This window comes from Pelmatolapia mariae, linkage group LG7, assembly GCF_036321145.2.
Source record: "Pelmatolapia mariae isolate MD_Pm_ZW linkage group LG7, Pm_UMD_F_2, whole genome shotgun sequence".
In the NCBI taxonomy this organism is placed as follows: Eukaryota; Metazoa; Chordata; class Actinopteri; order Cichliformes; family Cichlidae; genus Pelmatolapia; species Pelmatolapia mariae.
Genome location: NC_086233.1, coordinates 24,471,287 through 24,593,182, shown reverse-complemented (window position 1 = coordinate 24,593,182; position 121,896 = coordinate 24,471,287). Strand labels below are relative to the sequence as shown.

General features: G+C 41.1%; 12 protein-coding genes across 17 annotated transcripts; 3 read left to right on the top strand and 9 right to left on the bottom strand.

Moving 5' to 3' along the window:
- Positions 1 to 1,978: 1,978 nt before the first annotated feature.
- ess2 (ess-2 splicing factor homolog) lies at positions 1,979 to 8,870 on the bottom strand. 2 transcript variants are annotated; one of them, XM_063478571.1, is made up of 10 exons: positions 8,501 to 8,870; positions 5,960 to 6,128; positions 5,748 to 5,831; positions 5,368 to 5,537; positions 3,757 to 3,874; positions 3,487 to 3,620; positions 3,209 to 3,311; positions 2,782 to 2,891; positions 2,583 to 2,698; positions 1,979 to 2,484 (listed from the first exon to the last, which is right to left on the bottom strand). In XM_063478571.1, exons 1-10 carry the CDS (start codon positions 8,645 to 8,647, stop codon positions 2,205 to 2,207), a joined length of 1,431 nt encoding a protein of 476 aa, XP_063334641.1. In that variant the 5' UTR covers positions 8,648 to 8,870; the 3' UTR covers positions 1,979 to 2,204. The 2 variants fall into 2 exon arrangements, with proteins under 2 accessions (XP_063334641.1, XP_063334642.1); XM_063478572.1 differs by lacking the exon at positions 8,501 to 8,870 and adding an exon at positions 7,829 to 7,903.
- A 931-nt stretch (positions 8,871 to 9,801) lies between these two features.
- Positions 9,802 to 10,663, bottom strand: LOC134631706 (homeobox protein goosecoid-2). The gene is made up of 3 exons (XM_063480264.1): positions 10,335 to 10,663; positions 10,021 to 10,253; positions 9,802 to 9,882 (listed from the first exon to the last, which is right to left on the bottom strand). Exons 1-3 carry the CDS (start codon positions 10,549 to 10,551, stop codon positions 9,802 to 9,804), a joined length of 531 nt encoding a protein of 176 aa, XP_063336334.1. The 5' UTR covers positions 10,552 to 10,663.
- A 6,216-nt stretch (positions 10,664 to 16,879) lies between these two features.
- Positions 16,880 to 20,197, top strand: LOC134630847 (uncharacterized). Its single transcript, XM_063478567.1, has 2 exons — positions 16,880 to 17,064; positions 19,480 to 20,197. Exons 1-2 carry the CDS (start codon positions 16,935 to 16,937, stop codon positions 20,190 to 20,192), a joined length of 843 nt encoding a protein of 280 aa, XP_063334637.1. The 5' UTR covers positions 16,880 to 16,934; the 3' UTR covers positions 20,193 to 20,197.
- Positions 20,198 to 20,284: 87 nt separating this feature from the next.
- On the bottom strand, positions 20,285 to 25,602 carry rnf185 (ring finger protein 185). 3 transcript variants are annotated; one of them, XM_063478569.1, is made up of 7 exons: positions 25,545 to 25,602; positions 25,040 to 25,308; positions 23,401 to 23,419; positions 23,170 to 23,282; positions 23,026 to 23,080; positions 21,643 to 21,760; positions 20,285 to 21,562 (listed from the first exon to the last, which is right to left on the bottom strand). In XM_063478569.1, exons 2-7 carry the CDS (start codon positions 25,201 to 25,203, stop codon positions 21,462 to 21,464), a joined length of 570 nt encoding a protein of 189 aa, XP_063334639.1. In that variant the 5' UTR covers positions 25,204 to 25,308; positions 25,545 to 25,602; the 3' UTR covers positions 20,285 to 21,461. The 3 variants fall into 3 exon arrangements, with proteins under 3 accessions (XP_063334639.1, XP_063334640.1, XP_063334638.1); XM_063478570.2 differs by having other exon boundaries at positions 20,285 to 21,559; XM_063478568.1 differs by lacking the exon at positions 25,545 to 25,602 and having other exon boundaries at positions 25,040 to 25,529.
- A 964-nt stretch (positions 25,603 to 26,566) lies between these two features.
- LOC134632075 (chemerin-like receptor 1) lies at positions 26,567 to 28,490 on the bottom strand. Of its 2 annotated transcripts, XM_063480663.1 has the most exons (3): positions 28,428 to 28,490; positions 27,353 to 28,315; positions 26,567 to 26,943 (listed from the first exon to the last, which is right to left on the bottom strand). In XM_063480663.1, the coding sequence occupies exons 2-3, from the start codon at positions 28,305 to 28,307 to the stop codon at positions 26,933 to 26,935; spliced, it is 966 nt and encodes a 321-aa protein (XP_063336733.1). In that variant the 5' UTR covers positions 28,308 to 28,315; positions 28,428 to 28,490; the 3' UTR covers positions 26,567 to 26,932. The 2 variants fall into 2 exon arrangements, with proteins under 2 accessions (XP_063336733.1, XP_063336732.1); XM_063480662.1 differs by lacking the exon at positions 26,567 to 26,943 and having other exon boundaries at positions 27,219 to 28,315.
- Positions 28,491 to 33,196: 4,706 nt separating this feature from the next.
- LOC134630846 (iron-sulfur cluster assembly scaffold protein IscU-like) lies at positions 33,197 to 35,594 on the top strand. The gene is made up of 5 exons (XM_063478566.1): positions 33,197 to 33,334; positions 34,337 to 34,450; positions 34,621 to 34,731; positions 34,842 to 34,920; positions 35,019 to 35,594. Exons 1-5 carry the CDS (start codon positions 33,233 to 33,235, stop codon positions 35,108 to 35,110), a joined length of 498 nt encoding a protein of 165 aa, XP_063334636.1. The 5' UTR covers positions 33,197 to 33,232; the 3' UTR covers positions 35,111 to 35,594.
- A 99-nt stretch (positions 35,595 to 35,693) lies between these two features.
- Positions 35,694 to 41,899, bottom strand: tmem119b (transmembrane protein 119b). The gene is made up of 2 exons (XM_063478563.1): positions 41,790 to 41,899; positions 35,694 to 37,711 (listed from the first exon to the last, which is right to left on the bottom strand). Exon 2 carries the CDS (start codon positions 37,696 to 37,698, stop codon positions 36,853 to 36,855), a length of 846 nt encoding a protein of 281 aa, XP_063334633.1. The 5' UTR covers positions 37,699 to 37,711; positions 41,790 to 41,899; the 3' UTR covers positions 35,694 to 36,852.
- Positions 41,900 to 42,923: 1,024 nt separating this feature from the next.
- selplg (selectin P ligand) lies at positions 42,924 to 46,839 on the bottom strand. Its single transcript, XM_063480661.1, has 3 exons — positions 46,797 to 46,839; positions 46,427 to 46,538; positions 42,924 to 45,993 (listed from the first exon to the last, which is right to left on the bottom strand). The coding sequence occupies exon 3, from the start codon at positions 45,973 to 45,975 to the stop codon at positions 44,692 to 44,694; it is 1,284 nt and encodes a 427-aa protein (XP_063336731.1). The 5' UTR covers positions 45,976 to 45,993; positions 46,427 to 46,538; positions 46,797 to 46,839; the 3' UTR covers positions 42,924 to 44,691.
- A 3,742-nt stretch (positions 46,840 to 50,581) lies between these two features.
- On the bottom strand, positions 50,582 to 60,874 carry coro1cb (coronin, actin binding protein, 1Cb). The gene is made up of 11 exons (XM_063478562.1): positions 60,541 to 60,874; positions 57,488 to 57,687; positions 55,282 to 55,404; positions 54,888 to 55,017; positions 54,491 to 54,672; positions 54,281 to 54,400; positions 53,849 to 53,953; positions 53,600 to 53,745; positions 52,285 to 52,342; positions 51,910 to 52,152; positions 50,582 to 51,574 (listed from the first exon to the last, which is right to left on the bottom strand). The coding sequence occupies exons 2-11, from the start codon at positions 57,683 to 57,685 to the stop codon at positions 51,455 to 51,457; spliced, it is 1,425 nt and encodes a 474-aa protein (XP_063334632.1). The 5' UTR covers positions 57,686 to 57,687; positions 60,541 to 60,874; the 3' UTR covers positions 50,582 to 51,454.
- An 8,700-nt stretch (positions 60,875 to 69,574) lies between these two features.
- Positions 69,575 to 89,260, bottom strand: ssh1b (slingshot protein phosphatase 1b). 2 transcript variants are annotated; one of them, XM_063478559.1, is made up of 15 exons: positions 88,849 to 89,260; positions 87,383 to 87,420; positions 82,494 to 82,594; positions 80,333 to 80,397; positions 79,378 to 79,499; positions 79,232 to 79,300; positions 78,845 to 78,910; positions 77,536 to 77,730; positions 77,148 to 77,241; positions 76,493 to 76,621; positions 76,303 to 76,349; positions 75,182 to 75,328; positions 74,869 to 75,069; positions 74,079 to 74,721; positions 69,575 to 73,917 (listed from the first exon to the last, which is right to left on the bottom strand). In XM_063478559.1, the coding sequence occupies exons 1-15, from the start codon at positions 88,927 to 88,929 to the stop codon at positions 73,321 to 73,323; spliced, it is 2,595 nt and encodes an 864-aa protein (XP_063334629.1). In that variant the 5' UTR covers positions 88,930 to 89,260; the 3' UTR covers positions 69,575 to 73,320. The 2 variants fall into 2 exon arrangements, with proteins under 2 accessions (XP_063334629.1, XP_063334630.1); XM_063478560.1 differs by lacking the exons at positions 87,383 to 87,420; positions 88,849 to 89,260 and adding an exon at positions 85,160 to 85,237.
- Positions 89,261 to 90,623: 1,363 nt separating this feature from the next.
- svopb (SV2 related protein b) lies at positions 90,624 to 100,093 on the bottom strand. Its single transcript, XM_063480660.1, has 16 exons — positions 100,035 to 100,093; positions 99,693 to 99,823; positions 98,856 to 98,941; positions 98,677 to 98,775; positions 98,497 to 98,568; positions 98,281 to 98,405; positions 98,112 to 98,175; positions 97,901 to 98,026; positions 97,688 to 97,816; positions 97,509 to 97,582; positions 97,099 to 97,175; positions 96,909 to 97,013; positions 95,266 to 95,377; positions 95,078 to 95,159; positions 94,887 to 94,976; positions 90,624 to 90,818 (listed from the first exon to the last, which is right to left on the bottom strand). Exons 1-16 carry the CDS (start codon positions 100,091 to 100,093, stop codon positions 90,624 to 90,626), a joined length of 1,626 nt encoding a protein of 541 aa, XP_063336730.1.
- An 8,025-nt stretch (positions 100,094 to 108,118) lies between these two features.
- myo1hb (myosin IHb) lies at positions 108,119 to 117,722 on the top strand. Its single transcript, XM_063480658.1, has 31 exons — positions 108,119 to 108,274; positions 108,665 to 108,780; positions 109,929 to 110,127; positions 110,228 to 110,308; positions 110,406 to 110,585; positions 110,674 to 110,772; positions 110,853 to 110,966; positions 111,084 to 111,155; positions 111,240 to 111,359; positions 111,638 to 111,705; positions 111,792 to 111,897; positions 112,003 to 112,083; positions 112,158 to 112,249; positions 112,347 to 112,441; positions 112,632 to 112,678; positions 112,839 to 112,919; positions 113,008 to 113,113; positions 113,228 to 113,345; positions 113,463 to 113,576; positions 113,675 to 113,751; positions 113,833 to 113,901; positions 114,020 to 114,104; positions 114,226 to 114,388; positions 114,471 to 114,554; positions 115,123 to 115,216; positions 115,470 to 115,525; positions 115,634 to 115,769; positions 115,871 to 115,941; positions 117,296 to 117,393; positions 117,521 to 117,620; positions 117,696 to 117,722. Exons 1-31 carry the CDS (start codon positions 108,149 to 108,151, stop codon positions 117,720 to 117,722), a joined length of 3,075 nt encoding a protein of 1,024 aa, XP_063336728.1. The 5' UTR covers positions 108,119 to 108,148.
- The last annotated feature ends 4,174 nt before the right edge of the window (positions 117,723 to 121,896 follow it).

Sequence of the window (121,896 nt, the reverse complement as noted above, 5' to 3'; positions counted from 1 at the left end):
TCATTAATATACTGCAACAACATGGGAACAGAGCAGCTGTGATAGAATACAGCATTAATGAATCAATGGTACAGAAGTGGAGGAAGCAAGAAGAATGAGTTGAATAAAGTTTGATTTATCTGACTGCTTTGTTTCGCTTAATGTGCCTTATAAACCCGTGCACCTTATGGTCCGAAAAATACGTATTTGACTTTTTTATTTGGCACACTGCAGTTTAATGTTGCAAAGCACCTCTTTTTAACTTCAGTGGATATTGTACATGGGTTATGCTCAGGATATGTCAGCCCATTTCTACTGGAAATGCCTTTTGGTTAAACTTTCAGCAAAGAATTTGCATTTGCACTGTTAAATTTTTATATAGCTTTAATGCACATAAAAAGCAGCTTCTTGTTTAAGTGAAAATAAATGGATGGTGTTTTTTGCGCTAGTAAAGTTGTGGAGTTGTATTTTGTCTCGCATCAATTATATCGTCAGTTATATCGTTATCGCAAATTTTCAAATATATATCGTAGGGCTGCACGATTAATCGTTAGAAAATCGCGATCTCGATTCATACTTATGTGCGATCTCATTTCCAAATGACAACGATTTAAAAAAAAAAAAAGACGACGACGATTGTACCGCATTTTGATCCGGGACGTAATCTGCATGAAAACAAGCGCTCACTCTTCCTGCTCAACAAATGACAAGGGCGGAGCCTTATACCACGTGATACAGAAGCTGTGCCGTGATGCTCAAATTGGCAGGGAAAAACAACGGAGAACACGTCAGGGATGACGAGAAAGTGACAGGAGAAAATCCGTCCCGGTCAACCACCCAAACACCAATAACGGGAACAGCGCTTCCCTATACACGTCGAACTCCCGCAGGCACAAAGAAATTACGGAGGCTATTACTTATCACCTGACCAAAGATATATCAACACTGTGCAAAACGAGGGATTTAGGAAAATGATCAACACCCTAGACAAACGCTACACAGTGCCGTCCCGCAACTATTTTTCTATTGTTGCACTACCTGCTCTATACACGCACTGTCGAGCAACAGTGGAAACGGAATTTCAAGCAGTACAACATTTTGCGGCAACCACAAAATGTGAGGCATTTATTGTTTTTATGTTTATTTATTGTTTTTATGTTCAGTTTCAACTGTTACGAAGTTGATGTGCAGTTAATAAGTGCAATAAATGTCTGTGAAGGTTCTCAGTCATCGTAGTCAAAGGAGTTAGCAAAGAAAAGCGTCTGGACTTCTTAAAGTTGCTTGAAGACGTTTCACCTCTCATCCGAGAAGCTTCTTCAGTTCTAAGGTCAAATGGCCGAGAGTCCCAGATTTAAACCCAATAAATATTTATATTGGAAAAGAAAATCGTGAGAGAATCGTGATCTCAATTCTAAGCAAAAAAATCGTGATTCTCATTTTATGCAAAATCGTGCAGCCCTAATATATCGTGATAAATATTTTTGGCCATATCGCCCTGCTTTATTTCTGACTGAATTATTTGAAAACATAAAAGCATGACAGGTCTTTTTATTTGGACCCTGACCTGACTCCTTTAGCACCAACAGATGGGAGAACAAAACTATACGGCTGACAATTCATTATCTGATTGCAAACACAGATTTTAGCCCCAAAAAAGTATATTTTAAATTTAGAAAGTTTAGGAAAGGGTTCTACATCTTTATGATGGTGAGTGCAGGCTCAAGCTTTAATAAAACACATTTTCTTCTCCCATTTGGAAACACGGCAGCCGGGGATTCCTGCTGTAATAACAACACATTATTTTGATTAATTCCTGTGAAGCAGAGAAACTCTGAAATGTCATCTCATTTATCGGTGAATTTTTTGGGAAAACGTTCAATGACAATACAAATGATTTAAAATATGCAAATATTGTCTGTTGAGAATGTCAGTCTGTTAGAGTAGCAGGAGCTGTTTAAAAAAACAACCCCCCCCCCCCCCCCCCCCCAAAAAAAAAAAAAACCCTTGCATGCGAGATAAAGACAATAAAAAAAAAATAGAATTCAGACATTCAAATTATTTCTCTTGGACCTACAATGACCTTTGTTGCATTTTAGTGCACAAAGTTTTTATAGTCTCTACTCCACCATTTATTTCTTTTTCCAGTCCTCCAGCAAAATGATGTGCTCTTTAATGTATATATTAAGTCGTTTTTTTTGTACAATCCAAGCAGAGAGGCGCTGCTCTTAGAAAAAGTCCGATGCTTTCCGTCTTTTGGGAAGCTGCAGCAGATTGTCTGTGAGCGACGTGACGTCCTGAGAAATTGGAGTCTTTGCTTTGTTCGGCGTTGGCGTTCCCGAAGGAGTCGCCGGGCCCCCGAAGGGAGACTTGCATGCAGCGAGTCTGTGTGAGGGTGATGGGGTGTAACTTGCTCGCAGTGCTTTGTCTGTGTATTTGCTGGAAGTCCGATTTACGAGCCTCTGCAGGGCAGGCGAGAGGGCCGGGCTCAGACCTTTAGGCGTCAGGCTGCAAGACAAAGAATATAATGTTAGTTTCATTTCTTCAAGACTTCACAACTTTAATTCTGGTGGAAATGAAATGACAGACGCAGTGAGCATCAATACCTTGCAAGGTTCTCTGTGACTTTTCGTAACGCTTCCTGTTTCTTTGCACGGTTCTTAGCGGCAGCCTCGTTGGCCATCTTTAAACCAAGCCTTTCTCGTCTCCCTGGTTCTGGGATCTTTAACAAAAGGTAATTATAGTCAACTATTTTACTTAAACAATTACAAATTAACCATCAATCCACCTGTAAATTCTCAGCACCTTAAAAGAAGGTCCATGATTCCTCTCAACATACGGGGTGTCTGATCCATCCAGACGAAATGGTGTGCTCTCGATCTCACCCCAGGTCATCAGAGGTGACTCGGCTACACCTGAAAGGACAAATGCATGAAGAGATCTACTGCCAAAGCAGCTCCAAGCTGATTGTGGAAACAGATACTTTGGTATTCATGCTTTATCTGCTGTCTATCAAATACCACAATCACTAACAATGAGGGGGGAAAAAAAAAGAAAAAAAAAGCTTGATTTTTGGCAGCAGGCGAAGCGAACAGACAAAACGTAGTCACATCACGTCTTTGATAAGGAAACAGTTCAATGTGGTAAACTTTTAATTCTTTAGCTGCCCCAGTCAGCCCGAAATTATGGAACAGGTCTGTTCTATGCAAAGCACAATAATAAGATTACTCACCAGGTGCAGGTGAAGGAGTTTTTACATAACCATATCCATTCATTGATGGGGATTCATGTGGGATAAGCTCTTTCCCATCAGGACCTACTTTACCCTGTTTAAACTACAGAAACAACACAACACATGTTCTGCATCATCAAGAAATCCACTTTTTTGCCTCCCCTACCTCCATTTGAACAGTCTGGCATGCAGTGCAAGCACTTCATTCAGAAATAAGTGGCACATAAAGGCAACGAGAGTCATTGTTTTAAATACAGTATCACATTAACAACACCTACCTGTGCATTGAGAGCTGCTGCCTGTTGAATCTGGCTCTTGTTGAGAGCTTTGCTGAATGGGTCTCCAACAAAGCGGGTGTTCTTGTGAACCACCTCCCTTGGTTTCTTGAAGATGGCATCATCATCTTTAACACCTGATTTTAAAAAAGGAAGAAAATAATAATAATAATTGTAGAACAAAATAAAAATCTCACTCACTGACACACACAAGTGAATTTAGCCAATTTTGCAAGTTCACACAACATGACTATCAAAGCTCGAGCCTCCTACCCTCTGGATAATACATCAAGGCATTCTTGGCTTTGTACTCCCAGGTCTCCAGTCCAGCTTTGGTGCATTCGAGTGCTGCCTTCTCTACTGATGGTAAGGCAAGGTTCTGCTCATGACGCTGGAAAACAATCACAAGCTTTTATAAATGATTTGAATGCAGCCAAGAGGTAGGATCTATTAACACTCACCTAAGTCTATTTGGTGACTCAATTTAGCATGTTTTAGGTGAGTGGTTTACTACTCGACAAGCCTGTTGCTCTTATTTTGAAAGACTGTGAAACAAAGACCCCTGTTAGGAGTCTATCTTTAGAATAAGGGACTCATACTCATCCTCTTCAACTCCAAACTCTTCTCAAAAGTTACACTACGTCACACTAGCTTTACCTGGTGGAGTTTGAACTAAAGTTTATTTACATTTATTTTGTCTTTTGGGTTTGTTTTTTTTTAAGGAGTTCTGCACAAGACTGTCTTGGTAAAAATCTTTATAAAAGCAATCTTCTGTTTGTACAGTAGCATCTGGGAAATAGTTAGCTTCGTGTTCTTGTTTATTGGCAGCTGACAAAGCTTCTGGGTGCACTAACGTCACCTTCTGGTGGCACAAGTCTATTACGTCATACCAGACATGAGTTTGTTTTGTTTTTTTTAAAAGAAGGGAAAATGCTGTTTATCCTTTAAGACAAGAAACAGCTGCACAAAGTATTTTTTAAGCAATGTAACCACTATTAAAGGGGGGAATAAATCCTGAGTATAATTTAATTAGTTAGTATATAATTAGTTAGTATATATATTTTAACTGATCACACACACACATCCACAAATGTGCAATAACACAAATGTGCAATAATCTTTCTGGCACCGTTGTATTTTTCACTCTGTTGTATATAGCATTTGTATTCTATTTTTATCCTATTGTATATTTTATTCTATTTTATTCTACTGTATATAGTATTCTATTTTTATTCTATTCTGTACAGTTGTGTACTGTATTTATTCTTATTTTATTTTATTCTAATTGTCCTTCATAACTTTTGCACTGTCCACTTCCTGCTGTGACAAAACAAATTTCCCACGTGTGGGACTAATAAAGGTCATCTTATCTTATCTTATATACTAAGTGAATATATAATGCACCTCTACCAGAAGGAAGTGGTATTAATGGTCCTACAAACTGTTAGCTGACCACCATGCGATGAGCAAATAGAAGAAGCAACACATTAGCTTCCATTTGCTGGCAGATAAAAGGCATGTGGCACAGTCAGATTCGATGCTACTATATAAAACAGGGGAAACACGCAGAGCCAAAGAGGACTAACAACTGAAAAACAAAACAAAAAAAATCTGGTTCACCGCAAACTCCACCAGGTAAAGCTAGAGTGAGCAATCTCAAAAAAACTGTTTCTAGTTTTTGGTGAATAAGAATTCTAGTTTAAATGGTCATCCCTAATATACGTGCTCCACACCGCCACAAATTATGAGTTTAAGTCTGTGGGAAACTAATGCAATGATTTAAATACTTTTACAAGTTTTTGTGATAAATTGACACTCGTGAACATATGAAAGCCCCAGAAAACAGATCAGCACACCTGCATTTACACAGCTAACCATCCATACCTGTTTGAATTCAGCCTCAGCCTCATACAACCAGGCATGCTTCAGTTTCTCCTTGTCTTTTGCCAGATCCATTATCTGTTCAAAGGATGCATTATCCTCACTGGTATTCTTAGCGAGGAAGCGGTCCAGGCTGGGCAGATTTTGTTCTTCTGTGTCGTCAGCCCTCTTCTCTAGAAGGAAAGAAAAAATACCAATAATTTCTCATAGTCGATCAATTTAGTGCCAAACATGTTAACCACTAATGAGAAACAGAATAGTATACAATATGGGAAAGCATGTGAATGTCAAAAGAGGGATTAACAGCGAGACGTGGATGTGAAGCTTTAACAAATTACACATTTACTGCATGACGTTATGTGTTCATCACCCTGCTTACTTACCTCCATCTACAGCTTTAGCAGAATAAGTGGAAGCAGGGGATCCCGACCGGCCCACTGGTGTTTCAAAGCTAGCAGGCGTCACATCTTACACAAACAGAAGAGAAAGAAAAAATTTGAATGAGAAAAATACCTGTTGAATTCAAGTATTTTATCATTAACAAGTATTTTACTTGGAGAACACATAATGTCTTATTTAATTCCACTTCACTCACATGGTGCAGAAGATTGCGGTGTAGATTTTGTCAACGAAGATCCGTATCGGATGGAAATTTCTCTCATCCTCTCCAGGTCTCCATTTTCCTCTGCTTCAAGATATTCCCTCTGTGCCTGCAGCTTTGTCACATCTGGGAAAAAGTCCCTCTGGATAATTTTCTCTAAGCTCTGTCAACAAAAACAAAACACAAGCAGAAGGTTAATACAGAGGACATACTACCAGGAAATACGGGCTTATGGCACATAGAGATGTATTCAGACGTTGGATGTCATGGTAATTTTAGTCTTAATTATTTCTTTGAATAGTTTGTTTCCATGGTGCAATTACATACAGTATACGTCTTTAATGAATTAAAACAACAACAACAAAACAAGAGTGTACACATTTGAATTCACTTTGGATTTTCTCTAATCCAAACAGGGTTAAATTTATGTATACAGGTTCAATATATACACACACTGACTTAAATCTTTTGAGTGTTGCTAAAGGTTTAACAAAGCCAAAACAAGGGCAAGGACACAACAAGGACAAAACTTTGTGTAACTGATCACGACTGACTACAACTGGTATTTTCTCTTCACCAGCATAGAAAGGATTTGTTTGACTGTAGTCACTGGATTGACCAATACTCAGAACAATGGGAAGGTCCAGTGAACACAATGAAGATCTAAGAATGAGAAGTTTAGATTTACACAAGTTGGGAAGATCTCTTGAAGCCATTTCTAAACAACTGCAGGTTACAAGATCATCAGTTCAAATAACTGTACGTAAAAGATTAACAGATGTGTCACCACTTTGCAGTGGTCTTAAAGAAAATCCAAACTGTCAACCTCAGATGACAGGAAATTGGTTAGGCTGTTCAGGAACAACCCTGTAACCACCAAAGGAATAAAACCTGCCATGAACTGAATACTGCTGAAAAAAAAATAAAAATATTTTTTTTTCCATTCACTGTGGACCAAGTGGGAGCTGACCAAGAAAGAAGACCCTGCTCTAAAATTGATACCTTTAAAAACTCAACTTAAATTTGTTGCTGCCCACATGGAGAAGCCAAATGCCTTCTGGAGAAAGGTTTTATGGTCAGAAGTGACAAAGTTTGAGCTCACTGGCCACAATGTCAAGAGTTACGTTTGGAGGACTAAAGGTGAGGTTTCCAAACAGAAGTTACAAAGGTAATTATGGTTCTGTGAATTCCCAGAAGACTACCAGTGACAATAAACAATGCAGCTATGTCTTCTTGTGCTCAGTGCAGGTCGAGATTTCATATAAACAAAGTCAACTGTGTGACCTGTAGGCTACCTACGCGTGTACACTATAAATACCCCCCAGTACCCTACATCCAATCTCTATAAATGTTATTGGACTGAGATGCTCCAAGTGAACTGCATGACTGGCAGTTATCTGGGAGTTCACAGAACCGTGGTAACTTTTGTAACTTTAATTAGGTTTCTTTCCCTCCTGCCTACAGACGTTGCAGTAAACAATGAAGATGACTTATACTAGCAGTGTCGTGAGGAAAAACTTACTGGTCAGCCAATGGCAGAATAGTTGAAGCTCGAGTGGGTCCTGAGACCGGATTAAGTCAGGTGACCCTAGCAAACGTGTAAGGCACTGCCCAGGATTCTGCTGCACAGATTTCCCCTCATGGAACACCTCGAATTACTGCCCAGGCAATGTTCCTGGTAGTGTGACAACTAATATCTGAAGAGACTTTTTGTACGTCTGTTTTACTGTGTCAACAATCCGGTGGGAAAGCTCTGTTTGGGCAGAGCTTTTCCCTTTTTCTTCCCAATATAACATATATAGCCCTGCTCTGAGCTTAAACTCTGAGTTGCCACAGTATACAGACACACAAGACCCCACTCACCAGACTGAGGAGTGTGGAGAACCAGATCCTTGATGGCCATCTAGGTCCCATCAAGAGACCCTGCGGTCTGACTGCCCCACTGTGTGAAACAGCAGCATTATTAAAAGACCCTCTGGATGGCATTGTGGCAATGGGCTGTGTGCTCCAACACAAGAAAATTTGTAAAACTTGTGGACTACGCTTAAAGCCACGTCTGTGCCAGGAACCAAATCAGTTTAAATGAGCTCTAATAATTCTTCTAAGAAGAGTGATCCAATATCCAGCTAGATTTATTTAGGGCTTTTTGATAGCTACTTAAGTGTCTCGTCGTGGTGCAACTGGTTAAACAATATTTAACCAAATATTTTCGGGGTATATGCATGCCATTACCATGCCATTCATGTAACTTTAGTAACTTAATCCTTACTTGAGCAATTTGCTATTGCACTTTCATATCGTGAAGTACTGTCATAACAAGCATCTTACTTTAAACCTATACGTAGATTTGATAAGTAAACACTTTTTCCACACTGACTGCATAATATTTGGAGCTGTTATACACTTCTGTGTCTGTCCAGACTAGTACAATAAAGTCTTTAGTCTAAAGAAATTTAGCTGTGTTGTACATTGCCTGCCTGCTAACTTACAGTTGTTAGCTAACAGTCGCGCCTGTCTATGTCTGCTATTATTTACCTCAATGTACTCCTCCTCATCCAGGACTTTTCTCTTCAGCGTTCCCTTCTCCACATCCTCTGGTTGCTGTTGAAGAGCCACTGCTGAGACCGCCAAAGGGACGAGAGTCCCGGACAGTGCTTTCCTCACGCTGGCGCTGCCCTCCATTGTGGTCCCTGTTAGCCTCCTAGCCAGATGGCTAAATAATCTTCTACTACAAATAGCGACGAAAATTAAGCTATTAGAGGGTGTTTCTTTCAGTGGGTTAACACCGCTTAAAAAGTAAACCAACAACGTAAAAACCCGACACTTAAAAATGCCCAACGCCACCAACTCTAACACATTAGCTGACTTTTAGCCACCAGCGTACAAACAACGCACAGCCCGAACGATTACGTCACCGGAAATTTACGGCTTCGCTAGAATTTTCCAAAATAAACCTTGAAAGCCAACAGCGGTTTGATAGTTCTAAGACTTCAACTTAAATCAATAAATAAATAATAAAAAATTATATATATATAATTTTTAAAAAGGCTTTATATAGTTTTTGTTTCATGAAATACACTTACACTCCATTTACAGTACAGAAGACAAACTCTAGTGTCCTGTCTCACAGTGGCTTTACAAAAGCACAAGACCTTCACATGTGGAGTTTTTAGTGCCTAACAATTTAATAATTTTTTTATATATTTATTTACAGTGTAAACAATTAGTCAGAAGTGATTTAAACTTTTGAAACATTTTCATGCCTGTCATCACCAGAAACGAACAACATTTTGTGGGAAAATTGATATTAGACATACTAAACATATTAATGACTTCATTGTAATTTTCAGATATAGCAAACCATCCACTGAGCCATGTTGGACTCTTTGGCGGGCTAGTTCTGACCCCCTGGCCGCTTGTTTGACAAAGAAATGCTAAAGAAATCGATAAAGTAAGGCGTTAAAATTCTATTCAAATTTAAAATAAATAAATAAATAAATAAGTTAGCTGCGTTTTCTATGGGTGGCACAAAAAAGGCATTTCTTCTTTTCTTAAAAAATCCCCCGACAACTGTATTTTTTCTCAAGGACACGTTTTTTTTTAACAGTCTGTGCAAACTACAACAACCCATTTACAAATTCAAGGTTTTACTTACAGTAATAGTATCAATACATGCCAGGATTTTACATATATGGTTACATATAAGAATTATATGTTACATATAGGTATATGCAAATTATTTTGATTGGATCACACAGAGCCATGCAAACTTCTTCTTTTTTTTCTTTTTTCTTTCTTTCTTTCTTTTCTTTCTTTTTTTTTTTTTTTTTTTTTTTTTACTTTTTTTCTGTGTTTCCCACAACAAATGAAAGTCTTTTCTGACGTCTCCACTTGGCTCTTCTGTTTTTAAACCAAACCTGATTGACAGAAAAGAGGCAACATTGTTGAGCTGTCATTTTATTAAATTCAGTATCTACAGTAGTTTTTATTCACATTTACATTATTAGCAGACCATCATATTTAATAAAAACAATTATGTGATGCTGCAGTGTTACCTCCACTCTCTCTTCTCTTAAGTGAGTGCGCTGTGCGAGTTTCTCTCTTGTGTTCACATCTGGGTACTGGTTCTGCAGGAACAGCTCCTCCAGTGCGTCCAGCTGTTCCTCTGTGAAAATGGTCCGGTGACGCCGGGTTCGCCTCTGTTGACTGGGTGACTGCTCCTCCCTGTGAGTGTCTCCCAGCCTGCACGAATCTGAGAGGATTGCTGGGTTCCAGCCGTACTGACAAGCTGCAGGGAGGAGGTCTGATTTAAGGTTGGGGGAGCAGAATCAAGCTCAACCACAGACAAAAGCAGAAGGTGTGGTCCTACCTTCGTGGATGAAGTCAGGCTGGAGTATGTCAGCACAGTGGGAGCAATAGCAGCAGCACAGGCAGGCATGATGAACCGCCTCTGTTTGGCCTCCAGCAGGACTCACTGTCTTCTCTTTAAAGCCAAGACCACTTGCTCCGTAGGACCGTTTATCTCCACTGCTGCTTGGATACTTCAGGATGTTCTCAATAGTAAAGGGGAACTTCTGCCTCTCCATCCTGATCAGTCCTTCCACCTCCAAAGAAGTTCCAGTGAAAGCTCAAAAGCAGTGGTGATCACAGGATATTGTGACACACACACAGAGGACTTTTCGAGCCTCAGTTGCTCTTCTCCTTCTCCTTCTTCTCTCTACAGCAGCGTGTCAAGCCCTTATAGTGAAATTGGGAGGCCAAAAAAAAAAGAAGAAAAAAAGAAGTAAAACCATAATCCCCCCTATGGACCAGACACATAAAAACGGTTGAAACTTAATTCCTTGCTAATCTGGGCAGTTTTGTGAAGAGGTTAGGGAGGACGGCAGATTCAGTTAATCTCGCCTCATTCCTTTCTTCAAAAGAAATCAGATTTCGCTGCATAAAATGAGAAGTGGAGAGCTCCTAAGATCCTTATTGTTAAGGTTTTAGAGGAAAGGGGATTTCTTGGTATTAGAAACCTGGATTTAAAGATGAGCGTTCTTGGTGTGGCCACAGACTTGTGTATGCTGAATCTGAGGATTAGTTCTTCAAATTCACTTCATAATGTCGCTTCCACATATTGTTCTGTCAACAAACGATCCTGCATAAATTGGTATATTTATTTACACAAGCTGGGGCTACACTGTCAACAACAATGCACACTTAAAGTGATTACAAAGTGATTAGGGAGCTGCAGGTGACGGGGTGACTCATTTGGCCCGTGTCAGTGATGTATGGTGACACTGATGGATCTGTATGTTTTCACACAGCGGGAGAAAATTCAGAGAAATGGATCCATCCCAGTGGTTTGTATTCACGATCGTGCATCATGTGTCTTATCTTTGTGCTGCAGTCTTTTCAGTCTGACTTTTCTGACAATGTGCACGGCTGAGGTAAAGCTATTACAGGTTAAATTCAGCCCCCCCCACCCCCCCACCCCCTCCAACCCCGACAATCCTGTGATTTCATACAAGGCAATACACCTTTTTTTCCCCCCCTCCCAGAGAATTAAGGGATTTCCACAATCTGTCCTAAGCTCCCTTTATAAGCGCTTTTTGAAAACAGATAACAATAAACACCATCTCATCCTTTTCACTCGGGTTTAATAGCATCCAGATTGTTGATGTATAGTTTGCGCAGAAAGTGAGATCCCTATCTGCAGTTATTGTGGTTCTCAATAGAAGGAATTGTACTATATCCATGTTGGTTCAAACAGTTCAAAATTCATTACTGGGGATTACAACAATAAAGATCCATTTTATCGCTGTAAGCAATATTTGGTACAAGGAGTAAAAGAGAAAAGAACCACAGCCGATGGGTGGCAGATGAATTCTTTTCTGCATTTTTAGGAGATTCAAAAATAGTATAAAACTCTTTGTCTTAAGGAAAAATCTTTCTTGATATGCTGGAATTTATTACATTGAATATCACATAAATTGTACAATGCATTTTTAAAAGTGCTTTATAAATAAAGTATGTTGGTATGGTATTATAAGGTAGTTGTGAATGAATAACTGTTCAAAATAATCATTTCATAATCATAATCATTAAAATGGACCTTGGCTCAGCACCTCTGTCAACATTCTTTTGATTGGCTGCCCCTCGTGAACAGGGGTTTCTTTTTGCCCCAGATGATCATATTGATCATATCTGCTATCACTCATATCATACTGGGCTATGTTTAAAATGAGCATCTTCATCTTATGGCTCATTTATACTTCGATTTCTTACTGTGTTGTATTATGGGGGTTTAATTTAAAATGACAGGGCATGCCAGTGTACTCCTTGTGCAGCTCCCAAGCCCGGATAAATGATGAGGTTGTTGTCAGAAAGCATCTGGTGTAAAACCCTTTTTCAATTCATTTGGATCAATAAGGTTTCAGTATTGAATAGTTAGAAAAGACCACCATGGGGAGTGACGAGGGAAGCTATGCAACTGTTTCCTCAAAACAAAGTAGGCAAATAAGGAAACGCAGGTGTGTGGAGCTGACAGTATAATCTTTAAATGTGGAGAGTATGACTGGGAAAGGGCGATATGGCTCATGTGATTGAAAGAAGAAAGGTAGATGCAAAAAGGCTGTGAGGAGTGACACAGAGTGGAACAGGATACACAGGTGGACAGGTTGACTATCTCCAGTGCAGAAGGTGCAAGTCTGGGGAGGATGTATCTACACAGCATCAGATAGTAGTCTGTAGGATGGCTTGCTTTGGAAATCAACAAGAGGAAGCGAGTGAAGGCAGAGGCAAGGATTAAATAGTGGAGGTTGAAAAAAGTAGAATGTTGTGCAGATAACAGATAACTGTTAAAGTGCTGAAGGAAACTGGCAAGAAGGATTTTGTTGTATCCTCTGGGCAGAAAAGCAAGAGACTTGGTTGTGAAAATACAGGAAAGTATTTAAAGGAAGGAGTTGGCAAAGAAAAAGTGGGATAATCGAAGAGATGAAGAGAGGAGGCAGGGGTACCAGGAGGCTAGGCGTATAGTAGCAAAGAGACAAGAAAAAGGCTTTTAATGAGTTATATTTGAGGCTGGACGCTAAGGAAGAAGAAAAGGACTCGTGAGAGATTGAACTGATGGTCAGGGTGATTAAGGACAGAGATGGAAATACACAAAAAAGTGAAGAGAGTGAAGGTGAAGAAGCAAAACAGAATATGTGTGTCAGTGAGAGGAAGATGGGTGTAACAGTGAAGATGCAAGGAAGAGAGGTAGTGAAGGTGAAATATCAGGCTGTACCTGGGCTCAGTCATCCAAACCAGTGGACAGAGCACAACAGAGGTGAAGAAGAGAGCGCAGGAGGGTGGACTGAGAGGAGACGAGTGTCAGGGGTGATTTGTGATGGAAGGATAACAGCAATAATGAGAGGATGACTAGACGACAGTGAGACCTGCTGTGATGTATGGTTCGGAGACGATGGCACTAACAATAAGACAGGAGGTGGATCTGAAGGTGGAAGAGCTGGATGCTAAGATTGTCAGTGGGAGTTATAGAGGCAAGGTTGAGATGGTTTGGACATTTGGAGAGGAGAGATAGTGGATGTAAAGGACAAAGGGTTTTGAAGATGGAGCTGCCAGGCAGGAGGAAAAGGCAGATGAACCCTAAAGGGAGCAGCTGAAAGAAGAGAAGAAGAAGACACTGTCTGTGTTTTATGAGAAGACTGAATAAATAAACTAAATGAGGCGGAGGCTGAATGAGACACTGTAATCATTATAATAACTTCTCTGCCTTTTTTGTAGTGTGACACTGCATTTGGAAGACAGAGCCTGGAAAATATTAGTTGCCACACAGAATGTTGATTTGCTTGGATGCTTTTGAGTGTGTGCGCTCTTTAGGGTTACGTGTCACGATCTTATATTTTAAATGGCTATTCAGACAGAAAGCGCGTGGGCGGAAAAAATGAGAAGATTAAAGGACACAAATCAAATCAGTGCACATCAGACAGGAGACACTGGATTATAAATACACCCACACACGGACTGTTGATAAACGAGCAGGGAGCTGTGCAAGGCAGCAGAACGCTGACGTGTGAAAATGCTCAGCTTCTCTGCTTGGTGCTTGGTGTTTGGACCCAGGCCCGATACCTCCTGCAGAAACAGAGATTGAATCAGGGTGACCGGGGGATCACACCCTCCTATTCTGTTCCCTCCTGAACTTGTGCAGAAAAAAAACTGTAGACATAATGCACCAACAGGGAGGAGGAATCTGGAGTACCACCCCATTGTTGTATAAAGTATTTTTTAAATTGCATTGCACAATGTTTTTCTTTATTGTGTGTGTGTGTGTGTGTGTGTGTGTGTGTGTGTGTGTGTGTGTGTGTGTGTGTGTGTGTGTGTGTTTTTAATATATTATATCCCCCCAAGGACCTGAAGTGGGATCTGGTGTTTAGCTTGTTTTACTTCAAAATCATGCTGCAAGACTGAGCTTGCAAGAAAAAGATGGAATCAAAATGGGAGTAACAGGGAAAAATTGTGCAATTTCTTTTTTTGGTATGCTTTTTTCATTCTGCAGCTCAGGTTATAGAGCCTCTCTTCCTCTTCACACTCATATTTTCAATTTTATTCATTTTCCAAAAAATAAATAACAGCTAAACAGACAAAAAACACATTAACCCTAGAACACTATCGCTATAAATAGTAACACAATCACTAATGCCGGGTGATTTTTACCCGATATAATATGACCAACAAAAAGTACTTGTCATCAAAATATATCAAACACATGACAAATCAGAGAGGTCAGCTTTTACTTTCAACTGTGCCATGTCTAACAAAATGAAAAAAGTGTCATGGGGGGATGCTAAAATAATGCTCCAAAATTACAGAAAAATCTGGAATTCAAGAACAAAAAATTCCTAAAAAAAAAAAAAAAATGACGCTGGAAAGCTGGTCTTTGATACACCCATTCCTGGGACATTTGAGACTTCCCTGGTGAAGGTACAATCTCCTCGACACACTAACAGCTGCACGAGAGAGAAATCATGTAAATGTATTTGCTCGGGTGAAAATCACCCAGCGATAGTGTTCTAGGGTTAAACAAATTAAAGATGAGATTTGTATCATTTTCATTTCATTTCACTGACAGCTCAAATGCACACATAAACAAAGACTTCAAGAGGTTTGTGTAGATGTTCTGCTCTTTATCACCTTTTTAAATTTTTTTTTTTTTTTAAAGGAGTGCACACTTCACTGCTGATTGATCGACACAGGCCCTTAAAAGGCCTTTTCAAGCTTTTTCCAGTCACTTCTGAGGACCTGTGAAAGCTGTTGTGTTAGATGTGCACTTTGAATTTAATCATACTCTGTGTGCGTTCATGTAGGGGGAGGGACGCCCCTCCAGCCCACGCTTCCAGTTTCACCTCTTACATTTGGGACACTTGACTTCAGCAGTTGGAGAAATCTGTAGCACAGGGGTTTTGGTTCACTTAATTTTTTTTTTTTAGCCCTGCACCTTAATTGATTACTCGTGTACTCAATAAAGACATGAAAATAAAAGCACTGAGTGCATTATTGACTGTGTTTGTCTATAACTGTGACTTAGATGAAGATCTGACAACGTTCAGTAATAAATGCAGAAATCCTGTAGGTTATATGCCATGGTTTCCTTACCTTTTTGACTTTTGACTCCTTAAAATGAAACAAAGTCTACTTGAGACCCCCAATCACAGGTTAACCTGTAGAGATGCCTCAGTATGGTGATGACATTACGGAAAGCCTAGGGTGCCAAAATAACTTAAGTAAGTACATCATTAAATAATGAATGAAATGTGTCTTTAATGAATAAAATATTAGGTGATTAGCTCCCAACAAACTAAACAAAGGGCACTTCTAAGCTCCCACGCTAATCTGAAATCCGGGTATGTATGACTTAAAACATAAATACACATAAATCCTACATGTACAATTTTACAGTATATTTGAATGCAACTTTTCCAGCTACGTTCTAGGTAAACATTGTAAGCCAGAAATGAAGCTAACAAAAGCTCCAAGGACTGCCTTCCCACAGCTTCAGCCGGCATCTTTCCTGCCTTTATTGTAACTGCATTTTCTTTTCTTTGTGGAAGTAGCTTGTTGCTTTGTACTGTCTCAACATTTCCTCTCTTGGGCGCCGTTTAGGTGCAGGAAAAGTGGTGAATGTTAACATGCACTTGACCCACAATGGCAGTCTTTTGTGCTTTCTTCATAGCCACTTTAGAAAAGTGTGTGCCCTGCAGTGTTGACTTCTGAATACTAGAGCTAGTCTGCATGTGGTAAACTGTCTTAACTAGATTGTTGATTTGCGTATCTGTGGTTTTGCATATTTTTCTCTTCCAGGTGTTGTGCTTTTCTAATTATGTTCTATCATTTTATTATATTTTCTCCCCTTTTCTTTTTTCTTTGAGACTTTTCTCCCAATGTGCCAGCTTTGATATTGTTATAATACACATTAACCAAGTAATAATAATAATAATGATAATAATAATAATAGATTTTTTTTTTAATGAAAATAAAGAAATGTGACAAAGATGACACTGGTAAACTGCAACAGCTACTATTCTGTAACATCTCTAACAGGAAGAAAACTCAATGGCTCCCTTCAAAGCATCCTATGTCACAAGACATTAAAGCTGTACAATAATCATAAAAAATTCAAATAACAGACTTTCTGACAAAAGTTTATATTTAAAAAGAGGTTTCAAAAAGAAAGACACATTTTTTGAAATTTATTATTGTTATTATTAAGCATACATATTTAAGCTTCCCCGCTCAATAGTTCAGGGCTGACAGGTGACGTGCGCCCCCGTGTGGCGGAAGCCTGCAGTGTTGACAGCAGAGCGGCACGGCGCGGCAGGCGGCCCGCCACTCGCGATAACACGCGCTGGCAGCAGCTGCTGGGCGGAAAAGGCGGGAGAAGACTGCCGCTTCCGCGTCCGCGCAGCACAGACGACGCTGGGGCAAAATGGACGATAAGTTAATATTGGCTGTATTTAATTACCCGGAGCTTTACAACGTTACACTGCCGAATTACCGCTGCACGGAAAGTCGGACAAATGCCTGGAGAAGCATCAGCATGGAGCTGGGACTTCCGAGTGAGTGTGCCGCTTGTTTTTTTCTGTTCGCTACAACTTTAATGGCAGTTATTATTTGTTCAGCTGTTTTCGGCGCGGAGGGCTGAAAGGACGCGAAATGTTAACTGCGCTTTTCTGAGAGCTGCGGCTGTTTCTCACACTGGTCTGGGGGCATCTGCAGTGTTTTTCGCGTTTCTCTGCACCGCTGACCTGCGGTGTGGATGCAGTCGCGCGCACCGTGCTAGCGGTAGCGGTCGCGGCTCGCTCGCACGCCGCCGTCGTGGGCCCGAGGTGCGCAGGCCGCGCTGCACCGAACCGCACGGTCCCGCTCCTCCGCGCTCCCCGCCGCGTGCTCAGCACCGCGCGGCGGAGGAAAGAAGATACCTGCGCTCCGGTACGGAGTCGTAGAGCCGCGTGCCTTTGCATTAAAGGCACGCGGCTCTTTCGAAAGCTCGTGGGCAGGGAGAGCCCCCAGCCTCAAATACAAGCAGGTGCACTGCTACGGGGCCAAGGGTGAACTCATGACCTCCAGACTTGGCAAGGAAAAAGGAGCACAAATAAAAATTATACAAAGAGATGAAAGTATCGTCAAAGCGCGTCACTTTTCTTTATAAAGAAAAATTCTAAAAAAAAAGAAGAAAAAAAGAATAGGTTAGAAACGTCCTTTATTGTCCCTCATTGGGCAAATTCAGGTGTTCCAGCAGCAAAGTGACAGACATGGAAAATCACTCAAAAGTAAAGAATACAAAATTTAAAAAGGAAGAAGAAAGAAATAAGAGGCAAAGAGTTAACCTGGCGTGCCTGGTGAGACATTTGGCCCTTCCCTAGACTAAACCGCATGAGATAAATATAATTCCTTTTGTTTATTAAATGGCTGTAAATTTGTTACTTCAGGTTCACTGTCTTAAATAAAAGCAGAACTAAGCATGGATATAAAAACAAAACAACAACAACAAACCACCTAAAAAGGCCATTTCTGGGCCAGGTAAAACTCTGGTCTAGTATAAAAACACACACTCACCAGTGTTGTTAGGTACAGACATGAAAGTATGGATCCATGCCACCTTGTACCAACACTTCAGGCTGATGGTGCTGTAATGAGGTGGGAGATGTTTTCTTGGTGCACTTTGAGCTCCTTAGTATCACCTGAGCAACGGTTACATGGCACAGCCTACCTGAGTATCGTTGGTGAACATGACCATCCCTTGACCACAGTGTTCTGATGGATGTGGGATAACACACCACACCATAAAGCTCAAATCATCTCAAAGTGGTTTCCTGATCATGGCAATGAGTTCACTATATGTTGTTGAATCTGTGCCATCAGGAGTTATTTAATTTGAAGCTCAAAGGGGACCAATTGTTAATGAAACATCATTAATGATCAGTAGTGTCAAATACAAGGCTTGGGGTAAGCACTCCAATCTGACCTGCTGAATGGCTTTGAAAAATATGAGGGAGGGCATACTTTAAGCACCTTTGCTGATAAAGAGCTCCCTCACAGCCATTCATGCTACATTAAAGCAGATAATGAATTAAATGACAGAAAAGGTCCTGTTTTTTACTGTCTACTATAAAAATGTTGGTTAAAACAAAATTTTCATGAATTGAGAAAAACTGCCAAAACTTTTTTTTTTATACACATTTATCATGTTGAAAAACTGAAATGTGGTGTTGAAATGACACTTCTTTATTTCATAGTAAGATATCTTAAGGATTAAATGTGCAATTAAATGTCTTTACACTGACAAAAATAGTTTCACTGGGCCACTTAAGATCAAAGTGGGCTGTATGTGCCCCTCGATGCAAAATGACTTGACTGATCAAGTCAGTTCCCTACCAGTGGTAGACTTTACTCTAGAGATGGGGAGGGGAAAAATCAGTTCAATACAGTAGGTCTGCATCATTTCAGTGAATAATTTGATTATAAAAACTTCTCGACAGTTATTAAGGCACGGCTTTGTAGCACGCAGATGGGCTAAATGATGTAAACGCGAGCATTTCACCCACATTTGCAGCTAAGAATAGACCTGCAATGCAAACAGATTTAGGAGCATGTGAATAAAAAGTTTGACAACATTAACCCCACACTGCCCCCAGTTTTAAACAGAAACACTGTATTACATGTAAATACAATTAAAGGTTTGTTGTTTTATTTGACAGATGTTGTATTCAGTTTTTAAATATTTCTAAAATGGACAGCAATGAGCAGTTCATTTCGAAAGACCATTGTTTTTTCTCTTCTGAATATTTATTATTGCTCATTAATAAGGCAAAGTTTTTCTTATCTGATTAATCGATATAATTAATAGACTACTCGATTACTTAAATAATCAATAGCTGGTGCCCTACAATAGAGTATTGGGACATTTCGTGATTGTTTGAAATGATCCTGTGGCTTCTTGCTTCTTACGTTCTGATGTTCTACTTTTCAAGCTGAGGAGTGCAAAAGAAGATGGAAGAACATGAGAGACAGGTACCTGAAGGAGGTCCGAATGGAGCTTAAAAGCAAGAAGCAGGGAGAAAACATTCAAAGCAAATGGAAATACAGACAACTTATGAACTTCATCGCGCCGTTCACTGGGTCACGAAGTGGACTGCAGGACATCTCTGCCAACAATGATGAGGACCACGACAACCCTGAAGACTCTAGCAACGTGGATGGAGAAACCGCTTTGTCAGAGGCAATCAAAACACCACAGAGTGCTGTAAAGGTCCCCGCGAGTCTGCCCGACCTCAAACCACAGGTGACATTTGTAACGCAGCTTCCTCCAGCGACTCAGGACACACAGGTGGCTCAGCTGGCCGTTCTGGCCAAGATACCATCACCCCCACAGGTCTCACCTGTCACTGGCGTTACGGGACAGAAACGGAAACCGGCCCAAGAGCCGCCGTCTGCACCTTCCTCCCAAAGTATGCCCATGCCAACAAAATGGTTGGTCAAAGACAATGTCCCCTCTTTTCCCACTAAGCCGCGGGACGAGGATGAACTGTTCCTGCTGAGCTTTGTTCCCGCTCTGAAGAGACTCGCTCCACAGAAGAGGTGCGAGACGAAAATAAAGATCCAGCAGATTATGTACGAGGCAGAGTTCAACGTTACACATTCAGAGTCTCAAGAAAAGAAGGTGGAGACAGAAACACAGCACTGATTACATTTAAACTTTTAAAAAATACTTTATTGTATTTCTTTTACATAAACCTCTGCCACAGAATTAGTAAAAGTGGTAGATATTGAAGAAATTTTTATGTGAAGTAGTTTGTTTCCCCCTGATTAGTGTATTTATTAGGCAATAAAGACTTAGAGGCAATGAAGTCATTAGATTTACACCATAAACAGACAGTTAATCTTTATTTACATAACTTTATTATCAATAGATTTCAAACATATTTAGAAAAAACTGTTTCTTAGTCAACCAGTCTTCATTTTTACTCTGTAATAATTACAGTATTTTACATTTAATTACAATTGCATACAGTAAACTGATGAGAATAAATGCGCAGGTGAACACTGTTTAATGAATGACTCTTTCTGCTTACATGCTTCTTTTTAAATCTAAAATAAAGATTCTTGTATTCTGAAAAAGTGTCCATTTGAAGTCACCCACAGCTATTTAGTGGGATTTATGCTCTGATCAGGTAATTTCATTTCGAGCAGTTCCTGGACAGATTTGTTTTTTTTTTTTTTTTTTTTAAAGGTCACTACCATCTGTAAAGGTCGACACACAGTTCAACAGCTTCAGATTACATTTAAGTAATTTTTTTATGTTGCAAAACTCAGTTAAAATAGTCACTGGATCCCCAAAGTATGTCCCAATGTCCCAAAGGACACGCTCATTGTTACTGTAGCCAAATAACTTTAACTGCAAAGTGCATCAATCCAAAAGTCCTGTTTGGCAAACTGTTTTTTCTTGTCTTTTCCCAGCATGCTTTCCATGCAGAATAAAGATCCGTTTTCTCTTTCTGGCTGTAGACCCATACACTATGTCGCCATCACTTGCAAGACTAAACCACTAATTGTGTGATGAAACTTCGGGGTTTCTGAAAACTTTCCTTTTTTTTGCAACAAATGATCAGCATTGAGGTTGACCTTGTTTTGGTGACCAGATCCAGGAAAAAAAATAAAATACAATTCCAAATAATCTGGAGATCTTTAGATTTAGATGGCAACAATAACAACATACACTTCAATAAATTTAAACACGGTACGTTTCACTCATCAGTCCCTAAAGAATGTCTGTATCAAACTTTGAACTGCGTTTGTAAGTAGGATCATTTTACTTTTTTCTTTTTATTATTTATAGCATGAAAGTGACAACATTTCAGTTATGTGTCATTTGTTTATGTATAATCACATTTATTGCTAGAAGGGGGAAAAAAGTATGAAAGCAGAATCACAGATGTGTCAGATCTCTTGAGTTTTATGCAATTAGCAGCCAAAACATGATCACGAGAGCCACAAAGAGGAAGAGTCGAGACAGAAACTGCTCGTCCATGTGTTGCGGTGTCCCCGGAGCCGCTGCTTGGGAAATTGTTTAACAGGAGGTTATTTGACATGCTAAATGCTTGGAGCGGTCATAGTGATGTGTGACAAACAAATACCTGGAGGAGGTCTTCCATCATTGATGTTAAAAGCTGTTGCAAAAATACCAAACGGAAAGGCACCAATCCCAAACGACATTTGGAAGCCTCCATCTCCAAAGCCAAATCCCTGAAAACCCTGTAATACGTATCATCAAAATTTACGAAAGTCTGAGTTGCCTTAATGAGCAGACGTGTCTTTGTAATATCTGAGGTACAGTTTAATATACAGCAAGTGAGACTTGACGCAACAGCAAGTGCCAAATGATATCATTCTCTGGAGACGTGCTGGCTCTCCACACTTATTATCTAACAGATCCCGGTGGGGAATGTCAGTCTGTTAATGGATACAGCAAACCTACATCACTGTATGCAATGGTTTCATCATGAATTCATAATGTTACTGGGCAGCTTACGGGGCTATAAAACACTACACTATGTCTAAATTTAAAAAAAAAAAAAAAAAAAAAAAAAAAAGCTTAAAATTTGGAATACTTCAGGATGATAATAAAAATATACCAGGGCTCTAGACTAACTTTTTGCCGCTTTTTGCCGCGGTTGCACTGGTGTGCCTAACTTTTTGTAACATAGCTTATCTAGTAGCACTCTTGGTATTCATCCTAGCTAGCGCCATTAACACAATGAGCAGGTGGAGGGAGGAATCAGTTCAGGAATGAAGGGCTTCCTTAAGCAATAAATCTACTGGAGAAGCCAACAGAGGGGTTCAATTTTAGATTCAAAAAAATAATAATAAGAAGAAGAAGCAAATGAATGTTCCTTTTCTGTACAGAATTGGACCCAAGCTAATTTTTCAACTGCATCACTTAACACTGCAGTTTTACCTGTTTGCTGCTGCCTGCTGCTGAAAGGCAGTGGGGAGAGGGGACACTTGGGCAGTGCATTTATCGCAGCATATAATGTGTTTCCTGGGTACACTGTGCTTTTTCAGTGTTCAGAGATTGATGGCTCCGTGTCAGAGCACTGGCTATGAATTTCAGACGGATCAGGCCTTAAGATTATCAATCGTTCTTTTGATCTTTTCTGTGTGGTGTGTAAGCATCACACCAGATGCCTTTGTGTCAAAGTAACTGGGAATAAAACACAGAAAAACATGAAGATTTTCCTGGCCTGGCTTTTTATAACAGGTAACCTTAAAAATATTCTGCAATTTTGCATAATTTTAAAAAGTATAAACTTCTTCAGTATTGAACAGCAGAAATTAGGCTTTCTTGACAGACAGCAGCCGACAGCGCTATAAACAACGGTAGACTGGTGGGTAATAATAAGCGAATGAATAATACAGAAAACAGATTTGAGATGGGAAACTGTTCTTGAAGTACACTTTGCATTTGCGACCAAATTGGTCGCACTCTAGAGCCCTGTATACTGATCTATAGTACTCACCCCACGGTTTTCTGGCTCGGGCCTTTGTCCTTGTGGTCGAGGGGGTGTTTTTTCTCTGTAAAACATAACCAGAATTACCCAAAATGACTCCAAATCACTAATATTTAATACTATCTAATTATCACAGTCACCAATTTTACCCACCTTGGATCCTGTTGACCTGTACTTCCGCGCCCATATATGGGGATTACTTTATCTCGGCTGATACCAGCTTTGCATACTGGACACACTTGTCTGTTGGGTCGAGTCTCCAGCCACTACGAAATTACAAAAAAAAAAAAAAAATGTGAAGAAGCTAATTGCTTCCTTTATCTGTAACGATGTGCTGCTTCTGGTTGAGTGCAAAAACAAGAGGAAACAACGGTTTCAGCTTACCTGATGCAAACAAGGCCAGCTAATCAGGAGGAGATGCAAATGAAGATGGGAGAAGCATGATTAGTTAGATATTAAATGTCCTTGAGCACCTATGAGTCACAAAGCAGGAACTTAAATTTGCAATTTAACTTAATTTTGCCCAGAAGGGGTGTACTACAAAGCAAGTTCAACATGGGCAGGCTTTCTTTGCTTTAGGCCGGGATTATGCTTTCTGTGTCTGTAAGTCTGCTGGGGTTTGCTTGGATCCTAGTAATGTAAAGTTCATCATCAGACGGCGAGAGCCTGGGGGTCTGTGCAGACACCTGCATGCTTGGGTATTTTTTGTGACCACAAAAGACTCATCCAGTGAGAATTTACACCCCAGTGCACCAACTACACAGGCATTCCAGGTGGCAGACTTCAAAGTAGTATAACAGGAACGACCACTCAACCAGCGGGTCTCCAGCTGTCTGTGTACACAACAGGTACACTGTGTATACTACAGGAATAAAGATATATCAAACATAATAAAACTGCAGAAAGGAACGCTGGAGCTGCAAAAATGTCAGGTGACAGAGTTGTTGTGAATTCATAAGTTGATTTATTTCTTTTAGCACTCCTGGAGCTGCTGCTTATTTGTGACAGGACAGCTGCACATTGCTTTCAGAGCCCTTGGTGTTGTCAGGTCAGGTCAGTGTCACAAAGCCTCATGAAGAAGATCTGGTAATCACTCAGTTTGTGGCCTAATCAAAGGGAAATACATTTGACTGATTTAATTTTCTCTGTGATAAAGAGCTTACAAATAAAATGTCCTTCTGACTGCTCCTGTTTTTTAGGAGGTCACCATGCATATTTGATTTTGCACAGATTTCATAACAACGGCCAACCCTGGCTCAACCGTCCTAATAGTCGTGGGAGTGCACGAGCTTGTGAACCCCCAGGGCTCGGTTTGTGCCTCCTCCCCGTCTCATATCAGAGAGAAACTTCACACACTGTAAAGCCACTTAATAGCCCACAAATACACTGATTAATTTTCTAAAACAGGCTTGGCAACTAATAAGAACTAAGAATCAAAGCACATGTTTCACCAACTGAATGCATGATGCATGGTTTGCTTCATTTGGCAGTGTTAGTAAGGTAAAGGACCAGAATTAGGGCAAATGTGATACTTATTTAAAGCAAAACTCTGAATATAACCTGTTATGAACCAGGCTGTGTGTTCAGCGTAAGTTACCAAAGTGATCGAGCCACATCTGAGACACTTCACTTTATAGCACACCCCTTGGCTATTCTGTGTGGACCGAGGTTGGCCTGTATTACATTCGCAGAGGCTCAGAAGTGGAAGTAAACTCAAACCATCCCTGTTTACATGTTGGATGTAACACTGCACATCTGAAACTTTGTAGGACCTGCCTCACAATTTACTAATAAACAGGCAATATTAACTACTACTATTAACTTCTACCAAAACTTTGCAAACACTGAACGTAAATGCTAAATATTATGTGATAAGTTATGCATGCTTGGAAACGATCTCGTCATGTTTGCCAGTTACAAACTGATATTGGTCTTTAGGAGCTATGCTGATGTGTCCCCGACTCACCTCTGGCTCACAATTAAAAATATAAACATGTGTCACAGACAGCAGCACGCTTCTTACCAGAAGAGGTGTCCACATAAACTAATCACGGCGTCCTTGGCGGTGTCCAGGCATATGTTACATTCAAAGGTGCTGTCCTGGTTGCCACTGTCAGCGGCGGCCGAGCTACTGGATCCGGGACTTGCGTTTTCAACGCCCGGAGTCGGAGGACCAGCGTTGGCCATTTGTCACACAACTTAAATCCTCTAAACAAGTAGCTGGGGTGACTACAATGGCACCCGGGGTCTCAATACATACACATAAAGAGGTCCAGTGGCCAGGAAGTGGAGCTAACGAGAGAAGAAAGGAGTGAAAACAAACAAAAATACCCTGCTGGAAGAAACGTCCATGTCGAACATTTACGCTAACGTTAGCAAACAAGGAAAACTAAGCACAAAACGACAGTTTCACAGAGATTAACCAACAGCTGAGCGACAGATGTTAAACGGTGTCACTCAGAAAATGATTCGATGGTGAGTGACACTCATAATTTGTTGTGAGGAGTCTAGAAAATAGCCTTACAGACCTTTGCATCACACTTTCAGCAACGCAACTTAACCGGTAGTAGATCCCTGGAGGGGGCGTGGCTAAGACTGAATACGTGGGATTTTGTGGCCCTCAGTTTGGCCTTCCAGGTGAACCTGACAAAAGGTTCCACCACTTTTAAGCAGAGCTTTAAAGATGAAGGACATTTTGTGAAAGTTTGGTCTCATTTAACTGTGAAGAAGAGGTCAGAGGTCTAAAGTAACGTGATATTTAAAATCCCCATATATCATTTGCTGCATGCCTATGTTGTCAATCAACACACAATGGCAGTAAAAAACAGCAAATAGCTCCATATGGCATTATTATCACTTTGACCTTCAAATCAGTCTATAGACCTTGAAGGAGAAGTCAGAGTTCAAATGTGACCTGATATTTAAAATCTTCATGCAGTACTCTCTATATACATCACACATGTAAGAATCATAGTTTGTAAGTTAAAGGGCATTTTATCAATTTTTGACCAATAAATAATTTGCTTGACCTTGAAGACCCTAGTGGATGAAAGCCAAATTTTAATGGATAGTTAACATGACCTCACTCTGGACCCCTACAAAGTTTGATCAGAATTAATAAAAAAAAATTCGAGCTCTTGAATGAACTGAATGACACGCACGCACACAACCGCTACCAAAGACATAACCTCCTTGGCAGAGGTAAAAACTATCTACAAAGAAAAATAATCTGCAGGAACTTCAAAGTCAGGTGATAGTTTGATTTTTACTGGAAAAAATGAATACAGGTGAACTTAATATTTATTAATTAAAAGTACAAATAGAAGTAATACAGTAATTTAGAGCAGACTTCCTTGACTGTACTTTGAAATGTAAGTCGAAGTAGCTTGGAAAGAAAAGCGTCTGGACTTCTTTAAGTTGCTTGAAGATGTTTCACCTCTCATCCGAGAAGCTTCTTCGGTTCTAAGGTCAAATGGTGGAGAGTCCCAGATTTAAGCCCTGTGGGAGTATCCCCCCCCCCCCCCCCCCCCCCCCCCCCCAAGAGGGACAGTGGACCCCCTAATGACCCTCCACCTAATCACATGAGCCAAGGTGTGAAAAAGGGTGTAGGTCGGGTGTAGGTTTGAAATGTAAGAACTTTAACAGAAGAAAGTGACAATAAAATACTACTATTTGTCAGGTTCCCTTTAAGGGAGACTGAGTGTGTATCCTTTTTTTCAGTATTTTATTACATTCATTAGTGAGTCCACAGATTTTGGCACTCATATTAATATTTACATGCATCACTTTGCTCCTCACAGTTCAACCATCCACCCATTTTCTCCTCCTTATCCATTTCAGGGTCACGATGGGCCTGAAGCCTTTCCAAGCTGCCAGGGAGCGAGAGACGCAGGTACACCCAGGCCAGGTCGCCCATCTATCGCAGAGCTAACAATGCAGTACAATAAATTGTAAATTAAACTTTTGTTACATTTCAGTAAACTTAAAATATGCATTTCAAAAGAAACATGACAATAATCAATAAGACAAGACAGCCATTCGCGCACACAAATACCTGAGCAAAGATATGCTTTGTTTAACCTGAATGGATTAAGAATTAAGAGCAGTTTCCCAGATTTCTGCTTGTCTGAATAACTGATTGTGATCACTTTGTCTTTAAATGTGATATTGTGCCAAAATCAATTAAAGTTACCATAATAACTTATTAGTTCAACATGCAATATTAACAGTGTAACTGAGATCAGTAATCATATTTATGCACTGTGATGTACTCCTTAGTAAAAACTCTAATTTAGGCCAGTTTCCATTGTTTTGGACCTTGAGTGATTGAGACCACCTGTACGAATATCCTCTGCCAGAGCATCCTCAATCCTTGATGATAAAGACCGCCTTAGGGTTTTCTTAAAGTCATTGCCGATGAACACATAGAGAACTGGAGATAGGAAGCTGTTTGCTGCAGCCAAGGTGGCCCCAACTTTTAGTCCAGTTTTAATGACCTCCAGGTTGTGGTTCTTAAAGTCTATCTCCAGCAGGACAAAGGTGTGGTAGGGGACCCAGCAGGCGAAGAAAGACAAAATGAGCGCAGCCATGATTTTGTACGGCTTTGTTGACTTGTGGGTCAGACTTCTGAGCTTTATGGCAAGCACAGAGCAACAGAAGACAATCATTAGGATAGGAATCAGGAACCCACAAATGAAACGGGTCAGTACCACCGCTTTATGTCTGACCCCATAATCCGTGTGGCACTGAATGACCGAGCCGTGGACCGTGGTTTTCCTGTACATAAGTGAGGGCACTGTTAAGAATGCAGAAAGAACCCACATGAGGATGACGGCTCCAAGGGCTTTTCCTACTTTGCGGTGGTTGTGCGACCACACAGGAAATAAGACCATGATACAGCGGTCAGTGCTGATGAGAACCAACAGGAACACACTGCTGTGCATGTTGAGAAACAGGGCGGATGAGGCGAGCTTGCACAAGCCTTCTCCAAAGGGCCAGTGTGAAGTTATCATGTACACAACTTCGAAAGGCAGCAAGGCACAGAACAAAAAGTTTGAAATGGCCAGGCTGATGTACCAGATAGTGATGACTGTGGTTTTCATTTTCCATCCACAAATCCAAATCACCAGGGAATTTCCTGCAAGTCCCAAAACACATATGATGATGTTGACTGCCACCAGAGCATAAGTTGAAGAAGACGAGGCGCTATATAAATTTAGGGTTCCTTCAGTGGTGAAGTTGCTATCGATGTCTGCGGTGTAGTTATCATAATCAAAATACTCCACGTCCATGATTGTTCCTGAAATATATGGAACCATAACTTTTAAAAATACAAACATTTACACATATAAGCTTTATAATTATAGGTTATAAATAACACGAAGGTTTTTCATAGAGAAAAAGATACTTACATAGGGATTTTATGTCTCGTGTGAAAATAGAGAGTTTAAAATTGCTTGTGCCGTTGGGTGGACTTTCTCACTTCTGTTTCTTGGGCAGGAGTACTCAGTAAGTACTGACGTAGGTATTTTGCAACAGGAAAGTAGAAAAGAAAGGGAAAAAAAACTGCTGTAATATCCAAAAAGAGATATCCTCCAAAACTTAGGTAAAAAAAAAACAAACACATTTCTTGACCAGGATTGTGCCTACAGATTATTTTAGTGGAATGGAAGTTGTTGTGTAAAACTGTAATCTGTGGTTGAGCTCGCGTTAGACCTCATAAGAAATAATTAAACTGGTTTACTGCAGATGGGAGACATACAATACCACAAATATTACACATGACATCTAAAAAAATTGAATTCCCACATTGTAAAAAACAGTTTACACAACATTATTAGGTAGAATCAGCTATGGCTCAATTAGCTCACATGTACAGGACATTCTGAGTTCTGTGCTAATGTTCCTTTTGCAGTTCCCCAAAATCAAATACCAAGCTGTTATGCAACAAACCAAGTAGGGAAAAAAGATGAATAAACAACTTTCATTTCAGGAATCACAAGACAAGGAAGCAGTAAATAAATCTCACGCACGACACATTTTAGATCAATATTGGTACATTTATACAGCTCCTCTCTGTTTCTTATTAGCAAAGCTCAAGGATGTGGCTTTAACCTAGCAGCAAAAATACACAAGCCACATTAAATAATAATTGAATAAGCCACATTACACAACTACTGTGTAATGTGACTTACTGGTTCAGATCATTGTCAGTGTGTTCAGTTCAATTCAGTTTTATTTATATAGCACCAAATCACAACAACAGTTGCCTCAAGGTGTTTTATATTGTAAGTTAAAGACCTTACAATAATACAACGAAAGTATGTATGGAGGAGTTCAGGAGAGAGGTACAACAGTGAGTGTCTATCTGTCAAACACGGTGGAGGCTCTGTCGCAGTGGAGACGGTCCAGCCAGTGGTGTTGGGCATCTTGTCAAATGAAATGATAAAATTGTGAACACAGAAAAGTACCCTCAGATTTTAATCCACCAAGCAGTAACATCTCAAAAACTACTGATTAGAAATAGCTTCATATTTCATCATAACAATGATACACAAACAAACTGGCAATGCAGTAAAAGCATGGATATCAGTCAGCCTCCCCAGAGCCCAGACCTCAGCATCACTGAAGCAGTGTGAGATCTATCTGACAGAGAACAGAAGAAAAGGCAGCCAATATCCAAAGAAGAGCTCTGAGAACTGGCAGGGAGGTTGTTCCATCCTTGCAGAAGTCCACTCTGCAGGTGGGGGAGAGACATAGGAGAGGTGGAGAATAAACCTAACCTGGGTGTCTGTTGTCTTGTGTAGTCTGGGAGATGATTGAATGTTGGGGTGGGTACAGTTTCCTCTGTGGTGGGGTAGGGTGGGCTTCCCCGGGTCCTGTGGGGCTTGGCGGTGCTGCTGCCGTAGGCCCCGATCTGGATGGGCCTGGGCTCCCTTGCCTTGGTGGGTACCAGAGGACGGGGGTGCCTACTGGGGTCAGCGGGGGAGCTGGCCCTAGGGAGGGGCATCTTGCCCCTCCCTTCTTTTCCTCCCCATCCCCGGCTGCCTCCCTCTTCCCGCTCCACCACACCCACCCACACAGGTAGGGCCTTGGGGTGCGGGTGTGTCACCAGGGTGCAGGGGAGGCATTCCCCCCCCCCCCCCTCTGTCCCCTACTGGCCACCTGTGCCTCAATTTTATTCCACAACTTAGACATCCACATTATTCACACTCTTATAACACACACATATATATAGGGCCTTGAGGGTGACCACGTTAACGGCGTCCAGTGGACGGTCTGTGTACTCAACCCTACCTCTGGCGCCGGTGCCCACCTCTCAATTTTAAATCCATGTAGACATCGAGGGTTCTCGGGAGGGGCCATGCTAACACCTGCTGCTCTCTGGCAGCAGCACCATGCCCTCCCTTGTTTTAAATGCACTTTAGAACAACACACAGCAACACTACACATGAGCGGGAGGAGGGAGGTATGGGGTCTTCACACACCCCCGTTCTCTACTAGCCATCGGGGCGGGGGGCTGGGAGGAGGTGTTGGCTGTCCGATCGGCCTCCCTGCTGCTGCGGAGCCTGGGGCGGTCTGCTTGCCTCCGCCCCGTGGGAAAGGGTCACATCTCTTGGGTCTGGGTGCCGTTTCCCCCTCTGGGGGCGAGGGTACCTGGACCCGGGGTATAGAGTATGTTTGGGGAGTGTGATTGTGTGTACATGTCCATGTAAGTCTATCCCTACGTTGGGTGAGTGCTGAGTGTTTGTATATGTGTGCATGAGGGTGGGAATGCATGTTTGTGTCTGTGTGTGCCTGTTTGTCTGTGTCTATATAGGCCCTCCAAAGTGTGGAGGTCTATCTCCCCTCACCACACTCCCTGCCGGTAACTGATGCCCTCAGGGGTTGGTGCATTGGTGGTTCTTGGTGTCCGGGGCTGGGCGCTCAGGTATGCACCAGCTCACTCCCGGTGGCTACTTGGCGGGGCCTGGTGCCTGTCGCTCGGTCAGGCCTCTTCCGGGGCAAAGGGGGCCCCCGAGCCTCCAGCCTCGGGGCCTGCGGCTCGGTTCACTCTGGCACAGCTGGCTGCCGGCAGAGCCGGCGGGCACGCCAGTGCAGCCCCCTCTGGCTTCTGCTCCGTGGCTACTGGGTGACCCCTCATCTGGGGATCTCCTCAACCCTTCCCAGGAGGGTGGCACAGATGCCCCTCCGGTGGTACTCCTTGGGCTCTCGCACTCTGGGGCCTCTGGATGTCTGGAGCCTGGATCTCCTCCATGCCTGCTTCATGCCCTGGGGGACGGGGCTATGGCCCCCCACACCCTCTAGCAGACCGTTACATGGGGAAACCTTTTGTATACAAGCGCGCTGATCCACACAGGTGTGCACACGGATGTTCACTGTTCGTAGACATAAATTACACCTTTCTTAGCTGCTACTTCAAAGCACATTGTGCGCTGTCTGTCCTGCGTGCTGCACAACAACATTCAATATTTAGTATTTACTGCTGTTTACACTTAGCCAGATTAACGTGATGGTGTTGTGTTTAGTATGTTGCTTTGTTTTTTTTTTTGCTTGTTTTCTCTTCTTTTTCTCTCAACAGGTGATCCAGGAGATTTTTTTTTCTTTGTCTTTGTAAGTGCCCTTTCTCACTGTCCCTTTTCCCTTCTGTTTTTCTTTTCCTTCCTCTCTATCTTCCTTTCCTATCCCCCAGTCATGTCTGTCCCATCTGTAACAACTGAAAATAAAATAAATAATAACAACAAAGGTTGATCAAATGGACCAATACGGCAATGCCATGATGATCCATTTGGCAAAATAAATTCATTTGGTATCCTTGTTGGTCTTCAGACAACAATTCTGACGGCTAAAGAACCAAATGGGACAGACAAAAAAAAAAAAAAAAAGAAGAGCTCTGAATATCTCAAAAAAAAAGAAAGAAAAAGTTTCGTCTCACTCCCATTTCTTCTTGTTGCATGTTGAAGCTTGACTTGGAACCTTGTTAAGATCCAACCATGCACAATATGATTTTTTGCCATTTTTCAAGTGGACTTAAACTTTTGATCGGGACTCTATGAATATGGAGCTGCCAGACAGGAGCAAAAGAGGAAGACCACAGAGGAAATTCAGGGCTGTAGTGAAGGAAGACATGCAGATGGCTGTACGACAGAGGTGGATGCTAGAGATAGGGTGAAATGCAGGAAGATCTGTTGCGCCAACCCCTCAAGGGAACAGCAGCAAGAAGAAAAACCCACATATAAGTTGAATGTAATCTTTTGACTCTGTTGTGGAGAACATAAAGGTTTTCTTTAAATACTAGTGCGATGCAAATATCAGTATCGATCTGATACCAAGTAAATACAGGGCCAGTATTGCTGATGCAGCTTATGTAGGGGAGAGCAGTGTGTCTTGATTTATGACATGAATCATCATCAATTAGCAAATTCTGAACACATTTTACTCCCTACTAAATCATTGTCATTTTCTTTCAACTTCACAGAATAATTAGTTAACAGAACAAAACCCTCCTTTCAGCTTTTTCGTGTATTTTGAAACTTTTTTTTTTTTTTTTTAACGTGACTGTCTCGTATTTTGGGTCAACGCCTGCCATTTAAATGCTCCTTAGGCTATAAATAAAATGGACCTGACAGTCAACATAAAAGGGCTCAGGAATTTTTCAGAATTCATGTCTGAGGTATAGTTTTTCATTTCCAATAAAAATAAAGTATCTAACACAATTCAGTGCTGAATATATTATTTGAATGTCTGAATATAGTCTATTGTTAATCAGTTAGCAAACCTAACACCCAAGATGACCAATAACACTTTATTTTTATAATTAGTTAATGTCAAAGTGACTGCATGAGTGGAGCAGTGATTGCACAGGCATGTATCTTTTTTGATGAACCTAAGAGGACAGAAATAAACTAAAGTATGAATCCTGTGGCACTCCATATTTGGCTTAATCTACCCATCTCTACTAAATGCTTGATAAAGACTCGTAAAGAGAGATCATTTGATCAATTAAAACACAAAGAGAAAAATAAAAATAATAAAAATAAAATAAAATATAAACAAATGAAAGTCTAACTGTATTGTATTATCAAAAGAGCGTTTTTTGTAAATTACATAAACCAGACATGCGCAGATGTGATTATTGTAGCTCCTCCTCCTGTCAGTGACGTGTAGTTCCATTCTCTCGAGCTGCGAGCTTTCATAACTGCGACATTGGATCAACATGGCGGGCACCGTGGCGAACAAGTGTCTCAGTCCTCTGGCTTTCCTCACCAGGAGGCTCTCCGCTCCCGAGTTCATCACTCAGTGTTGCTATCACAAGAAGGTAAATGGTCCAGTCTGTAGCTTCTCTTTAACGGGGAGCTCGGCTTACAACGTCACAGCTGCTTGTTGGTTCATGTTTACTCCTACTGAAAGCATCCTGGAGTATATCAGCTAATTGATCTACTAAACACGGGCAACCACGACTCTGTAAGAGTGATCTTTCTGCTCGGGCATTTTGTTGACAACCATAGGACGGTGGCTTATATTTAGCTGGCTGCACAAATGTTTCAAGTTACAGCAGACTGCCTTTACGCTGGTTATCTCAAACCCTTCACCTCCATGATGCTAGTCCGTTAAAATGAACAAATGCATTGTTTCATTGTAGCTATTTAGCTTACTGAAGGCTGGAATAACGTCACTAATCTGCAACCAGCTGTCCACTGCCACAGTTTTAACCATATCCGATTAATGCGCTTTAAAGGGTGGCAGTATGTTGTGCTAGAGTCAGGTAAATGTTATGTGATACCTGTGAAGGTATATTGATGCAACAGGAGGTTAACTGGGTCATGGCAACCAATACATGTGATGTATTTATGTTTAGCTGGATGTTTTTGGGTGATTGTGGAGGTTTAGACATTATATGCCTTTTATTAAAATTATTTCTTGGATAAGAGGTCATGTTTTGGCCATCAGCTGAGGAGTCTGACTTTAAACCTTTAATTTCTGATGAAAAATGCAAAAGGTTTTGCGATGCTCGGCCACTTCACACTGTCTTGGTCAGAATGACTCAGCAAGAAATAGAGTAGGAGGGCTGAATGACAGAGTTTGCACTGTGTAGACCATGAAATCCAGTCCTAATCTGCTCATGCCAGTGTCAGTTATGCAAGGGAGGAAAGTTATAGTTGTGTAACAAGGATGCCAAGACTTGTACACATTCTTTTTACCATTGTATCAGAATGTAGATGGCATTTCCTTCCTACAAATATGGGATTGTTGAATTCTGACAGCAACAGGAAGAGTGCATTTGGCCTGATGCTCCTTTTCCCCTCTCTGTTGTCTGAAGGTGGTGGATCATTATGAGAACCCCAGAAATGTGGGCTCGCTGGACAAAAACTCCAAGAATGTTGGAACTGGTTTGGTGGGTGCCCCGGCCTGTGGGGATGTAATGAAGCTTCAGGTATGTTTGTTACAAAGTGTGTGTGAATTAAAGGCTTTTATTGTTGTTAGTTTAGTAGGGATACATTTTTAAGAATGGGAGAGATTAAGATTGTTTGGGAGTTTTTTTGTTGTTGTTTTTTTCTTGCTCATTTTTTTGGTCACATGAGTAACAGTCAAAACTTTTCTCAGATTGAGGTGGATGACCAGGGGAAGATTGTGAATGCCAGGTTCAAAACTTTTGGCTGTGGTTCTGCCATCGCCTCAAGCTCTCTGGCCACCGAGTGGGTGAAAGGCAAATCTGTGAGTGAACACATTACAGACCTGCGTCTCAGCTCCTTTGAATGTTTAATCTATTAAATATTTAGCGTATTCTGCTCCGCTCATGGCTGTGTGTGGGCTTTTATTTTCAGGTGGACGAAGCTTTGAAGATAAAGAACACAGACATCGCCAAGGAGCTCAGTCTTCCTCCTGTTAAGCTTCACTGCTCCAGTAAGTTTTCTTTTAATACGTCAAGGCTCTTCTTTTTCTTTTTTCCAAACTTCTCTGCACACATGTGCACATTTAACCTCCAATTATTTCCTGTCCAGTGCTTGCCGAAGATGCCATCAAGGCAGCCCTTGCTGACTATCGTCTCAAGCAACAAGATGACCAGCAGGAGGCAGTCAGGGCCAGCAATTAAATGGAGCGCTCACGCTTTGTGCTGGGCCCGGTTTGGCTCCCTGCTGCCAAGAAGAGAAATAGTCCAGCGTCAACACCTCACTTTCCTGCAGCAATGATGACGAGTCCACCATCTTTCAACCCTCTGTAGCAGTGTTACACCAGGCTGTTTATATTAGTCTGCGATCCTCTAACCGTGTATACTGTATCTTTTAGCCTGTCACATAAACGCACAATATAAGCACTGTTTTGGGTTGTTGGTACAGAGATGAGCCTTATTTTGGAAATTGCTTTGTGCAGGTGGAGTGTTTTTTATATTGAAAGGTGTGATGGAGGTATGGATGAAAGCTAAAAGCTGTTTATACCGTCTGCACTCTAAACGCACTGACCTGTTGAGATTAAGTAAAGTGGCTTGAACCAAAAAAAGGGGGTCCAGTAGTTTTAAATGTAACTTATATTTACAAATGCTTCTTTAAAAGTCTGTAATAAAACTATCCCTAATCGTACTTTTGGTATCCTGTTTATTATTTAAACATTATTTGACCCTCCATCTACAGAATAATATAGGCGTAACTAACGAGATTATTCTTAATTCACTTTAAATAAGTCGTCCTTGTGATCCATTTGAGTAAGCTGCACATAGACACAGAGCCTGCAAATACGCCCGTGCACTTCCTGCTGCAGTAACACCTAAAAAAGCTCTGCAGCTGAGATCCACTGCAGCCAAAATACACCAGATTGTGGTTTTATATACTTGACAAATCCTGACTGTGCTTCGCTTTATCTCAGTGTCTCAGCTTCTCTCTCCCTCACACTCGCTTTCTGTTTCCCCTACTTGCGAGCACACACTTTTGAGAAGCACTCTTGCAGAACACAGCGATGTTCAACATCTTCTGCACGTTCTAGCTTTATTGGGCTGTTACATCAAAGACCCGACATGCTGTCTGCTTGTCGTTTTGATTAATTTGGAGCCTTTTCACAGAGGCGGCTGCGTTGGAGTCCCACTGAGATGTGCACGGGCCCGCATGTTTAAGCGATCCAGCGTGTGATGTACAGTGATAAAACTAGTCAAACAAACTGGGGGTCAGACGGGCTCCGTAAAAGTATGGAATCCTAAGCGTGCACCCTAAAAAGAGAAAAATTTCAAACTCCACAGTTTTATTCTTGGAGTCTGCTGGAGTAGCTTTACATGACTTGCAGGTGAAAAATCATCATACTAGGTTGTTTTTTTTTTTTTTAAAGAGCGTTGCCTCAATGCATCTACTTCCTGAAACAAGCCATTATCAGGAATATGTACCCTGGTGATGTCACAGAGTGCTGATCCTTTGTTTCACAGCCATTACTTGTACATAAGCTAAACTTTTTATTTGAAACTTGGGACATGTTTAATATAAAAGTCCACCCTACTGTAGCAGTATATATATGACAGAAAATGAGGAAAAGCATAACAGATCCAAATTCAAAAACAGAACTGAGGCCTAGTTGTCCATTTTTGGGTTTTTTGCATAGAAGCGCAGAGTAATTGGGACCACACCACCTACTGTTACCAGCAGTGGCCCATATGCAGAGATGTTTAAATTCAAACACAGGAACACAAAACATACTAAAACTATTTGTGTACTGTGAAACTTGTACAAAGGTGCATAAAGAGAGTATCATGTATCATCTTCAATTCTGCCTGCTGTATCTTTATTTGAGGAAATGCAGAGAAGTTACTAAAGTCCTGCAGAAATCTTTGAAGGTTTTCTGCACAAATCTGATTTCTTAGAAGGCAGTTTTCTCTCCTGCGATGAGCTGAAGTGTAGCAGAGTCATTGTGAATGTGCAGAGAGGAGGGCCGCAGACTCCTGCCCGTCAAAGGCTCTTGTGAATCAACTTCCTCTGACCGAGGCAGCTCAGGAGGACTCGGCTCTGAGCTGCCCTCTGTGGTGGTAGCCTCACTGTCGGAAAGCTCGCTCGGCTCCTTTTCCTCTGGGAGACTTGGGAGCTGATGGTCTAGGATGCTGCCATCTGCTTTCGAGCTGTCTTCGGGACTGTGGTCTGCTATTTTCTGACTGGGATCGCTTCTCTCTGCAGCATCAACAGATTTATTTGGAGTGCGCAGGCTCTTGGCAGCCCTCATAATGTCAGCCTGGAGCTGCTTGTGAGAGTCCACTGGCTCGCTTTCCTGCCCCGGGGAAGCTTTTTCTTGAACTTCGTTAAAGGGTTTAGCACCTCCACTTTTATCCCTGTCATCCACATACATTTTTGAGGGGAAGGAGGAAGGATAGTAAGCGTTGACTTTGCGTCTGTGGCTCATGAAAACTGCCCCGCAGATGATAAGGAAGATGAGAAGGATGAGACTGGCTGCAACGAGGATGAGGAGCATGTTCTCATTAAGAAAGTTCACAAGCTGATTCAGAAAGTCAGTTTCCTCGTGGGCTGTGTTGGCAGGTGCGGTCTGGTACTCCGTGGAGACATTGGTAATAGGCAGATAGAAATTGAAGTTGTTGTAGTCTTCCTCATCTATACTTCCCTCCAGAGTATCGGAGTAAGGCAGAGGTGTGGACAGGCTGCTGATGCAAAGCACCACGCACAGACCAATGTGGTGAAGGGCCATCAGGAGCGGCATTTCCCCTCGGGATCTGTAAATAACACTCAACATCAGTGACACACGTGAAGAGAATATGTGCTTTGTGTGTATTTGGGTAACATCTTTTTTTCAGAAAGTAAAATATCTGCTCATTTAGTGCTGTTCTTAAGACATTCAGTCTGCTTTACAACAAAAACAAAGATGGATGACTGAAATTCCACAGTTTACAAAGTACGAGAAGATTATGTTTTCTTAGTTATACTTGTCTATCTTAATGCTCACTTGGTTGCACTGTTTTAAATGTCATGAGTAAAAGTTAGAGTAAAAAAGGCTCCCAGCTCTGGGTGAGTTTAAATTGCACTTTGGAAGAAATACATGTAAACTGCATGATACCTCCAATATTGAGCACTATAGGCCTTATACGCTTATTGTCACTGTATTAGGCACACACTTTCAACTGCTTGTCAATGCAAATTTCTAATCAGTTAGTCACATGGCAGCAACTTAGTGCGTTGATCTGTTACAGTTCAAACCGAGCATCAGAATAAAAAAGAAAAGTGATTTAAGAGACTTTGTTGTTTGTGTCAGACAGGCTGGTCTGAGTGTATCAGAAACTGTTGATCTACTGGATTTTCCCACTTGATCTTCTCTAGGGTTTACAGAGAGTGGTCAAATAAAGCAAAGCTATCCAGTGAGCAGCAGTTCTCTGGGTGAAAATGCCTTGTTAATCCCAGAAGTCAAAGGAGAATGGCCAGACTGCTTCAAACAGATAAGACGGCAACAATAAACTAAAATGACCACAACCGAGGTATGCAGAAGAGCATCTCTCTTGAAGCAGACTGACTACAGCAGCAGAGGACGACACCAGACAAGAAGACAAGTGTGGAAAAACATTGTTTAGTCTGATGAAATCCAGGTGTTAAGGTCAGAATTTAGCATAAACTACATGAAAGCAAGGATCCATCCTGCCCTGCATCAATGGCTCAGGCTGACGGCTTCTTGGCACACTGTGGACCTAATAGTTCCAACTGAGAATCGTTTAAATGCAACAGCCTACCTGACTTTTGTTGCTGATTATCTCCATCCCTTTTATGACCACTGTATGCCCACATGCTTCCAGGAGGATAACGCACAGCTCAGATCATCTCAAATTGGTTTCTTAAACATGAGATTGAGTTCACTGTACTCAAATACCCTCCACAGTCACCAGATCTTGATCTCGATGGGATGTTAATGAATTCTTCGTAAACATAGGGCCAAAACTGGCAGAAGAAATAAAGGTTGATGGAATAGAAAGGGACACTGGGGAAAATATTGAAAGGAATAGTAGCTCAATGTTTTTAAGAGCAGTGGAAGAGAAAGAGATTTATGACATAGTTAGAGGACTTAAGAACAAAACCAGTACAGACTGGAATGATATTGATATGGTAACAGTAAAGACAGTTATTGATGGGATTGTAAAACCATTAAAATACATATTCAACTTGTCGTTTCAAAAAGGGGTTTTTCCACAAAAAATGAAAGTTGCTAAAGTTATTCCCATTTACAAAACCGGTGAAAGGCATCATTTTACAAACTATAGACCAGTGTCAATACTCTCCCAGTTCTCTAAGATACTGGAAAAACTTTTCATAAAAAGATTTGACAGTTTTGTGGAAAAATATGAATTACTGACAGATAGTCAGTATGGGTTCAGAAGCAACAGATCAACAGCTTTAGCACTGATAGATTTAATGGAAAAGATAACGGAATGTATGGATAATAAGAGGTATGCACTCGGCATTTTCTTAGATTTAAAGAAGGCGTTTGATACTGTTAATCATGAAATATTATTAAAAAAACTGGAAAAGTATGGGTTTAGGGGAGTGGTTTTGGAATGGTTTAAAAGCTATCTAGGGAATAGGAAACAATATGTACAAATAAATGAATATAAATCTAATCTGATGGATATAGCTTGTGGAGTACCTCAAGGTTCGGTATTGGGTCCAAAAATGTTTATTATGTACTTAAATGATATTTGCAGAGTATCGGAGATTTTAAAGTTTGTAATATTTGCTGATGACACAAATATACTATGTTCAGGTGTGGAATTGCCACAGGTTTTGGAGATGATCACACAGGAATTAACAATATTAAAGAAGTGGTTTGATATAAATAAATTATCATTGAATCTAGATAAAACCAAATTTATGTTGTTTGGAAAACAAAAGAAAAACATCAAAATAGAAATATGTGTTGACAATGTATATTTAGAAAGAGTAAATGAAATAAAATTTCTTGGTGTGATCATTGACCACAAGCTCTGTTGGAAGCCACACATTACTTATGTTCGGGGGAAAATGGCACGGGGCATTGCCGTCCTGGGGAAAGCAAAGCCTATGTTGGATCAGAAAGCACTGCACATATTATACTGTGCTTTACTACTGCCATATATGAGCTACTGTGTAGAGGTTTGGGGAAACACATACAAAAGTAATACACAAACAATAACTATAATACAGAAAAGGGCCATTAGATTAATAAATAATGTGGGGTACAGGGACCATACAAATGCACTCTTTGTCAAAATGCAAGCTATTAAATTCAAAGACTTGGTGGAGTTTAAAACAGCGCAAATAATGTATAAAGTAAGAAATAAATTGCTTCCAAAAGAAATCTGTAAATTGTTCATAGAAAGAGAAGGTGGGTATAACTTAAGAGGGAAATGGAATTTAAAAATACAAAGTGCTAGAACAACTTTAAGAACTATGTCTCTCTCAATTGCAGGAGTTAAATTATGGAACAGTCTAACAGAAGAAATAAAAGAAAGTAAAAACGTAAGCCAGTTTAAAGTAAAATATAAAAAACAAATTTTAAATAAGTATAAGAATGAAGAAAACGGGGTTAACCCAGGACGGTAATGTGGCTGGTAATGGTATTGTGGTTCTTGGTTGTTGTTTTTTTTGGTTTGTTTGTTTTTCCATAACTTATGAATATGCAAATATACACATTCTGTATTTTTCATATAAAAGAAACTATACTGTGGTGGGGCTTGCTAATTTCTTTTTTTTTATTTATGTATGTTTTGTTTTGTTTTGCTGTACTTTTGTTTCATATGTTGTTTGTTTAATTTAAGACTAAAAGAAAATTAAAAGAATGAGAGGTAAAACTTGAGGGGGTAGGGACAAATAAGTAATTACTTCTGCCTACTCCTTTTCAAACAAATAATGAAATGATATTTGGAAATGATTGTGAAGGCACATGTTTGAAATAAAAATGAACTGAACTGAACTGAACTGATGTGGTGGAATGGAAGATTCACATCACGGATGAGACACAGCTGCAGCAACTGTGTGCTGTCATGGTAATATGGACTAAAATCTCTGAGGAATGTTCCCAGCACCTTTTTGAATCTCTGCCATGAAAACTCTGAAGTGCATCCAACCCAGTACTAGCAATGTGTATCTAAAGAAGTGACCACTGAATTATATCTAAAGCAAATTAACCAAATCTCTGCAAATTAAATATTTTTACTACACCTTTTTACATATTAGAATAAATTATATTGAGCGTATCATTAACCTGAGAGGTGTTGATTTAGCAGGAAAACTTCCTGCTCAGATATAACCAAAAGTATCTTACATGGCTTGCTACAACAAGAAGTATAAGGGAGAATATGTGTGTTTGCAACTTGATTGAATCAACCGTTTTTTTAAAAACTTTGATCACACTAAGCTACGTGCTCAGTCTGTCTCCCAAATCTTTCTGCGCCATCTGTGTGCAAGCTGCGAGACATGAAAGTCTGGGAAACGGGTTCTGATGTTGTTGTTTCTTTCTTCTTTTTTTTTTCAAATCAATCACCCTGCTCACCCTGGACCTAATATACACTGACACAGTAACATGCACAGAAGGAGGTCACAAGCACACACAAATCTTCACTCAGCAGATTTAACAAGTGCGACTATTTTATTTGCAAACGTAATGTCTAAAACTTTTAATGTCTAAATCTGAACTTTGTCTCTACTTTTTTATTATCATGTTCCTAATTCCTGAGTTTGAATCCTTCTATCATGATGCTGTCAAACAAGATGTCAAGATGCTGTAATTGAATTTTAAGGACAAAACCTTATGAAATGACACATTTGACTCACCATCCACTGCAGAAGAAGAGCTGTCTGCTGAAATGCCCTCAGAATGAGGAGGATGAGACTGGAAAAAAGTGAACTTAGCACAGCAAAGAGCGGCGAATGCTCGGCGAAGCACGCCCCCTCTGCAAGTTTCAGGTTTCAGTGTGGAGGTTTGTCTGGGTATTTAAAAAAAATCCAGTTTACCATGAGGAGAAATCCCTCCTTCTGCCTCTCCACTGTTCTCCTCCCCCTCCAGTTTCCCCGAGAGTGTCTGAGCTCTCCGGCCTGCACACAGATTGTTCTTGTTATGTGGGAGTTTATAATGTGCTGTGGGGGCAGGGACCTCTTCTCCGCTCTGCTGTTTGGCTCAGTGGATGTGGAAAGCCAATTCCACAAAACAAAATTAATTCTCAAGAGCTATAAAAGCATCACAAATAAACAAACCCTCTAAAAATAAAACAGAGCCTCTGACTGACAGCCTTTCCTTCGTTTTACCCCCTTAGTCCCTCACACTGATGAATAACAGCAAACCTCTGGAGCTAAAATAAAGAGTCAGAGAGCAGCTTGTATGAGTGATCTGCCAATGCAGGAAAAGGTTAATGGTTCCTGTGTGGACAGCAAGGGGAAGGGGGAAGGTAAAGGCCACACGCTGGAGACTGTTAGAAACAACGTGGAGCATTTTATCCAGAGACGAGCAATTAAAGTGTGTGTGTGTGTGTGTGTGTGTGTGAGTGTGTGTGTGTGAGACCACTTAAGGGAGAGAGTGTGACTTTGTGTGAGTGATTGCATTTTTCTTGCATGTCTGTTTTGCTTTTGATCGCTCACGACAAACGTAGCTTTATATGGTCATGAGGCGCGTGTGATGGGTTCCTGCATCCTCCAGGTTTACGTTTGCCTCAGCTCTGTTGATAGTCACCGACGTCTGTAAATGTCAGGGGAAAATTTAAAAAACAGAGAGAAAAAAATGTGGTCTCATGGCCCTAATAAGTATTCAGGGAATTGTTTTCTTTTCTCAGGAAAGGAAGTGAAATTGAGATCCAGTCAGGAGTAGGAAAAAAGCCTTTTTTGTGAGGGCTTTCATAAACGAGGGCACTGATGGAGATCACAGAAAGTTTATTTCTATTATGACTGTTTAGAAATTTACAGACAGTTTTTTTTTTATTAAAAAGGCTACTTTTAATGTTGAAAATATTCATAACATTAAGCACAATATGGACTGCAAGGCATAATCGTTTTGAGGAAATCTTTCAGATAAGTTCCCCAAACTTTGGTTGTCATGAGAGAACCACAGAATATGTTTAACTTCTACACTGAGAAGTGATCAGTTCTAAGTTTGCAGAAATGTTTTATTCTTTTTTTCATTATGACTCTTAACCTGAAGAGTTACTAAAATGTTAAAGTTAACAAAGACATTTATTTAATAAATTATCAGAAAGTGGATCTCTTCACACACACTTAAACAACATGAAATTAGTTTTGTGCATTGTGATGACCTCCATGTCGTTTTGTCTTTATAGGTCATGTGATACTCAGGTGGACCGAAGGTGGCCTAGTCGGGTGACTGTCATTCATCAGAAGTCGGGTGTTCGGATACCGGACTAGACCCCATTTTCTTACAGGCTTGCAGGGAGTCCATACAGGAGAGGAGAGGAGAGGAGAGGAGAGGAGAGACAAAGAGTCACCAGGACTGCTCCTTATATGCCACAATCAGCCCCTGATGAATGAAAACCCTACAACTAAACCTTGTTAGCGCCGTGCCAGGGTCACATGACCTACCAAGACAAACTGACAAGAGGGTCATCACAGCATCAAGCGTTCAGCCATCTATGTATCTGTTCATCTTTTGGTGTGAATTGCACAGAATTGGTGATATCCATCCATCCATCCATCCATCCATCCATCTCTTGTTTTTTCTCTTATCTCACTTTTATATTTAATATAATGGTGCTAGATATTAAAATTATGGTGCTCACAGCTTCAAAAACTGCCTTTGAAACCTCCCTGGCTCTTATCAATCATCACAACCCACTTATGGAAAATAAATCCACCATAACGAGCAGTTCTGTGTGGTTACATTTTCTTTTTTCTAAAGTGCACCAGCCAATTGCATCGCTTTGCAGAAGGAAGTGTGCCACTGCACATTGACATTGTGACAGGATATAAACACGGATTGTTTCCCCCTTAGCTGAGGTGTGATATTAGCTTTTGACTGGCTGATGCAGTTCAGTCGAAAAGACATAGTTCCTGCATAAAACTGCTCACAACACCATTTGAGGATGATTTCTTGAAAAAAGACATTTGCAATGAGTAGCTTTGGTCAGAAAAAGAAAAAACAGAAGTCAGTTGTAACCTGGTTCTGGTATATTCAAGACAAGGAAGGCAACTCTACAGTAAATATCTGCAAACACCGGCACGTCAGGTGGACAATTAGCACTACAGGCCAGCAGAACAACATGTAAATTTGACTTGAGGCTGAACTGTCCCTTTAAGCGTTCAGCCACCTGGATAGTTCTTGTAAACTGAACAGTGTCTGAACAGAGCAATAATATCCCTTTGCACAGCAAGCCTTCCTGTCCCCTGTCGTAAAGTGAAATACCAGCAGGGCTCAGCTCCGGATGTAAAAAAACAAAAAACAAGCTTTGATCACTCTTCATCCTGTGGAGGCTAAAGTCATGCAAAAAGCACTGACCTTAGTCCAAAATGCAGAGTTCACTATCAGACCTTGTCAAATGCCACATGCAGTTACAGGCACTTGCACATGAAACCGTGAATGTTTGTCTGTTTGTGGTTTCTCTCTTCCTCCACTGAAATACGGCAGGTACTGAAGCAAAACCACTAATATCAAAGGGGAAGCAGGAGTTTATTCAAAAAGCAGCTATTTCCACGCTGACTGATAGCAAACAGATGAAAGCATAGTAAAATCCATCTACACGTAGCGATCATTCTCTGGAAGGAAGCTGCTGAGAGTCAGATTATCTCCCACCTCGTCGTCGCTGTCTTCAGCCCTTGGCATCACCAGGACTCCATTGGGCACCGGATTGTGCTGTCTCGTATAGTTGTAACTCCTCTCGGGCAGCAGAGCAGAAATGCACATCATTTCTGTTTCCTTTTGAGGTTTGCGCTTGCGCTTCCTCGATGACAGTTTGGCGCAGAGGACAATGGTAGTAAAGATAAAGATTGTGCACACCAAAGCCAGGCAGGCGATGACAATGAGGCACTGCTTCACCACGTTCTGGGTCAAGCAGGGTTGAACCTCGGTGCTGGGGGTTGATTTTGAGATTTCACCGTGTGGCGATTTAGTAGCTGGGGCTGACTTAGTTATTGGATGTGGTAACACCGTGGGCCTACGGGGGAACAGGATTATTGCAATGGTGGAGTTGGGAGATTCAGTTGACGTAGAGGTAGCGTTTGACTGTGTGGAGATAGAAGAACTCGAGGCAGAAACGGACTGAGTTGCAGATGAAATCTCAGGGCTGGTCTTCAGTGTCTTGGCTGTTGTGGGAGGCAAAGAGGTGGACACCTGTGGCACACGTGTTGTCTCTGAGATCGACTCTGCCGTCGATGGGCTTGCAGTAGAAACTGAAAGGCTGCTGAGGTTCTGAGTGCCTGGAGCTGCAGTAGATTTCTCAGAAGAGAAAGTGGATGATAACACTGATGTCATTTCAGACTCAGTGATGGATGTGGGCTGTGGAGAAGACACAGCTGCTGTTGATGAGAATGTTGCAGGAGCAGTGGTGTCTGGCGCTGTGGTTGACTGTGGATGGGACCCATCCTCTGCATGTGTTGTTATTTCTTTCATGGTCACTTGGTGGGAGGGTTGAGTTTCAATCAAAGCTGTAGAGGTATGAAGTAACTGCGGAGCGGAGCTGCTTGTGGCTGCTGCTGCAGGGCTTGTAGGAACCAAAGTGACTACACTGTCACTGGAGATTTTAGTTTTGTTACTGATAGCTGCCGCGCTAGTTTCCACTGTGGTTACCACTGTGCTCTGTACCGCTGCAGAAACGGTAGTAGCTGCAGGTCTGTGAGTTGTTCCCCACACTGCAGGGTGTGAATCTGTTTTATTGTGAAATGCAAGTGCAGTTGTCAGCTGGGCACTTGTCTTGTTGGGCTCAACAGTGTAGGTAGAACCACTGCTTTCTGGGGTGGAAGCAGCCACGATGAATAATCCCCATAAAAAGGCTGGAAATGTCTTCATGCTGAGGAGTGTCATAGCTGCGTTAAGCTAAATCTGAAATTGCAGAATGAGTTAAAAGTTAACAAAAAAAAAAGATACATGGAAAAAAGATACATGGGAGGAAAAATCACTGTGTCAAGTGTACCAGTTACATCGTGTGATGAGGCAATCATGTGTCTGTCACCACACCCTTTGCTTTACGTTCACACCAAAACTCAAAAGTATAACACTGAATATTAAATGTGAAACCTTTTAAGCAGACTGGCAGGGGATTCACATTTTGTATTTTCAGTCAGAGAAAATTATAATCTTTAAAAAAAAAAAAAACAACCCAAAAACAAACCAAAATGTAAAATATGTAGCGAGAAATAAAATCTGATAAATCAGACTCCTGTGCCAGAACTTATCTGGCACCATTAAACATAACGAGATAAGCGGTAGATCCTTAAGTCAGAAAAGTTTAACCACAGCAGTGGACGTGTCTTACCTGTCTGCAGGTGGAACAGAGCACGGGTGAGGACGAAAAGTGATAAAAGTTCAGCTCATTTCAACCACTTTCAGAGGACAGTCTCGCAGTACTGACTTGTCGACTGTAGGTGCTTGACAGAAAGAAGAGAATAAAAGAAAACAGGAAATGTTCACACTTTTTTTTTTGGAAAAACCCAACACGGCACACCGTAATGTTTTCAGATACAGACAGTTCCTTTTGAAGCACACAGCTTAAGCTTGCATCAGCCAGGAGGCAAACCGTTTCACAACCTTGTTTCGTTTTTATCATTTTTATAAAAAATAACATTTGAAGACATAACCAAGTCCTGTCAGCTATAATCAGGTATGTAGCAGAAGGTCTGTCTTACCTTTCTGATGGAAAGCTCAGAATGGATCAGTTGTTGCTCTTTGGCCAGCCTGATTACTACTTCATCTAACGTAACAGGAAGTACTCAGTTCTGCAAACTGCTCAGATGCTTCCCGCATGTCACCCTATGGTCACATTTCTGTCTAAGATTTAAAGCTACATGTCATGCGCAGATCATGGTTAACCACAGCGACAGGACACACAGTTACATATAAACGTATAAACGATGGATGGATCATGTGTGATAGACGGATACCTGATTTGGTGTCTTATGAATTGAAAGCCTGTCACCTTGTAACAGTCACCTCACAAGAAGCTTGGACACCCACATTTGCACGCTGGGGAAACTGAAATGCTCATCTTCTGTGGAAATGATAACTGTCACTTCCTGTACTGGTGAGTCACACTGAGATGTGGCTACGAAAAAGGCAAAACGCAAGCTTTAAAAAACAGTGACACAAAAATGATTTTTTTTTTGTTTCGTTGCCAAGAAGTGAACAAAAGAAACAAACAAACACACACACACACACACACACACACACACACACACACACACACACACACACACACACACACACACACACACACACACACACACAAAGCAAAACTACCAAATGGAAAAACTGACAACATAGATCTATACAGATCATGCAATGACGCTCTTTATCTAAAACACTGAGCAGTTAGATGATTACATGTGGCTTAAAATAATCCATCAATATTGCCTAAACCTCACTGTCAATATCTACAGTTTGTCTTCTATTATTGTAGAGTGGATATTTATAGTTAGGTGCCAGTGCTGTCAGATATTGTTAACCTGCTTTAGACAAGAAAATTCACTGAGTAATACTGTAACTGCATACAGACTTTTTTCTTGTTGGATTTTTGGAAGAAATATTAAGAATAAAGAATACAACTGTGCAGCTGTATCTTCTAGATCAGACTCAGAATTGTCCAATCATGGCCATACACTGTACTTATGTAGTGTACTTTTCTACTTAATACAAACATGTCTAATTGCTGAGGAAACTTCGACGTGCACACTACGGGAGCCTTCTGATCAGCTGCTCCAACGCCTGAGCGGCAGCTGTCTGAAGTATAAGTGTAGCCCCATGCTTTTAACCATGCTTTATTTTATTTATTAATTTTTTTCTGGAGCCAACAGTGATCATATCAGGTGCATTTAAAGAAAAAAGAAAATCCTGGAAATCAGTCCAAAAAAACTAAAAACCTAGTTTTTTATCTGGCTGATGCCTCCTTCATAGTCACCTCTGGACCATTTTAAGTGTGCGTACTGTTTTTGCCCCTATGCATACGTTATGGGCCTCTTGTACCCGTGCCTCTTCATAATGGTAAGCCTCCAGCTTTACTAACAAGAAGTGGCCAAAGCCACAGAGAGGCAGATTTGGAAAGTAGGTTTAAGGTGGTTTTGTTGTGGATGAAAAAAAACTTCACTTCCTGGGCACAATGGTGGGCTGGACTGCACAACAACTAAGGCTGTTTCCTTCTGAATGTCCTGCCCCTCACTCAGGGCGCACTGACAGCCGCACTCCAGTGTTGAAATTCACAGTGCATGACCCTGTTAATTGTATTAAAAGATGATGAGTACGCTCTTGACCTTACTCCTTGTTCCTGGAAATGCTGGACTCTTCAAAGTTACAGTTGGAGAAACTGGGGTCAGTTTGAAATAAACAAGTTTGTTGTCTGCACAAGTTTGAAGCAGTCTAGAGAAATGACCTTCAAATTGAAATCAGTTAAGGTTTCTGATTTGTATGGGAATTATTCTCATTTCCAGAACTTTTTAATCACACTGCATATTTAGACATAGGGTGGATGCTAAATAAAGCAAGCACCATCCAAAAGCTCAATTAATTAACAATTAATTAACTCAAAGTAATAGACTGATTAACCACAAGAATTTCACTCACTCACAGTCTAAACCACACAGCAGGCCATAATATTACAACTATAACTCCAATAAAGGCACCACTAGCACAGTCAGAGGTCCAGTTCAGTGACTCACAGACAGCGGTTTTACATGCAAACATGTGAGGAATGACTCGCTTTTGAAGTGAGCCACAAATGGCCATTGAAGAAACTGCGGATCACCACCAAAGTCGCAATTCAAGCTTGTGTGTCCATGTGCATAGATATTTGGCCATGCAGAGTGAAGGACTCCAGGTATACAACATATGCAGATGTGCAAAAACCCAACATTAAGTAGCTCACAATGGCTCATTGTGGATGATGTTGTGCACAGAGCTAATGCTGACTGGTTGAAAATTGGGCCTGAACAGTTAAGGGAGAACCATTGGGGAGAGGCACAAAAACCATTTAAAAAAAGACGATGAAAAGACCATACAGGGCCTGCAGTGGACACATTTAGTTATTTTTAACACTCAGTTTCACTTGAGCTCTTTGCAAGTTTGAACTTCAGTCGTCTGAGTGATGGACCAACAACAGCACAAACAAAAATAGCTCACAGTCCAGTTGGTCTACCTCACTTTTTTTGCCCCCTGCTGACAGTAAACATGCTGACAATGGTCCACAGAGCTGCGTGTTGGCTCTGCACAGAACTAACCCATAACTGTCCCTGCCCCTTTATACTAAAACAGTTGATCTCAAACCTTTTTTCTGACATTCCCCATCTTTACAAGGGTCAAGGTATTTAAAGTCAACACGACAGCAAAACCAAATTCTTGTTAATTTTCCCTTTAAAAAAATCATTTTAGCTCAGCTTAGCATAGGTTAGTCCTCCACTTCTCCCCTGTGGAGGCTCTGTGCTCTGCCCTCATAGTTTGAGAACCTCTGTTCTGAAAGCAGAGCCCAAAGTTGGAGCAGGAATCTAGTCCCACCTCAGACCCCTTCATAGGTTACTTTAGATTTAGAAAAAACATAGCCTGACCTTTTCTTTAAAGCACTCATCACAGTGCCAAGGGGCCTCCTGGATTATCATTATTGGTCTATTTACACATTAGAGAATTGTAATAAAGGTGCTGGTCAGCTCAGAGTACAGGTTAAATGATCTTGTATACCGTAGGCTGCACTATTCAAGGTCACGGGGGCCCACAGGTCATTGTAGTGCTAGTGCTGGTACCAAGCCTGGATAAATAGGAAGGGCATCCTCCATTAGACTTCCATTGAGTATCGGCTGAGGCCTAGAATAACAATGACCACCAATGATACTGCTGTGCTAGTGGAAGCTGGGCTACTGTTGACTAAAGACAAAGGAGGAGAGGGAGAAGGCATGCATGGAGGCAGCGAGAGAGGAGGGAAGACAGGAGTGCGGAGGCGAGAGTGATGTGAAATGTAGGGACTGCAAACGACACAGAATATAGATCCGCCAGGCAGGAGGAGAGGAAGACCACAGAAAAGATTCATGTGCATGGTGAAGGACGACATAGAGGACTGGAGCGAGGGGGAACAGACGGAAGCAGCCAAAGGAAGATGATTTCAGCCAAATAACAACACATTTGAATGCAAAATGTTGTGAAATAACTACAGCTGTCACAAGCAAAATGGAATCTGGCAACCTTGTAAGATTACCTTGATCTTGTAAACCTGAGATGTAGGAAAGTGGTAGAAATGCTAAATAGTATCACACTTACAGCAGTCATCAAATGTCCTTCTTGCCAACAGTGACTGATACGCAGTGCGTCTCCAGACGAGGCCTGTAAAACTAGCCTGAAATGCTATGCTTAATTTTTCAGCGTGAGAACTTGAATCAGACAGCATGATGGGTTTTGATTGACGCACCAAAAAGATCAGAATAAACGGAGGCAGATGGAGGGTTCCCATGTGTAAAATCTTTATTATGTGCACAGAACTGTTCGTCAGGGGGAGGGGTTTGAGTGAAACACGAGCTGGGTGAGTGGTCCCTTCCCAACACCAATATACACTGGAGAGGGCAACCTTTGACCCTTGACAGTGACGAGAGGCACCACTACATTTGCACAACATTTACACCAGAGAGATGCACCCCTCCCACCCCTCGATTAAAACCCCAGTTAAATTTAAAGCCCAGAAGATCAGGAATAAAATGTTTTTTTAAGAAGGGATTCTTTCACATTCATAAATCTGATGGATTATCATTGAGCAAACTGATGGGAGGAAGAAGCATATATTGTTTTAAAAAAACAAAAAAACAATCCAGGTTGGCTATATCATTCTACCAGGCTGTGACTGGAATGTACAACAGGAGAAAGAAAACAAAATGTAAAAGCAGTGCATGAAATGGCACACAATCCATATTTGGCAACACAAAAATGAACAATGGAAATACTGATGCTACATACAGTTGTAGAGTACAAACGTTACATAAGAACCACAATTTGAAAAAAACAAAACAAACAAAAAAAAACAAACAAAGAAAATAAAAGAAAATTAAGACTGTTCCTTCAACAAAAATGTCTTTGCTTCAGATGTGTACACGGGCTGCGAGAGTTTTTCCTTTTCCCGCCGTGCTGTCGGGGCGAAATGTGAGACAGAAGGCTTTGATGAGGAAAGATAAAAAGTTCATCTTGGAATGTGGGCTTGGAATCGTCACGGGGACAATGCCAAGCTCGATGAAGCCGAATCTGTTGAATTTGGCCGTGGCTGACCCCATCTGGTCGGTTCTCTCCCTAAAAACGACGAGCGGTCCTGGGAAGGGGCCGCGTCTTACATGGCGACCTTTGCGACCTGCTCTTCCAGTCTGGCGATGCGACGGTCCTGAAGGATGACACGGTCCCTGAGTGACTTGAACTCTCGGAGCACCTCTTCCAGCTTGTCTTCCATTTTCTGGTCAAAAAACACAGAGCGAATTAGCTCCATGAAGCCATTTAAAAACATCGTTTATCATTTTAAACATTTAAAGAACTTTTTGGAAACAGTGATTTTTTTTTTTAATTTCTTGACTTCAGGCAATAGAGACCCTGCAGCAGTTAACATTTTCCTTTGCTGTTACACTCAATTGTGACTCCAACACCCGAGTATGTGCTGATCCATAATTTTAGTGAATTGTTCCAACCATAATAATTACTGGGAATGGAGAATTGAAAAGTCAGCTAAAAGAGGGAGCAGTAATGAGACGAAGTTACACAACACAGATTCGGCTTTTCAGTCCTGACACTCACTACTGAGGATTGTGGAGAAGCGTGCTTCTGGACAGTTGGGACGTTTTCCGCTTTTGTGGCCGGCTTGCTCTCCAGAACATTCGTCTTGACCACTTTCAGGTCCCGGTTCTTTGTGGAGACGTAGCCATCTTTCAGTGAGATCAGGATGGGCCCACCGTTCTTGCCCGCAAACCACTCCTCCGCCTCCAGGGAGGGATCAGGGCCGGCCGTGTCTGGGTACAGGTCGTCCTGGAACAGATCCGACTGGGCAGGTGCAGACGATACAGGGAGAAAAAACAAAACCAAATGTTGAGGTGTAAAAGAAGTTAGAGGACCTGGTCTTTAGAGCAGCAAAGGAAGCACAGCAGGCAGGTAAAGCTATATAAACAGACTTACCTTACGTGGGACTGTCATGATGATTGGTTCGCATTTTCTCTCGTGTAATTTGTAAAACCTACAGAGAAAGTTAATATTAGACAAGAATACGAGCTGTCAGAGGAGCAAAAATATCAAAAGAATTCCTACTTCTAGTTTCTAAAGCAGGGCCAGGGACTAAAATTGGCCTGACAAAGACTCCAATCCGGACAACTGGACAGCTTTAGAAAATATAAAGAGGGACATAAGCTTGAGACTTTTAACTGAATTTTCACACGTTTTACAGCTTTTACAGTTTTACAGCTCCAACTGATAAAAGCCTTCCACATTGACATTCATTCATATTACATCAAAGCAATAGACATTTAATTATTTGAATAAAAAGATGTCACTATAATAGAAGTCCCCCCCCCCCCCCTTTATGGCTTCACAGTAAAAACAAAACAAAAACTTTCCATTATGTTAAATGAGTTTTACATGAAGTCTAAAGTGTGAATATTTTGATACTGAACATCTGTGGATTGTTGGTCACATAAAATTAAATATTATCTGAAACACAGATTTTGCTGCTTTGGGCTTAGAGTGAAGTTTGGATCAAGCTAAAAATAGAGTTATGGACTTAACGCACTTGTTTTGCTGGCATAAATAACCACCACATCTACATAAACACACACACACACACACACACATTTTCTATGGTATACCACAACTACATTATTTATAAAAAAATATTCTATGATTCCCTCAACTGTGAGTCACATCTCCTTGGGGACTTTCCACTTTGAGAATTACTGGTAAATCTAATTTGGGGAGGCTGCGGCTCTGGAGGTAGAGCAGGTCGCCTACCAATCAGAAGGTCAGCGAATCAATCACATGTCTACATGTCGAGGAACCCCAAGCTGCCCCGATACATGCATTGGAGCGCAAGTGCATAAATGTTGGGTGAAATGGGATTAGCCTTAGAAAAAAAAAAAAATCACTTCTATGCATATGGGTGAATGTCTTGTAGGAAGAAGGTCCTTTGACCTTCTCACAGACTCACAGACTTGCTCGTCTCAATAAACACGTCCATCAAAGACTCATCAGGCAAGTTGTAGTAAATTTTTGACAGAAAGTAAAACTAATCCTACTAATAATAATAACTAATATTTCCTTTATATTTTTATTTTATTTTAGTCCATTTTTCCAATTTCAAAAAAAGAATTTAATTTAGCTTACTTTTTTAACATGTCTCATATTCATTTTAATGAACTAAAATGGGTTTTCACATTGAATCATAGTTTTTAGTATATTTTTAGTTAACCTTGGACATTGAGTAGAAAAATTATTACTGTACCTTGCTATTTCACATTTGTTGACATCCAGACCTCTTTTCGGCATGTACCCCATGCCCCTCTGGGGCTCCTTGGTGGAAAAGGTGTTGAGGTAGTGAACGAATGGTGCCTCATCAGTTATCTCAAAGTACCGAATGCTGCTGTCACCCTGAGGACACATTCACAGCTTAAAGTTAAGTTTGTGAAAAGAGTGATAAAGGGTAATTCAAAAAGAAAAAAGAAAAGCATTTGTAAATAAGAGTTTGATTTACCTTTCCACACAGGTAAACTATGTTGGTGTCAGGGTCATAGAAGGGCAGCAGGACTCCATTACTGGTGTCCATCTCTTGAACACATATTGGTTCATCCATGCTATCCTGGAAACACAAAATTCCTCCCATGTAGTGACAGCATAGTGTCAGATAACATTTACAGATCTAATAGATCTGCCCCTGTTAGACTTTGATTTGACTGCCCCCAGCTGGAGATGAGGTGTCATAGCCTCAGAGTACAGATAAACGCTCCTCCTGTACCAATCAGGAAAGGAGAAACTGACGATGCCCCTGATATTTTGACTTGTATTATTGGACAGAAAGCAAAATTCCCTAACCTTAACATTACTTTAAAAGACAGGAGTGTCATGAGGATGACAGTGTAATGTGATGTATCAGTGTGTTCAGTATTAAATGACTTCAGTGACATACAGTTTTCCAGAGGGCTAGCTGGCGCTCGCTCATGCGGCTGAATCCAGTGGTGAAAATGTTTCCATCTGCTAAAAAGATTGCTCTCATTGGCCGAGCTCCCTCGTGAGCTTTGTCCTTCTCCTTAAAACAGAAACACACTGGTCAGGTTTGGCGATCAATGCTTTGAAGTGAAGCGCTATGGCCCCCGAATCCCTCAGGGCTTTCACTTACCGCCACAATCTTTTTTTTACGAGGGTCAATGACGCGGACCTTCTTGTCCTTGCAGGCGGTGCAGAGCAGGCTGCCGTTGCGGCTCCAGCTGACACTAAAGATAACATCAGGGTGCATGTCCTCCAGGTTTATCATAGCCTCTCCTGTGCCCACATTCCAGATGATGATCTGATTGTCACACCCTAAAATGGACACGCACAGTGTGAGTGCACACGCCTCTTTGTCCGAGTTTATTTTCAGCACTTTACACCACACGGAGCAATGCAACGACGGTAGGGGGTCGAGATAATCGGTCAGATCTGGAGTTCAGCTGTGTGCAGAGGATGAGTTACCCATGCAGGCAGCATTACTGCACTTGGAGGGAATGGATTGTTCCAAAGCTTCAGGTAAAGGTTACCTGCGCTGAGAAGAACATTGCGTGCGGTGGGGTGCCAAGACACAATGCCAACCCTTTTAGAATGGCCCTCTAACACAACCACAGGCTCTGAAAGGGGAGATTCCAGTCCGTTCTCAGGTATCTGCCAGACCTACACCGGACAAAGAAAGTTAGAGAAAATCTGCTGAATAAAGATCTTTTTAAATAAATATTACACAGAAAGTAGTGCAAGCTTGACAGCGGTACATTAACTCCATTCTAGTTTATAACAACATCCTATTTTCTCTTATATTATACAGCACATAGTTCACAATACATAAACTGTAAAGGGCAACTGCACTTAAAGTACTGCTCTGTTAAATACTAAAGCATAAACCATAAAAACCCCAAGAAAAATCAAATGTCATGTTCTTACCATGACTGTGCAGTCCTCCGAGCTGCTAGCAATGACATGGTCATTATGAGGACACCACTCGATGTCCAACACTGGGCCTGTGTGACCACATACTGTCGGGTAGGCCTTGTCTATACGGCCAGTCTACAACACACAGCACAAGCTTATTATGAAGAGGTCAAAAAGTGTAAGCTAAGGCAGCGCAGTCAAGTCTAGCTAGCTGATAGGAGTTAAAAATAGGCAAAAATTGTCAACAGAAGCGATTCAGTCCTGTTGAATTTTAGTAGAAGACACATGTTCATTCACAAAAGTCTGTTTAGTCACATTTAGTCCTTTACAACCTATAAAAAGAGCACATAACATTTCACGATGTTTTCCAATGACTGAATTCATTTGTGGCCGAAGTGGAGGTGGTGAACTTTGATATTCAGCTACAAAACAACTTGCTGCAGACAGGAGATCAGTTTAATGCTCTTTGGGTATTTACTTAAAATCTGATATCCAAGTATCATTTTCATGTGCAGACACAGTAAAAACTTGTCATTTCTGTCTTTTCCACATGACTCAAAGTAAAAGCACTTTACTCCAGATGTAGGACACTGAGCAGCGACTATAACCTAATCATCCAAGCAGCCTAAAATAATGTCAGAGCAGCTGTCCTCTGTGTGGATTATGTGTTGACTGATACGGCTGTAACATGACACAAACTGAATGCCTTTAGAATCGTGCGAATTTAAACATTGATTATCTATGGTTTTTACTACAGATATGACGCCTGAGGCTAACAGCAGGGACGCACTGAAGAGCCGGTATTCATGGTTAATTCACCACATGTTCTGAATGACAGAGTGTGCTGCAACACCCCCTGTGCCTCTGGGTAAGCTTTACACTCTCAGTGTCCAATTTTTGAACCAGGAACAGTTTTCTAAAAGATTTTTTTTTCCGACCTGACATTTAAAGCCACAATTTTTGCCTTTGATATTAAGACCAAAAACATTTGCAATGTCATTATGAAACACCTCAATCACATCATATCCATAAGTTCAAATGGGCCTTCAGCCGAGTTCCCAGCTGGGCTGGTCTGAGTATTTAAGAAACTGCTAGTCTACTAGGATTTTCTCTGTACAACTATCTCTTGGGTTTGCAGACAATGGGAAACTATCCAGTGAGCAGAATTTCTTTGGGTGAAAATATTTTGGTGATGTCAGTAGTTAAAAAATAAATTTAAAAAAATCTGTTAATATATAACAGATCAAACCTTGAAGCAGATGTGCTACACCAGCAGAAGACCAAACCAGGTGTCACTCCTGTCAGCTCAAAACTAAACTAAAACAAAATGAACCCAATTTACACAGCTTCCACAAAGTTGGACAACAGAGTGGAAAAACATTTCTTGCTCTAAGTCTCAGTTCAGGTGATAGAGTCAAAATTCAATCTAAACAACATATTGGGGGCGTAAAGGTACAGGAAACGTTTTCTTGGGAAACTTTGGGCCCCTTAGTACCAACTGACCATCATTGAAACTCCACAGCCTGCCTGAGTGTGCCCATCTTCTTTTGGCTCTTCCCAGCAGGATAACACACCATGTCACATATCTCAAATGGTCTCCACAGTCACCAGATCTCAGCCCACCCTGCTTAAGGTGGTCCAAGATTCTGGTACTAGTACCTAATAAAGTGGCCGGTGAGCATATCTAGTTATAGAACTTAATATTTCTTTGATGTTGTGCCCTGACAGGTGCTGCTTATATGCAAACATTCTCTCAGTAGATCAACTAATTGGTGGCCACTGAGATGACCCCCCCCCCCCCAAATCTTGTTTTTCTTGCAGTTATTAGTGGTGAACTCTGAAATGTAACAATTACATGCATTCTTATTCATGAGGTGCGTAAAGTATAACAGCTTTCACACTGTTGTTCAGTAGCTGTTTCTATCTATTCAGTGTTGCCGTGGTGTTAGCTTGTTTGGCCAGTTCTGAATATGAATTACCACTGGGATACTGATGTGAGCTGCATTTAAAGTGAAAAAACGCTGCACTATCATATCACATGAACATCATTTGAGGCACATTTTGTAACAAAATGATTTCCCACCACAGCGGAAGAAAGAACATCACAGATCACATCACACGACTGCACACTTCTATTCTCTCTTATAGCTCAAATTATATTATTTAAATGCATCTGCCCTCACAACTCTTTGACACCGATGGAAGCAAGGCATCTCACCTTTTGGAGAGGAAGTACAAGAAAAGCACCTCCCCCGCTGGCCTCTATGATGATGGCGACAAACTTGGGGTTGACGGCACAGAAGGAGCTATCCCACGTGACCCTGGACACGCGGATGTCATCGTAGCACTGGTCGTTCCTCACGGCCTGGCCGAACACGTGACGGAACTTGCTCTGTCGCACAACTCGCCGCATCATATCTGCAGAGAGGATGTCAGGGTTTTGTGCATTTTGCAGGCAAATGTTCTAATTAAATGACGACAGTTTGCTACACAAGTGAAAACCAAGTGGCCTCTTGGTCTGCACAAATCTGACAATGAGCATCCCGGAGAAACAAATACCTCGGGGTAACTTTGGTTTAGTGCCAGCACAGACTCTCATCTCACATTATGCTCACTAACAGTGACTAAATTTGGTCCTGTGCATGCAGAGGAAACAAGTCGGCTCTACCTACTGGCAAATGCTATGAAGTTAAACCATAGAAGAAGACACATCTTGCATGCCGAGTGTGACACGTACACATTAGATGGGTATATTAAAAACAACCCAAGGCGGTTCATTTCAAGTCCTAAACATGTATATTCAAAATGTATTTTGGGTCTATTGATTCAGATGCAGCAACGAAAGTTCAGCCCCGTCATCGCGGATGTTATATTTTTAAAGTGCTGCATCAGTTCCTGTGAGCACACCACAGATGGCCTGTTGTTGCTCCAAGATTCTGGATATGATCTGAATTGTTGATGCACGCTGGAGCTCTGTGTGTCTTTAAGCACATTACCCCCGTTTCTTATTGAATTCAGCCCCAAGTCATCAGGTAGTAAGTGCAGACATCTCATGAAGTTAACCCTGGCTTGTCTTAGGCACAGTCTATTGTAATTCCCAAACTCTCGGTCTTCAGGACTTTTATTCCGTTTTAGTGACAGGCTTTATTGTATAATTATGTGGGAAACATCCTGTCTCAGGACAGTAATTAAGGTGCCAGTCTGAACTGACTGAGCGTTACACAAGCTGCAGGCTTTCTTTTTTCCCTCCTGACATCCACAGGTCTGTCAACACACCAAACCCACCTGCTTTCGCACGTCGAGCCACAGATTCTGAAAATGGAAAGCTGAATCATGCATTATTTTTGACTACCATCGTTTTTTTGGCAGTTTAGTTAAAAAAAAAACAGCTTTGCAAATAAGTTTTCCAGAGTTTTACTGATTTTAAAGACATTTAAAGCAGGATGAGCTGCTCCAGTCTCACCAATCACCAATGTGTCAAGATAAGATTGACGCTGTAAAGCCCATTTTACACCCACACTGAATAGATGTCTTTGATTATTCAGGCTGGTTAGACTTCAGGACTGTGCGCATGTGTACAGATCAGGATTGACTGACACTCTTCTGTAGTTTTGCTGCGTCACATATAATAATGCGGCTGCTTTTTAATTCATATTTAGTGTGTAAATAACTACCTCACCAGCCACAGTTTATACTGCCCATATGGAGAGCACTGATAATGCCTTAAAAGCACTTCTATCTGCAAATATTATCACACCTTTGTGCAATAAAAGGAAGTGGTGAATTGCTCTTCCTAGAAATACAATGCTTGCTCTGGAAATTCCCATGGCAATTCCCAAAGCTGCAAACACTGACCACATTGCTGCAGGGCTGCATAATGCTTGAACAGCAAAGCGCTGCTGTTTACAGCCCATCGGAACAGCATGTTCCCTCAGTCAATATTAGATCTCCATTCAGCAGCAGTCACCTTCACTCCACATATTCACCTGACAAGATGAGATGCCTCACAACCCCGCAGGCTTTAGTTGATGCTACTTATTTAAAATGATGCTCTCTGCCCTCCACCACCCAACCCAACCCCAGCACACACATCACTGAGCATCATGATGGTGGCCTTACAGACAGCAGAGCACACAGTATTTAGCCTTGACGCTGCAGGTAAAGACTAGTGCTAACATTTTGTGGTCCGAGAGTCAGAAGGGGGACAGTTTGGTGTGTGATGCCAAAAAGACTCAGTCAGCAGCCCCCCAAGGTGTCTGGCCTCCCTGGCTGCTATACTCACAGTCTGGGCAACTGTGATTAAATGGGTGTGTGCGATACTGCCACTTTAAATCCAATTCAGCTTTTGTTTATAATAATGGCCACATACATGGGATATATATTTTAAAATTAAAGGCTGAGTATTTCATGTACGTCGTATTCATCGGAGGCTCTGTGCTAGCGTTAAACAAAGGTTGCTGGCTAACGTTAGCCGACACAACCACAAAGCTCCGCATGTCCTCGCCGCCCCCCGCTCTCCTCTTTAAATCAGTTATATTAATAATTTTATTTAGCAGTCAATGTTCACTTGTGATTTTATATGACCTCTTCAGACTCTTAAAAGTAGATAGTTACCGTTATTTAAAAGCTTTACGTGCTTTTAGCAAAACCGGCTAACATAACGTTAAAGAAGAAGAGGATGGGGGGTGGATATGTGTGTTTTGGTCAGTATAGGGTTTTTGGGGAGCATTCCCCAGAGATATCCAAGAAACACAGCACTAAGCGAAGTTTAATCTAAGCTTTAACCAAATACGGTGTAACAGACTAAAATTTATACGGTTCAGGGGAAGGTGATAACCGCAGACACTGTTCCGCCGCACTGCCGGGGAGGGGGGGAGCTCGGCAGCTGTGCCGGTGGGCCGGGGCTGGGTCACCAGCAGCGGCGGGCACGCAAGCGTTTCACCGCCAGCGAGTAGGAGGCGACGGGCGGGGAGTGTTTTTCCTCACACATGCGGGGTTTGTGTGTGGTTCACTCAGCGTTTACCGGGGACGAACTACCGCTGCTCTAGCTGGGCAGCGTGTTTTGCATCCTAACGGCTAGCTGCTAACCGTTAGCTGCGGTGGAGCTCTGCCAGCTGACGCAAGTGCAGATATTTCCACCCAAAGGTTTTTTTTCCCTTTCTTTTTTTTTGGCTGCTCCTATTCTCAAACCCATCCAACGAGCTACACAGATGCTGCACAACAAACCACTGATATATAACACGCAAAATGCACAACGTCACTCTTTCTTACCTCCTAAATCTATGCAAGATTTTTCGTACGCACGGGGAAGGGGGGGGCAAATCAATCACAACACATGAATGTGGTAGTTTAGGCGGGCCCTTATCCTGCAGGACGTTGCTAGTATCCCTTGACTTCACCACCAAAAAAAAGAAAAAAAAAGAAGCCCAGCCGCAATGCTCTTATTCCCCTTTCTTCACTGCAGATGGGTAGCCAGAGGCAGTTAAAAAAAAAAATCTAGTGGTATTTCAGGATGCCAGATGGCAAACAGAGCATCTCCAGCTCGCTCCTCACCTGCGGAAGACTAGTATTCGTCTATTCTCATCTCGTTATTGAATTCAATAGAATACGCTGACGACTGGCTACGGCACATGCGCAAATGAAAAGTCGGATTTTTTTCTTTGCTTCTGAATAAATGGGATGGGGTTTGCTGGAAAACTGGGTGTCTTCACTGTATCCTCGTGTTTCTGTTTAAGGAGACATTCTGAAAATATTCGTTTAGTGCAAAAAAAAAATGTGGAAAAGCAGGAGCATCTTTTGTGTGAGGGTCCCTCCCCTCCCCCTCCGTCCCATTCCTCCCACCTACCAGCCTGTCCTGTCCAAAAACATGAAAAAGAAAGCACGAGCGCTCATTAGTACTGTTCTGTACTGCAAATTTTGGTATTGATCCACTATCAAGTAAATACAGGGCCAGTATTACCGATACCAATACTTTAAACCTATACGGACACCTTATGTTTAATAATCATTAAATCACTGTGATTTTTTACTTTCCACAATACTTAATTAACACATCAAAACACACCTTTCAAATTTTTATGTAGTTTGAAAGGGGATTTTTTTATTTTATTTTATTTTATTTTATTTTATTTTATTTTTGGAGACCAGGAATGTAAATATGCCTTTCTTTAAAACACAAACAACCTTCGTTGTTTCTGTTATGCTATAGGTGCTATAGGCCATAAATAAAATAGACGTGACAGTCGGCACAAAAGTTTCGGACATTTTTCACAGTGGATGTTTAAGGTGTATTGGTTTCATCCTATCGCGTTAGTATCCATCCCATACCAACACCAGTGTTGGTATGGATACTATCGATATTTGGATTGATCCGCCGACCTCTCGCACCCAGTCTAACAAGAGGAATCAGCCATTAAATGCTGCCTTGGTTGAATTCAGTGACTATATTTTCACTGAACATATTTAAAGCAACTAAGTACATATGAGGACAAAAGTATCATCCCCTCCCCCATGAGATTGAAAGTTTTTGTCAAAATTTACTAAACAAAAACTGACCTTTTTATTGAGCCACAGCACAAACCACTGGTATGCAATGATGTGCTTTAATGTTATAGGTTGTAAAATCAAGTTAAAACTGAGGGTTATCTTCCAGTTTACACACAGTATAAAAACATCGGCAAGGGTTTGACCTGTCACTTGAGAAAACATTGTGCCAAAAACAAAAGAAATCAGTTTGGGCTTGAGAAAAAAAAATAGATTCTCTCAAAGCAGGAGATGGATATACAAAGTTATCACAGTGTTGCCAAGCTGGAATGGGAGCTAAAGTGGGAAGCACAAGATGTCAAAGACTCTGGAAAGAAAATTAGAAAAAGACGTGAATAAAGACCCCAGAACAACTGCCAGGACATCAGTGAATGACTTAGCAAGGTTGAAAATTGTAGTCTCAAAGAAGACAATCACTAGAACCCTGCAACAGGAAGGGACCGTGAGGTTGCAGAGCAAGAAAAATTCCACTTCTGCAGAAGAGACTCCTTCAAACCAGAGTTAAGTATGCCAAGGACAACCTGGAGAAAGATTATGAATAATGTAAATGTGTTCTTTGGTGAGATGAGACCAAACCAAACACGGGCCACAGAGAATTGAGAGGCATACAACCCAAAGAACACCGTCCCTATAGTGGATCATGGTGGTAGAAGTAGGCATCCTTCAGTGTGTCTGGAACTGGACAGCTCATTAAGGTGGGAGGACTCATGAAGAAAAAGTATGTGTGAAGATTTTGAAAGAAAAACTCAAGCAGTCAGCAGCAAAACTGGATCTGAGTTGTCGCTTTGTCTTCCAACACGACAACGACCCAAAACATACGCCGCGTGAAGAACTGCCTCCACATTACTGATGTATTCCACAAATGAGAAAAATCTGTGGCATGAACTAAAGAGCGAGGTTCATGCCACAAGATGAACAAATCTGGACGAGCTTGAGTGATTTGCCAAAGAAGAATGGGCTGGATTTGCTGAGGAGATGTGTGTTTGACTAGTCCTCATCTGTAGATGTTTGTGATAGAAACAGTTTCCCTTATTGCTAGTTGATGCCTAAAATAAAGGGTTCAGTTGTTTTTATGCAGTCTAGTAATTACATGTCTGATTTAATTTTTTTTAAAGTTGTTATTGACCTTTGGGATAGATAAGAAAGTAACAGGCCTATTTCAGGCCTTTCATTCCCATCATCATGTCTTCATAAAGGTCAACACTGACTTCTCATTAATTTCTAATGATGCATTTCCAATTTCTTTTCTCGCTTGTTACATAAGGACAAGGGCTTTGGAGCCTATCCCAGTATGTGTCAACAGAAGGTGGGGAAAAATCATGGACAGTTTCCAAGACTGCCACTGGGATTATAAGGTGGTCTATTATATTAATATTCACATTAACACCTCAGGGTTAACTAGAGTATGCGGTTTGTGACTGCTGTTCATTACCTAGATCTTATTGTAGACTTCTGTTCCACTCAGCATGAGTAAAAGGCTTGCTGTAAATACAAACATATTGGCGAAAGCAGAACAGCACTGCTTTGTTAGCCCACAGTTAATTGGCTTTGCTATTCACAACAGTGTCATTAACACTGATATGGAGCTGTTTTTGGTTATTGCTTTTACCTCTTCAAAGAAATATCTAGCTCCACTACTCATCAGCCTCCTGCTAACTCTATCTGTCAACTGTTTACTCCTGTCCACGAGAGTTATGTCTTTAAAGGTCAGACTTAAAACCAAAACAAACTACTTAAAGAGGCCAAAAGGACACTTCTTAGAGCTGGGTTATCAAATGAAAATATATTATGGAAACACTTAAAATGTTTTTTTCCCTCCAAATAACTGGCACTCAAGCACAACAGTCTTAATCAGCCCATCGTTATGTAGACAACCATGACCTTACTTTGAACATAAATGTTTGAATTGATCAAACGACACTTCTAATAGATTTCATATACCACGAGATAACTATTTTAAGTGAAAGTCAACATCATTGCTTGCATAAATGGTTTGATAAAATATATGTAAGAACTTACCTTTCTTTGGAGACTGTTGCACTTCTGCTGGCCTTTCTTTGGATTTCTTTGGGACATCAAAGGCGTTCTTCATTTGGGATACTTTGATGCTCGGACTCTGCTCTGACACACGAACTGGAGCTTTGGACCCTTCAGGTCCCTGTCCGGCCTGATGTCTCTGCATTTGGTTTGCTTCTCTGATAATTTTTGCCACAGGCTTGTAGGAACCAATCTCACTGCCATTCCCTGCATCTCTCTCAGTGCTGCGATCACTTATATCTTTATGGTAAGCATAGTTAACGTGGTTATGGTCGCTGACCTGTGTGTGGACTCTTTCAGGTTGGACCTCTGGGTCTATTTCTTTTTTCCCTGAAGACGCAGGGTTTGGTCTTTCACCTTCATTCTCAGCTGTGACCTCCGGTTTGGGAAGCGTCTCAAATGGATTCGAGGGCTTTTGTGCGTAGGGTGGAGGTGACCATTTACTTCTGGTCCATCTCTCTGGGAATACTCTTTTCTGCCACATGTCCAAGTTTTGTGTCTCTTCCTCTGGAGACAGATTTGCCATTCGCACACAGTACTCGAAGTCAATCATATCTCCATACCGGTCATCCATGTGCCTCAGTGAAAGATGGTCCCAAGGGCTAAGGTCAGCAGAGAGTCGACGAATGTTAGCTGGCACAGTGTGAGTGCCCTTTTCATCCCACAGTAAGCACATGTCCTGATTAGCTGGAGTGCTGCACGGAAGGTCTCTGTTAAAATGAAAAGTGTGCCTCCTCTTGACCCTCTCCTCTGAACGCAGGTGTTCCTTTCCTCGTCTTTGCACATCTGTAGACATTAACTGTGCAGTTTTCAGCTTTATAAATGGATTTTTAGGCTTTTTGGGAACCGGGGGCGGTGGACCTTTGATTTTGGGCTTTTCTTTTGTCACCGATTCATCTTTGTTAGACGTGGCGTCTGGTGCCATTGTTGAACTGGCCGCATTTGTGTCAAGCTGCTTCACCATTGTTGTGTCTCTATTGGGCATCACATGAGTTAAAGGTGGAGGGGTGATGACAGCAGAGAAGCAAACAAGCTCGCTCTCCTTCTTTAGGCTTGCGACCTGTATCTTTCCATCACAGCCTCCATTCTCTGGCAGAGGAGGACTAGGGATCAAATCACATTCTTCCACTGTAAATGGGGGATTGTCTTGCAGTAGCGGTGATATAGAGTTGGCTGCTTTGCCAACAGCTTGGCTGTCATCTTTCTTGGTGCATGCTGAAAGACTGCCCGTGACCCCTGCTTTAGCCCTCTTATACACAGCCCCAGCAAACCTGTTCTGGTATGACTGATCCACTTGTTGTCTTTGTGCAAGAAACCCCGAACTGTGGCTTTCCTTATCCTGACTTTTGGATTTGTTTAGCATTGACAGGTGCTCCTGCTGGATGTCAGTAGAAACATTCTCCTTGGTGTGGTCTCTCAAGTTTTGCTCCCCCTCTGCTATTCCGCTACCAGTTGTCTCACTCTGGGCTCCAGCTCCAACACAACCAGCTCCTTTTAGCTGACACCTGCTGCCTGTCACTTCAGCCAAACGTTGACCCATTTCCCTCTTAAAACAGACCGTGGGTGAAGTCCTAGCATGTGTATCAGCTCCCATTAAAAGTGTGTCAGAGTTTCCTCTGCTTTTCTTTTCATTACCCTTTTCCCGAGGGGTATTCTTGGAAGGATGTACAAAGTTATTGTCATTGCAGATATCAGGTGTGTCTTCCTTACTTCCTCTTTTATTTAGTGATTCAGGCTTTTCTGTGTTTATCCTGTGCCTCAAAACAATATCGTTTTCCCCTTCCGGTGACGTCCACGTCTCATCCTTCTCAAGAACCACAAAGTCTTCCTCAGTAGTGGGATTGCATGAGGCTGATTTCTCCATGGCTGTAGTCCCAGCACAGGCCACAGCCTTATTCTCAGAGCCTTGCTTTTTGCCAAACGTTTGTCTAGTCTCCTTAGCCCTCGGGACAGTTTTTGACTTCTCTGTATTTCCACTTACTCCACCCACCCACTCTGTCCTAGTGTTCAGAGGGTGCTCCTTCTGACCTAGAGGCCTGATTGGCTGCCCACTTTGAGGGTCTGTCCATGGAGATGTGACTGTGTGCTCCCATGCTTTCCCAGTGGCTAGGCTGCTGCCACTGATCCCACTAATCTCACCAATACCCCGCGGGGTGACAAAACTGCCATCATCCTGGTGTTTGCCCTCATCTTGTTCTGCTACCTCTGTCTGCTGTGTATCTCCGGTTTGCTCTGAACAGTCAGAGTTATCAAGTGAGTCTTCGTCTTTTTCCGACAGCCTCTCCAGCTTCTGGCCCATGGCTGTTGCTCTGTCTTAGCATTAGGAAAAGAGCGTTAGGGACACTTCAAGATTCAGCATGGCATAATGAAGTCACGCGGATGGCTTGCCTGCCCATCCCAGTGAGATGAAATCACACAACAGACGCTACCATTATCAACTGTCTTGACTCTTTCTCTATTTTTGCATAATCTTGTGCACTGTTCACACCTGCCCTCCTGAGGCCTCTCTCTCTATCTCTTCCTATTCTGTCAAAGAGGAATGCTGTAGCGGCTATAATTAAAGTGGGTCTGGCTGCTGCCAATGAGTCAGGAGGCCAAAAAGGAAACACGACGAGTTAGATAGGAGGTCAGCTGCCAGGTGCCAAGGTCAGACAAGGCAGTCTGAACAAATCTAATATCACTGAACAAACACATAAACCCTAAATCATTACATTAATAAGCATTCAGTAGCATCTAATCCAGGTTTTGTATAATTTGTGAATGCAAGAAAATACATTTTAGTCAAGCTTGTGCCTTTGTGAGGCGTCACGCGCTGTCAATTACTGCTTCTGAGACAAGGCGTGTTTGTGCTGTGCGTGCCTGCCTTCAGACTGTCTGCAAATGTTTGTGATTGTTTTGGTGACGGGGTTTAGAGAAAGGTCAGCTGGAATTGTTTGTCCAGGGTCTGATGAGAACAGAGTTTAACCACAGACATGATGATGGATGGTGTAAGGTCGATTATTACAAAGGGGAAAACAGCTTAACGGGCTTCAGTGTTATGTGGAATTGGTATTCTTAGCTTTCAAGCAAACCAAGTGCAAAGCAAGGAGAGTGTATTGTTGCATGAGGTAGTTCTGTGCACACACAGACTTCATTTCAAACACCAAATCATGAGCTGCCGCATGAGAAGTTTTCTCACTGAGTAATCCCCATAGTAATATGGATTTTGCTGTCTGAAAAGGGAGTGAGGAAACTGACCAAACCTCTTCAGGATTTGGAATGAGTGTACTTCTGCTTAAACCATTTCAAGCCTGAGGAGCACCAAGTGGCTCATCATTTCTTTTAAGCTTGTCTACCTACCAAATAAGATAAAAACAGAACTGTTATCTTTGAACCTTGACCCCTGTTTTAGCTCCCTTCACATAAGATAAAGATTGTGGTGAATCTTTACCAATTAAAAAAAATTCTGTTTGTTTGAATGTAAAAATATATTATTCTATTAAATAAAGTGATGCTAAAGTGATAGCCAATGGGAAGATGGTTCATACAAAAATATGTTTAAATACGTATCTAAAACTAAATAAATAATGCTCTTAATAATACTATGAGAGTGTCTGATGGGAAGGTAGGATGTAATTCATCATTCATCGTTATTTCTCCAGCTCTGGTTATCTGTTATGCGGCTAAAAACAGCTCGACTTGCAGCTTTACTGTATCTAAAGTGTTATTTTGGGATGGCTGTGTTACAAGGGCAGCTGGCGGAGGCATCTGTGACACTGACTTTTAAACCCCCACCCCCTCTTCATTTCCCATTCATGTGTCTGTCATGCTTTCAATAGTAGGCACACGGTTTATAAGAGACTTGTGACTTGGAGTACCCAAACTATTAGCCTGGTCTCTGGATAGGCTTTTGTTTTTCCAGTTAAAACTACATTACTGTTCCTTTAGCGTGTTAACTCACAAAGTAACAAGCTCAAATTCAAATTCAGACAGTCAGTACAACGGGATGATATTCAGATGCATTATCTAGTCTGACAGTAAAATTTCCATAGCTTTCTGTACGGCTGGTCATAAAAAGATAAATGGCCTTCAATTTTAAAGGTGGCATGATGGATTTAAGTAAACTAAACGCTCCAATAAGGTGTTTCTTAAACGTGAAAAACATTTTCATTAAACTTCTACCATACATATGTAATTATATAATTACATATCCATATTAAACATCTAATGATAGTAAATAGTGATACAGCAATGGAACTTTTCAAAGCTTGAATGAAAATTCTTATGTTGTTAAATGTCATGAGGCAGTTACACACATTTTTCTACTAGCTTTCTATTGTAGTCTTTACTGTTAATGAATACTTTCTGAAACTATTCTGAATTCCCCTCGAGCAATTAACTGTTCATAGTTTTGAATGTTATCTAAGCACCACTGACATGAAAACACTAAAAATGTTTGCAGAAAGCAGATGGAAAGAGGAAGCTACTTACTGAGGGTGATGTTTCAAACAGATGCTTCGCATGCCCGTAGGACTTTGGGCTTTTTGCTCCTCCAGCAGTCACCTGCCCTGTGATGTCACACTGTCTTCATTTGACTAATTCAATAAGGGTGCTTTCTGCTCTGTCCATTTGACTAAAAGAGAAAGACAAGACCAGAAGATTTGCTGGTCAGATTTGCTTCATTTCCCTTACATTCTCTTTAGTAGTAACGTACCAACATAACTAGACTGCATCTAAAGAAATATGATATATATTCACTGGATGTTTTTTTTTTTTAACTGTAGGTACACCTTACTAGTACCAGGTTGAACTCCCATCAAAACAGACTTATTTTTTCATCGCAAAGAATCAACAAGATGTTGGAAACATTCCTCAGAGATTTTGGTCCATGTTGACATGATAGCACAGTTGCTGCAGATAATAGATGAGACCTCCTGTTCCACCACACCCAAAGGTGTGGAAGCCATTTGTACAAGAAGCCAGTATGAGATGATTTAAGCTTCGCGACAGGGTGTGCTATCCTGTTAGAAGCAGCCATCAGAAGATGTCATAAAAGGATGGAAATGGTCAGGAACAATACTCAGGTAGTCTATGGTGCTTAAATGATACTCAATTGATAGTAAGGAGTACAAATAGTGCCAAGAAATGATCCCCTACACCATTACACCACCAACAACCACCTGAATCATTAATACAAGGCAGGATGGATCCATGCTTTCATCTTGTTTACACCTAATTCTGACCCTATCACTCAAATGTTACAGCAGAAATCAAGACTCCATTCTCCCAGAGAACTGCTGCTCACTGGATATTTTCTTTTTTTTTCTTCCCCAGACCATTCTCTGTAAGCCCTGGAGATGATTATGTGGGAAAATCCCAGTAGATCAGCAGTTTCTGAAACATTCAGACGAGCCTGTCTGGCACTAACTAGCATGCCACATCCAAAGTCACTTAAATCACCTTTCTTCCACTATTCTCATGCTTGGTTTGAACTGCAATAGGTAATCGTAAGCATGGCTTCACACCTAAATACGCAGAGTTGCTGCCATGTGACTGGCTGATTATATTTGTGTTAACAAGCAGCTGAAAGGATGTAACTAACAAAGTGGCTGTTGAGTCTATATGTTTACACAAATGATGACAAGCTTTGCTAAAATTTTAAATTGAGTTGTTCTTTAGTCTAGTGTGTGTTGTCTACACTGGATGCATGCAAAATCCAACCGATTACACAGATAATGCAGAGGAAATAGTTTATTTCCATGATAAACATTAGACTGGACAACATATTAACAAAATGTAAAAAAAGTGCATACACATGAACATTGGCAATGTACAGTACACAAAAGTTAACAAAAAGCATCAAACGTAACAAAATCTTACTCTCAGGGAGGTTTTTACTTATTTACATCTTCCACTCAAGCTCACGTGCTTTGGGGCTGACTTGTGCTCTATAAATACACTCAAATACCTGGACCCCCCCTCCTCCCTACATTACAACATGTTTTTAATGTCCTCAGTGCTTGGCTCTTCAGTGGGATTGTCATTTTGAGGCCTGATGCCTGGGACTAATGCAATAAAACAAACACAGCCATTTTCCATAGAGCCTGAAAACTGCCTAAATTAGAGATTATATAAAATATTTTGCGTGGTACAAACACGAGAACTTAATTATGAGTACTTATCAATACACAGTAGCATTTTTAATACTTTCTTCTTAAATATTGACCATGTCTGCAAGCTAATATACTCAAATAGCAAATTGTAGAGAAAAATATGTACAGACTGGTAAATTTCAAAGATAAATTCATCCTATCTAACAGTTTAATGTAAATGATAGTTCTCATTCCAGCAAATAAGGTTCTTCAGCTATTGAACCAATACAATGTACCACAAGTCTCAACAATATCAAACAAATACATCATTATTGGAGGCTATTAATAAATGGAAGTCCACCAAGTGCGTTGAGGGAGAAGATGCTGCTGTAAATGAGCTCGAGTGTGTTTGCATACATTATAATATGTGCTAAGTTATACATTGCAAAGGGTAATGGTTATTATTGGGAGTGAGGTTAAGTAATGTACAAAAAGCCAGACCATCAACACACTCACAGAAAATTTGCAAAGCCTGTGATGCTTTATGTTAGAGCTAAGGCTGAGGTTAAGGCACTTAAATAGAAAAAAAAGGGACAAAACCAGCCAAACATAGTGCTGTGGTCCAGGGATGCAGGAATTTTGTCAACCTTAATCAGGTCCACGTGCCAAGAGCTTTAAAATGCTAAAAACTGGCTTAACGTGGAATCCCACCTTTAATACATTAAAGAAATAGTTTGAAATTTGATAAAGTATGCTTACTTCGACCGGTTTGATTGGTATAGTCAGAAGCTAGTTAGCGTAGCATGAAACTAAAAACAACAAAAAACAAAAAAAGAAGATTTTTCACATTTTTTAAGTGAGATAATATGTCAAGTAGTGAAATAAATTGGTGGATTACACAGAGACCCATAAACTTAGTTTCTGCTTCCAGTCATCACACTAAGCTAAGCTAACTGGATAATGGCTATAGCTTCATACTTACATTAAAGCTTACCAGTTTTTTAGCTCCATATAATATTTCCTTAATCTGTCTTTGACAAACCTTTGCAAGTTCATCACTTGTTACAATTTCTGAATTCAAACTTTTTTCAGTTTGAAGTTGTTCAGTTGCAAGCTCTTTCAATCATCTTGTGTTACATAACACTCAAATGGCCATGTGAAGGAAAAGACCAGCTTAAATTGAGCACCAAAATATTTTAATCTAATTAGTGGAGCAAACCTGCAGCTCCCTCTGATTCAGTTAGTCCGGGGAGAAAAAGGAACAGAGGTTGCACTGTTGTTCATACTTATCGAATTAAAAACAAACCAAATTTCCACAAAAATAAAGAATAAATGCACAGTTGAAGATAACCAAATGATTTGCATTCATTCTTTGCACAGTTTTCATTTCTCTTAAGTGCTAAACACAGTAATACATCGTGCACGCGCTTTCTCTGCAGACAAACAGGCATCCTTTAGCAGCACACCCAGCGCGCCAGTAAGGGAATCGACACAAGAGCAACCAAACAGAGAATTTTACAGAGAATAAACCTTGTGGCACAGCAACTTTGGATTTGTGGCACACCACTTAGGAAACAGCTTTAAAAAAACACAAACCAGAAGATGCCTTAGACTATGCGACACTGTAAAAAAAAAGAACAAAAAAGAAAGAAAGAAAGAAAGAAAGAAAGAAAGAAGAAAAGTATAAATAAGAAATGAGAAAAAGCTCTGAAATAACTGCCTGGGGCACATGTGTGAAAACCTGCATGTGCTAAGCTTTGCAATCATCTTGATATCATAGATTACCTTCTCTGCATTTAAAATAAAGGAAATCCAGTACAATAAGTTATAAATATCATCTGATTTTCATATAAGAGTGACTGGAGTTACTTTTTTCCATTTCACAGTATATTATGAACAAATTTTACAGCATAACCAGTTGACACTTGGACCAAATGTTATCATTAGAGCAAATAAGCTATACATTACACAGGGATGGGCTCCACTTGACACGGCGAACAAACGCAACTAATCCCTTAAACTTTCAAGAGATTAAAAAATATATATTTTTGATTTCCTGGTCTGCTTTAGTCTGCTTCAAATTATTTAGGGTTAATGTACTGAAATAGATCAGAAATATGACTGTGCATGGTGTGAATGGATACTAGAGTTGTGCTCAAGTGCATAATCTACTGTATATGTGATTTGTGTGAATTTAAAAATATCTGTGGATGCAATCCAAGTGTCCGTGCATGTTACAGCTTTGGTTACATCAGAAATGATCTGGTTGTTGCTTCTTGTCTTCTGTCGTTCTCTTATGCATAAGATGATTGATCAGGTTAGGCTGAATCAATTCAACATCCACTTGAAAAATGAATGCACCTTTTTTTGTTGTTACTTACAATGTAACCAATTATTAGAAAATCAAATGCTAAAAAACTCAAGTAGAAGGTTGTTGTTGTTCGATACATTTGTGTGTAAATGTGTTGGAGATATGTTATGTAATACTGCAAAGTCATGCGTGGACTAAACTAAGCGCTTTCAGTACATGATTAGATTAACTTTATTGGAGGAGGTCAGGGTGAAGTAGCCGCTGAGCAGAAAGAACAAAACAGTCTTTGACCAAAAACAGTCTGAGACGCTCCTGGCCCGAGGTACGGTGCTTCACAAAGAGGCATTAAAAAGGCTACGGTCACATCCACTTTTTTCTTTAATATAAACTAGTATGCTTTCACATGAAATGTTCTCTCATGATGCAAAAGCAGCTGCAGCAGGTAAAATATAAGTTAAGCTCAGTGATGGTTCAGTTATCTGTGGTAAGATGAGGAAACAGTGGGCTCCTCCATGAATACTGGAAACAGAGTACACTGACAGAAGCGTGTTACTTCTGTATTTTTCTTTTCATCGACATTTAAATAAAGCACTCTGAGGAATCATAAAGGAACTACAACTAGATGTTACGAACTGCCACTGCTGCACTGAAACCTGTCTGCTGATGGCAACATGGCGGCGTAATGCTCGTCTCGGCTGGGGAGTGGGAAAAGGGGATGATCCTGGACGTGTGGCGAGAAAGGCAGTTCGAATAGCCCACGGTGGCCTCAAACACACGGGAAAGTCTTCCATCCTGGCTTGATCTGAAGCATCCAGGCCTTAAGCACATAGTGAAAGCAATCGGCCTCCTCTGGATCTCAATGCCGGAAGTCTATGACGGAGCACTCTCTGTCAATGCAGAGAGCTTCTGCAGCTTGTTTAAATGGAGCTGAGACATTAGAGCGGAGATCAGCGCAGTGCTTCGTTTCTGGTACCACAGCAGCAGGTTTTTTTAACTTCTCAAAGCCATTAAAGAGACTGAGACAGTGGCAAGCCACTTCTCATCCCCCCATCTCATCTTTGCTTGAGCCACCGTGTTAAGGCAGGTGTCCTACTGAGAGCTGGCCTCCATGGCCATGCTTGGCAGCTTCTCAAGCTGCTCTGCCCTCTGTCGCATCAGTTCCAGACCAAATTCTATCCCCAGTCCTGGCATTTGCAGCTGCGGGAGCTCTACTGCTCCACCAGGTTGTAATTTTAAATCTTCAGCGTCACTGATGGCGTCAGTACACTCCCTTAACACTTGTTCACCCTGCGGTTCATCCATGTCCTCCGTCTCCACTGAGCTGCGGTCAGGAGGCGCCTCCTCACAGTTCATGGGTGAGGCCAGTTTCTGGTGGTTGGTTAGGGGGACAGTTGTGACGTCAGGGGCACAGGTGGAACAGCGGTACAGTTGAGTAGAGGGCTGGATCAAGTTAGGTGGTACAACTGCAGGGCTGGAAAGAGACTGCAGACTCGATGTGGAAGCAAAATTCGTTCCAGGCGGATCTATGCATATGGAAGGGACAGTGCAGTGGCGGGAGGGGTTAAGGCGGTGGGGACGGCCTCCTGTTGGACGGTCACAGCGCCGCCCTTGCGGTAGACGCATGCAGTCCTTACAGGACTGATAGGAGGGCTTCACTTTTAAAGGGTTTCCTGTGCTACCACTGTCCTAAATGGAGAAAAATTGAACAAAATGCAGCATATGGTCAGTCACATGAAAACTAAATATGTTCACTCTACAACATTTACCTCTACGACAAATAGATGTTTAAAAATGCAACTTAAAGACTTTATCTTTCAACTAAAAATGTTTTTTTTTTTTAAACTCACATCAAAAGCTGCAGGACAGCTGCGCTTGGCTGCTAGGCGGTTACTGTTGTTGGTGTTCAGGTTGGCTAACCCTAACCGGCTTTCCTCGCTCCTCTCATCCTCCTCCCCCATTTTCTTCCCCTCTGAATTTCCAGGCGTTTGAGCCAAAGCTGCCATCTCAGCTTCCTCTTTCTTAGCTTCTTCCTCATCCTCTTCTTCCAAAGTACTGAACTCGAGCCTCAGCCTCATGTCCTCGAGGGGATCAAGGCGTCCACAGGTCTGGGCTGCTGTGCCCTCACCAGGCAGGGCTAAATGGGCCATGGGGAAACCCTCGTCCTCCAGCAGGGCATCTCTCTCTACGTCTTCAATCTCAATAAAAACTCTTTCCATACCGAGCAGAGGGGGTCCCCGAACTGGAGTGGAAGGCTCACTGTCAAGTGCAGAGTCTGACAAACGTCTAAAGTAATAATTATAGTTAAGAGAGTCTAGAGGTTCCATCTCCAGACCCATACCCCTACAGGGAGATGCTCCGCAGCCTCCCCAGGCTTCCTCTTCTCTGAGCACCGGTGTTTCCCCTCCACCGGCACAATGGCCCGAGGCTTGCAAATCATCCGATCCCTCCTCATCTGCTCCAGGCCTCCATAGCTTGTTGTGACGCTGTTTGCTGCAAAGGTGAATTAGGCTTTAAGTTTGACTAGAATAACTAAAACCACACAGAGTTATAATCTCTTAATTAGCTTCATGAAACACAGTGGTTCCATCTGTTGGCTCTGCAAAGTGCAAACCTTAGTGAAAGCATAGACCTGCTTACCTGGCATCTAGAATTCCCTCATACTCTGCCAGCTGTCTCATGAAGCCGGCGTTTGGCTGAGCTATACTCCGTTTCTGCTTGACAAAGTTGTAGGCTTTCTCCAGAGACCAGCCATACTCCTTCATTGCATAGGCAATAACAGTAGAGGCAGACCGGCTCACCCCCATCTTACAGTGCACCAGGCACTTGGAATTATTCTTCCTATTGGATCAAGAGAAAAGAAAAATCACTCTCCATACCCCATTTTATGAATCTAGACAACAGTAGCACGCCCCCTCCCACCCCCAAGATGACTGGTTTGTTTTGCTCTCACTTGGCTTTGACGATAAAGTTGTAAGTGTCATTCCAGTGGGCCAGCAGGTCAGTGGCGTCCTCGTCATACACTCGGACATTGTGGTAAGAAAACAAGCCTGGGAAAAAGTTGTCGATCTCTCTGGTAACGTTCAGAATAAAACCCACTCTGCAAAAAAAACACATCATGTTAATATTTACTCCTCTGCCCACAGACCTTTATCATAGCAGGAAAAAACAAAACAAAACAAAAAAGATCAGTGAGTCCTGAAAGAGCTCACCCACAACCAGGTCTTGATTTGCTGTGACAAATAGCAAAGACTAGATTTGACAAAAAGGCTCCATTCTACTTAGAAAAAGTCTTGCATGTGTCCAAAGTCATGCAGGCATGCAGCTTCTCTCTTTCTTCTTCTTGCACTTTCTTCTTTGAGCAATTATTTTTCTATGTGGTGTTTGAGCATGAACCATATTGTTCATATAGACTGGATATAAAAACTGGATGTAGCCTTCAGGTCAGATACAAATGCTATAAACCTGCATTACTTGCTAATGGCCAGCAGGAGGTGCCTCCTCTGGTTGCAAAAAGTAGTCATGTTGTATTTTCTATGGGCTACAAGGGAGGTCTTTTACTCTGTTAACGTATGATATCAGTAAACTCTTTCCTGATGGGTCTGAATTCTTACTGAATACAACATGTTAATTTAGTAAATTGTGGTCCAATGTAGAGAAATAACAGTAAGGTGTAGGGTATAGCACCCTTGTGACTGACAGATCTCTACCACAAGAGGACTCTACCACAGTTTCTCAGCCAGATCCTGGCCTTACTTGTGATGTTTGGTCTTTAAACACCAAGACAGCCACGGTCAAAAAGCTCAAATCCAAACTACATTAAGTAATGCATGATGCCAATATTCATAATTTATACGCAATCTATGGTTATTACTATAGCTCTGCATATTTTCATACTTAACTTCAAGCACAAAGTTAAGTCAAGCACTTAAATTTGGTCTGATTTTAACAGACTTTTCAATTATATGTCTATAGGAATAACAAGAGACACATAAATGAGAATTAGACAAGTTGGATTAAACCAAGAAAAATAGAAGGTTAGATTCTTTGGTTAGTGTTAAGCTCTCAGCTCACCCACACTCACGTAGCTCTTCCAGGTTGGAAGCGTTCCACTCAGAGCCCTAGAGAGGAAGAAAGGCAGAAACTTACACAGAATAACTGTATTTAAACCAACTATATACCACAGTGAAAGAGTATTTGGCTATCAGTGTGGAGGACGGGTAAACAGAATTCTAAATTATACTACAAGATGCAAACAACTCACCAAATAAACATGGTCAAAGATAAGTGTAGCCTTGTCCATCTGACCCAGGATCAAAAGCATCTCGTTGTCTATAAACTCTTTGTATTCTTTGAGGTTACAGTTCATATGCTGCTCCAGCTCGTTACGGATCTGAGGATGAGGAATTAACATGAACCCCCACTTTCTTAAAAACATGGTTTCCAAATGCATTACCCACCACAGGTTAAGCATTGGTACCTTTATTTAATACTGTAAAGGTTCTACAAACAAAAGGTCCCTGGTTCAATCCCAGGAGGCAAATCCCTTGGGGGCTTGCGTCAGGAAGGACATCCAGTGTAAAAATCTGACAACTCAAACATGTGGCGCTGCCTGCTCTGGGACTCCTTATAAATAAATGAGCAGCCAAAAATAGTTTTTAAATTTTTATTTAGCAAAAATGCAAAAAAAACCAAACAAAAAACTTGTTTTGTGCTGAAGAGATTAAAATAAGGCCTTTTGCCTGAATGCATAAAAACAAAGATCTGCAGTGACTAGTTATTGAGGAAAACACACTTAAACTTTTATAGACAGCTAATTTGAATCTTTAATTAGTGTATTCTTTCCTAAAACGTGAAAATAAAATAAAATTGAGACCATTCCTTGCCCGTTGAATGACAAATACTGATTTGGCACGTACCTCCTTTGAGGTGATGTTTTCCAAGTCTTGAAACATCATGATGTTGCGTAGTTTGGCTTTAATGGCACATTCAGTTCTCTCTCGCTCAGTTGGCCTGCACATAATGAGTCAATGCATCAGTGCTGTGGTCTGAATGAAAATTTGCATAACAGTGTTTCCCACTGATGAAGACAAAGGCCAGAAACAGAAGAACAGCAGCTCGTGTCCAAAGCATATAAATTTACGACACACGGCGTAGGCATGTTTGATCTATGATCTGTTTGGCCGCATGAGATCTGTTTAAATCTTCTTTGAAAAATACAGGATAATTAATTAGTACTGCATGACTTAAAAGATGTGCCCGTTTTTCCTTCATTACATGAGGTGAGTTGCTATGCTGGGCACTCACTGGTCGACGAACATGGTGGGAGAATCAGACCGGGTGCTCTCCAGGTCGGTCATAGCATTCCACTCATTGATGCAGCTTTGCTCGGAGGTGATGCAGCTCTCGTAGAAGGCCATCCATGTGAGAGCAATGCCCCCTGGGAAGTAGTTGAACCGGCGGGACACCTCGCATGCCTTATGGAGGACCTGCAGGGCGGACCTGCAGGAACATGGCGCGAACTTTTAACTGCTAAAGATCCCCATTGAACAGAAGGGAAACCTGCACATTAATGGTAATTCTGTCAGCTGACCAGAAGGTGACATGTGAACGCTCACATACACACAGAGTGTGGTAGGAGTGTCATCAGTGGAAAACAGACTCAAATATATAAAAGGTAAAGTATCTAAACAAGATGCATCCAGAAGATTTTGGTAGCCATCAAAAAGCTTCTGACATAATTCTGAGTGAATATTTGACCATCAAGACGTACAAGAATTGGTTCATTTAAATTGGTCGCTTTCTTCATTCCAAAACTATTTTTGAGCTATGTTTTGAATCATTATCCTGTTATAACACCTAACTGTGTCTAAGTTTCAAACGTCTAGCTGCTGATTCAAGATTGAAGTTGATTAAACCTTGAATGAAGTTGAGGAATTGGGAGGTAGTCCTCCTTCATTATTTCATCCACACTGTGCAACATAACAGTAGCACTGGCAGCAAAAAGGCCCAGAACACGATGCTGCCACCACCATGGTTGACAGCTGCTACAGTGTTCTTTTCCAGTTTCTGGTTCATGGCAAGATTGAGGTTTGATGGTTGTTCCTGAACATCCTAATCAATTTCCTCTCATCTGAGGGTGACAGTTTGGGTTCAACAGACTTGTGTAAATTCACAATTTTCCTTCTTAGATCTTCACCGAGTTCTTTGAAGTTCTTCATTGTTTATATTTCATATTTGTTGATATTGTTAATATTTAGGAAATTTCAAAATATATTCATATGTGTGCACCTAATTTCTTGCTTTTAAAGCCATTAAAAGATGAGTGCTGTGCCATTATTCCACCCTGGAAAAAGAACAGTTCCAAGAAATCCTTAAAAGTCCCAAAATTCCCATGACATTCATGCCTGTGATGAGTGTATGTAAACGTCTGAGCACAACTGTAACAGATCTTCACAACTTGCACAAAGACACGAACCGTATCCTCCAAGTTAACACAAACAAATGTACACATTTTAACTGATTTTAAATTCAATTCGCAATCACTCTGGCAAAAATGTTGGGTATATCGGCGTAATAACACAACCCCACTTCTAGACAGACATGAAGAACTCACCACATGGCCTGCACAGACACAGGCTTGAAGACATGTGACCGCCCTGCTGTGCTCACACTGAAGCCTCTAGTGAAGAAGAAGAAAAGGCAGAGAAGGAGATTAGTTTGGATTGAGGTGAAGAGTGATGAGGGGGATGTAAACACAGACTGGACAGGGCTCGTCCATGGGGTCTATTCAGGACACCAAACAGTGGAACATTCCTCCAGCTTACAGAGGCAGTGACAATGTTAACAGGTCAGCAAGAACTGTTCTCACACAGAGGAAAAAAAATCTGTGTAACTCCCTCCACTGCCACTGGTGGGCGCTAAAGCCTAAAGAATAGGCTCGAAATGAGCCCCGCTAGAAAACCCTTGTCTCAAATTTTGAAGTGATCAGAATGAAACTTACCCATCTCCATCTAAATGTATGTTGGTATCGCTCCACAGCGGCAGCACCATCCCAATAGAGCAATTCTTACTGTAGATCACAACAACATGAGGTTAACAAATCTCATTAAAACAGGCAAAATGTGCATGTGCAGAGAGACTAATTACCTGTCCTTATCTGTAAAGTCCATTCCCAGGACGACGTTTTCCTCTGTATCTTGGTGGCCAGTGGTGTAGATAACCACCATATAGCGCACTCGATCTGTCCAGCTGCTTTCTAACCGCACAGCCTGCACGACAAAAGGAGAGACTGCAAAACACTGCATCTGGACTCTATAGCAGTACTGCTGGATAACAATAAAATGTGGCCACATTCTGGATTTATTCTGCAGATTTGATTGAAAAGAGCTGGGGGTTTTTACCTAAAGACGAAGCTTTTTTGCAAGCTCAGGAACAACATCTGTGTTTTTACATATGTTTGCAATCCCAGGTGTTTGGCCTATTCTTGCTCTTCTATTATTTTTGTTTCATGGATGGATGGATGGATGGATCTGCCATCACAACAATAATCTACACGCCAGTTCTTTATCGTTTCTCTTCCTTAAGAATAGCTTCTTGACAGCCGCCCTTCCACTGAGACCATTTCTCATGAGGCAGTAGTGAACAGTACATGACACTACAAGTTTTTGGCTAATAGCTCTGTGGGAATCATCTTGTTAACACAAACATACAAATTTAAGCCTGTCAAACTGTGTTATCCATGACATTTTTCATAGATGCATAGATTCTAAACAAATTGGAACATATTATGTACTTTCTATAAAACATTTCTCTGAAAATGATCAGGTGTAATGACTGGACTAAAAGTGAATGGAAAAGCAGCCAGTGTCCAAAGATAAGCCTTGAAAGACCTTCAGAAAGCCTGGAGAACTTTTGAAGCTAAATATAAAGACAGGTGATGGGGCTCAAGACTTTTGCACATTACTATAAAAACACTCAGTTAACTAGTGGAGCAGGTCTTTACTTTTAAGTCTCTGATTTCATCTTTGCTGAATCAAATAAATGAAATGAACGCTTCCAGCAACAAAAACAAAGCAACACATGGCAACATCTTTGTACTGACCAGCTTAATGCGATCTTCAGACCGGAGAATCTTAAACATGACCTGCAGATGTTGAGGCAAATCACCTGAAAGTGAAACACTGAGACTGTGAAATGATTCAACAACAATGCCTTTAATATAATTCACGTTTTTCCTCACGTGGGAACTGATTAAACTGCGTTTTGTATGCCAGACTGGCTGAAAGTCAGCGTCACAGTGTTGTCGTCTGATATGGACAGGATTTTGCTTGGTTACCATGGCAAAAAAGTGGATTTCATGCTTCTGTATGTTTATTTGCATAAAATATAACAACTGAAACTAACAATAATCAGCTGACAGACATACTGAAGATCGCACTAACAATATAGATAATACACACTTTAATCAGACATTAGCTTTAGAGACGTGATTTCTGGACTTTCCGAAGGTCAACTACAAACTGACCATTCAGCTTTTTCTATTGTTTTTTTCAGTGGGAGGAAATATTTTGGACATTTCTCACAATGAAGATAAATCTAAATCGTTTAACCTCCCAGCTGTGCTGAACTAAATATTTACCGGAGGTTTTTACAAACTGACTTGACTTTTCCTGCCCTTGCCCACAATTTTATAGACACACACAAAAAATACAAAGAGTGTTAGTGAAAGAGACTGGCAGAGAGACAAGCACGAATGTCAGTCACTGATAGAGCTGAATGGCAACCTCACACAATTTCAGTCTGTTAGGTTCATATTTCAACAGTTTTTAAACACATTTCCAAAGATTTTAAACACAAGTTGCATAAAGGATTGTTTTGAACTATGGAGCATGCAGACCTGCTATAGGTGAGTCTAATAATTAAACTGTGAAGCTGGAAATGAGCACAAGCAAACAGTTTGAGACTTGATCGTTCTCCCCCCAAAGGGACGGAGTTTGTAATCGACTGTTTGTCTGTCTGTCGGTCTGTTTGTTAGCAGTCTAGCATCCACAGTTTTCAAGATATCATTTTCTAATTTTGTGTGATGGCAGATGCCAACAACAGCTTGAGCTGATTTAACTTTGGTGAAAAGCAGGTAAAGGTCACCCCAAATGTGAAAATCAGTAAAAACTTTATACCACCCACAATTTTTTTATGGATCGTCTTCAAATTTCACAACAATACACTACAGCTTGGGGGACATGAGTACCTAGGCTGGCTAAGCATTTGCCCTCAACCTTATTGTTAGTGCCCAGTCAAATTTTATCATCCTTAAAGGTTATTTTTTTTGCCTCTTTTAGATAGTGTAGCAGTGAATGTGAAGACAGAAAACTGGGGAGAAAGAGGGAGAAAACACTCTGGTCATGCGGCATGTGGACACGCTCACCCACTGAGCTAAAGTGGCACCCACCCAAAAGCTATCAAAGAAACCGTATTGAGTAATATATCTCATGAAAGAGCATGCAGAGAGCTGTACAATGCCGCTTTCATTTTTTCAATACCACACCCTACAACATTACAACAACGCCATAAAGTTTAGCAACTGGTTTAGCGACAATCGCATTATTATAGCTTGAAGTCTGAAGTTTTGACAGTTTATAGAAGCCAAACGTTTCAGCCTATTCTGCTCCAATCATCTGGGTAAAGATAATAAAAATCATAAATTTTTAGGGCCTTTGACCATAAAAACTATCAAAGGCCCTGACCTTTGACCTATGACCTGCTGCAAGGTCATAGGTCAAAGGTCAGGGCCACACAAATTAGGAAAAAACTTCATTTTCCATTGAATCAAACTTGAATTTTTTATTGGGGGACATCAGCACTTTTTGTTTTTTCTTTAAAACAATATAAGGTTGTTTTTCAATACAACATTATATGACACAAAAAGATTAATATACTACAACAGAGTTCCATAGTAACAATGCTGGCGTCATCATAAAAACATCAAAGTTTTAGTATAGCGCTTGGCCTTCAGGGGGAGTTGTGCCCTCTGAGTGCTCTTGTATGAAACAGTCTATGTAAGCCTGGCGTTGAACTGCAGGGCTCTTCGGGTCAGACCGAATTATGTGATGCTTCAGACTAAACACAAACGAAACCCACAAACACGGAGAAAAGACTCGGCAAATACACATTTGCTTTTGTCCGGGGTCTTGTTTGTGCAGTGAACATGGGTAAAAGAAAAAAGACACAAAGCTTTGTGTGCATTTGCGTGAGTTTGTTCCCACCTGCATGTTTGTGGTGGGTCGGGGTCTTTGGTCCTTGCGTGCTGCCACCCTGCTGGAGGAAGAGGGCAGCTCCTTTGACCATGAAGAAGCTCTCGCTGAGGCTGAAAAGCAGACGTGCAAAAGAAATTCAGTGATGCGGATGCCTGGACACAACTACATTTTGGCCATAAGAAGCCTAATTTTTTCATTCTATACGCTAAAATCCAACCACAAGAAATCCTGAACTTCAGTTTCAAATGGCAGCAAGTTGGGCTGCATGGTAGCGCTCACAGCTAACCAGCTCATGTATGCCAAGCTAAAAGTCACAAAGAACGGACTGCCTTGTGGAAAATCTGTTGTGCTGCAATAAGTTTAAATTCTATCACTTCCTTGAAAAACATCACATATGTTGTACTTTAACTCCATTCTCAGTCTTATTATTATTATTATTATTTTGGACTGAAATAGAAAAAGAAAACGGCATCTCCTCCAGTATTTTATCATGAAGGATTTAATCACGAAGCAGAAACAATACAGTTTAAAGTGAATTCAAACTGCAAAATAAGAGCAGAACAAGAGAATTCCCTCCACAGCGTGCATAAATTCACACCCTGGATCCAGACGGACGTCACAATTTGGATAACTGAGTTATTTTCTGGAGAACTACAAAATGATATCTGACAGTTTCTCATATTTTGCTCTGATGTGCATTTGTGAAGATGCATTATATAGACTAATGTTCCGGTGTTCCCAGCGAGCCATGCAGTCTGCCTTTACAAACATTTGTGAAAGAAAAGGTCGTTCTAAAGAGCTCACTGAATTCCAGCGTGTTACTGTAACACGATGCCGCTGTTGCAACAAGTCAGTTTGTGGATTTTTTTTAATCCACTACTGACTGTAAGTTGAGCAACTCAGCCAATGAAGTGGCAGACCACAAACCCTTGAAGAGCAGGGTCACTGAGTCCTGATGCATGAAAGTCTGCTGACTCAGTATCTGCAGAGAAACCTCCTCGGGCATTAACATCAGCACAGAAACTGTGCGCCAGGAGCTTCATCGCATGGGCTACGGTGTTCGAGCAGCTGGACCAGTACCTTTGTCCAAAATGGCGTAAATTAAGTTTTTTTTTTGCTTCGTCTTCAATGGTAAAAGAATCCTTTCAAAATTTCCTGAATTCACAGCAGCAAACACACCAACCTCAAAAGTTAATCCCCTTTACACCGGGCCAAACTCCACCTCTGTTTCAATCCTTCTAACAACAGACTGACAACCTCAACAATCACATAACCTCACTGGCAGATGTAACTAAACTAAACCAACGGCCTTTAGAATCAAATGGAAAAAACAGACAAACAAAAAAACATTTTCTCAAATTCAGCTCTGACCATACTTCGGCGCCATCAGCTGATTTAAACCGATGTAGTTCAGCTTGAAAACACACTTTAAACTTTTTCTTAGTAAGAATAACAAATAGCAGTTATAAATCAGAAAAGACAATGTCAAAAATTGTCAGCGTACTTTCAAAATATAAACATAAATTTAAAAGTTTGGTTATAAGGTTGTTAAACTAAAATTGTTAAAGCTGAAAAAAAAAAACCTTCATAAAATTCAACCCTAACTGTGCATACAATGAGCCATTATTGAGCCATTATTCTGAAAAGACTTCTTTTTTTGCTCTATACAATATCCTATACTCTGAAATGACGTCCTCACAGTCCTCATTTCATTACAAAATCCTGAAGTCCAAAGTGATTCTGTTTACTAAAAAAAAACAATGATTTGGCTTTAACTGACTGACCTGCTGTAGTTTTTGTAAATAGGTGAGTGCAGATACTCCATTGTGTTGCACATTAGGCCAAATTTAAGCTGAAGTCACACACCAGTAAAGTATGAAAGGCCTGCCGGGACACAGCACACAGCGTGAGCAGGTACTTCTCTTATTTAGTCCTGTTTGGATCACTGAGCAGGACGGATGGCTCATCTGGGACTGAAAGTCAGCAGAGTCCTGATCCAGCACATTTAACAGCCCTTAGTTTTAACAGTAATGGTGACCAGACTCCACTTGATTGGGTTTGTTGACCTTTATGGACCTCACACATACCCACACACACACTTAGCTATCTACATGCACTCAAACGTTCAGACTTCCTCTGCTCGGCCCACCTGTGCTGAATGAAGCAGTCCTGGGTCATGACTTTGTTATGAAGGCTGCACTAAGCAGGAGGAGAGCTTCAGCGTATTTTCTCACACAGAACAGTGTGTAGCTTTGTTCGACCACAGTCTCATTCCTCTCTTGACCAAAAACACACAAAGCCTGGTATGACTGAGTGGGGCCATCACAAGGCCTTTTGTTTCAGCTCCACTGCAACGTGCTATCATTAATCCTCTTCAACTGTATGTAGAAGACGAATGAGATGAAGTCACGGAGGATTTAGCTTAAAAAACAGAATCCCTGAACAAATTCACACCGTGACCGGGTGAAGGACTGAGCACGAAGAAAAACTCAATTCTCGACCATCAGAATAAGACTTAAGATATAGATTTTAAAGCTGCTTCTTCTGAAAACAAATGTTTTCATGACTTTAAAGTAAAAGAGGTCACATATTCTATACTGCCACTGTTTGCAGATTGTTGCTAATATGAATCTAGTATACAGAGTGATCTTGTTTGTGCTGCAGTGAAGACTTACATGCGGCAGATCTCCGTCCGAGTCCAAGTAGCTTTCTCCACAAAGTGAGGCAGCACGGTGAGCATGTCTTTATTTGAGGATTTGATGACCAGAAGCATCTTCTCTCAGTCAAAACGCCCCCCTCCCCCTCCCTCTTATTAACATCTACCGCTGCACAGCGTGTTTGGGTTGAACCTGCCTGTCCTTCCTCTCTTCCCCTTTCAGCTTTCTTTCCATCCCAAACCCTGAAACCTCCGGATCTGTGCCGCCGGGTTCCGTTCAGATTTGGCTCCCCCGTCTCCTCTTTCACAGTTCGTGATTCAGCAATCGGCTCTCCGTATGCAACGCCCGGCCACAATACCATCATTCATGCCAGGGAGGGGAGGGCGCACGGGGGTGGGGGGTTGTTACTTGGCGTCAGTCTCAAGTTTGACATGCAGAATTCTAAATTAAGACTACACGCTGATGAATCTGCGAACCGCGGAGAAGCTCAAAGCATGATACGACTGTTTCAACTCTGACAAACCCACACACACAAACACGAGCACACACACCAACGAGCACAAAGGCAGTCTGTGCCAAAGCTTTGGTGACACAAGTCATGATTTTTGTGACGTCAAGTTGATTAAAGAAAAGCCTCGTGACTGAGCGGGGACAACGGTTTATGCGCTCTGTTATGCAACGGAGTGTAAGAAACATTTTTTAAAGCCTTGTCAAGTTAAAACAACTGTTCCTCTAGCAGATTTTTCTCCTTGACAGCTCTGAGAAACCAGGGCCAAAAATCAAACATAAATATGTGACTCATTATGACTCACAGGCCACCAGAAAAAAAAAATCAAATAAAGACATTAATGTATAAAATTTAACAGCATTAATTTTCCTGGTTCAGTTTATTTACTTTTATTTAAATCTTTTCCATTAAAGACACACACAAAAAAACTATTAGATGCATTCATTTTGCCATTAATGTATTCATGCATTTCTGCATCATCTCGCCGCTGCAGTGATTTTTTTGTGTGTTTAAATAGTTCGCCATGATGGATGGAACATTTGTGATGTACAATTGAAATATGCAGAAAAAAGGATTTTCAGCTTGTTAACAAATTATTCAATAGGGTCATATGTCACACGCTGAGTATGCATGGCATGTGGGAATTCTTTCCTCCCTCTTTTTATTAATTCATCTTCAGGAACTCTTTGTACTTACTGCAGATATTCCCACTGCAGGCCCGATGTAAATACTATTAAATACAATAATTATCATTCATCATTTAAAACCTTCCTTTTTTAACTCTCTTTTTTGAAAGCATACATGTTTTTTTAATGTTTACTATCCAATACCTCACTCGGGTGTTGTCAAACCCTTCCTGACATCTAGTATATTATCTAATGCACAGAAGCATTTGGCAGAAACAGTCAAATTCAGCAGGCACCTATTAAAAAAAACTAAAGATACACTAACCATACCCAAATTCCGATCAGACCTGTTTACTTCCTGCGTTTCCGTGCAGTTCAATTTTGATCTCTAAAATATTTTTCAAAACAGGCATACAAAGTATTACACATGTGACTAAAGTGCACGTATAATGCTTCTCCTTACATCTTTCATGCTCATGCTAAATGTCACCAAAGGTCAACGTATATGCAAGTAAACACTCCTGGCTCTTTATGATGTCAAACGGGACTTCCTTATATGGCCATATCAGACAAATAGCCTGGCTTGTACATAGAAAATCCACCCACTTCATACCTTCTGTTTGTGAGAGGGAGCCAATAGGAAAAAAGCTGGCTTAAGGACAAGGTGACCTTAAAGGGAGAGGCGCTAAAGCAGCTTGTTTCAGGCAGTGGAGGTGAATGTACGAATGCAAGTACATAATGAAGCTGAAAGTTAGCCACTCTTTATCCTGTCAGCTTCCTGGGACAAAGCTGAGATGCTGACTTCCATCATTACAGCTGTTAAGTCAGTGTCAGATTTGCTGCCTTGTATGTACTCTATTTTAAGTAGTGCAAATGCATCTGAAGTGAACTATCCTTAGCCTGATTCTCCTTAAATTGGTCCAAAAACAAAGAAAATTAAGTGCTATATTACAATTTCAGATCTCATTATAACAACAGTATGATATGCATGTTCAGAAAACAAGAAAAACAAGACCACTATAAGAAACGCAATACTTTTGTATTCTGCTATAAATGTCGTCTCTAGAGAGCTTCAAATATGTTAAAAAACCTAAAAAAGTGTCTTACCTCTGATTATTTTTCCTCTCATCATCGCTTCCGAAATCCTGAAAGACAAGCACAAAGAGCGAATCTGAAGCAGCATACAATATATTTATACTAAAACAAAAAATAACTGTGATGATCATGAACAGTGGAACAGTGGGAAAGGAATAGAACTATTTCATAACAAGGATAAAGTTAAGAGTGCTTTGCATTAATAGAAATGCAGGCACCAAACACACATGGACCACACGCTTGAGTATCCTGCTAAACATATCACACAACTACAACTGAGATGATTTTACATTTTTTGTTCAAAATTTCTGAATTTTTGGCTGCAGTTGCTCTTAAATAAGTTGAACATCTCAAGGACCATGCAGAGATGGACGAAAGAATGCCTGCGCCACCTGCTGGCCATCTCTCTGCAGCCTGGTGAACTAATCTGCTATGAAGTTGCAAAGAGCTGACAGCTCAATCCTTAGGACACCTTCAAATTTCAGGAATAAAAAACGAAAAACTAATTCACACACACACACACACACACACACACACACACACACACACACACACACACACACACACACACTTATTTCTCCTTCCTGCCGGCTGACTCTAGCAGAATAGTGATGGTGAGATGAAGCACCCACCTATCTTCAAAGCAAGGCTTGTCACTGCTTATTTTTGTGCCTCAGCCTACTTCTGAGCGCATAATCCACTTTCCTAAAAACCCAGAAAGTGGCGCACGAGCACAGATGTTAGGATTTCACGTGGATAAAAACGTCCAACAGGGCTCCATCTCTAACTGACGCCCCTGCTTTCACAGGTGGAGGTTTAACGCCTCCAGCCTCCAACTCCACTAAGTCAGCATTACTTCTCCACGCACCCCGACTAGAACCAACAACCCTTTTTCCCGCTATGTAACTTGGAAACAATGAGCACGGAGCTGATCGGTTTGTCTGCGTGGTGCTGCCCGGGATTTGACGTCTGGCTGAGGGCCAAGCGCATTTTCATGGTGCAGTTATGGATCTGAGCTATTCTGAAATTTCTAGAAGTTCGCAAAAACACTTGGCTCGCTCTCCCCACATTTAAGGACCTCCTTCCCAAATTGGTGACCGCACTACTCGCAAATAAAAACCTCGGCAACACCGAGACCTGCCAATGTTTGTGCAGCAGCAAAACGAGCACTTTGTGTCTTGACAGCTAAATCCGACAGCCCCCCTCCGTTCCCCTCCCCCTCTGCAGGATTTTTGTTTACAAATCCCCTGCCACAGTAGCCACAAACAACTCCCTGTTGTAACAATATGTCAAGTTTGCAGCACACACGCGCACACATTTGGACACATGCACTATGACGGAAACCAGGTTAACCCTTTCCTGCAGGATATCAAACGCAAACGCCACCCAACCTGTGTTTTACACACTCCCGTGGGCGCATTCTTGGCGTTTCCCCCCTCACACACACAAAGACCCAGCCCCCCGGCATTTCCACTCACCTCCCCCGCACTGCTGTTGGTCGTGCTAGCCGACGATGCTGCACTGGGGGTGGGAGAGCGCTGCAGTGTCACCAGAGCCATGGTCAGTGAGCTGCAGGAGAGGAGAGGAGAGAGGAGAGGAGAAGGGAAGGGAGGGGAGGAGGAGCGCCTATCCGGGAAGATGCGCCGCTGAGATTGTCGCTGTCACCGGGGAGAAAATGCCTAGTCAGACTCTCATCCAGCAGCAGCACCTGACTCCACTGCCCCGGCCGTGCTCCCTTTCAGTCCTGCTCCGTGCGTCCTCTGCGGTTACCGGAGTCCTCATGGGCGGAAAGTGAGAGAAGAGAGAGTTCCTGGGTTTTCGTTCTGCGCCAGCAGCAGACTCTGTGATTTCGTCGCTGGTGTGCAGACAGACAAACAAAAACACAGCGCAGGTTGCAAGCGGGGCAGAAATGACATGCAGCTTTGCCGGATGGCTGTGATTGGCTGGCCTAGTTCGCGTGTGCGCTGTCATTGGGCCAATGTTGTCAAGGTGACAGGCCAGACTAGGAACTCCCAAAAACAAATATTCACGATATTTAATGATAATAATTATAAAAATGTGCTCACGTTATGAAACATAGTGTTGGTGAGAAGACTTTTTTTAAGACAACAAAAAACGATTAATTTTATATTTATTATATAATCTCATATAATATTTATAGATGAAAATATTACAGAAAACCTGTCTGCATTCATTGGTAAGAAAATGTACCAAAATAATACATAAAAATAAATATTAATTTTATAAAATGTCAAGTAAATTAATGCTTAATTTTTCAAAAAATGCTCATGTTTACCATTTATTTTTTTAAAACTGCAAATATGTATACATTATCATCCCCCCATTTCCCACTGCAAATAATGAAGTGTATTTCCCTCATTTGCATACTGATGCAAAAAAAGTATAAAGAAATCTATAAGAAAAAAATGTAGATGCTAGCTTTTAGAAAGTGGGAAGTAAAGGATAAATTATGTCTAAATAAATACATTTAAATATGAATCAATTAAATATAAACTTGAATAGATACTAGGCACAAATGAAATTTATGGGTTTTCATACATACAATGTCATATTACCCATTTATGGAGTTGTTTATGTAGATTTATTTTTAGCTGTTTTTGTCCTCCATATAACCCCAGACTACAACTAAAAATGGGCTGAAAATAATTTTATTTTTAGAATAATTGTTAACTAATTAGAGTTGCAACACGATTATTTTCACTGCTGATTTATTTATTTATTATTTTAAAAAAAGACAATCTTATATCTAAAATAAGACTGCTGACATACAAGTTTTTAAATTTGCTCAATGTGCCCCCTTTAAATAATTAATTTTTTATAAAGACCACAACTGTGAGCAACTAGAACTTGTGAGGAAGAAAGCATTCTTTTACATTCCACTTTACACATAAATAAATACAAAGAGCAATTCTGAACCCACATTGAGTAAAGCCATAGACCTCCCGTATCGGCAGCACGGGGACAAGCCATTAATATTTCCAGAATGTCCCTCTGTTGCCTCTCATGGCCTGAGTGGAAGACTGAGTAAACAAACCAGTCCAACAAGTGTTCTTCCGCTCTCATTAGGCCAAGCCTCAATTGTCACTCCCCGTCTGTAATGGGAGTCCCCCCTGCTGTTCTTCACCCATCGTTGCGCAGATGAGTCTACTGACAACAAACGTAACTGCAGGAGACTGGAAGGTGGGAGAACAGGTTTCACACTTTCTTTTTTATTATATTCCTGCCTTATCCGTCACTGGTCCGCTGAGCGCGTTGTATTATCTCTGGTGGTGGAGGTCGTCTGCCCTCCAGTCTCCTGGTCGAGACTGGACTCCTGCAGATTCCTTCCCAATGTCTCGATGGGCAGGAGCCAAGATGCAACGCCAGCCAGCAGAGAGCAGCTGCAATACACCGACAGAGTCAAATACACCGACGTCCTGAGCAACACCTAGAACCAAAACATAAAAAGTGAGAGGCCAAACAGAGAAAAACACACCTCTTAAATAATAAAGAGCCTGACTGGACTAATTTAAATCTACCACAAGTCACAATATTGTCAAACTATCATATAGTTTATGATATTCTTTAAATAATCAAAATCAAAAAAAAAATCAAAGTTTATTTATATAGCACATATTAAAACAACAGTGTTGACCATAGTGCTTCACAGTCAGTCAAAACACGAAACAATTAAAACAAACAATAAAATAAGACAACAAACAATAGGTAACAAGACAATAAACTAAAAATCAGCCAACTAGTTAGAATCAAAGGCCAAAGTAAACAGATAAGTTTTAAGACGAGATCTAAAAGACTGGATAGACTCGGCCATACGAATATGTACAGGGAGGGTATTCCAGAGTCTAGGTGCCACGATCGCAAAGGCCCGGTCTCCTCTCGACTTCATTCGAGACCTAGGTTGTGCAAGGAGCAAGTGATTGGATGATCTAAGTGTTCTGTTGGGATTATATAGGTGGAGTAGGTCAGAGAAATAGGTGGGCGCTAAATTATTCAGAACTTGATAGGTGAACAAAAGAATTTTAAAATCTATGCGATATTTAACAGGGAGCCAGTGTAATTTGGCTAATATTGGAGTTATGTGTTCATGGATTCTTGTACCTGTTAAAAGACGCGCAGCTGCATTTTGAATTAACTGAAGCCGGTAAAGAGAAGAGTGTTGGAGGCCCGAGTAAAGGGAGTTACAGTAGTCCAATCTGGATGTGATAAATGCGTGAACAAGCTTTTCAAGTTCCTTTAAAGGGAGGAACGACTTTGCTTTGGAAATCTGACGCAACTGGTAAAAGCTGTTTTTCACCACAGTGGAGACCTGTTTCTCAAGTTTAAAAGAGCCATCCAGGAACACTCCGAGGTTTCTTACAGTGGGCGAGAGATGGCTAGCGAGGGGGCCTAGGGCATCAGTCAACTGGTCTAGCGGGGTGTGACTACCAAAGATTATGATTTCGGTCTTATTCTCGTTTAACGTAAGAAAATTATGTGATAACCAAATTTTTACTTCATGCAAACAGTTGAACAGAGGTTGCAAAGAAGCAGACACATCGGATTTCAGAGGTGAATAAATCTGGATATCATCGGCATAACAGTGAAAGGAGATGTTGTATTTTCTAAAAATTAATCCCAACGGCAACATGTACAAAGAGAAAAGAGCAGGACCGAGCACGGACCCTTGGGGCACACCACAATAAATAGGGGCAGAAGCCGAAGAGTGTTGCCCCATAGCAACAGAGAACGACCTCTCTGAGAGGTAGGATTTAAACCAAGATAAAACGGTACCTTTGAGACCAACAACATGTTCCAATCTTGATAGAAGAATGTTGTGGTTAACCATGTCAAAAGCAGCAGTCAAGTAAAACTAAAACCGCGGAATAGCCAGAGTCAACAGTTAAGAGAAGATCATTAAAAACTCTAAGTAAGGCTGTCTCTGTGCTGTGGCGAGGTTTAAAACCAGACTGAAACTTTTCATTTATACTATTTGCAGCTAAAAATTCCTGAAGTTGTTTTAGAATGACCTTTTCCAATATTTTGGAAATAAAAGGGAGTTTGGAGATCGGCCTGTAGTTAGTGAGATCATTAGCGTCAAGATTTTTCTTTTTCATAATAGGTTGCACAACAGCATGCTTAAAGACAGACGGTACACAACCTGATGACAACGATGCATTCAGCAGAGATAAGATACAGGGACCAATAACATGTAAAGCTTCCTTAAAGAAACGAGAAGGAAGAATATCATGCGGGGAACCAGAGATTTTGAGATGATCAATTATATCTTTTAAAGCAGAATAAGACACTGGCTGAAACTGTTGAAAGACAGTCAAGCATTCAGAGGCTGGAACTGGATCTAGAACTGATGAAAAATGAGATGAATGAGAAGCCCTTAGAGCTGAGATTTTGTCAGAGAAATACTTTAAGAATTTATCACAAAGAGCAGGGGAGGCATCCCTAAAAATGACAGTGCAAGGGTTTATCACAGAGTTAAAAGTATTAAAAAGGGCTCGGGGGTTGTGGCTATTAGTCATAATAATGCTAGACAAAAAGGCAGATTTGGCAGCTTTAACAGACTTTTGATACTTAGATAAACAATGATGGAGGATGTCCAGAGAGACGTGGAGTTTGTCTTTCCTCCATTTTCTTTCAGCACGACGACATTCACGCCTAAGGGCGCGAGTAGTATCATTTAGCCAGGGTTGTGAGGGTTTGGCACGTTTAATCCTCAGAGGTGCTACAGAGTTAAGAATGTCAGCACATGTAGTATAAAAGAGGTTAGCAAGCCCATCAGCTGATAAAACCCCATTACAGTTAGCATCAGAGAGGGGAGAGTCAAGGAAAGCATCAATGAAGTGGGCGATTGACTGAGAGTTAATCGTGCGCGTTTGCCGCACAGGACCATCACTGTTCAAATCCACATCGCTCACTACAGTATTAAACAAAACCGGGAAGTGATCAGAAATCCCAGAGTCCTTTATGTCCGTGATGCAAATATCCAGACCATAAGAAAGTACCAAATCAAGTATATGACCTTTAGTGTGGGTTGGTTCACTTACCCACTGGGTGAAATTGAGGGTGCTAATAAGAGCGAGGAAATCCTTGGCTAGCGAATTGTCCTCACAGCAAACATGAATGTTGAAGTCACCAACAATTAGTATATGGTCATAGCGTAGCACAAGGCTCCCCAGTAGATCAGCAAATTCTGGAAGAAAATCCTTGATAAGCTTCGGGGGGCGATACACCACAGCACAGAGGATGGAGGGGACACAGTTCACTTCCAATAACTGCACCTCGAAACTGGGGTACAGAACAGGTGGCAGCTGCTGATGCCGAAGTTTGTCTTTAAAAACTGAAGCTAGCCCTCCACCTCTACCAGTGGTCCGGGGTGAGCTGATAAAAGCGTAGTCAGGTGGGAGCAGCTCCGAGAAGGGAAAAAGTTCGCCGGGGCGAAGCCAAGTTTCCGTCAGGAATAAGAAATCCAGTCCCGACGATAGAATAAGATCATTTAAAATAAAAGTCTTATTCGCCAGTGACCTTGTATTTAGCAAGGCCATACGGAGAGCGGTCACACTGTCACTGGTAGAAGAACGCCGCAGCAGGCGAAGGTTGCCGAGATTCGCACCTCCTCTGGAGGACCGCACCCAGCACCTAGCGGGTGGAAGATCAGCTGGGAAGTCCAGGTAACCATAAGGTCCAACGGGGCGAATCCAGCGGTGACAGAATAGCCTGAAGTTAGCATGGTCCCGGAGGGCAGGAATAGATGACAAGTTGTTTATAAAATAGCGATCATTTATCGCAACATAGGACTTAAAAAAGGCCTTGATACGAACACGGATGCCGCCACGTTTACCCCGTCTCCGTGAACGTTTCCTTTGAGAGAAGGTAGATGGTAAGTGGCGGAGGTAATCAGGAAAGTCCTTCGAAAGCGGAGGAGGATTTTCAGATCTCCATTTAAAATCTTGTGTCCGGTAGTCCAAAGGCCGGAGATTCAAAAGAGTTTGGCGATCGTAGACAAGTAACGTAGAGACATCAGGGCAGCACATAGAGAGAAGGACGACAAACAACAAACAACAGCGGAGTAGACGGCTTGCCGTGAACACTGGCGCCATCTTGTGACATGTGTGACATTAACAACAATGTTGGTTTTTGAACTCCAGTAAAACCATGGAGAAAGAAGTCATTCACAGTCACTGCAGAGTCCTCTGTGAAAATGGAAATAGCATTTCCTGATCATGTTAAGGCTGAAGTCCCATTGTGATCACTTACATTTGAACATTTTCAATTTCACCAGACACAAGAAGATAAAACAAGTAGGTTCCTCAAGTAGGTGTACTTAACAACATGGCCATTGTGTGTATGCATTGTACTATTGCTCTTACATGTAATAGAGAACCTAACATCTTAGACCTTTAAGAAAAAAAGAATTTCATTTAGGAGATAGATTTGCACAAAATTTACCGAAAACATTTTATTAGCTTGTACAAAAACACGAAAATAGGAGACTGCTTCATACCTGTGCCACAAAGGGTGTAATCAGAGCACCCAACCTGGCCATGGCGCTTGACGTTCCCATTGCTAAAGCTCTGTTTTCTGTAGGGAACACCTAAACAAAAGAAAGAAAAGTCGGTGAGTACAGCTTGTCCAATTTGACCTGTCTGAAAAAACAAACAAACAAAATCTGCTAAATTGAAAAGTAATACGCACTTCTGGTGTGTAAACAAAAACAACTTGGTATCCACCAGAGATGAAGGCTCTGGCAATGAAGATAAAGATGGTAAGGGCAATCCTGGATTAATTTAAAAAAAGAGAGTTAAAAATCAGCCTGGGTGTTTTAATGTCAAGAATGTTTGGGTTAGCTGCTGTTGTACTATGATATTAAAAAACAAACGTACCTCCCAATACAAGCGTATAACGGTAGAATACACAAGGAAAACATGAGGAAACACAGTGCCATGCTTTTCTTCCTGCCGATATAGTCAACTAGCAGAAGGACGACTAAAAGACCTGAAACCAACATCAAAAACAAACGATCAACGACTGCACTCAACAGTGAAAGATGGAGTCATTCTCTTAAAGAGCACTTTTTTTTGTATCTCGTTCTCTTTATTCTGAGAATGTACACATGTTTGTACGCTATACTCTGCCCAGCTTCAAACCACTGAAAAACGTCAAAGCATCGTCTTTAGTTGGCTTTATCAGTATGTAGACTGCATATTAAAGATTGTCTTTGAGGTCTGAAAAGTGAAGGTGATATTGAATTGTATTAAGCATGCATTCTGTATAATGGCCAGCAGGGGATGCCTCCTGTAGTTACAAACAGACTTATAGTTGCATGGAAATCTAGAGGGAAACAGGCCAAGGGACTCTTGTTCTGTATCCACAGTCAACACTTTCCTGATGACTTTGTGGGCTCAAACGCTAGCTTCACGTCTTATTATAATACAGGATACTTTTTTTATGTGGGCGGTGCCTAACAGCGACGTTGCCGTTGAAGACTAAAGGGTACGGTCGAGTCGGCTTTTACCGCCATTTTTATGATATATCAGTACAGGATCTCAGAGATTCACAGATTATACAGAGGGGGATGTTGCAACCGTTTGAAAAGATTACCCAGCGTTCAGTGTTCCTCAGTTTCTCACTCCTCTCTTCACATTCAGTTTCAAAACACCAATATGGGGACAGAGAAAATGCCCATCTTGAAGCTTCACAATGGGACGTCCCTAAGAAATGAGTGATGTCATAGTAGGTTTATCTATCTTTAATACATACTCTTGTGGATTTAGAAAAAGTAGGATAAGGATGAACCACTCCCATGTGGTGTCTGGAAGCGAGAATAATCCCTGTCTCTGTCTAAGTCCTCACAATGAACATAACAGTGCAACAGTCTTTTTCAAAAAGACAAAATTATTATTTTGTGTGGCCGAACTAGACTTCACAACCTGCCTAAACTGATGTTATGCCCAGTAAATATAGTGAAGCGCGTATGCATGCCCATCTCCATCACTCTTGTGGATATGGTCTGTCATTACCTCGCACCCTCATGAGGGTGGCGTGTTGTGTCTCATTTCTAACTATAATTATTTATGAAGCCACACAATTCAGCTGCTCCTAAATTTCAGCTGTCTTTTTTTTTTTTTTTTATTTGTACCTGAAGTCTAAAATCACTTTTGTAATAAATGCTTATGCTTCCAGCTCATTAACTGTTAAGCTATTGCAGCTCAGAGCCACTAATCAATACACTGCATGTTGATCTGGACATGAACAAAAGGAAAGGTACATGCCCACAATTAAACACGGATTAAAAAACATAAATTTCTTTATCAAAGTTTAAAGGAAATGAGTATTTCAGGGACATTTTGAAAACCAGTAATAGTTTTCAAATTCACTGTTTGTTTGCCACTTTTTCTACAGTATAACTACTATTAAGTTGATGGGAAATTACCAAAAAAATGGACATTTTCTCTATGTCAGCTGTCAGACTTTCAACTTACTGCACACCACGCCTCTGACAGACTGCAAGCAGCGAGTATTTTACCTGGGAACTCAGCCAAGGTCGTCCATAAAAGGTCTTTGTAGTCGGCTGACGTTAAATATCTACATTCAAGACTGCAGTCTGGCTCAATCTTGGCTCCTTGGGTCACTATAAGGAAGCATTTGGGATTTGTTGTAATTCAACAATTGAAAACATTAAAAGCAGCTCTGCACAAAGTAAGCTGTAAACATACTCGCGCACAAATCTCCAGCTTGGAACAGCTCAGTTGTCAGCAGGACAATCCCGTAATAGGAGAAGGCATTCGAAAACCTTTTGACAAAAGTAAAAAGATCTTTTTTTTTAGAACATTAGTTCTGCGAGAAGTTGAAAATAAAGCATTTAATATGTCAATCAGGTACTACTGTTACTCCCCCTTGCATTAGGAATCACATCACATCCAGTCCACACAGAGGATTTTAAGTATTGTTCCTGGTTACCTGTATACAAGTCATTATGGTAACGGTAATGCTATAACTGCCACAACAACAACAAAAAAAACTTGATAAAATAAGGCCATGATGCCGAGCTGTTAACCACTGATTTAAAAATGACTCCCTTTAAATAGAGAAGGCTTATATTAGAGAGTGTGTCACTTAAGCTAACCATATAAACCACAGGAGCAGCGTGGTCTTCCAGTACTGAGGAGCAAAGAGATCTTTAATCCGTCCACGTTCATTCTGTGTAATTAAAGACAAAAATACAAAGTGGACATTTTATTTTGAACATTTAAGCACTGCATATATTTAGATTCATATCCAGAAAAAATAAAATCTCATCCCCACCTGATTATAAGCGATCAGCCTGCCTTGAGGCAGGGTCTTCCCATTCTCTTTAGCAATGCGCGTTAAGGTTGCCATGGCTTTTTCTCGTCTTCCCGATAGCACATCAAAACGAGGACTCTCCGGCAACCACTTTGCAACACAGAAAACTGAGCTGATTGACTTTCAACTTTTTTTCTATTTTGGCGGACCTCTACCCATCACAGACATACTTACAAAGCAGAAGCAAACAAAGATTGCCAATGGTACTGTGGAAAAGCCGAGCAGCCACCTCCAACCCAGATCAGGCATTACCATCAAGGCCAGGAGGACCTCAAACACAGCACCAATTGCCCAGAATGCCTGATGCAGACAAACAGTTAGGATGATATAGTGCAGTGCAGCTAATCATATCAAAAGAGAGTTTATAAGAAAATGACCGCAGTACCGCAATCAGCATAATGCAGATGCCCCTCGCCTTCATGGGAAGGAATTCTGAGTACAGCGTGACCCTAAAACAAGATTAAATCTTTATTGTTCATATTGTTTTCTTGGATATCGCTCATTAAGGAACTACTGATGTATCTTGTTATGCATGAAGGAAGAATCAAACTTACGACTGAGGAGCTCCTCCAATACCAAAGCCTACGAGGCCCCGCAGGAACAAGAGCCAGCCATACGCTGGAGCAAAGGCACTCAGCAGGCCGTAGTACAAAGTCCAGCACATACAAACTTTCAGACCCTGTTTAGCACAGAAACATTTACAGGAAATACATGAGATCATTTACAAACCTCATAAAATCATGTATGAGAATCATAGACGTGAGACTCACTACTTTTCTGCCGTACTTGTCGGCGACATTTCCCCAAATCGGTGAACTGATCCCCATCCCGATAAAAACCACCTGTTCCAACAACAACAGCACAAAAGAAAAAAAAAAAAAAAAAGGTCATTGACTATATTATATGATCAAAAATCTCTAGTAAAGCAATAAAAGGTAAAGGGACTTTACCGATGTTATGAGTGCCACTTTATAGCTGGGGAGCCTCCACTCACAGTGCAGCTGGGGCCCCAAGATGCTGAGGATCATCATCTCCATGGCATCTGCTACCTGAGGGAGAGCATCCAGTTAGAGATGTGCAGTATCTGCATGTTGATGAAGCTGTTTGGACTTATTTTAAGATTTATTACCCATGACAGTCCAGTGAGGAAAGAGATTTTCCACTGAAACTTTCCAAATCCGACTGCCTCCAAGGCATCATCCACTGTAAAGGTCTCTGTTAATAAAACACATCGGTCACTGCATGATCAGTCTCAGAAACAAAACAGACATAAACAGATGTCTGCAGAATCACAAAGGATCAAGAAGCAGAGCAAGCACAAATTAATAGCATTAACATCAAGTCTTGATGACCGTTCATGTCTTTAAAAAGCCAGGATAAGATTCAGACACAGGAAAATAACTTTAAAGAAATTTAGACTGCGAAAAGAAGCGAAATCAGGCATTTGTGTTTTTGACTTAGCACTCCTAGATAACAATATGTTAATTAATTCAATGTATAGATGTGCAATCTTTCCTAGTTGCATATGGTTATTACCAAGGACTGCCACACTCTGAGAACCCTGGCATTAGCATGTTATTCAGTATCACACACTCAAAGGTCATTTTACATCTTGGACAGGGTGCTAAATTCACAAGGTTTTTTCAGCACAGTTACACTTCATTGCCTTGTGAAAATATATAATAAAGAAATCAAATTTGATGCATAACAGATTAAAAAAAGCAGTTCTTCTGTTTATATGTTTTAGGCCAGTTAAAAACAAGACATGGCCAATATAAGATGAGTCTACTTTCATGTGTAATTAACCCATATCCACATTTACATTTATCAAAATCCAATCCAGCTGATCAACACTGCTACAAAGGGTCTTTTTATGTTAATACTTTCTAATCCCCTTCTTACTTTACCGCCACCACAGTTCCACACACAACAATTAAAACAAAAATAACAATTATATTGTACACACCTTCGGGTTTATTAGACCCAGAGGCGGATGAAGACTGCGTAGCCTCTGCGTCAAAATTTGAAGCTATGGTGCAAATCTCAGCGTCTGTGCCCTGGTCCTCATCAGTTTGACCCACAAAATCTGCATCACCCCTAAGTGCCAGCACACAAGAAGAAGACATGAAAAAAAAAGTTTGTCTTTCAGACATACCAAAGTTTGTCGTTAAATACATTTGCACTTAGCCCTGTGGCTCACACTCCGGTATGTAAACATAGCAGGTCCTTCCTTGAAACAGCCAAGACAACTTTGATGAGGTTACAAAAGCAAGAAAGCTCATATTTTTCGTGTTTTTCTCTTTACCACTGTTCAGAGTTTCTCCAGCGCTTGTAAGAGATCTTAGCTGTTCTGGGCCAGTTGTCCATTTTGTTGTCACGGAGAGCGGTGAGTTCCAGCTCATAGCGCACAGGTGATTTGCGGACAAACCTGCTGGAGCAGTCACTTCAAGTTTTCAAGGAGACACCCAATCAGAGAACAACCCCCGCAGGGCAGAGAGGGGAGGGCTTAGAGCAGGAAGCAGAAGTGCCGTGTGGTCAAACTGGCTTCTGGTCAAAGAAGCGATCCCATTGGATTAAAGTACTATCACATAATTGATCAATATCTTTAAATAGACTGTCAAAGGAACCGGAAGAAATATTCCAAGACTTTAATGTCACCACGAAGTCTTATTTGTTGTTCTAAGCAGAATTTATTAAAAAAAAAAGAAAAAAGAAAAGGTATCGACCAGAACATATCTTGGAAATGAAAGTATCTTTTTGCATTTCAAGTTGATGCTATATCATCATTATGTGGTTGTTTATTTTTTTTAAGTTTCTATTTGTTTTGTTTTATTTTTTTTACTCTAGTGTAAACTGATCCCGTAGGAGCTTGACTGCAAGTCCAAGTTCCCGATTGGTCGAAGCTGAGCTGGTTAACCTGAGAGCAGGTTAGTTTGATGCTAATCTCACTCGGTGGTACAGACCGTTTATGGACAGATAGCAAAAAGAGCAGTTAGTTCTTTATGACATTATATATTAATGATAGGTTTTATTTAAATACATATTAAGGTTAACAGGAGATTATATGCAATAAAATTTTTAATGTTGAAAGAATTGCTGATTTTATTGTATCGTGAGGTAAAATAAACACATTTTGGGAAACACTTAAGACAAAGCAACGATTTCCTGCTTAAAGCGGAAGCTTAATTTATATCATTGATCCATTGATCCAGCTAATCTCAGATTTATACTGGAGTAATTAAAAAGTGCATCCCAGACAAGAGCTCGGTTCTCAGGAGTTTGTTCAAACGGCAAATTTTCTTATAAGTAATAATATAAAGAAAAACAAACCCACCAAGCCAGGCTTTTTCCTGTTACTGCAAATAATTACAGTGCACTACAATCAATCAAACATAAACTTGAAAAATAAAGCTCATATAGCCTACTTATAGTTTTTAATGTGGTCATTAAAATTTAAATTTGTGGTCTTTAAGTATTAATATTGTTGTTATTCTGAAAGAATAGGAGCTAAAAGCCAGGCAAAGACTTTAAAAAGGTGACATCAAATAGCCTACAACAGTAACTTTATTTATACCAGCACTGCGCTTCAGTCATTAGCAGCTGAGTATCTGTCATAACCTGTGGCCGACAGTAGGTTGTGCTGTCACCCTCTACCCAAAAGCCACTCATGCTATGGAAAGGATGCTGCTGTCTGTTCACTCACATTGTCATCATGTCAAATAATGCTGTTTATTTTCAGAAGCTCACTGAGAAGAAACCCAATTATGACTTCTTCTTCATCTTCCTGTGGGGCTTACTAAGGGCTTTTGAATCTTTGACTACTTCTCAGGCCCCCTGCTCCTCTGACTCTGGGCTCAGGGTTGCATTTTGAGTACAGGTTTAAGTAGACTATTCATCACCTTTGATTGAAATAACAGTGCTGAAATGTAAATGTTGCATACATAGAAAACATTACACTAGTTGTGAAACTTGAACAGCTGCTGGGTTAAAAAGTAAAAGATACCTTCTTGAATAGTTCGGACTGTTGGGAGTAGCTGACTCCTTCAGTTCTCAGTACCCTTGTAAGTTAATAAGGCCAACCTGAAAATAAAAGCTGTTGAAAAGTAGGACGCTGTGAGGACATGCTGAGGCTGCTGCATTATGGGACGGCCGTAAATACAGTGTATAGGTAGAATATACAGTGTGCCACTCTGTCCCCTCGTCAGCTGGGTGCTCGGGCTCACGCAGAGCAGTACAAAATCTCAGCTGAGATTCTTTGACTTGCACAGCGAACTGCAGCATGGAGCAAAAGGTAAGCTTTGAAATCTACAAAAAAGACAAAACATTTCAGATCTATAAGCGCTTAGTTTAGCAGAGTCATTCGTGTTTAAATACCTTAAACAGTTTGCTGCTGCTCACTTATTGTGTCACTGAAGGCAACGCTTCTAAAACTGATAACTTCACAGCTGGTTTTGGCCTTCAGGGTCCTGCCCTGGTCACAGCAATCTGTTTACACGAATATGGAATTATCTGAATGTTTAATAGTGTGTGAATATTTATTTGAACAAACAGTGTTTTGAGGATACGTGAGGTCACTCATCCTTCAAATCTTTAGAAACCAGATCTGAGTCATTCTGAATTATCGCCTTGATTCAGTTGCTGAAGAGATGTAATGAATCTTATCAATAAGGCTTGCTTTATAACTCAGCTATGACACTGGCAATAACAGTAAGCAACTTTAAATAACAAAAACTGCTCCTCCTTGTACAACATATGATGGATAGTGTAAAATCTCTGTTTTCTTTTACTCGTAAGGTGTAAAATTGCACTTTAAATGTCAGGCATCCAATTTAAAACAAACACATATTCTCACTTCTTTATTGATTTAATGCTAAAAAAAAAAGTATTTGAAAAAAATATTTTCAACCATAATTGTGTGTGAGACAAAATTAATCACTTCAGGAAAAAAATGCCAAAGGAGTTGTCATTTTTCCATAAGACATGGCGTCTGTGGCACAGTGTATAAGGAATCCTCTTCACAGAAATCTCTCAGTTGTTGCATAATGGATTACATTATGTTAATGGCCATTTTACCAGAATGCTCTCTTATGTCACCGTGCGATTCCTCCGATCTTCAGGTAGTAATGCAAGATGCCTTTGTTGATGGTTGGAGGAAGCAATGTTAAATTTTAAAGAGAATGAATGAGAGGGCAACGTTACACGTGTCACAACTGAGCCAGCTGACCCACAAGAAAAAGAAGACGCCGAAGCACCAGATGCGATCTATTATGATAAAACTGCTCAGTGTATCGGAAAGTTTGGGGATGTTCACTGGTGCAAGTTCCAGCATCATCTCTCTCTAGTCAGCCTGGTGCTGCACAAATTAAATTAAATTAAATATACATACACCTGCTTCCTGCCGGCTTGTTTAGGGTGGAGCGTGTCTTAGCCACATGCGATGAATGTTAATTTAATCATAAACAAAAAGTGGTCAAACAGATTCAAATATTTGTTTAAGATTTAACTACAGATATGTTTTTGCATCTCTCGGCTCCTTAGTTTTTCAACAGCTGACATAAAAAAAATTGGAACTTTATTAAATCAGTGCTGTTGCTTTACATAATCACGTGAAATCAGTTTTGAATTTTTAAGTGTAACTTAAAAACTTTTTTCCAAACTGGTGTGATCATCCGCTCTCTATAGAGCACCAAGTAATTAGTTTGAAATGCATCTGCCTAATCAAAGATCAGTAATCGAATACCTGCACTGTAATTTTGTGGGGAGGAGGGTGAGAAGGGGTCTTTGGGTGGATAAAGTTACTACATCCTTGTATTACATAGCTGCACACGCACACACAGTCATGCACACACGCATCTACATGCATGCACTATCTTCCTTAAACACACAGCATAGCTGTTCAACATTCAGGTGAAGCGCTGAATGAGTGTTTGCTGCCTGCTCCATGAAAGTTTAAGTAGCCCAGTCCTTCCATAGCCAGGCAGCTCATTACGGCCTCATTACAAACAATGCAGGGACTCCAGCCCAGCAGGAAGCAGCAGTGCCACCCTCCTCCACCTCCTCCTCTTAAGCCAGTCTGTCCCTAGTTGTGGTAACAGGACAGCTCCAAGCCAGTATGTGGATTAGAGACCAATGAGCATCAAAGCAGAGAATAGATTACCGGTTACATACCTGTGCTAACTTGAAGAAACTGCACTATAGAAGAAACCTTCAATTACTAAAACTGCTGTCCTGGGCTGTGTCTGCCCGACTTACATACATGTGGACTGAAGTTCAGTGACATTTGGATTTATCAAGTTCATCACAAAAGACTGACCCAACAATGACGCACAAGCCTTTGGAAGTAAAGGAGGTAACTAAACTTGGATGCAGTTGTGTCAAATCCACAGTCATGTGGTGTTTGGAGCAGTAAAATGAGACAATATGAAGAAAATCTGGTCTCTCTCTAAGGGTTAAAGATGTGTTATGATTATTATGATCGCTCCAGCATAATGAAAGACGACTGTGTAACATCAAATATTTTATTGGCACAGAATATGGTGGTGTAATAGCTATCCCTGTTTTTTGTTTTTGTTTTTTTCCCCCCTCACACAGCCCGTATTAATCTTCTTTTCAGCTGATGGAGCAGTTCACAGTTTGTTTTCTAATTTTCTTTTTGTTTTTTGGCAAAAAAGCTCTAAACATATGATATGACTTCATCAGCAAAGTGGCACATTTAGTGCCTTGAGAGGCCAACCTTCCCTCAGGAGTGTAGAAAAAGACTAAAATGGATTATAAGTAAGATGTGGTGGATGTGTGTGTGTGTGTGTGTGTGTGTGTGTGTGTGTGTATTCATGCATTTGCATTTCTCATGGTGTCGAGACATAAATCATTTAAGGGTAAAGACTTGTTTTAAAGTTAAAGTTACAGGATGAAAAGCAAACTTAATGCAGTTTTGAACAGAATCCAGAAATTCTTACTAAATATGATGCTGTGCAACTGTAACCATATGCTGTATATGTTGTATAATATCAGAGGCATCAAAGCCACGCAGTACTTGCTTGCTCTTCTTTCTACCAATAAGGACAGTAAATACTGGACACTATATGCTAATCAGTATCAATATAACAGAGTATCTCCTCTGTTAGAGGACAAGGTGAACAGTTGGCTAAAAGGCTGTGAATTGTGTATTCACTTGCTTAGCCCCCCTACAGGGTGCTAAGACTAACACTAATATGTGCCGCCATAAACAAAATGTTTGCTTACTGTCCCCATGAGTAATGCATTTTTAGTAAAATCTTTATTTGCCAGAAATGCAAGAACGTTTCCAAAGATAGCGCTGCGGCTTTGTGGCTTGTTACAGATTGCTTGTGTGAAACAGTACCAACAGAGGAGGTACAGTACTTGTCCGGTGTGGTGGAGGCCTGTTCAAGGTCGGGTTTCTTTAGACACCTGGAGCCCCTTAAATGTGTGTTGCCCTGGGTGATGCACGGTGTCAGTCAATGGCCCACGAGGAGTGCTATCTCTTTCAGGAGCCTAACTGCCACTTTGTGGCTAGGTAACAAGATCCTGCACCATACTGGATAGATAGGGACAATGGAGCGCCCTCTCGGGTGATGGTCAACCAGTCAGATAAACTTTCCTGTTCAAATGTGATGTTTACAATAGGTGCTCATTTCATATTTCATACAAGCTTGCTGTGTTTTGTTTGTTTACACATTTTTTGTTTTGTTTTTTTTCCAGTTTGAATCAGATGACAGTATGTCAAGAAAGCCAACCTGTTATCTATCGCCTCTTTGCTTTTTCTCCATCCTCTCGCAGCATAGTTCGGTTTTCCTGCCTGATTTGTGTTCAGCAAAGGTCAGATTTCCTTTGAGTGGCAGAAAATCCCTGCCCTGCGCTCGCAGTGAAACATTCAATAACAGATGCCTACAGAGTGCCAACAACAGCAGACTGCCCTTGCAGTTTCTGGTTTTACTACTACTGCTGTTATATTTCAGTCTACTGTCTTAAATTAGAGTCTGATAGAAACTAAACAGAAGCATATTTACAAACGTTTCTGATAAAATATTTTTTTTTGTAAAACTGGAAACTGTTTTGCAGACATTTTTTCAACTATCTTAATTTTGTCAATCTCTATTTTAAAAAAAAAAATCTCTTCTACATGCTTTGCAGTCATTAAACCATATAGCTGACTTTGGTTGAGTTTAAATTCATTATTTTGCTTAAGGTGGATTCTCTCTGGTTACTCATTCTTCTTCTTACTGCCCAGTGAAATGCATGCTAGATTGATTGGTGATTCTAATAGTCACTCTGAGTTAGGCCTGTGTTATTGTGATGACCCAGCCTTTCACCCTATGACAGCAAGAATAGGCTCCGGCACCACTGCGACCTTAAAACTGGACAAGCAGCTGGATGGCTAAATGGATGGATGTTGTTTACTGTGATTAGTATCTCCTCATTTTTGCTGAAGTAATGTACCTTTGTGCAGTTTTTTTCCCCATTTCTTTTAAAGGATGGACGCAATAATCAAGTTTGTAGTACAAGAAAACTGAGGGACAAGTGACTAATTAAAGGAAGATTTTACAGGAATGTTGTATGTAACACGTTAGTTTAAAGTCTCACATAGTTGTTGAATTGGGTTGATTTTGATGCATCTACCCAATGGATTGTTGGAGGGATGTGGCATTTTCATCCTGAAGGAGACTACAAATTAAAAAAACAAAACAAAAATAAGATGACGGTAACACTTCCCTCCAAGGGAACAAGTGTACCTGAAGTATATCACCAAAATACCCCATAACAGAAACACTGGATCCTGACACTGTCGGGGTCAAGGGTTTCAGTCTTTCCTTTAATTTGTCACCCATGTTGCATCTATCTACACATGCGCCCCCGCACACAGATACATATTTAGAGAGAAGCTTCCTTTGTTGCGTACTCACTACATTATTGATGGTTTCCTATTGAAGGAAGCAGAGACTGTAATCTATCAGAGTTTCCTGTGTTCCCTTCAATAAAACCCAGATGTTCAGCTCAGTTCAGAAAAGGTACCTGGAGGCACGCACACTGAGGACCTTAGTGGTAAGCAGCTTTATGCAAACAATTTTTTCTCTGTTTTAATGATCTCATAATTACATGTCGCTTTCATTTTATTTTGATGTGAATTTCTGCTGGGTCAGTAGATCAGCAGCTTGTTTCACTGGCGACTGACCTGTCAGTGTCAGTTACTTTGACTTAGTGACAGGTCAACTTGGCAGTGATGAGAGCTGAACTACTGAAGCGCAGTGCTGGACGGCTCTTTCATAACATCGCAGCACCGTAATTAAAGTGCATTGCTGATCGTTTTACCTGGCATAAAATTAGTTGTGTATTAAGAAGCGGAACATATCCTGTATTTATGCATACTAAAATAAATGCTACTACTCGTGGGCTTTTGAAGCTGATCAAATTTATATTTGTTTCAACTTTTGCTTAATACCTTTTTTCTTTTATTTTGTCTTGTGTTTTTAAAGAGGCATTTAGCATTACTATCAGCTTACTATTTAGGATACATGGATTTTTTGGTGCCCAATATATCCCTGTCATGAACAAGATTAATGGCTCTTAAAAAAAACAGCAGCAGATTAGATAGTGGTGGCTGAATTTAGATTTATCAAGAGCATAGAGGATGTAGCCAAGGCCAGAAATGGCTCTGACTGGAAGTCACAGATATAGGGACAAACATTCAGGAAATTAGGTGCCCATTGGGACATTTACCGTATATCCTAGGCTGACAAGATTGTAAGTATGTGTGTGTGCATGTGTTCCTCACTGATGAAAACCTCAACAAAAACAGGATAATTTTTGAAGACACAAAGGAAAAAGGTGGGGCATATGTTCCATCCATCCCATCCGAACAGCAGGGATAATAAAAACACATTATCTGTAGAGTAGCTTTTGTAATGTTGTTTGACTTCAGCTGTGTCAAATATACAGCCTGTGGACCAGAACTGGCCAACAAGCCAGAACTGTCCAGTCAGGCCAGCTGGATGGGTTGAGGGGGGAGATTTTGCACGATTTTGCATGAGGAAACATTCTGTTGTAAATTAAAGATGGATCAGTCATTAGAGTGGTTGTGGTCGCTGTCAATTTAAACAGCCAGACATCTGAATCTTCATCGGTTTTACAGCCTTCTTACTGATAAAGACATTAACCACCTGTCTCATCATCTTTCTACCAAGTAAAAGCCATGAAACTAAGTGCCAGTAAACTGACTGATAAACAATGCAGATGGTTTTTCATTTGTTTTGTAAATTAATAGTTTGATAATACTGGCATTAGTGCTTTTGCTCACATTAAACTAAACTAAAATGAGCATGATACCCCTTTTGTATGTAATTTCACTGATGTGTTCCTTCTTTGGCCTAGAGCCTGGAGGAACGGTGTAACCGTATCCTGAGAAACATGGAGGCCTCCCTGACAGCCCGGGATCGCGTTGGCATCCAGGATTTTGTTCTCCTGGACACCTACACGAGTGAGACTGCCTTCCTGGACAACCTGAGGAAACGGTTCCACGAGAATCTAATTTACGTGAGTCTTTCCTGTGTGGTGTCATTTTGGGTAGCCTTTCTCTTTCTCTTACTCTAATTAAACATTATGCCCTCAACCTTCAACCCCACAACGTCCTAATGCTGCGTTGTCTTCTGCTGAATCGGGCTCTGCGTGTTGCTGAATCAGCAGCTCTGGTTCTTTTCATTTGCAGAGTGAGCACTATAAAGGTCAGTGCTACCCACTGGGTCATGACAAGTGATTAACTGAACTTATTTCTTTTGCTAAAATTACTTATCATTGTTAAGCTACATGGACAGCACATTGCCGGGAACCTTCTCATAATGTCACCTAATGTTTAAGGAAAACAATCACTATCATCAAAAGCAAGAGTTGCAGACCATAAGTTATTTTCCTTGTCTTTCTCCACAGACTTACATTGGGACTCTTCTTGTCTCAGTCAACCCATATAAAGAGTTAGACATCTACAGCAAGAAGCAAATGGATACCTACATGGGAGTCAACTTCTTTGAGCTGCCGCCTCACATGTAAGAGTTGTTTCTGGCATGTCATTTGTGTAGACTGTACATAAAAGATGTACTTAGCCACCGTGACGTCAGTGGTTTGTGGATTAGCATTCTGAAGCTTCAGATTGGCATTTTGGCCTTTGACAACTTTGACTTGATCATGTTTTAGAGAACAGGGTGGTGTTTACGGGATCAGCTAACGCTACCTAGTTTGGTTAGCGAGGTGCTTCTGTAGACTGGATCGTAAACTGATATTGTTTCATTCATCACAAAAAAGGAGCACAGACATTTCAAACTGCAATCCATACTATTTATCACATAGTTAAGGTTACAGTTTGGACACATCCACCCTGGTACTGTATATTTCAAAAGTTATCACAAAACCACAAACACAGCTGTGGTTCAGTAAAGTGGCTCCATTTAGCTGAAGGCAACAGCTAGAAGCTATAGTCACTTGTACTGACATCCACCATCATCCATCCATCTGTTCATCCATCCATCCATCCATCCATCCATTTTCTGCCACTTATCTAGGGCTAGCAGTATAAACAGAGTCCAGACCTCCCTCTTCCTGGCCACAAGAGAGAAACCCAAACCGTTTTTTGTTCCAGGCTGTAAATGTGTTTAGTTCTGTTCTAAAGCTTCGTGTGAAAATTCAGTTTCTTAATGATCAGATTTATGTGGCATGCCTTTATTCCAGATTAAAATATCTCAGCAAATGAAAGAACAGATGGATTCATGATTCCTAGCAAATGAATGAATCCTACTGTCTTTGCAAATCCCTGACCTACCTGTAGATCCTGCAAAGTTGACATTTGGTTGATAGACTTTAACCATCTTGACAATTACCGAATGGACATTGATGGTCCCCAGAAGACTGAACTGGATGATTGTAATAAATTAATGTAAGATACAATATGACTAATCAGCCTCAGTTATTGCATTTTGTGGTGATTAGTAAATACAAGTACGGTAAAATGAAATCTTGAGCACTGTTAACATGTAACTGGTAGAAATACCATGTTAGCAATATGACTGTGAATATGCTGACAATCACAAAAGCATTATAGCTCAGCTTCAAAGAACTCTTTGACTTGATGGATTGCCTCATCTTAAAAATAAAAAAAAATGTGATTTTGTTGGCCTCTGACCTCTCGCTGTGCTTTCAGTTATGCACTGGCAGACAATGCCTTCCGCACAATGATGTCTGAGTTCAACAACCACTTCATCCTCATCTCAGGGGAAAGTGGGGCCGGAAAAACAGAGGCCTCAAAGAAAATCCTTCAGTTCTATGCTGTCAGCTGTCCAAGTACCAAAGTCCTCAACAATGTCCGTGACAGACTGCTTCTTTCCAATCCAGTGCTTGAGGTCAGTGTCCTGGATGTGCGTGGTAAAGCTTCTGCTATGCAAGATCCTGTGCAGTTTTTTTAAAACACATTTTCTTCCTTGTTTTGTTTTCAAATTTCAGGCTTTTGGAAATGCCAAAACCTTGAAGAATGACAACTCAAGCCGCTTTGGAAAATATATGGACATCCAGTTTGACCACCAGGTGGACAAATCTAAATCATGTTGCAATGCAACTGCAATGACTTCAGGTTTCACCTTAGGCATTTACTACATGTTAAAGATTACCTTTTCACTTTCAGGGTGGTGCAGTTGGGGGTCACATTCTCAGTTACCTGCTGGAGAAGTCCCGCGTGGTCCACCAGAACCACGGAGAAAGAAACTTCCATATATTCTACCAGCTGGTGGAAGGAGGAGAAGAAGATCTGCTCCGCTGGCTTGGTCTAGAGAGAAACTGCAAGCACTACCGCTACTTGGTGCAGGTCAGGGAAAAAATGCACTACATTCATGTTGCTCATAATCCCCAAAAAACCCAACATCTTTACTGAACTTTTTAATTGATTTTTTCAGGGGAATTGTGCCAAAGTCAGCTCTATCAATGATAAAAGTGACTGGAAGACGGTACGGAAGGCCCTGTCTGTTATAGACTTAAGCGAAAGTGACATTGAGGTGAGGATGCACATTAAATCTTTGTACAGTCTTTGTGTTGGAGATTAATTTAAAACCATTTATCTCTGGATTTCATACAGAACCTCTTTGGAATAATTGCCAGCGTGCTCCACATGGGAAATATAAAGTTTGAGGCAGATGCTCGAGGATACGCCACGCTTAACAACAACCAGGAGATGCAATGGGTGTCAAAGGTAAAATCCAAGAAAACAGCAGGTAGTATAAACAATTTGTCCCCCTTCATGCAACTTTCTGATGATACCGCGAAGAAATTTGATGCCACATGATTTGGTTTTCTTTTCTGGTTGCAGTTGCTGGGGATTCCTAACCAGGTGCTACAACAGGGCTTAACCCACAGAAAGATCGAAGCCAAATCAGAGGAGGTAGCATATACATTAACTTATAAAATAATTTTAACTTGCTTGGAATGCTAAATTATCTTAATTGACATTATTCTGATCTTAAAGGTATTTAGTCCTTTCTCTGTGGACCATGCAGTGTATGCCAGGGACGCCCTTGCCAAAGCCATCTACGGCCGCACTTTCAGCTGGCTAGTCAACAAGATCAATGAGTCGTTAGCTAACATGGTGAGCAACAAAGCAACCCAACTTATTGTTCTCACAGAAAGAGGGAGTGATTTGGGCTAACAAGGTTAGGTAGCAGTCCTGAGGTAGTCTATTGACAGGTTGTGAATCTGCAAACATCTGATTTGAATATCTGGCAGTCTTTTTGGGCACAGTGTAATTTTATTGGCTCAAAGTAAAGTCAGCACATAAGCTTGAAATGCTTTAGAAGTGCTTGTTTACAGCATGTCTGATCTCAATGTTAAAACCCTGTCCTATTATATGTGCACTTCTATATAAAGGACTCTTCCAGGAAGACTGTGATTGGCCTTCTGGACATCTATGGGTTTGAGGTTTTCAGTGTAAACAGGTGAGATCATGCACAGAGAGACTGATTCTTCAGTAGAAAAGGTGTCAAATTAAAGACAGTGACAATGACTAATTTCTGTTTTATAGCTTTGAACAGTTTTGCATCAACTACTGCAATGAGAAGCTGCAGCAGCTTTTTATCGAGCTGACCCTGAAATCAGAGCAGGAGGAGTACGAGATGGAAGGAATCGAGGTAAAAGATTATTCAGTCAATCTGCTTCACATATGTGGGCTCAAGAACAGTTGATTTACAAGAAGAAAATAATGTTCTTCTGTTTTTTTTCTCTCTTTTACACAGTGGGAACCAGTGCCATATTTCAACAACAAGATCATCTGTGATCTCGTGGAGGAGAAATTCAGAGGAATCATTTCTTTACTGGTAAAAAAAGGCATCACATCAAATACCGTGCTGATGAACTAAAACATGCCATAATTCTCGCTGTTCTCTCATAGGATGAAGAATGTTTACGGCCTGGAGAGGCCACAGATCTCACCTTCCTGGAAAAGATGGAGGACAAGATTGGTGGCCACCCTCATTTTGTCACGTGAGTTTTCACAGGTGACATGTGGTGAATTAATGTTGTCAACAAACAATCAAACTACAAGTATAATACAAATCTACACTAACTACACGTCCTGCAGACACAAACTTGCAGACCAAAAGACGAGGAAAACTCTGGAAAGAGGAGACTTCCGCCTCCTCCACTACGCTGGGGAAGTTACATACCGTGTTGTTGGTAAGACGTTAAATACTATTGATATCTTTCTTCTGTTATAATGCCACTGAATTAGTCAGTGTAACAACAGAAAAATGCTAAAATGTGTCAATAGTGTCATAAACCCAGCGAACTGACTACATGCTTACAGACTTACTACAGAGCAAATAGCTTCACTCTTGAAGCTTCTTTTTGTTCTTTAAACTTTCAGGATTCTTGGACAAAAACAATGATCTTTTGTATCGAAATGGGAAAGAGGTAATTTAACTGTTATGTAATTTAACCCAGTAAAGATGACAGTTTGGTGGATGGTGATTCCTCATTACAAAAAATGTGACTTCTAATAACCCTATTAAATAAGGCAAACAGGAACTGAAATGATGCCTACAAATGCTCACAGTTTTCCTGTTCTCCTTAGGTTATGCGGCAGTCCAAGAACGCCATCATCAAACACTGTTTTCCTTCTACTGAACCGGATAGCAAGAGGAGACCTGAAAGTGTAAGAGCAATACAAGATATAGAAACTCAGTGTCTCACTAATGTCAGTGAATTTAGGAGTAATCTGCCACTTTCCTGTGACTCCTCAGGTAGTGACTCAGTTTAAGAATAGCCTGGTGGGTCTGACTGAGATCCTAATGATGAAAGAACCCTGGTACGTCCGCTGCATTAAACCCAATGAAGCCAAGCAGCCAGGTGAGACCTTGAGTATCAAAAATCTGGTATTTCTATAAAGAGACATCCTAGTCAGTCTAGATTTAATCAGCACATGCTGCTGCTGACCTCTTAGTGTTGTGGTGTCTCCTGCAGGACACTTTGATGACGTGTTGGTAAGGCATCAGGTGAAATACCTGGGACTGATGGAACACCTGAGGGTCAGGCGTGCTGGTTTTGCTTATCGTCGCAAATATGAAATCTTTCTCCAGAGGTAGCACGCTGACACTGCTCTAACCTTCAGTTAGTTACGTTAATGTTTTTCATGCAAAATGAAAAACAAAAACAAAAATCAGGATTCTTTTGTCTTTTGCTAACCTTCTGTGCTCAGGTATAAACCTCTGTGTCCTGACACTTGGCCCAACTGGAAAGGAACTGCAGCAGAAGGTGTGAGGTGTCTGATCAAACACCTGGGCTATAAATCTGATGAGTACAAGATGGGAAGGTAGGCAGAACGGATGAGTATCATATTTCAGATGGGTACTGCTGACTAACCTGGAAAAAGACATTTTTGGAAATCTCTCTGTTTGCCTTCATCGCAAGGACAAAGATTTTTATCCGCCACCCGAGAACTCTGTTTGCAACAGAAGATGCTTTTCAAGTCTGCAAACACAAGCTGGGTGAGATATTGTGCTGAAAATTCATTTTTGTTTCTATAGTAAACATCAACAACCTTTTGAACCTTTTAACCTTTACTGCAGCAACAAGGATTCAGGCAAAGTACAAAGGCTACAAGGTGAAAGGAGACTATCTGAAACAGAGAGAGGCTGGTAGGGCATGACATTTGTTTATAACCTATTAGTTAATGGTCCAGAACCATCTTGATTTATCAGCTCCTACTACACTTAAAACATGTTAAACAAGCAATGCCTTGTCTAATCAAAATAGCCACAAAGATTGAGACCTGCTGGAGAGGACTGATGGCTAGGAGGGAACGTCAGAGGAGAGCATGGGCTGTCAAGGTCATCAAGAAGTAAGTTAACATGTTTGACAGTTAAATGGCTGCTGATGCTTGCAGGTGGGTGTATTGGCTGTGAGAGAGCCATTTGGGAACTTTTATTAAGTGAGGTTACCGATCTATTGATTTGTTCCAGGTTCATTAAAGGTTTCATGAATAGACATCAACCGGCCTGCACTGACAACAGTGAGTACCTGGCCTATGTGAGGCACAGCTACCTCACGCGGCTCAAGGAAAACCTTCCCAAAACCGTCCTGGAAAAAGACTCTTGGCTCACTCCTCCTCCTATATTGCAGGAAGTGAGTGATATTTAAATGTCAGGCTGCATTTTTTGTAATATCACATAACAGAGCCCGTTCAACACTCCTGTTCATCCTCCAGGTTTCCCAGGTCTTGAAGAAGATCTACATTTGCCACATGGTGAGGAAGTACGTTCGAGGAATCACTCCCCAAAGGAAAGCACAGGTACAATCCGTCGTAAGTGAGCAGGAAGTTCAATAAATGCATAACATAACCTAAACTTGCTCTGCCTATCACCAGTGTTTTTATACCTACATTCTTGATTTCTTGATTTTCTACATATTTGTCACACTTAAATGTTTCAGATCATCAAAGAAATCCTAGTATTAGACAAGCATAACTTGAGTAAATACAATTTTTTTCATTTATTAGGGCAAAAAATCTCTCCAAATCCACCTGTCTCTATGTGACATTGCTCCCAAACCTAAAACTGGTTGGATTAAGGTTCAGACTTTGACAAGACCACTCCAAAACCTTTATCTTGGTTACTTTTCTGAGCCACCCAGAGGTTGACATGTTGGGCAGTGGCTCTCACTGTGGTTCAGTGAAGTCCCAAAGCCAAAAAAATCGCTTTGTAATTCTTTCCAAACTGATACATGTCAATGACTTTGTTTCTCATCTCTTCTTGGGTTTCTTTACATCATGACATGATGTATTATTTCTGGAAGCAGTTTGTGCAACAGATTTCCAAGGTTGATCTTAAAATACTCTCTGTTTAACTTCTTCTTTGCAGCTGCTGTTAAAAGCACAGACCAGCGCCTTGTTCAAAGGGAAAAAAGAAAATTATCCCTTCAGTGTGTGCAGACCATTTGCAGACACCAGGATCTGTAAGACTACAGTACTATTTTCTTAACATAAAGTGGACCTACATGCATAAAAAAGATAAGACTACAGTAATTTATGTGATTTTAAATGCAAGACAGAATATATAACACTAATCTGCTATAGTTTGATGAATGCAAGGACTTGTTTACTGGCCATTATTGTTGTTTCTGCAAACCCTCTCCTGCTGCTAAATATATGATGGACTGAGTGATTGCTGTTCTCACTGACTGTTAAAATTTATTAATATTTGTTAAGGTGCAGAAGATATAAGCATCAAGGTGCTTCAGATGATTCAACATGAGAAAGTCAAGGTAAATTATAATATTAGTATTTAGTCAGCACACTGTCTTTGACATGTGTGTGGTTGTCTGTTTGTTTGTTTTTTCACCTTCTCTGATCTTTGAGCGGGACCTCCACAGTACAGTGTACCTGTGGTGAAGTACGACAGGAACGGGTTCAGACCTCGACTCCGGCAGCTCATCTTCACCCAGGAAGCTGCCTACCTGGTGGAAGAGGCTAAGATCAAACAGCGGATAGATTACAGCTCACTGAAAGGTAACAAGTGAGGAAATAAAACAAAGAAAACATTGTTATCTGTAGTATATAAACATACAGTTATTTTATCAGTATTTTAAGGTTAACCTTGTTTTTTCAAGGTGTGTCGGTCAGCAACCTCAGTGACAACTTCCTGATCCTTCATGTCACGTGTGATGACAGCAAGCAAAAGGTACCTGCACACCGCTGTCCATAGCCATCTTAAAAGTTTTAACATTATACAGTTTATACTCTACAGATGGGCAACCAATAAAATGAAAAACAAAACTCAAATGTTAAACCCTAAAGTGAGTGGATGTGGAAGATCATGCTGTAGGGAGGGCCAGGGAAGGATTACCACAAATCAGTACAAAGTTGTTCTAAGTGGTCACTGTTATCCTTTGATCAGACATTTCTGTACTAAGGCAGTGGTCTCTTCCAGCGTGATAATGCCTCCAATTAGTAGGAGAGAGTTTGCTAAATAGCTTAATGAATATGAAAATGATGTGAATCATTTAGTGTCTGGATTTCACAACTGCTGGCACCATTATTAAAACACCAAGGACATTGAAAAAACAGTTTGGAGTGTTTTTCTTATAATGATCACTTTTAGGTCTTTAAATTTAAGATGAAAAATATAAACTATATGTACAAAAGTACTGGGCTAACTACACATTACAGCTTGGGGAGCCATGGAAACCCACACCATGAAGCTCCCAGTGCACAGTTTTTGCGCTGATGTTAATACCAGAGGAGGTTTGGAGCGTTGCAGTTACTGAGTCAGGAGAACAATGGCGACTTTTATGGAACACGAGCCTTAGCACTCAGCAAACCTGCTCTGTAACTTAATACAGTCTGTCATGGATGAGTCACTGTTGATCCTTATGGAAGCTTGTTTCTCCATCTGAATTTTTTTCCTTGACTCAAAAAACATTTTTCCTATCCATAAGTCATAATTTTGTATCATTATCTCATAATTTTAATTTAAGAACCCAAATTTTTAAGGTTTTTGTCTGTTTTTTGGGGTCAGTTTAAAATTATTTTCTCAGTAGTTTGAGTTAGTAATTCTCAGCCCAACACTCAGCCTAAATTTGAATTGGTAAGTCAAAATCTTAAGACAACAATCTGAAATTTTGACTTTTCAGTGACAAAAACAAAGATTCATATTTCCTAAATGCTTCCACTTTTGTTTAAATACTTAATAAAGCTGATCTTGGGATATCTAGGAAGAAAGAAATTTCACTACCTGACTTGTTACAATGATTGGGTCCTATTATCACACAAGTATCACACTTGAATTCAGTGAGCTCTTTATAACAACCTGTTATTTCACAAATGTTTGTAAAAGCTGACTGTGGTAAAGGAACTGAAAACACCTGAATTCAAAGATTAAAAGGTGTGGCCCGGTACTTTAGTCCATATAGCGTACGTCAAATATGTCTAAGGACACTGTTGGAGAGACCATAAATTAAAGCAGTTCATGTCTGCCATTTAGATTCTGGAAGAAAAGTCACAACATTTAACAGAGCACTGATTTGTCCTTTCAGGGGGATCTGGTTCTGCAGTGTGACTTCCTGTTTGAAGCCTTGACTAAGCTGAGTGTTATTGCTAACAAGCAGAACTGCATCCACGTGGTGCAGGGCAGGTACAGAGTCTGCATCATGTGTGGCAATATTTGAATTTGAAATATGAAAGTGGTAAAAATCATAAATAATAACATTTTTATGTGGAATTATGTATATATACTTTTTTTTTTCTTTTTTTAAATGTAGTGTGCGGTTTGACATTCAGCCGGGCAGAGAGGGGTTTGTCGACTTCAAGAGTGGCCAGGAGTCAATGGTCTACAGGGCAAAGAACGGCCATCTGATGGTGGTGAGTCTGTAATTCAGACAATGATAACTTATTACTTAACACATGAGCAACTGACTGAGCTCTTTGTGTTTTTAGGAGTCAACAAAAACCAAGTCAAGATGAAGATGCCAGCACTTTGGGATTAATGGTGCTCCTTAAGCCTCAGAGTTGCAACAGCCACGCTTACCCTGTAATCCTGCTTAATGGCTATTTACATTATTAAAGGCAGCTTTATACTTTTGCATCTTCAATAAAATGTTATACAATGAAGTATATTCTGTTATTACCCAAATGCTGCCAATAACTTAGCTGTAGAAAGTTCTTACTTACAATGTCAGCAGCTCTACTTGTTCATGATATTTGGACTTGAAATAATCTCTATGTAAACAAACAGATTCATGTATGTACACTGTATTATATATATACAAAACATTCATAGAATTACTTGATAACAGTAAAGAAATATATGTGTGCAAAGCCATGACTGTAACATTTTTAATACCTCAGCCATGTTGTAACTTTATATTAAAACATCCTTGTTATGGCAATATTGTCAGATTATGGTTTAGTCTAGCAGAGGAAACTCCAATGAATTGTGCAAATTATGTTGATGTAGTATTTTTTGATGTCGAGGAGAACAACGTTATATTACCTTTACAGTACATGCTACTATTGCGTAGTTCTGAAGTACATTTACAGCACACTAACTCAGTCAATACAGTCGCAGATAAGAATGAAGCCACTCTCTAACCTGTTTTTCTTAGATATGTTATCAACATAATGATAACATCACACAGACTGGAGAAATCTAGGAGGCCATTGGACCAGCTTGACTTCCTGGTCACTAATGTGCGTCAGTGTGATAACTCCAAAGGCAGGAGCTCCCTCTACTGGAGTACTCATGACCCTACAGCAGTCTTACAGCTACTGCGTTTACAGTGGCCTCGCTGTTTTGCGGATTTTTTGTGGGCAATTTTTCATGCTTTTTCTTTTCTTTTCTTTTTTTTTCTTTTGCAGCGCATTGTGTTCTGCGTCCTGATTGGCTGTAGACCACTGTCAATCAATCTCGTGCCGTGTCTCCTGTCCGTTACAGAATGCGCTCGTCAAATGCACACAAATCTTTGTTCGCTAGCAGTGTGACTCTGAAGTGCTATACTGTGTGTTTGTAAGTTTTCTCCCCAACAAACACAACAATGTCGATGAAACGTTTTGCACCGTCAAAGGCACCTGCAGGTGCTTTTGGTTTCATTCTGTAAAACTGGACTTCTTATTTTTCTACGAAGGGTTGAATTTTGAGAGTGTTTAAACTATGGCGTTATTTTTGTGCCACTATTCTGAGCGCACGTAAAAAAAAATTGAGCGCACGTAAAAAAAAGCTTGCAGGTGCAAGTGTTGCATTTTGAGGAGAAATTTATTTTGAGGAGAAGAAAATCTAAATTTGAGTGAACAAAATTCATTGCTGCGTGCAAAAAATGTATTTCAGTGTTTGCTATTATCCATACACACACACAAAAGCAGCCCCTCTCTCTCAGTTTTTGCATTTGCGCTTGCTCGCAATGTGTTGCTTGCGCTCTCAACATTTCTGCCCGTGCGCGCTCAACTCTTTCTGTACACCGTTGTATTTGTGCCACAAAACCAGCCAATCACAGTATATTACACCACATCTCCCCTTTCTAGAATCAGTGGGTAGACTACCATTGACTCACCAGACCTTAGAGGGTTATTCTGCCTCTGCGGCTGGAAGGTCTGGTCCTGCGCTTACCTATAAGGAATACTATATTATGAAAATCTTAACTCTAATTAACCCGTTAAGTAACACAAATTCTTACATGCTAACTCGTCACACCCCCTGTATTTCCCAACTTCTGAACATGCATATTTGAAAATGATACCCTTTTAGCTTTTACACTTTTCCCCTTACTGTGCAAAGAATACTACGAAAGAGGGGTATTCTTGTGTAAAACTGTCCTTTCCCTCTGATACGTCACAAGTCCAATCTGGTTGGTCTCACAACCACTCTTCCAGATCTGGTTCTGGGTGTAGATGGAAGCTCTGGAGAAATTGTCTCTGGCACGTCCGTGGAGCACTGCTCCCCGGCTTCTGCAGATTCTGGCTCCCCATTATCACTCTCAGTTTGGTCTGGAGAGCGTTTCATGGGAACAAGGTGCCAACGATTCCGCCTAATTGTCCCACAAGGTCCCTCCACGAGATATGATCGTGGTGTGGAGTGGCTGCCAATAACGGCGCCGCTGGCTCTCTGGTCTGTTATCCACACTTCTTGGCCTGTTGTGAGCCTGTCGAGGCTGCATGCGCGATGACGAAGGTTATATGACTGTCCCTCTTTAGTCCTCCTCTCCTTTTCCCTCCTGGCGACAACCACACTATCAGGAAGTGCGGGGTCAAGCAGAGATGGCAGTATTGGCACTGTGGTGCGAAGCCGTCTCCCCATCAAGAGTTGGGCTGGACTATATCCATTCTGCAGAGGGGTGGCTCTGTAAGCGAGCAGAGCCAAGTGTGGATCAGCAGCTTTCCGCAATAGATTCTTGACAGTCTTAACTGCTCGTTCAGCTTCGCCATTGCTTTGGGGATATTTCGGGCTGCTTGTGATGTGACGGAAGCCATACACTTTTGCAAATGTCTCAAAAGCTGCCCCTGAAAACTGTGGCCCATTATCTGTTACCAGCTGCTCGGGGATCCCGTGACGTGCAAAAATCCCTTTGAGATGATGGATCGCATCCTCTGACTTTGAAGGTGTGAGAGGGGCAATCTCAACAAATCTTGAGGCATAATCCACAACAAGAAGGTAGGTTTTCCCCTTTAGCATGAACAGATCAGCTCCTAGCTTTTGCCACGGCCGCCCCGGATACTGTGATGGCATCAGCGGTTCTGTGCAGTTTTCCCTCCCTTGGCAACATGTCCGACAGTTAAGGACAAGCTCATTTATCTGCTGGCTTAGCCCTGGCCACCAAACCGACTGTCGTGCCCGCTCTCTGCACTTAACCACTCCCTGGTGACCTTACTGTAGCATGGTGAGCACATCATTTCTCATAGTTGCAGGTATAACCAACCTGTCCCCTTTGATTAGCAGACCGTCATGTACGGTGAGGAACGCCCGTTCTGCCCAGTAGAGTCTTAGCGCTGGTTCGCTGTTGAAATGTGTGGGCCATCCTTCCTCACACAGCTGCATCACACGAGCACATACGCTGTCTCTCTTCAGCTCTTCCCTCAGCTGCTCCAAGAAATTGTTGCTAGCTGGCAGATTGTCCATTAACATGTCCACGTAAATATTTGTGCTCTCCAACAAATCCTTGTCTTGAAGTGTTTCTTTTGCTTTCACTGGAGATCGTGAGAGCGTGTCAGCTGTCCACAGGTGCTTGCCTGGTACATGCGAAATCGAGTAGGAATATCGCATGAGGCGCATCCTAAAGCGTTGAATTCTGGGAGGGAGCGCATCCAGAGTTTGTGCCCCCAGTAGACTCAGCAGCGGCTTATGGTCTGTCTCCATTTGAAAGTGTTTGCCAATAAGAAAGTTGCGGAACCGCTCACAAGCCCAGGTCAGACCTAAAGCCTCCTTTTCAACCTGAGCGTATCTCTGTTCTGTTGCAGTGAGGGAGCGTGACGCGTAGGCAACGGGTCTCCACTCCTCGTCCCATCTTTGAAGCAACACACCCCCTAAGCCATATGATGATGCGTCCGCTGACACCTTGCAGTCACGGCTTGGGTCATACATGGCCAACACTGGCGGTGATGTGAGCGCATCTTTCAGGTCCTGAAATGCTCTAGCCTGGTCAATGTCCCATCTCCAGCAGTTTTTCTTAGACAGTAAGTCTCTTAGAGGTTTGTCTCTCTCTGCGAGCTGTGGGATAAACTTCCCAAGCTGGTTAACCATTCCCAGAAAGCTCCTTAACTCACTCACACTTTGTGGCTCCTTCATCTCCCTCACAGCCTGGGTCTTGCTCGGGTCAGGGCTGATACCGCTGGCTGAAAGAACATGCCCTAAAAACGTCACCCGCTGTTTCGCGATGTCGCACTTGTCAATGTTTAGGGTGATGCCAGCTTTTTGGATCCTGCCCAGCACAGCGTGTAGGCGAGAGTCATGCTCCTCCTGCGTTCTGCCCCAGACCAGCACGTCGTCCATGTGGCAAACCACCCCTTCCATACCATCTGTGACCTCTGTGACCATCCTGTTCTGGAAATGCTCCGGTGCTGAAGCAATCCCGAAGGGCAGTCTCTTGAAGTAATAACGCCCAAACGGTGTGATGAAAGTGGTGTATTTGGCTGAGTTTTCCGTCAGAGG

Coding starts and splice junctions, on each gene's coding strand:
- ess2 (XM_063478571.1), bottom strand. CDS start 8,647: ATGGAGGGCAGCGCCAGCGTGAGGAAAGCACTGTCCGGGACTCTCGTC. Junction 3,621..3,756: donor CTTGATGTATTATCCAGAGG/GTAGGAGGCTCG, acceptor TTTTAAAATCAG/GTGTTAAAGATGATGATGCC. Junction 2,485..2,582: donor GTCACAGAGAACCTTGCAAG/GTATTGATGCTC, acceptor TTTGTCTTGCAG/CCTGACGCCTAAAGGTCTGA.
- LOC134631706 (XM_063480264.1), bottom strand. CDS start 10,551: ATGGAGAGGCAGAAGTTCCCCTTTACTATTGAGAACATCCTGAAGTAT. Junction 10,254..10,334: donor GCCTGACTTCATCCACGAAG/GTAGGACCACAC, acceptor TCCTCCCTGCAG/CTTGTCAGTACGGCTGGAAC. Junction 9,883..10,020: donor TAAGAGAAGAGAGAGTGGAG/GTAACACTGCAG, acceptor TCTGTCAATCAG/GTTTGGTTTAAAAACAGAAG.
- LOC134630847 (XM_063478567.1), top strand. CDS start 16,935: ATGGACGATAAGTTAATATTGGCTGTATTTAATTACCCGGAGCTTTAC. Junction 17,065..19,479: donor CATGGAGCTGGGACTTCCGA/GTGAGTGTGCCG, acceptor CTACTTTTCAAG/CTGAGGAGTGCAAAAGAAGA.
- rnf185 (XM_063478569.1), bottom strand. CDS start 25,203: ATGGCCAACGCTGGTCCTCCGACTCCGGGCGTTGAAAACGCAAGTCCC. Junction 23,081..23,169: donor ACAGGTCAACAGGATCCAAG/GTGGGTAAAATT, acceptor TATGTTTTACAG/AGAAAAAACACCCCCTCGAC. Junction 21,563..21,642: donor TGATGGAAGACCTCCTCCAG/GTATTTGTTTGT, acceptor CAATTTCCCAAG/CAGCGGCTCCGGGGACACCG.
- LOC134632075 (XM_063480662.1), bottom strand. CDS start 28,307: ATGGACGTGGAGTATTTTGATTATGATAACTACACCGCAGACATCGAT.
- LOC134630846 (XM_063478566.1), top strand. CDS start 33,233: ATGGCGGGCACCGTGGCGAACAAGTGTCTCAGTCCTCTGGCTTTCCTC. Junction 33,335..34,336: donor AGTGTTGCTATCACAAGAAG/GTAAATGGTCCA, acceptor TGTTGTCTGAAG/GTGGTGGATCATTATGAGAA. Junction 34,732..34,841: donor AGTGGGTGAAAGGCAAATCT/GTGAGTGAACAC, acceptor TTTTATTTTCAG/GTGGACGAAGCTTTGAAGAT.
- tmem119b (XM_063478563.1), bottom strand. CDS start 37,698: ATGCCGCTCCTGATGGCCCTTCACCACATTGGTCTGTGCGTGGTGCTT.
- selplg (XM_063480661.1), bottom strand. CDS start 45,975: ATGACACTCCTCAGCATGAAGACATTTCCAGCCTTTTTATGGGGATTA.
- coro1cb (XM_063478562.1), bottom strand. CDS start 57,685: ATGATGCGGCGAGTTGTGCGACAGAGCAAGTTCCGTCACGTGTTCGGC. Junction 54,673..54,887: donor CAATGTTCTTCTCAGCGCAG/GTAACCTTTACC, acceptor TGTCCATTTTAG/GGTGTGACAATCAGATCATC. Junction 54,401..54,490: donor GTAAAAAAAAGATTGTGGCG/GTAAGTGAAAGC, acceptor TTCTGTTTTAAG/GAGAAGGACAAAGCTCACGA.
- ssh1b (XM_063478559.1), bottom strand. CDS start 88,929: ATGGCTCTGGTGACACTGCAGCGCTCTCCCACCCCCAGTGCAGCATCG. Junction 87,421..88,848: donor CCAACAGCAGTGCGGGGGAG/GTGAGTGGAAAT, acceptor CTTGTCTTTCAG/GATTTCGGAAGCGATGATGA. Junction 79,301..79,377: donor GACTTTACAGATAAGGACAG/GTAATTAGTCTC, acceptor TGTGATCTACAG/TAAGAATTGCTCTATTGGGA.
- svopb (XM_063480660.1), bottom strand. CDS start 100,093: ATGGACAACTGGCCCAGAACAGCTAAGATCTCTTACAAGCGCTGGAGA. Junction 99,824..100,034: donor CGCTGGAGAAACTCTGAACA/GTGGTAAAGAGA, acceptor GCTGGCACTTAG/GGGTGATGCAGATTTTGTGG. Junction 97,176..97,508: donor CTGCTCCTGTGGTTTATATG/GTTAGCTTAAGT, acceptor TTTTGTCAAAAG/GTTTTCGAATGCCTTCTCCT.
- myo1hb (XM_063480658.1), top strand. CDS start 108,149: ATGGAGGCCTCCCTGACAGCCCGGGATCGCGTTGGCATCCAGGATTTT. Junction 110,586..110,673: donor ACTACCGCTACTTGGTGCAG/GTCAGGGAAAAA, acceptor TGATTTTTTCAG/GGGAATTGTGCCAAAGTCAG. Junction 113,902..114,019: donor TCTGAAACAGAGAGAGGCTG/GTAGGGCATGAC, acceptor TAATCAAAATAG/CCACAAAGATTGAGACCTGC.